Source organism: Pogoniulus pusillus, chromosome 38, assembly GCF_015220805.1.
Source record: "Pogoniulus pusillus isolate bPogPus1 chromosome 38, bPogPus1.pri, whole genome shotgun sequence".
NCBI lineage: Eukaryota > Metazoa > Chordata > Aves > Piciformes > Lybiidae > Pogoniulus > Pogoniulus pusillus.
Genome location: NC_087301.1, coordinates 1,819,815 through 1,959,102, shown reverse-complemented (window position 1 = coordinate 1,959,102; position 139,288 = coordinate 1,819,815). Strand labels below are relative to the sequence as shown.

The 139,288-nt window shown below is 51.8% G+C and overlaps 3 protein-coding genes and 3 long non-coding RNA genes across 10 annotated transcripts; 2 read left to right on the top strand and 4 right to left on the bottom strand.

Annotated features, from left to right (window-relative positions):
* Positions 1-17,785: 17,785 nt before the first annotated feature.
* On the bottom strand, positions 17,786-60,560 carry ZBTB44 (zinc finger and BTB domain containing 44). Of its 5 annotated transcripts, XM_064173394.1 has the most exons (7): positions 60,184-60,432; positions 59,573-59,611; positions 37,260-38,329; positions 31,381-31,465; positions 25,435-25,598; positions 21,726-22,026; positions 17,786-18,435 (listed from the first exon to the last, which is right to left on the bottom strand). In XM_064173394.1, exons 3-7 carry the CDS (start codon positions 38,275-38,277, stop codon positions 18,153-18,155), a joined length of 1,851 nt encoding a protein of 616 aa, XP_064029464.1. In that variant the 5' UTR covers positions 38,278-38,329; positions 59,573-59,611; positions 60,184-60,432; the 3' UTR covers positions 17,786-18,152. The 5 variants fall into 5 exon arrangements, with proteins under 5 accessions (XP_064029464.1, XP_064029465.1, XP_064029466.1 ...); XM_064173395.1 differs by lacking the exon at positions 59,573-59,611 and having other exon boundaries at positions 25,435-25,547; XM_064173396.1 differs by lacking the exon at positions 59,573-59,611 and having other exon boundaries at positions 25,435-25,544.
* Positions 60,561-61,663: 1,103 nt separating this feature from the next.
* LOC135191134 (uncharacterized) lies at positions 61,664-63,463 on the bottom strand. The gene is made up of 3 exons (XR_010308733.1): positions 63,092-63,463; positions 62,205-62,263; positions 61,664-62,055 (listed from the first exon to the last, which is right to left on the bottom strand). It is a non-coding gene; the product is annotated as an uncharacterized LOC135191134 (long non-coding RNA).
* A 2,556-nt stretch (positions 63,464-66,019) lies between these two features.
* Positions 66,020-85,294, bottom strand: ADAMTS8 (ADAM metallopeptidase with thrombospondin type 1 motif 8). The gene is made up of 9 exons (XM_064173229.1): positions 84,665-85,294; positions 75,668-75,907; positions 75,298-75,430; positions 74,389-74,556; positions 73,925-74,223; positions 72,694-72,877; positions 71,920-72,092; positions 71,637-71,812; positions 66,020-69,610 (listed from the first exon to the last, which is right to left on the bottom strand). The coding sequence occupies exons 1-9, from the start codon at positions 85,292-85,294 to the stop codon at positions 68,878-68,880; spliced, it is 2,736 nt and encodes a 911-aa protein (XP_064029299.1). The 3' UTR covers positions 66,020-68,877.
* Positions 85,295-86,111: 817 nt separating this feature from the next.
* LOC135191127 (uncharacterized) lies at positions 86,112-88,804 on the bottom strand. The gene is made up of 2 exons (XR_010308731.1): positions 88,648-88,804; positions 86,112-87,026 (listed from the first exon to the last, which is right to left on the bottom strand). It is a non-coding gene; the product is annotated as an uncharacterized LOC135191127 (long non-coding RNA).
* Positions 88,805-95,913: 7,109 nt separating this feature from the next.
* On the top strand, positions 95,914-109,578 carry ADAMTS15 (ADAM metallopeptidase with thrombospondin type 1 motif 15). The gene is made up of 8 exons (XM_064173106.1): positions 95,914-97,010; positions 101,103-101,235; positions 101,829-101,996; positions 102,390-102,673; positions 103,729-103,906; positions 104,019-104,200; positions 105,579-105,754; positions 106,513-109,578. The coding sequence occupies exons 1-8, from the start codon at positions 96,090-96,092 to the stop codon at positions 107,294-107,296; spliced, it is 2,826 nt and encodes a 941-aa protein (XP_064029176.1). The 5' UTR covers positions 95,914-96,089; the 3' UTR covers positions 107,297-109,578.
* A 3,953-nt stretch (positions 109,579-113,531) lies between these two features.
* LOC135191184 (uncharacterized) lies at positions 113,532-115,553 on the top strand. The gene is made up of 3 exons (XR_010308755.1): positions 113,532-113,868; positions 114,385-114,563; positions 115,325-115,553. It is a non-coding gene; the product is annotated as an uncharacterized LOC135191184 (long non-coding RNA).
* The last annotated feature ends 23,735 nt before the right edge of the window (positions 115,554-139,288 follow it).

Sequence of the window (139,288 nt, the reverse complement as noted above, 5' to 3'; positions counted from 1 at the left end):
AGCTTGCAGGCCCTGTTAAATGGGCAGGTGGTTTACACTTGGTCCTAGGCATGTGTGTAAAAGTTCCCACCTGGGTGCACAGACAAATGGAGAGCCTGAGAATCAATGTCAGTAGCTTGAGAGCAGCTTGATGGCATTGACAGCAACCTGAGAGCAGCCATGTGAGCTCCAGAGTGCTCCTAGAAGGAATCATAGAATCAACCAGGTTGGAAGAGACCTCCAAGCTCATCCAGTCCAACCTAGCACCCAGCCCAGGAAAGTTCTATCATGGAATCATTAAGGGTGGAACAGACCTGTAAGATCAACAAGTGCAGCCATCAACCCAACACCATCACACCCACCAAAGCACAAGCAAGTACCACACAGAGTCATAGGTTTGGGCTGGAAGGGACCTTAAAGATCATCCAGATCCAATCCTCCCTGCCCTGGGCAGGGACACCTCCCACTAGCCCAGGTTGCTCAAGGCCTCATCCACCCTGGCCTTGGACACCCCCAGGAAGAAGCACCCACAACCTCCCTGGCCAACCTATTCCAGTGTCTCCCCACCCTCACTGTCAAGAACTTCTTCCTAATCTCCAGTCTAAATTTCCCTTCTCAAGCTTCAATCCATTGCCTTTCATCCTATGGTCAGGCATTGGCAGAGGCTGCCCAGGGGGGTGGTGGAGTCCCTGTCCATGGAGGCATCCAAGAAACCTGTGGCCATGGCAATCTAGGCCACAGTTTGGTGGCCATGGAGGTGCTGGTTTGAAGGTTGGACTGGATGATCTTGGAGGTCTTTCCCAACCCAAACAATTCTGTGTTTCAATGAGCACAGGGCTACCAGAGCAGAGGTAAGAAGCTGTTATGAAGCCCTGACTCACAGAAACACAAATCCATGTGAAATCAGGTTTGTGATTGTGCTCACCCAGTCAAGATCTGCCTGTTGGGAAGCCAAAAATCTTCTGTCCCGTGGCCAATTCAGATAAGGAGAAGGAGAAGGGAGGGGAAACTGCTACATACATTACAGGGAGTGTGAGTTGGGGGGGGGGGGGGGGGGAATTAATAAAAGTCTTTATTCAAAGACTATAAAAGGCAAAAGTTTGGATGAAGGAGAAGGGAGAAGGTTGCCAAGTTGTTATTAAGGGAAAAAAAAGAGAGGAGAAGGAGCAAGCTGCTGCCAGGACTTGGCACGTGTGCTGCTGCTTGTATAAATCAGTCACTCCAGACCTATGGTAGTTCTTGCTGACAAGCTGTCAAGCTCCTTGGCTGGGGGAACAGGGCAATGTGCTTTACATGCACTTACAGAATAGTAAACTGTTACTAAAAGCAAGGAAAGGGGGGACAAAAAGCAACCCAAGCAGCCCCAGTCTGGTGTGGCTGTGGTGTTGCCTGCTCGCTGCTACTGCCCCTGAGCGAAGCCCATGGTGTGCAGGGCAGCCTGGGAGCCTGGAAATCTGCAGGCTGACCTCCCTGCTGAAGCACCTGACCTCTGGAGGGGATAGGCAGGGACAAAACACCTCTAAGGGAAGAGAAAGGGACATGAAGGAACAGGATAAAGCCACATGCCAGCAGCCATGAGAGCTCCTCTGCACTTCCAGGAAGGTAGGTAAAGGTTGTCCTAGAAACAGTGAGGGTGGAAAAGACCTCTAGGATCAACGAGTGCAACCAGCAACCCAACACCACTGTGGCCACCAAAGCACAAGCATGGACCACACAGACTCAAAGAGTCATAAGCCACAGAATCATAGAATGGCTTGGGTTGGAAGGCACCTCCAGAGGGCATTTAATCCAACCCCTTTGCAGTGAGTAGAGTCAGAGAGTAATGGAATCATAGAATCAGAGCCACAGAATCATAGAAGGGTTTGGGCTGGAAGTGACCTAGAATGGTTTGGGTAGGAAGGGAACTCCAAAGGTCACCTAGCCCAACCCCTCTGCAGTAAGTAGGGGGGTTGGAATAAAGTCATATAGTAGTAGAATCACCAAGTCACAGAGTCATGGACTGGCAGTTTGGGTTGAACGGATCCTAAAGATCATCTAGTTCCGAGCCCCCTGCCATGGGCAGTGACATTTCCCACCAGACCAGGCTGATCAAAGCCTTGTTCAGTGCTGTGAGGACTGCAACCAGGCCAAAGCACCAAGGGACACCCCTGACAAGACCCCTGCAAACACCTCAGTGGTGCAGGAGCTGGAGAAAGCAGCTCCAGGCAGGCTTAGGTCAAGGCTGGGATCAGGCCCAGTGCTGCGCAGTAAATCCAGAAGAGAGAAACTGCCTGAGCTCAGCCAGCAGCCAACAGAGCTGGGAGGAGAAGGTTGTTTTAAGGGTGCCAAGGAGAAGTCAGCTTGGTCTGGAGGCTGCTGGGACCAGTGGTGAGAATGCTAGGAGAGATGGGGAGATGGAGAGATGAGGAGATGGAGAGATGAATGCTCAGCACAGGGGAGACAAAGAGAACTGAAGCTAAAATAAAATGCCAAAAAAGGATTAAGAGAGATGCTGTGGGAAGAGAGCAGCTGGATAATTGTCTGAGCAAACCTGCCCAGACTTGCTCTCCTCGCAGGCAAGCACAGACTCATGTTCCAGGGCACTCAGCGAGCTGCACAGATGCAGGCATGGATAGAACCCAGACAGGCACCAGCCTGGAAGATCTCTGCCCAAGCTACCCCCACCACAACACCACGTCAGCACTCAGCCCAGCTCCATCCAGAGCCTGCCAGCCTCTCCAAGCCAGATGCCTGCTTTTCTGCTCTGTGCCATGCAGCAAACTGCCTGCTTTTGGGCAGGAAATGTGTGAGCGCAGGCAGCAGGCTCTTGGGAGGCACTTGTCAGGCTCTGCAAACCTACAGGAACAAGAAGTGAAACTCCACAAGTTTTATGGTGCTGCTTTGTAGCAATGCTTCCAAAACTGGCTTTGGCTGGAATGCTGAGTTGGATGAGGCTGATCCAAGACCCACAAAACACACAGAGCATCCTTATTGGAAGAGATTGAGGTTTTCTGCAAGGCTTTTAGTGTGTTCCTCAGTTTATGGGTTGTAAGCTCAGATCCCAGGCTGTGAGAGTTGGGACTGTGCAGCCTGGAGAAGAGAAGGTCCCAGGGAGACCTTAGAGCAGCCTTCCAGTAGCTGAAGGGGACTACAGAGGAACTGGGGAGGGACTTCTGATGAGGGCTGGAAGTGACAGGATGAGGGGAAATGGATTGAAGCTTGAGGAGGGCAGATTTAGACTGGAGATGAGGAAGAACTTCTTTCCAGAGAGGGTGCTGAGGCACTGGAACAGGTTGCCCAGGGAATCCATGGATGTCCCCTTCCTGAAGGTGTTCAAGGCCAGCTTGGATGAAACCTTAAGCAACCTGTTCTAGTGTAAAGTGTCCCTGCCTATGGCAGTGGGGTTGGACCTAGATGATCTTTAAAGTCCCTCCCAACCCAAACCATTCCATGAATCCAGGAATCTATGAACTTGTGCTGATCAGTCAGTTTGGTCCTCAGGAAGACATTTATGCACTGAGTGGCTGCAGCCTAAATCTCAAGCCAGATCCAGAGCAATTTTGAGTGTGCAAGCAGACAGAATTCCAGCAATAATCCCACCACTAATTCCCAGGGAGATCAAGTTCTTCAGGACGTGGGCTGTGGGCACACCAGGAGAAAGGGGAGAAAATCAGATGCTTGTGTGGATTTGCAAAGGGTTTCCAAATCCTGGCCCCAGCCAACAGACTCTCTGCCTTGCCAGGAAGACCTCAGCACATGTCCAAGTCAATGCTGCTTAGGTCTTGGGGTGGATCATGGGGGGAAGGTCAGACTTGTGCAAGACTCCTGTGTTAAAGTAGGTCACTGATCCGAGCCATCCATTCAGGGTCGTGTGTCCTACTCATGACTTCAGCATCTAACTGTCCTGGCAATGCCAGTGAGGGCCACATTGGGTGATTCTGTGCTCCACAGCCTCCCTGGAGGTAGTCAGGTTCAGGTTGGATGAGGCCTTAAGGGACTCGTTCTAGTGGGAGGTGTCCCTGCCTATGGCAGGGAGTTGGAACTGGCTGAGCTTTGAGGTTTCAATCTCCCCTCTGCCACTTCAAACCCATTCCTCATCCTATCATTACCAGACCTTGTCCAGAGTCCCTCCCCAGCCCTCCTGTAGCCCCCTTCAGATACTGGAAGGCCACTCCAAGGTCTCCTGGAAGCCTTCTCTTCTCCAGGCTGCAGAGCCCCAACTCTTGCAGCCTGTCCTGTTGCCATACCCAGGGAGCAAAATGCTTCCCCTCCCTCCTTCTATTAATAGCATATAAATAGAGTAACACCAGGGCAGGATTGAAGCTGGGCTCAGTAAATTGCATCAGCACAGTGGCAGAGTTTAGATTCCTGTCCTGGAAGAGTGTCCCTAAACAATGCCCTTAATTACCCTGAGGTCCAGCAGCCCTGAGTGAGAAACACAGATTCTGTGGAGCACAAACCAGTTCTGCCTTCACCTCCCCAGCCCAATGCCCTCAGACAAAGCAGCCACAGCTCTGCCTAAGCTTGTGGTGAATGAACTTCAGGCCTCTCAGCCCAGGCTGAATTTAGCCTGGGTTTTGTTGGAGGGCTTTTATCTCTCCAGAGGTGTTTCATTAGCTCAATTACAAGTGACATGTTCCACTATGTGCTGCTGACTGAGAAAAACCCCCACCCAAACCTCAGCCAGCCTAAATCCCTCTCCAAATAGAATTCAATTAACCTCAGGCTCCCCTTTCCTTTAATCCACTCATGACTGGTTCACAGCCACACCTTTTAAAGAAGACCAAGGTGAACCACCTGGGACAAGCACCTGCTGAACAACTGAGCTGCGTGGGCTGCCTCCTGTGGGTTGGTGGCCTCAGGTGGATGCTGTGGTTCAAAAAGCAAGAGCCTGTGGTTCGTGTGAGGGTGTCCAGGGGCAGTTCTCCATCGTCTGGGCAAGAGGCTGTCTCTGGATTTGCTGTCAAGGAACTTGGAATGGTTTAGGTTGGAAGGGATCTCAACGTTCAGCCAGTTCCCCCCCCACAACCCACTAGAACAGGTCCCCCAGGGCCTCATTCAACCTGGTCCTGAACACCTCCAGGAAGGTTGTGGAGCAGAGAATCTCCACAACCTCCCTGGACAACCTGTGCCAGTGTCTCACCACCCCCACTGGAAAAAACTTCTTCCTAACATCCACTTTCAGTCTTCCCCCTGCCACTTCAAACCCATTCCTCCTCATCCTGTCATTACCAGACCTTGTCAATAGTCCCCAGCCCTCCTGTAGACCCCTTCTGACCCTGGAAGGTCTCCTGGAAGCCTTCTCCTCTGCAGGCTGCACAGCCTCAACTCTCTCAGCCTGTCCTCAGAGCAGAGCTGCTGCAGCCCTCTCAGCATCTTGGTGACCTCCTCTGCACTGGCTCCAACACTTCCATGTCCTGCTTGTGTTGGGAGCTGCAAAACTGCCCCCAGGACTGCAGGTGGGGTCTGAGCAGAGCCAAGGGGCAGAATCCCCTCCCTTGCCCTGCTGCCCACACTGCTCTTGCTGCAGCCCAGCACAGGGTCCCTTGTCTCCCACCAGGAGTGTAAGAATAAAGTTAGCTCTAACGAGAGCAGAGAATGAATTTGACAGCTCTGGCAAGTAAAAAAAAGGAAGAAGAAGTCACAGCAATGAATTTTATGCAAAGCAAAGATTGCAGGCACGAGGAGCTCAGCCTCTGAGGGCACTACAAGACTTCTGTGCCAACCTCACTGCATCAAGAAACCCTGAAATGTTGTGGCTGGACCCTCTGTAAGATAGAGCCACTGTAAAATTACTCCATGAGGAGGTGGAGTGCAGCCTCACACCTATAGTGCTGCATGGGCTGAGAGGGGAAGGAGATCCAGCAGCCTGGGCTTTCACACCCTGCGGAGAGCGAGGCTTGTTCAGCAGGAAGTGTCCCCTTGCGTCCTCCTTTTGTGGTTGGACTCTTCCCTCTCCCTGCTGAGGTTTGGCTCCTCCTCTGGCTTGAGGAAAGGAGGCAGACCTGAGCAGCTGCCTGGTCTGCTAGCAGGCACCCAGGAGATGGAATGGCTCAGGTTCATTAAGGGATCAAAGCAGCCAAGGTGCTGGAGCAGAGGGAAATGTGCCCTGCCACGCCAAGCAAGTCGCATTCTGTGCAGTTAGCTTCTTTGTCTCTCCCAAGATCCAGCTCAGAGCCTCTGTGTTGGACAGCAAACAAAAGAGAGGCTTTTCCAGGGCACGGGTCCTGCACACCCACTTTCAGATGGGAATTCAAGCTGCAGGCTTTCTGGCAGCCTCACCAGCAATAAAGACAAAACCAGGTCGTGCCCAGCTACAGCTCTGCAGCTGATTCACTGAGCTGGCACAAACGGCAGCTGATGGGGAAAAGGCACCGATGCCACCAGAGTGCAGCTGCCAGCTCTGCAAAGAAAGGCACCCAGCTCCCTCCCCCCGAGCTGCACTGCTCCTTTGCACTCACACAAAGAGGGGCAAGGCCAGGAGCAAAAAAGCCCAAACCTGCTTAGAACATCACAGAGCAGCTTTGTTGTCCTGAGGCCTCTGCAGCCACTCTTGATGAGAGCCATGCTGGAAAGGCAATCTGCCCTAGATTATGAACTCTCCCATGTTTGAGCAGCCAGGAGCTTGCTATTTCACATTAAGTGCTATTAATTGTTCTGGTTATCAGGTTGTGCAGTTTGACCTCACCTACTGCTCCCCCCCACCCCGCTGCAAAAGCATCCATCCCTTTTTTAAAGGGCTATAAAGCTACAGGGGAAGGTTCTGGTTTGTGTTAGCCTGATTGCTGTGGACTTTAATAAAGCACCCATCACAGCTGCCCAGCCACGCCATAGATCAAGCTCCTGTAATCCTTTTCATGTCTCCAGAGGGGAAGGCTAAGTAAAACATAAAATTTAGCCTCCCAGCACTTTATTTCTGGCTCAGAGAGATGTCAGAGGCCATGTGAGCTTTCCCTTTTTCCTTGCTCCCTTAGAATCCACAGCCAGAGCTGGAGGGAAGCAGGAAAGGCAAGTGAGGACAAGGAGAGGGCTGCACAGACCCCACTCTTTGTGTCACCTAACAGCAGCCAGGAGTGGCACACAACACTGAGCCACTGGCCTGGGAAAACCAGGTGTAAATGAGCATGCCCTGGGAAATCAGCAGTCAAGGGAGGCTCAGCTTGGATCCCTCAACAACAAGGAGCCATCAGTGGCAAACCAGGGAATCCAGCACAAAGGCTCATGTCAGCTGAGTAAGAAGCTGGGAGTGCCTTGAAAAGAGAAGGCTTAGGGGAGACCTTATCACTATGGGCCATAAAGGGTGGTGCCAGGGGGATGGAGACTCCCTTCTGACAAGGAGTCCCACGGAAAAGACAAGAGGTGATGGGGACAAGTTACTGCTGGGGAGATTCCCACTGGACTCCAGAAGACAGTTTCCCCATGGGAACAGTTAGAGACTGGAATCATCTCCCAAAGGAAGCAGGATCTGGGCTGCTGGGCCAGCTACTTAGAACTCCACTGACACCTAGAAAGGTTGGAGCAGATGATCCTTGGGGTCCCTTCCTACCTGGCACTCTGGGATTCATGAGCTCTGTTCTGCAGGTTTTCCCAGAACTCTGCTCACTAAACCTGCTGGACACAGAGCAGAGAATTCCCTGGATGACTCTCAGCAGAAGACATCAGTGGGACCTGGAGCAACGCCTCCAAAATCCACTTCCTTCCCAATAACAGTGACATGCCCAAGGTTCCTCTGCCTCCTACCAGGAAGAGGTGAGAAGCACACAAACAACATCTCTCCCTGGATGTGTTATTCTCTTCAACCAACAGCCACAGTACTGCACAGAAGCACAGAATGGTTTGGGTTGGAAGGGACCTTAAAGCTCATCCAGCTCCAACCTCTTGCCATGGGCAGGGACACTTCCTTCTACAGCAGGCTGCTCGAGTTCCCTTCCAACCTGGCTTTGAACACTGGGAGGCTTGGAGCCTCCTCAACCTCCCTGATCAACCTGTGCCAGTGCCTCCCCACCCTCACTGGAGAGAATTTCTTCCTCATCTCACCGAGGAGAATTTCTCCTCCTTGACAGAAGAGAAGGCTTCAGGGAGACCTTTGAGCAGCCTTCCAGTATTTGAAGGGGGCTACAGGAGAGCTGGAGAGGAGCTGCTTGTAAAGGTGTGTAGTGACAGGTCCAAGGGTGATGGTTTCAAACTGGAAGAAGCAGGATTTAGATCAGCAATTGTCAGGAATTTCCCCCCCCCAGGGCAGTGAGGCACTGGAACAGGTTGCCCAGAGAAGCTGTGGAGGCTCCAAGCCTCCAAGTGTTCAAAGCCAGGTTGGAAGGGAACTTGAGCAGTCTGCTATAGGAGGAAGTGTCCCTGCCCATGGCAGGGGGGGTTGGAACTGGATGATCTTTAAGGTCCCTTCCAACCCAAACCATTCCCTGCTCCTTTTGCTCACTTTGCAGTGCTGCCTTCACCTCACTGCCTTCGGTTCCACTCAAGAACACCAGGGAGAAAAAAAACCAACCCCAAACCCCCAGAGGCTGAGCAGGTTTTTTATGTATTCCAAACAGAAGTCAACCCCAAACCATTTCTTTCTGCCTTTTTCTCCCCCTCCTTGCTCTGTATTAATTTCAGTTCAATCAAGGAGGCTGTTGCATAACTCCTGTTTGTAATTGCTGTCACGGCAGCGCTGAGCGGGACGGCTGCGACCCTGCAGTTATGTAAAAGGGTTTGTCAGGAGGGTTTTTTTGTTGGGTTATTTTTTCCTCATTGAAATGATGGGAAAATGAAGTCCTACCCTGCAGAAATGTTTTGCTTTGCTGAGCTCTGTGGCCTGTTAGCCCTCGAGCTTTGCCATCTCTTCTCCCCAGTGGTGTTTTCCGCAGGGCAAAGCTCTGCTTATGGCCAGGAGCTCTCTCCCGAAGCAGGTCTGGGTGCCCTGTGTAACACACAGGCTGCAAAACACACCCTGCTGAGGCAGAGCAGCTGCAGTGGGGACCTCCAAATGCTTAAGCTCTTCAGGAGAGATTTAAGCACCTTTCTGGAAAGGCAGACTCTGCAAATGCCTCTGTGGACTGGGGCTGTAACTCACCTTGCTCCTCCAAAGCCTCCAGATCCTTCAGTGGTGTAGAACCAGACCCAGAGGGATCCTCTCTCCTCCTCTGGATGTCAAAATGTCTTCACTTGCACACAAGAGAAATGATCCTGGAACTGAGCCACCTCCTCCACCAGCCCATAAACACATCATGGATTCCTTGCTCCTGTCATAGATTCATGGAATGGTTTGGGTTGGAAGGGACCTTAAAGATTACGCAGCTCCAACTGACACCTCCCACTGGACCAGGTTGCTCAAGGCCTCTAATCCAACCTGGCCTTGAACACCTCCAGGCAGGGAGCATCCACAGCCTCCCTGGGCAACCTGTGCCAGTGTCCCACCACCCTGGCGAGAATTTCTTCCTAATCTCTGGTCTAAATCTGCTCTCCTCAAGCTCCAATCCACTCCCCCTCATCCTGTCACTCCAAGCCCTTGTCAAAAGCCTCTCCCCAGCTCTCCTGTAGCCCCCTTCAGGTACTGGAAGGCTGCTCTAAGCTCTCCCTGGAGCCCTCTCCAGGCTGAACAGCTCCAACTCTCCCAGCCTGTCCCTATAGTGAAGATGCTCCAACCCCCTGGATCATCTTCATGGGAATGAACCCAGAGGAGGACAGTGAGCTCAGCTGCTGCTGAGGGAAGCAGCAAGGCAAGAGTTGGTCAGGCCATGTTTTTGTATGGTCACTGCTCAAAATTCCTTCTGAGTGAGCACATCGAGCCTGCCTGCGTGCGTGCAGAGGGGAACAGGCAGTACTGGGGAGGAAAAACTGTTACCTTCCAAGGGATGGGAGCATTACAAAACACAGGGCTCCAGCATCCAGCCTGATGGCAGCCTGGGAATGCAGCTCAGCCAGATGCAGCGGATGCAGTCCCAAAGATACTCCCACAGAAATCCAAGCGCTCGTGTCGGAGATGCGGAGTGGTGTCCCAGAGCCTGGCACAGCCACGCAGCTGCACACACAGCCCAGCAAAGGCAGCTGCTCTAACTTCAAAACGTCCATAGGGGAGCTCAACTCTTGCCCTCAGAGGCAGAGGTTCAAGCTGGCTACACAAATAGGTGCCCCAGGAGCCGTTCTCCAGTCTGCACTCGGAGAGCTTGCGGCTGAGGCAAGGGCAAGCCATGATCAAAGGCACTTAGCTTGAGCCTTCAGAAGGGTTTTCAGTCAGACTTTTGTCACTGAGTGTCTGTGGCTTAGTTCTGAAGCAGTTCTGAAAGGCAACCACAAGAATCAAGGCCATTATCAGCAAACACCAATCTGCTATCCCAGGGCACTGGTCACCTGTGCAGAAAGTGTGAACAGATGCCCCAGATCAGGCCTGGAACTGCTATCTCTGAGCTCTGAGGCATCCACACTTACCCCTGCTCTGCTTGCTCACAGCAACCTCTGCTCCAGGGATGGTGATGACAGAGCTGCACTCAGCAGCCTGCAGGAGAAGCTTGTGAAAGTCTCTTTATACACAAGCCAGGTTTCCCTTAGCAGCTTCATCTTCACCAGGACATTCAGGAACTTTTCCCTGCTCTACTGCTCTTGGTAGCTATGAGTTCAGCCTCATCTCAGCTTCTCTCCTCTGTACAGAAGCAGCAGTGCTTCATTCCTGACAGGAATAAGCTGCTGAAAGGCCAGAAGGAAGCCACAGAGCTCCAGTAGTGCAGCACTTGCTCTGCAAAGACATTAAAAGAGGTTTCATACCAACATATGGTTGTGCTTTGCAAAAAGGCTGCTGAAGTTCCAAGCCTGGACCTCAGCATCCATCAAAGGCAAAGACTTGAGCAGTCCTGGCTGAGCTTTATGATGTTCAGATGCAGTCAGAGAGGCTTTGGGTTTGTGATGGTCTGCTAAGCATCACAGCCTGCTTCTGCCTCTCTTCAAAGAAGCAGAACTCTTTGCTTTTATGGGAGATCAACACAGAGTCTTCACACCTCCAAAGCCTTCCCCAGAGAGTCACAGAACGCTTTGGATTCCACCTTAAAGATCGTCCAATTCCAACCCCACTGCCATGGGCAGGGACACCTTCATAGGACCAGAGGATGTCAGGGGTTGGAAGTTGGCCTTGAACACCTCCCTGGGCAACCTGTGCCAGCATCTCACCACCCTCAAAGTCTGGGCCAAGTTAAATAACACCACCAAACACAGATACACCTCCAGGGAGGTTGTGGAGCACAGAAGCACCTAATGTGATCTTCGATCCCACTGGGTGCTTCTGTGCTCCCCAACCTCCCTGGGCAACCTGTGCCAGCATCTCACCACCCTCAAAATCAGGGCCAAGTTAAATAACAACACCAAGCACAGATATACTCCATAAAACATTAATATTTTAATGAAAAAATCTTAGCTCCATGTTTCTATCCAAAGACACTCAAAACTAGTTCTGGGTTTTGTTTTTTTTTCTCCCCCTTCCCCCTCCCCACCTCCCCCCCTTTAATTTTGACCTATTCACGGGACCAGCTCAGAGAAAGTTGGGTTTTTTTTTTTTGCCTTTTATGTTATTTTAGACCTTTTTTTTTAATCTTTTTCTATTTTTTTTGGTGTGTGTGTTTTTTTTTTAAAGATTAAACAACCAGGCTAGCAAAAAAAGGTACCCAATACATATTTTCCCCACCCCCACCTCCCCTTTTTATCCTTATATCAAACAAGCTAGTTATTTCAATACAATGTAACTATACAGAATATATACAGGGACACATTATTGATCACACACACACACAAAAAAAAAAGCAAAACCACTACAGGCTCAGAACAGAGTCAAAAAATAAAACCCAACCCCAAACAAACCCCAAACCAAACAATCCCTTCCAGGATATTCACATTGATTACAAGAACCTCTAAAAATGATTGTTAACGTTGAAACGGGCACTTGGAGTTTACAAAATAAAGAAGTCACCAAAAAATATATATATAGAGAGAGAGAGAGAGAAATAGCCACCAAAGAACTATGGGTCCTGAAAAATACCTAACAGCCAGAGAGTTAGCCTAGAAAAGGTGAAAAGGTGAAGTTTTGCAACATTGGAGACGTCAAAACGAACGAAACGAACTCGACCAACCAAAGCAAAGAGATCCAAAGTCAAAGTGAAAAGGAAAGAACTCAAACCCAACTCTGTCAGGTCAATAAAGATGCCAAACGAAGCTGAGCTGTGGCCAGCATCAAGGAGAGAAGCTGTGGATGAGATGATGACCTGGGATGTTAGGGCTGGTGACCTGCAGACTGGCACAGTTAGAGGGTGGGGGGGGATTCACTGCTACTAAAATGCACAAAGAAGCCCAACAAGAATTGAATTCACATTTGTTTTTTCAGTTGTATTCCCTCTCAGCTTACTCTTGTCCCTTTTCACAGGGCTGGGGGTGGGAGGTTTTCGCCACAGGGCAGCACCTAGAGCGAAGGCACTGCAGGAACGGGGCAAAGAAGCTGTCCAAGGAGTTGGTTACAGGGCAGGATATCAAAAGCATGCATCGGCTACAACGAATGGTGGAACGAAATCACTCCTCTGGGGACTTCAGCAACCCTCGGGAAGACTGCAGGGAAGAGTTGCCACGGGGGGCTGGCAGCGCCACAGACTCGTTTGGCTCTCTGAAGTGCAACCAGATTTGCAGCTGGGACCTGGCTGGGCGCTGGGTGACTGTGCTGGCACAGAGCGAGGGAAACAGAGGCCAGAGCAGGAGGCACTGCTGCGCCCTGAAGCGCTCACATCTCGGTGGTGTTCGATGCTACTCCTCCTCCAATTCCTTGAACTGACTCTGTCCTAGGGAGCTCTGATGGGGCTGAGGCACTGCCTGGCCTTGAATCCTCTTATCTGTCAGCAAGATGCTATGGAATTGTCTATCGTGTCCAGAAGGGAGGATGAGAAGCTCCAGAACTGGGCTCCATCCCCCGGTGAGCAAAACTCCAACGGAATCGGTCGGAATGAAAATTAGCTACTTTCCATGTTCTGATGGGTGTGGGAGTTGCAGGGCATGCAGGAGCACCAGGGGCACTCCCAGCACCTGCACTTTCTCCATCCCTGCAGGGTGCACAAAGCTCCCCTTCTTATTTGCATATAAAATGCTTCGTGGTTCCTCTCAGAGAGAGACCAGCAATAGTCTCAGTGCTCTCACATCCTGGGGCTGGAAGGGAAAAGCCCAACCACCAAGAAGCAACTGAAGCCCTCATATAAAAACTTTAAACCATAGCTTAAAAACAACAGCATTTCATCCCTTAAGGGACATATAGGGACCCTCCTAGTCTTACAAAATATATTTGACTGCATTGGCAGCTATTACTTTTTTCTTTCTTTCTTTACAAAGTTTAAATTCACACCTTTTAGACTCAAGATACACCTGAACCCAGAACCATTTGCAATAACTTAAGTCTACTAATCTCTCACTATGAGAGACTTTGACCACAGCATCTGTGAGCCTGACAACTGAACTCAAACTGGAGTAAGACAGAGAAATCATCAGGAACACACATCTTTTTCTGTTTCCCTTGTGGTGTTAAGAACAGCTCTGGCAGGGAGCTTTGTCTGCTCAGTGTGTGGGCAATCCCCGTGGATTTCCAGGGGAGTTGTGCTATGTGTCTGCATCCAGAAACAGAACAACCCCAAACCTCTCTCACACAGTTAAACACTCACTTCTTTTTCTTCCATTCTTTGTGGAGACATAGAAAGCTTTTTGTTTTTCTCCTCCCTTCTCCCAAACCACCACATTAAATCAGGAAAAAAAAACCCTCTCCCTTCCTCTCCCATCGTTTCCATCAGAGGTTCTGCTCTACACGAGGAGCAAAGACCCTGCACAGACCCCCAAGAAGCCTGGCATGTGGCAGAACCTTGCTAGTTCTGTGGTAGTGAAGGCACTCTGCTTGCAAAAGAAATGGGGGAGGGAAGGATTTTCCACTGAGTGCAAAGAGTGGTGCCACATGGGAGGAGGAGATGCTAAAGCGAGACATAAATCACCCTGTGAGTGGATTTGGAGAGACTACTCACGGACAGAGAAGCTGCTGCAGAGAGCTGTGTGTGTAGCTACTTGGAAGAGATTTCACAACTCCCAAGAGCCAGAGAAACGATGAAGGGCTGACAGCATCTGTCGGGCAGGCTGAAAGTGATGGGGCTGTTTTGTCTGGAGAAGGCTCAGGGGGGTCTCACTGATGTGTAAAGCTACTGGATAGAAGGGGCTAAAGAGGGAGCCAGCCCTTTTGCAGGGGGCAGGAACTGAAACGCCAGAAATCCCATCCCAGCATCCCAAAAACTTCTATGTGGTGAGGGTGGTCAACCACTGGAACAAGTTTCCCTGTCGGGAGAGTCTCCATCCTCTCAAGTGTTAAAAATTAGGATGGACTGAGCTACCTGTTCTCGTGCTTTGAGCATGGGACTTGAACAAGATCAGCTCCAGAGTCCACTCCAAGCTCAATTATTCTGTGATCCCTGTCAAACAGGAATACAAATGCATAGCAAATGATGGGGCTTGGGTGGGGAGAAAGGAGGAGTAAAAAGAAGAAAAGGGTGGGGGAAGAGGACAAAAAGGAACTGCAGTCCAGAGTTCAAACCCCTCTGATGTCTTGAAAGAAATGGATGCTTTAGGTTTAATCCCACATGTGGTTTAAGGCAGGTTTCTTCTAGCTTAGCTAGGTATCTATCTCACTCAGTTTGGAATCTAAGCATACCAGCAACAGAGAGTGTTGAAGAAGTCCTAGGCTTTTGCATCTCTCCTGTGAAGAACATCAGCATTTCAAAGAACTAACCACTTCCACTAGGTCAGGGAGGAGAAAGGTAATGATATTTGTCTACAATCTGCGCTCGCTCCTATGGAGGGAAGAGACATTAACAAGAAACAATCACAAACAGGAAAATTAAGGAGTAAACCCAACCCTGTAACAAACAAAGCAACCAAATCCTCTAAGAGCTCTTTTGTTCCTGCAGCTGAGTTAGACTGAAAAGTGAGAAGTAAACTAAGAAGCTGCAGAGAGATTACAGGGTTGAAAAGAGAAGAGTGCAACGAGCACTAAACCCACGTTGCTTTGTCCCAAGCTGTTAACCATTAGTGATACTCATTGCTCTTCAAGGAAGAACACATTAGAGCTACAAAGTCTCTTTTGACTTAGTTTTTCAACCCCCCCTTCCCTTTGCTATTCAGAAAGCAGTCTGCCTACTGAGAAAGGATTTTAGGTCTTAAAATCTAATAGCCAGATAAGTCTACTCTGCATTGGCACACCTTGCTGGTAAATGGGTTAGGAAAATATCTAATGGGTGAAAATAATTAGAGTCTAACAGATTACATCCATCTAGATCTGACTACCTTTGATTGTGCCTTCTGGACACTCTGGGAACACGTTCCTGAACCGTGGGGGATCCTCATACCTGCAAAGTGGGGTAACACTTCTCAGAACAACAACAACAACAAAAAGGCAATAATCCATTTGAGTTCAGTGTCACAGCTCTGTAATTCAGGATAAACCCCAGCAAAAGGCATTGTCTTGTCTCTCTGGTTTCTCAGACACAGAAATCACAAGTGGAAGAGAAGTGGTCTTTAAATGCAGCCCATCGACAGGCACTGCACTGTAAAACTCACAGTACAGCAACCCAAAAAGAGAACTTCTTCTTCAAGCCCTTTTAAGAAGACTTACAAAGGTAGACATATGAGACTGAATTGCAGCAGAGAACTTCATTGCAGCATGTTTCTAGAACAGCCTTTTGGTGGAGAAACTCCATTCCAGCAATTTAGAAAGGACTTAAATCCCAACTGCTCCCACTCTAACTGTGTGGATCTTACCTAAAACACAGCAGAGAGAAACTGGTAAAGTCACTGAAACCCTTCAAGCTCCTTCCAGAGGGCAATAAACCTTTTTCCCTTACAGAGTTGGCTATTAATAGAAGCAACTCAAGACCTAGAGAGCATCAGAGCTGCCTCAGCTAACTGAATACAAATTGATCTTGCAAGAGAATGCAACTTTTGTGTCTTCTGTTTCCTCAGCAGCAAACTCTCTCTGCTGGTTTTGTTTCCTCCTCATGTCTGCATAAAATAAATCTGGACAGAAAACAATGGTTTGAAAGTGGCAAGATTCAAAACCAAGGGAGTGCACCATGCCTTTGGAATACTAAGCTGGTGCAACACCTACTCACACTCAGTGTGTCACAGGCATTTGGCATCCAACACTTGAGTTCACTTCAGAAGCAGGGAAGAAAAAGACTCACAAACCTCCTCGTGGATTTCCTGATTTAGGTTTCCACAGCCCAAACAGCCTCCACAGAACAAGACTGACTGAAAAACTACAAATCTCACACCCCACACTTGCAGCTTTTCCCCTTTTTGCCTTTCTAAATATGGCAAACTGAAGCTGTGAATCTTCTCATTTATTGCTTACTCCAGCTCCGTGTGTGCACAGCCTTTAATAAAAGTGAGTTGGCAAGGATGGAAAATGTGTGGAAACAGGAACAATTCCTCACTGCTCCACAGGCTTTTTGGTAAACAGCCCCCTGGTGGGTTAGAAAGTTGGCCTCTGAGGACAAGAAATTGCCTCTTTTGTCCAAACCAGGCTAATAAAAATCTCAGATGTGCAGAAACAAAGCAAGCAACCAACCCTCAAGTGCAATAGTGCAGACAAATGCTCGTTTCTGTCCAGCTGAAAACTCCCTCACAGAGATCGATGGAAATGCAGGAGAGGTGACAGGGGAAGTGAGTAGAGCTGCAAGGATGTGGCCATGGACTGCAGTTTGGGCAAACCTGCCTTGTCATCCGCGGAGTTCCTCCTAGAGGCCATGAGGGATCTGTCAGGCTGGCAGGGAGATGTATCCTCAACTCGTGATGTGCCAGCAGGCTCCTCCTGACTGTGGCATTTCCACATCTAACCTTAGCTGGGCAAACCTGCAACTTCAGAAAGGTAAATCTGGAACCTTAGAAGAGCAAATCTGGAAGCTTAGATGGTCAAATCTGAAACCTTAGATGGGCACATCTGGAACCTTAGAATGGCAAATCTGGAATCTGAAATGATAAAACCTGGAACCTTAGAAAGGCAGATCTGAAACCTGAGAAGGGCAAATGTGGAACCTTAAATGGTAAAATCTGGAACCTTAGAAAGGCAAATTTGGAACCTTAAATGGTAAAACCTGGAATCTCAGAAGGGGGGAGATAGGCCCTCAGAAAGGCAAATTCAGAACCCTAAATGGGTAAATTTGGAACCTTAAAGGGCAAATCTGAAGCCTTAGAAGGCCAAACCTGGAACCTTAGATGTGAACTCTCAGAAGGGCAAATCCAGAAGCTCAGGTGGTCAAATCTGGAAGTACAGAAGGGTAAACTGGGAACCTTGAAAAGGGCGACTCTGGAACCACAGATGATCAAATCTGGAACCTCAGAAGGGCAAATATGGAACCTCCTATGGGCAAACCTGGACAAGGCTGTTTGATGAAGCAGCAACACAAGAAGGAGGAACACCTGGAGTGCCCTCACTTGGGCTGTCCAAAGGGCTTCATCTGAGATGAAAAGGGGCAGTGTTTCCAAGAGTGTGGCTGTTCACTTCACAGATGCTCCCCACCTCCAAGCACAGGGTGACAGCAAGCACCCTGAGAAGCGCAGGCACGCGGCTAGGAAGTGCCTTTTCTTTCTGGGGGAGGGAGAGGGGGATTTGGGGGAATTTTTTTACTGCAGAAGATCAAAGCATCCACTCCAAACCGCTCCATAACAATTCCCCAATGCCTCCTTTTGTTTGTCATTTTTGAAGAGGTTCCCTCTGATTCCTTTCCCTTAACCAGAGGCTCTGCAAGAAGCGAGAAAAACAAACGGACAAACAAACAACACCCTTGAGCTGCTTTAACTGTGGAAGAAGAAATAGTTACATCAGGTGTTCTCCTTTAGAAGTGCATCACAGCTTCCACCACGTTCTGACAAGATCTTTTTTGTTTTTTTGTGCATTCAGTCTTAAATATTTTCACAGAAGTGATCATTCAGTCACGAAAAATAATGTAACATCTGTTGCAGTTTCCTCTTTAAAGCGTAGCTTACAAAGTAAAAAGGGAAAATTCTCCCCACTTGGGGTTTTCTTTTTCTTTCTTCTTTTTCTTTTTTTCATTTTTTTGTAAAAAAAAAAAATTAAATTACAATGTACAGGACCAAACACAGGCACTTTCCAAAGAACAAAAAGAAAAGGAAACCAAACCCATGGATTACTCAATAGTAATAGACGACAGCTCCGTTTTCGGAGGGTCACCTGCGGCTGCCTCGGCAGGGGTGTTAGTCTTTGGCTGCTCTGGCACATCTTCTTCCTTCTCTGCCAACCCACCCAGAGACCCCAAGGGGAAAGTGCTTTCACAATTCTGAGTTGACGACACCTGTGAAATGACAGGCATTTGGACAGAAGAGTTGCTCTCAAAGCCATGCTCCCCTAGCTCATATTGCCCGAGGGTCTCTTCTTGTTCCTGGTTTAAGTAGTCCGGTACTAGGAAGTCACTAGAAGAGGGGCAAAGGATAGAAGAGAAAAGTCATTTCTCACACAAACATCAGTGGCAGCAGTTTCATCATATTGCACAATCATTTCATGTGGCTCTGAAGATCAGAGAATCACCCAGGTTGGGAGAGGTCTCCAAGCTCAGCCAGCCCAACCTAGCACCCAGCCCCAGACAATCAACCAGACCATGGCACTAAGTGCCCCAGCCAGCCTTGGCTTCAACACCTCCAGCCACAGCCACTCCACCACCTCCCTGGGCAGCCCATTCCAATGCCAATCACTCTCTCTGCCAGGAACTTCCTCCTAACATCCAGCCTAGACCTCCCCCTGCACAACTTCAGACTGTGTCCCTGTGCTCTGTTGCTGGGTGCCTGGCAGCAGAGCCCAACCCCACCTGGCTAGAGCCTCCCTGCAGGTAGTTGTAGGCAGCAATGAGGTCTGTCCTAAGCCTCCTCTTCTCCAGGCTGCACACCCCCAGCTCCCTCAGCCTCTCCTCACAGGGCTGTGCTCCAGACACCAGCTTTGGTGTCCTTCTCTGGACACCTTCCAGCACCTCTACATCTCTCTTGAATTGAGGAGCCCAGGACTGGACACAGCACTCAAGGTGTGGCCTGAGCAGTGCTGAGCACAGGGGCAGAATAACCTCACTTGCCCTGTTAGCCACATTGTTCCTGAGCCAGCCCAGGATGCCACTGGCTGTCTTGGCCAGCTGGGCACACTGCTGCCTCATGTTCAGCTACCACCTACCAGCACCCCCTGGTCTCTTTCTGCCTGGCTACTCTCAGCCGCTCTGTCCCCAGCCTGCTTGGGGTTGTTGTGGCCAAAGTTAATTCTGAGCACTGCAACCTGCCTCTGTTGAAGGGCAGAGAGAATTTCTTCTTTCCCATGGTTGTGCATCCATATTTCCTACCCACACAGCAACATCTGATTGTTTGGGTTGTTAGCACCTTGATGAGAATGGAAGTTAATGTCTGGAACATCAGATGGCACTGACAACCTCACTGAGAAAAGGGAATGCTCAGTCTTTATAAATAGACAGGAAAACGAGTTCAGCACTGGCAGAGATGTGGGTCTGTGCCAGGCCTGAGATAAAATCCACCCAAAGCACAGCAGCAGCACTCCTGACAGGGTGGACAGGCTGTGAGCAGAAGTGTGAGGTGAGGGAGCAAGGGCTCTGCCAAAAGCACAGCGGTGTTTGGGGATGCTGACAGCACTGACGCTACCTTGAAGAGAAGGGAATTGCATTTCCTTCCCATTTCAGTCCATTTTGGACCTCAACTCTTACCAACTGATGGCTGAGTGTATCCAAGCAACATCTACCCAACTCCTTGGCAGTCCCAGCACAGAGGCCACATCAAATGCCTTGCCCATTTGTAGCACCAGCCGTGCTCAGTCTGCACTTGAGGCAAGCAGGCACAGATCACACATGGGCACGGCTGTGTGCTTTGTGCTAATCCATTCCACAGCAGCTCTTGAAGAGACAGCAGCACTCACTGCTTCAAACCCAAATTCACCACCAACTCTGCTGCTGTTTGAAATTTCACACTCAAAAGTTCTACAGACAACTAAAATCATATCCTTTAATCTGGCAACGAGTTGCTTACCACAGCCATGGCACCATCCCTTAAGAGCTTTCACTATAGTTTTTGGCACAGACACCAAGGAAAAAATATTGCCTTGAAAAGCTGGGACTGCTTTTCTGCTTGGTTTTGCAATTCATTTATTTCCCTCCCCCACTCCAGCCTGCATCACTTCTGAGATAACCAAAGAGAAGGTGCTGGAATGTTTTGTAAAGGAGACAGCACAATGTCTAGAAATCAGGAGGGATGGGACTGCAGGTGCTGGAACATTTACAGTACATTGGTTTTGCACTGGAGAGAGATGATTTGCACCAAGCTGCACCCTCTCTACAGACTTTAGACCTTCTTCCAGTTTCCCTCACCCATTTTTGTCTTTTCTAGCTCCAACTCCAATGGTTACAAACATTTCTTTCAGAGTGAGCAAACTGCTTTAGTCTCCTGCCTCAGAACCTTTTTAGTAGCCTTTAGTGACTTTCACAGAACGGTTTGGGATGGAAGGGACCTTAAAGATCATCCAGTTCCAACCCCCTGCCATGAGCAGGGACAGCTTCCACTAGCCCAGGTTGTTCAAGGCCTCATCCAGCCTGGCCTTGAACACCTCCAGGGAGGGGACCATCCACAATCTCTGTGGGCAACCTGTTCCAGTGTCTCACCATCCTCACTGTAAAGAACAGGACAAAGAGAGTGAAGAAGAAAACAGAGAGTGGCTCACAAATGAATGAATTTTGAACTGGAATTAGTTGGCAACCTGATGAGAGGCACAGCAGGCTGCCCTGAAAGCAGGAAAGGATGATTTAGGGAACAAAAGGAGGGGGGAAGGAAAAAAACAAAAGGGAATAAAAAGGATGAGAAAAAGAGAAAAGGGAAAGGGAGAGGGAAAAGAAAAGGGGGAAGGGTGAGGGAAAAGAAAAGGGGGAAGGGGAAAATAAAGGAAAAGTAAAAAGAGAAGAAAACAAAAAAGGGAAGAAAACTAAAAAGTGGAAAAAGAAAGGGCAAAAGGGGAGAAATGAAAGGGCAAAAGGGGGGAAACGAAAGGGCAAAAGGGGGAAAATGAAAGGGCAATAGGGGGGAAATGAAAGGGCAAAATGGGAGGAAAAGAAAGGGCAATAGGGGGGAAACGAAAGGGCAAAATGGGAGGAAAAGAAAGGGCAAAAGGGGGGGGAAGAAAGGGCAAAAGGGGGGGAAAGAAAGGGCAAAAGGGGGGAAAAGAAAGGGCAAAAGGGGGAAAAGAAAGGGCAAAAGGGGGGAAAAGAAAGGGCAAAAGGGGGGAAAAGAAAGGGCAAAAGGGGGGGAAAAGAAAGGGCAAAAAGGGGGGGAAAAGAAAGGGCAAAAGGGGAGGAAAAGAAAGGGCAAAAGGGGGGAAAAGAAAGGGCAAAAGGGGGGGAAAAGAAAGGGCAAAAGGGGGGGAAAAGAAAGGGCAAAAGGGGGGAAAAGAAAGGGCAAAAGGGGGGGAAAAGAAAGGGCAAAAGGGGAGGAAAAGAAAGGGCAAAAGGGGAGGAAAAGAAAGGGCAAAAGGGGAGGAAAAGAAAGGGCAAAAGGGGGGGAAAAGAAAGGCCAAAAGGGAGAAAAGAAAGGGCAAAAGGGGGGAAACGAATGGGCAAATGGGGGAAAAGAAAGGGCAAAAGGGGAGAAACGAAAGGGCAAATGGGGGAAAAGAAAGGGCAAAAGGGCAAAAGCAGGTTTCCCTGTTAGGTTTTTGCTGTGCACCTCACCTGCTCTGGAAGTAGTTTGCTAGCTCTGACGCTTCATGGTTCAAGCTCCTCAGGTGCACGATTAAATTCCCAGAGTTGGTGAACATGGCGCCGCATGTTTTGCACTCGTAAATCCGAGGCTTGCGGATTATGTGCCGGGAAACCCGCATGTGGTGTTTATATTCCCCGAAGGAAGTGAAAGTGGCACTACATATCTGGCATCGGAAACAGCGTTTACCTTCGTGCTTCAGGCGGTGCATCTTGAGAGAGTACGCTCGGGTGAACTTTTTCCCGCAGCGGTCGCACTGAAAGGGTTTAATGCCTGCAGGGAAGAGAGAGAGAGGGGGGAAAAAAACAAACCAAACAAACACAAAACAAACACCTCCCCCTCTCCCTCCCAAAATGCAACAGGATTTGGGGTGAGAAATCAGTGAGGCAGGGGGGGAAAAAGCGGCAGCAAAGTGCTGCCTGATGGCTGAGTGCGTGAGGAGAGGAGGTGTGGGCAGGCATGGAGAGGAGTTGGGCGAGGAGGGAGTCCTCTGGTTAGCTTTAAGATCATAGAATGGCTTAGGTTGGAAGGGACCTCAAAGCTCAGCCAGTTCCAAGCCCCTGCCATAGGCAGGGACACCTCCCACTAGAACAAGTCCCTCTAGGCCTCATCCAACCTGGCCTTGTACACCTCCAGGGAGGGAGGATCCACAACAAGATGGCACGTAGAGAATTGGGTTGAGGTTCACAGAGTGACAGAATGGGTTGAGTTGGAAGGGATCTTAAAGATCATCCAGTTCCAACATGCCTCCCACCAGCCCAGGTTGCTCAAGGCCTCATCCAACCTGCCCTTCAATACCCACAGGGAAGGAGCATCCACAGGCTCCCTGAGTGACCTGTGCCAGTGTCTCACCACCCTCACTGGAAAGAATTTCTTCCTAATCTCCAGTCTAAAGCTACTCTCTTCTAGCTTAAAGCTGTTGCCCCTCAAGAACTGTTGAGGTTGGAAGAGACCCTTGAGATCATCAAGTCCAACTGCTCATCTGGAGCTCAGAATTTAGAGCAAGCTGAGAGGAGACCTCATTGCCCTCCCTGAAAGGAGGCTGGAGTGAGGTGGGGGTTGGCCTTCTCTCTACATTCAGGTGACAGAAGGAGAGGAAATGTCCTGAAATTGTGCTAGGGAGATTGAGGTTGGAGATTAGGAACAATTTCTATGCTGACAGAGTGGTCAGGGATTGGCACAGGCTGCCCAGGGAGGTGGTGGAGTCTCTGTCCCTGGGGGTGTTCAAGAAGAAACCTGTGGCCATGGCACTCTGGGCCGTGGTTTAGTGGCCATGGCAGTGTTCACAGTGGGACTCAATGATCTTAGGGAGCTTTTCCAGCTGAAACAATTCTATGATTCCATGATGCCAGCACTGCTAAACAATGAGAACTGACTGCCAGCACACCCCAGAACACAACCTGTTTGTAAGGCTTACACATCCTCTCCCCAACTGCAGGCCTCTGTGGATTACACCAGGGCTTAAGATCCTGAGCCACAGCCAAGACGTATCCAATGCAGTCATGATCTCAACCCATCTTTGAACTCCTTTGATCTCTGCAGATTCTTGTGCCAGACTGGCTCCCAACAATGCAATTATCAGCCCAGCCTTAATTGCAATGTCTTTTGCTGGCTGCTTTTGGCCTCTGAGCAGGGTTCTGGCAGGGGGACTGCGAGCACAAGGCTGCCCCTGTACTGCAGCAGGAGCGGCGATAAAAGGGCGAAGCAGCAGCCTTTATATCGCGTGGGAACCTTGCTGTACAAGAATCTTCAGCAGCTCTGCATGACTGGCAGCTCTCTGAGACACTTCAGCTTCATGCCTCTCGTTTCCTCTCTTTAATTCCAACAAAATCCTCTCCCTAGCTCATCTTTTCCATTTCTTGCAGGCACTGATAAAAGCAACCCTGCTGGAGCGGCTGAGAAGAGGGAATCGCACCCAAACACAACTACTGCAACGTAAGAGAGTGAATCACTCTTAATAAAGAGAAGCCTGAACTGCAGAAAGTGTAGAAAATCCAAACAGGAGGCCAAGACTCTGGAATATGGAGCTCTATTCATAATAGGCCTGTCAGGGAATGAAAAAAAAAAGGGCTTTTCTTTCCTCCCCCCTAAAGGCTGAATGTTCATCAGCCCAGGCTGTTAATTCCACTCTGCCTTCCTTCAGTTCAAAGCAGGAGCTGAACTTTTAATTGGGGCTTTTAAGCAGAGCAAGCTGTAGTTAGGGTTACACCAAAACTCCTCATTAAGCATGTGAAAACAAGTTAATATCCTGGGATATTGTCTTGGGGAGCTCAGACTGCTCCTGCTTTTGTACTGTTCAAGGGCATCTATTTCCTCTGGTAGGCTGAGGAAAATCTCTTCAGTCCTTTTGCTTATTTGAAAACACTTCCAACACTGACAAGGTTGGGGAGTTTCTTTTGCATGCTAATTACTCCAAACCAGCCATTCAGAGCTCTCTCAACTCTGCCCAGGGGTTGCCTGTTGGCAGCTTGGCCAGAGCTGCTTTGCTGAAGCCTGTCTGCCTGCTGTCACTGAAGACTTTAGCCACCAGCTTGGGATCATTTCACACCTGATATGCCCACAGTGCAGCAGCTGTGTGCAGGTAAGAGTTGAGCTCACAGGATCACAGAATGGCTCAGGTTGGAAGGGACCTTAGAGATCATATACTCTGAACTCATTGCCACAGACAGGGACACCTCTCAACTAGACTCAGCTAGGAGGAGGCATCCATAACCTTCCTGGACAGCCAGAGTCTCACCACCCTCATACTGAAGAACTTCCTCCTAAGATCCAGTCTAACCCTGCTCTCCCTCAGCTTCAAACTCCTTGTACTAGACACCCTTATGGAAAGGCCCTCACCAGCCCTCCTGTAGGACCCCTTCAGGTACTGGAAAGCAGCTCTAAGGCCCCCTGGAGCCTTCTCCAGGCTGAACACTCCCAGCTCAACAGGTCTACATCCTTCTTATGCCAAACCATCAAGCAAGTGCTCAACCCAGGAGAGACTGAAGCACCAGGCAAGTGATCAACCTTTAATATTCCCTTCACTCACTAAAATGTCAATGCTGGGCCAGATAATGCTGACAAGTCTTGATAAATACTGACAGCAAAGACATTAGGAGTTCATTCTTTGGTCAGAAATCAAAATGAATGAATGAAATGATTTGGGGATGAGGTCTCACAGGAGGCATTTGCACAAACCTTTTGCTACCTGTGGTAGCTAAATTGATTAGCAAAGCAATTCAGTTGTCCTGCCACCCCTCCACAAATTGAGATCCAAAAGCAAGGACACAAGATAAAGCATAGCCTTTGATGGCTACGACTCTCTAAAACACAGCAGACAACTGCAACAAGTGAGAGGAAGAATTTCAATCTACATCACTTCTTCAGCACAGTAACAAAGCCAAGCAGACTTTATTTCATCTCCAATCTTTCTCCTGAAGATGAATTATCCTGATGAGCTCTAGGCAATCAGCTATTTTTCAGTCCACACAAACCCTAATCATCCAGGAGCTGAGCTATCAGTCAGGTTTGATGTATCAAAACAAGCCTTCAGTGAGACACAGCTCGAGCCCAAGCTTTCTGAAATCAACTCTCAAGTGTTTGGCAGGTGATTAAAAACCAGAACTGCACTATTCTAGCTGCTGCACAGTTTGCTGTGAGCCCAGAGAGGAGTTAATTCCTGGAGAGGGGAATGGCTCTTACCTGAGTGGATAAGCATGTGTTGTTTTAGGTTCTGAATGCGAGTGAAGCGGACCCCACAGGTTGGACACTGAAAAGGTCTGTCTGGACCATTTGGGCTGGGTCTCTCTGTGCTGCTGGTAGAAGGAGCAATGTAGAGTTGGTAGGGATACTGAACGTTCTCCAAACTACAAAGAAAAGATTCACTGATTTACAAGCAAGCTAAAGGGAGAAAAAGTACAAAGCCTTGCCCGTGGAAACCTGAGCCTTGAACACATTGGGGTGAGAAAGCAAAACCTGCTGTGTCCCAGGATCTCTATTCCTGCCCTGCCTCATGACCTGCATCTGGGGGCTGCTGGTCTCTGACTTTGCACAGAACCAGAGAACAGCAGAGTCACAGGTTGCATTGGGTCAGAAGAGACCTTCCAAGGTCATCTTGTCCAACCCTCCTGCAGTCAGCAGGGATAACCTCCAACTACATCAGGCTGCCCAGGGCTACATCGAGTCTGATCTTGAATGTCCCCAGGGACTGCTGGTTCTGTGGACAGCAAGCCACAGAATCCTAGAACCATTTTGGTTGGAAAAGGTTTGTAAGACCATCATGCCAAACTATTCTCTAGCTCTGGATGCAGGAAGAGTTCTCAACCACTAGAGCAGGCTCCCCAGGGAGCTGCTTGAATCCCCAACTCTGGAGGGGTTTCAGGGAGGCAGAGATGTGGTGCTCAGTGGCATGGTTTAGCAGAGACAGAGAATGGTTGGTCTTGATCATCTTAAAGGTCCTTTCCAACCAAAACATTTCTGATTCTCTGCCAAGGCTGGTGCTAAACCACATCCCTCAGCACCACATCTCTGCCTCTTCTGAACACCTGCATGGATGAGGACTCAACCACCTCCCTGGGCTGCCTGTTCCAGGTCTGAGCACAGCAGCTGCAAACCAAACTGTATTTTGCAGGGCACAGGCATTTTCTCAAGCCTAGCAATGATTTACAACCAGCAAACAGACCCTTGAGGAAGGATTTGAAGAACTGAGCAAATAGGAAAGGAGCATTTTACAGCTTCAGTGATATTTAGAAATGAAATTAAAGCTGATTCACTTTCATTTCAACCCAGGTTCCATGAACAAACATCAGCATCTACAACTACATATTTCTACGTTTAAAGTATTAACCTAATTACTCAATATTTGCTCCCTGTCTGATTCAGTCAGCTCGATGAGAACAGCTGTGTTTTAAAAGCAGCACAAAGCCTGTAATAAAGGAACAATTTAACTTCCAAAGTGATTTATTTTCAAGTGACTAATTGCTCCTGCACAGCCTCTAGCTGCAAACTCTTTAAGCGAACTGCAGCGTTATAATCCAAGTCCTCTGGCAAGGAACTCACTTCACTAAAGGGCACAGGGAAAGAAAAACAGATCTGCTGGTACAAACATAACAACAGCAGGAGTTTGGACTCACCTGGGGTTTCCCTTCCCTGAGCATTAAGGGCTGTACTTTGGGTTGAAATAAGACATTTCAGCTTGCTCACAGCCTGACGGCAGATCAGACCTCACTGGCAGCAGGGAACTGCTCTGGCCCTGAATGCTGCACAGTCAGGACAATGCAATTCTAATTCTGCCAAACTGTCACGTCTGAGAAATAAAGCACAGTGATGTCTCCTGTTGCACACAGTCAGGAAGTCTCCTTAACTGAGCACACCCTGCTGCAGGTCTGCTTCTATCCTCAGCCCAGATTGCTGGTTTCAAGGTTAGGCTGAGTCTGTGGGCTTCACACATTCACTTGAAAGCAGCATTTTGCACAAACACATTTTCCTATACTTCATGCAAGCACCCACAGCACAGGAGGTCGAGAACTAGGACCATCTCCTTAACTTTGATACCTTAACTGTCTTGATCTGCTCTGAAAATGGATGCCAGGACAACTGTGGAACTGTGTACCTGAATTCTGAGGGTCTTGCTGGCCAAAGTTTCACTTGTAAGCAAGTGAGAGTTGGAAGCACCAGGTACCCCTCCACAGACACAAGAGTTTAGCATCAGTCTGCCTCTAAACCCTAGAACGATTTCTGATCTCACGTGGAACTGCAATCATATTGGCTCTAAGGAAGAAATTTTATTGTCCTTCACATCTTTTTTATGCACAGCAGGGTGGCAGAGAGCTCTGGAAAAGACAGATGCTGCCAAACTTGGTGATCTTTGCTAAAGGGAGTATTTGCAAGAGGGAAGTTAGCAGCTCATATCCTGGGCCCGGCAGGTCCAAAAGAGCCAGGGGCTGGCTCACCAAATGCAAAGAAAGGTGTTGCTACACACAGGTTCTGATTTGTCTAACCAAATTCCTGCCAGTCCCTGGCACTCCTGTTCCTCTTCCCGAGCAGATCATTAGAGAAAGAACAGATTTTGGTCTAGCTGGATGTGGATGCATGGATGTTGTCTCTGGACTTAGTCTGACCAGAACACTTAGCACTTTATCAATGAAAATTCCACTGACAAACAGCTGGGTCTGTTAGCCCATAAAGAAATAAATGCAGATGAACATAAAGACACATGTGTGGTGTGCTCAAGTAAGGAGCACAATTTGGTTTTGCACCATTTAACTTCATAGAGTCATAGAATGGGTTGGGTTAGAAAGGATCTTAAAGATCTTCTACTTCCAGCCCCACTGCCAGGGACAGGAACACCTCACACTAGCCCAGACTGCAACAAGACCTTCAGCTTGGTCTTGAACACCTCCAGAGAAGGGCCATTCACAACCTCCCTGGGCAACCTCTTTCAATGTCTCCTCACCCTCAATGGAAAGGATTTCTTTCTAATCTCCAGTCTAAATCTGCCCTGTTCAAGCTTCAATCCATTCCCTCTAAGTCCATACAGAGTTCTGGTTTGGGTCTCACCTGCTGTTTTCATGTTTCTTTCTAAGAAACTTCTGGTAACATCCTTCTTAAGTCTGTCCTCCCCCACTCCTGCACTAAGAGACTGTGAAGAGGCAAATGTGCATTGTGCTCCTAGAACTCTTTAGGGAGACACTGAAACTAGTGGAGAAATGTGGAGCCACAGCTCTCCTTTTCTTTCCAGCTGTCTCAGCCTAGCTCATCCTCAAGGCCTGTCCTGGTGAAAGCAAACTGAAACAGAAAGAAGTGTGATGGGGACTACCTTCCTAGAAGAAATTGAGTTTGTTTGAACTCTACATAAAATCTTCATGATGAGAAAGGCTGCTCAAAGCAGATGAAAAGGAGATGAGGAGCTCTCCAGCTGCTAGTGACTAGAATGTTCCTCTCCATCCATGCAGCACAAGCAAGCTGAAAAACCTACTGGTGACATAAACTGTGTCCCCCAGTACAGGGAGGAAATCCCATTTGAAACACAGCTCTGTTTTCTCTGCCCTGCTTCTTTTTTTTCCTCACATACACCCTGCTTGCCATGACTTGCAGTTTGGGCTAAATGTGGCATTTAACAGTTGAGATTTGTCTAACATCTCAGAGAATTTCTCTAACAGCCAGATAAAAAGAGAGCTTTAAAATGTTTTTACTGGAGCACTGAAAGATTCTCCTTGCAATTTTCCCTTCTTCTCACCATGATTATGTTCATAGCTAACTGTGTAGAACTGAACTGACAAATGAGGATGCCAAACTGCTCAGATTTGTTCTCTGTTTGTAAATAACTATTGCTTCAGAAAAGGGGATCAGAGACATCTTTTACAACAGAGCCTTTACAACTCTTTGGGTTTTTTTTAGTGCAGTCATGAACTGAGCCATGGCTGAATTACAGATCTAGGCCAGAAAAGTGTGTTCCTACCCAAGTGTGAAGCAGCAGAGAAAGGAGAGATGAGACTGCTCTGAAGCAGTAGTTTTAACACTACAGAGATTCCTGCCTGCCTCTTAAGCTGACAAAAAATACACATGACCAGCTGGTTATGAAACACTAATTACAGAGGAGGACAAATGAATGATTTATAGATTCACAGAATAGTTTGGGTTGGAAGGGATCTTAAAGATCATCCAGCTCCAATCTTCTGCCATGGGCAGTGACACCTTCCGCTAGACCAGCTTGCTCAGGACCTTGAACACCTCCAGGGAAGGGCATCCACCACCTCCCTGGGCAACTTGTTGTAGTGTCTCATGTCTTAACATTTCATTTGATTAATAATTCTGTATTAGCACCCAAAACTGTATTCCCACAGTGAGTGGCAAGCCACATTTATCTGCTGTTGTGCCCACCCTGTGCCTGAAACGAGGATTTAAAACTCCAGGGCTTGAAGGGTTGTCACACCATGTCAGAACTGTCCCATCCTGGCAGGCACATACAGACCAGTGTGTCAAAGAAAACTTCCCACCACTTGCAAGCTGCACTTTACACACTGAAGTGATTCAAGCAGTCTTGGCACTTTTATTTGAACTGATCAAATAAATCACTTGGTAGAACATGTTAGTTCTGGAGTCTAAAATCATTATAAATTCCCCTAACTGTCAGCTCCCTCATTGCTATATAAACAAATGTGCAAATCCTGTTACTCTGAGACTAATTATTTTCCAACCTGAGCACAAACTAAGGCAAATTCTTTCCTTCTCTACATGTAGGAGATCTTTTGGTGGGAATTTTCAGTGTGTTTAAAGGATTCTGTATATTTTGAAGCTTCCCTGCTTCAGATGGTGCTGAAGCTCTGCATTTCTGGCATAATTCACTGCTGAAAATATGAATGCTCCTTGACTTTAGAGCTACAGCTTTGAAACTTGGATTCCTTCTAACATGCTCCTACTGTCAATCCACACCTGAAGTGCTGGGTTATGATGTTTATACTGAGGTTTGGTAGCAGAAAGAGCAAATATTCTGGTGTCATGCCAAAAAAATAAGTCTTATCTAGGTAGTTATTTTCCCTTCAGATTTAATCCTACAACAGGGCAGGTTTGAGATGGAAGTGGCAGGGAAGATTCTGTGAGCTATCAAGAGTGCAGCTCTCCATAGTTATCTCCATAGGGATTTTCACTTGACAGTTTCTGGAGCAGCTCCCAAAGGTTCCCACTTCTCCTTGGACCCAACTTGTCTAACAAAAAGCTGTGCAAAAGTGACCTTGTCAATACTTAAGACACCACCAAAGCAAAGAAATCAAAGTCAAACTAGCTCTGTGTACCCTCCTGTGCCAACTGCAGGTAGATTACTTTGTTCTAACAGAACTGCAATGTGTCTTTGACCAAACAGACTCGTTTTAGCTCAGCCTTCTCCCTCCAGCCCTCCTTATAAGGGATTCTCTTAATAAATCACTCATTTCAGTGCAGCAAAAGGCTGCTAAATATTTACAGTAGGTGACACACAGTAAGAAGCTACAGACAGAAAGTTTGGGAGAAAAGATTTAAGGCTGCTGGGTGGTTTATGGCAACTGCAATGTCTGAGGAAGCCAAGTCCAGGCACTTGTTTTCACTCTGTTGCTTTTCAGAGATCCATAGAATAGTTTGGGTTGGAAGGAACCTTAAAGCTCATCCAGTTCCAACCCCCCTGCCATGGGCAGGGACACCTCCCACTAGCCCAGGTTGCTCAAGGCCTCACCCATCCTGGCTTTGATCATCTTCAGGGTTGGAGCATCCACAACCTCCTTGGATAACCTGTGTCAGTGTCTCCCCACCCTCACTCTAAAGACTTTTTTTGGTGGCTTTAGGTCAACTTTATCATGCATGCAACCATCACACCTGCTTCACAGCAAAGGTATTCTTATTATTTCTTAATTAAAGAGCAGTGATGAAGAAACAGCAAAACCAGCAGCAGATTTCTTCACCAGTGCTGCCTGGAAAACGACAGCAAATGAAAAGCAACAAGTAAGCAAATTCTGACTTTTCATCACCTACATTCTTCTGGAGCATCTGAACCTTCAGGCACTGACTGTACTTTGATCAAGGCAGAGAAGGAGATGTACAAAGAGCTAAAAATTCAGGCATTAAGGCTGGGGGGGGGGGGGTTAATTACAGCACAGCACTTGCTGCAGTGGTACATACCGATCATCATCATCTGCATGAGCGTTAGTGCCAGAGGTACTTTGGAGTGTGGGCAATCCCTCTGTAACCCCCTCATCTATAGAGCCTAGGCAAAGAAAAAGAAAGAGCAGTTTAATGCAAACAAATGCTCATTGAGGGTTGAGGGGGGCAGGTAAAGGCACATAAAGTTGCTTCCCCAGATCTCTGAGAGTTGTTGCTTCCTGGCTGCTAAGATACTGCAATTGTCCTGGGGAAGTCGTTTGGAGAGCGCAGAAGTGTTCCAACTCAGCTTCTCCTCTGCACAGATTATCTGCTAAATGGACAACAACTCAATAAAGGGTGAATTGGCACACCTAGAAAATGGAAAGAAGCTATGTTATATACAGGCAGAGCTTCAAAAAGCCATCCAGTAGTTAACACAGTAAATATTACCTTTGCCTAAAGGGAGTAGTTCATCAATTTTCAACACTTCTCCAGCAATAAAGACTTAAATCCTGCTACACTACATTGCTTCTGTGCTCCAAAGATTCCATATAGATATATATATACACACATATATATATTTGTTGATAATCTCTTCATTTATTGATAAGGTGCTGAGAGAGGAAGAGCCCTCTGAGAAATCAGAAATGCAACACAAAAGAGACACAGAAAACCACAGCAGAGCTTTGTTCAGCACATCAGCATTTAAACAAATGCAGCCTGAGTAGGGTTTGGAGACAGATTTCAAAGTAAAAGCAGCACTAAACCAAAGCTACAACCTCCATCACCTCATGTGGCTGCTGCTCAGAGAGGTTTGCTTAAGCACTGCTTGCAGCTGAGTGTTCAGTCCTCGGTTCAGGTGTGTTAAGTGAGGTTATTCTGGCCAGGTCACTGCAAGAGGGAAGGAACTGGGCAGTGCAGTATCAAGATGGAGCTGGTGCCCATTTCCTGCCAACCTGACCCCTTAATGAAAAATTCCTCTGTTTGGTTATGTGTGAGCATTTAGATAAATCACTTTTTGTCCCCTCTTTATGCTGAGGGCAGAGAGCAGACTGGATCACTTCACGCTCCCGCCTCCTCCTCCTCCTCCTCTGGTGATGTCTACTGAAGATGACAAAAAAATTGATGATTGAACTGTGCCCAGATTCATAGAATAGTTTGGGATGGAAAGGGCCTTTAAGACCATTCAGTTCCAACCCCACTGCTGTGGACAGGGACACCTCCAGTTTGCTCATGGCTCCATCCATCCTGGCTTTGAACACCTTCAGGGAGGGGCCACCCACAACCTCCCTGGGCAACCTGTTCCAGTGGTAAGGAATTTCTTCCTAAGCTCCAGACTCAATCTTCTCTCTTCCAGCTCAAAACCACTGTCCCTCATCCTGTCACTTCAAGCTTTTGTCAGAAGTCCCTCTCCAGCTCTCTTGTAGTACCTTTAGGTACTGGAGGGCTGCACTAAAGTCTTTCCCCAGAGCCTTCTCTTCTCCAGGCTGCACAGCCCAACTCCAGCCCTCTGATCATCTGCTTGGCCTCCTCTGGACCCAGTACATCAGGCCCATGTCCTTCCTGTGTTGAGTGCTCAAGAAGTGGACACAGAGCTCCAGGTGAGGTCTCACCAGAGTAAAGTGGCTGCCCCTGTGAAGAACAAACCTTAGTGAAGTGAAAGATTGTCTCAGCACGACTCAACGTTAAGGTGCCAGTGATGGGAGGGAACTTACACCTCCAGCAGTTTCAAAAGACCACTACAGAACACAGGCTGATTTTACTCCAAGCTTACAACTTGAGTTTGGAAAACCAAGCAACTCTCCCAAAACACCAAAGCTCATCCCATATCAGGAAACACTCCACTGAAAATTAGGCCCAGTTGCTCTGGTTTAATTTTATGACTTCACCCCTCAAATAGCAGCAGTGTTAATGAGTTATGAACATCTCCTCTCAGAGACAGCTATTGTTGTAACCCTAATGACTTATTTATCAAGGCCCTGCTTCACATCTCCTCCTGGAGTACAAAGTGCTTCCAAATATAATAAATTGCAAATGAACAATTCTTGAAATTGCCCAAAGAGTGAATAAGAGCTTTAGCAGTATCAGAGGGAGAGGCAGGAATGCCATTATAAAGGCACTATAAAACACTGAGATAAATATATGCAATTATAGGAGGAAAATACATTCAGGGAAGAGAAAGCTGTGCTTGAACACATCTTGCTGTCTCCACTTACTGTTCTTCTGTGACTACATTAGGAAATTCATCTTTGGGAGGTAAAAAGTGCTTTCTAGCTACAGAGAGTGCCCTCTCGTACTAGGTAGATGTGACCTGTGCTATAAAAAACAAGAGCACTGCTTCTCTTTATAGCAAAACATGAATCAAAACAACTCTGAGGCCAGTTAAAGTTCACAGAATTATCAAGGGTGGAGGTGACCTCAAAGATCATCCAGTTCCAACCCCCCTGCCATGGGCAGGGACACCTCACACTAGAGCCACATGCAGCCTGGTCTTAAAAACCTCCAGGGATGAGGCTTCCACCACCTCCCTCACGGTGAACTACTTCTTCCTAACATCCAATCTGAATCTACCCACTTCTGGTTTTGCTCCATTCCCCCCAGGGCTATTACTACCTGACATCTTAAAATGTCCCTCTTCAGCTTTCTTGTAGCCCCTTTCAGATATTGGAAGGCCACAAAAAGGTCACCTCAGAGCCTTCTCTTCTCCAGACTGAATAACCCCAACTCAGTCTGTGCAAAGACAGCTCAACAGGAATTCAAACACAAGCACAGCAAAGAACAGATTGGGACTGTGAAGACTTTGGCCTAGCAAGTTTGTCTGCTCTCTGGTTTAAGTCTTCATAGGTTCACAGAATGGTTTGGGTTGGAAGAGACCTTAAAGATCATCTAATTACAACCCCCCTGCCATGGGCAGGGACCCAGTTTGCTCTTTAAAGCTGCTTGGGGATGGTATTTATAGCAGGTAAAACTTCCTCTTTCACTTGCCATGCTATTTTAAACTCCCCTTAATCATTATATCTACTTCTATTGATGGTGCAATTATGACAATGAAATAATCTGCATCTCTTACCACATGGTCATGGTGAGACCTCTCTGAAGCTCCTCCTATAGTGAGATCAAACTTGAGTCAAACTAAAGCTGCTGCTGAATAAGGGCCACTTCTCCTGGAGGCTGCCCAGCAAACAAACTGTGCCTTGGAGTGTTTAAACTTTGCCTTCTTTTGGTTAAACTATGTTTAAAGATTTACATTTCCACTTGAAGTCTGCTTCTCAGAGAAGGGAAAGAGCCTCTTCAGTAAATGAAACATCTTCATACCATCTCAAATGTCAACATGAGAGCTTTGAACAAACTCAACAACATCAAGCCTTGCAGGATGGGGTAAATGCAAAATGTCTTCATTTCTTTTTTGTATTACTTGAGTGCTTGAACAGGCTGATGGTAAAGAAGAGATGAGAGAAGCAGAGAATCAGTTTGGTTGGAAAAGACCTTTAAGATCCTTGAGTCCAACCATTATCAACTCTGTCAAGCCTGGTCTTAAACTGTGGCCCTCAGCATTGCATCTCTGTGGCTTTTAATTGCCTCCAGAGATGGGGATTCAACCACATCCCTTATCAGCTTAGTTCAAGGTTTGAGAACCCTTTCAGTGAAGGAGTTTCTTTTAATGTCTACCCTAAGCCTCCCCCTGGTGCAACTTGAGGCCATTTCCTCTTGTCCTACCACTTGTTCCTTGGGAGAAGAAACCAAACCCCACCTGGCCTCAACCTCTTTTCAGGCAGCTGCAGAGGGCCAGAAGGTCTCCACTCAGTCTCCTTTTCTGCAGACTGAAAAAAAGATTAAACTAAGCTCCTCAGCTGCTGCTCCCCAGCCCTGTTCTCCAGACCCTTCACCAGCTTTGTTGCTCTTCTCTGGACATGGTCCAGTCCCTTGATGTCCTTGCAATGAGAGTCTCAAAACAGAACTCAGTACTCCAGGTGTGGCCTCACCAGTGCCCAGCAGAGGAGGCCACTCACTGCCCTGCTCCTGCTGCTCACACTATTGCTGATCCAAGCCAGGACGTTAGTGGCCTTCTTGGCCACCTGGGCACACACTGGCTCATCTTCAGCTGGCTGCTGACCAACAACTGCCAGGTCTTTCTCTGCTGGGCAGTCTCCAGCCACTCTGTCCCCAGCCTGGAGGGTTCATGGGGTTGCTGTGACTCAGCTGCAGGACCTGGCACTTGTCCTTGCTGAACCTCACACAATTGGCCTTGGCCCATAGATCCAGCCTGTCCAGGTCCCTCCAGCCATCCTATTTGGTGTCATCTGCAAACTTACTGAGGGTGTCTCGATCCCTCCACCCAGATCATTGATAAAGGTACCAAAGAGAACTGGTTCCAGCACTGAGCCCTGGGGAGCACCTCTTGTGACTGGCTGCTATCTGAAGTTATCTCCATTCCCATTCACTCTTTGGGCTTGGCCATTCAGGCAGGTTTTTTACCCAAAGGTCCAGCATCAGGCTGACCAAACCAAACAAATAATGCAGTCTGCTGGGCTCCAAGTATTTATTTTACTGCAGTTTATCTAATTAACTGAAGCACAGAGCATCTGAATGAAGGAGAGCAGCACGTTTGCCACTCTCACCATCCTCAAACAAAACAGGCTTCATCAAGTATCTTTCAGTAAATAAACTCAGCTGAGTGCAGGTCAAGCCACTTAACTGAAAGAAAAACAGCTGACTTGGGGAAAATGTTGGTAATCAGACTAGAAAGGCTACAAAACTTCTATCTTCTGACTGACTGAAAGCCATCCAAGGCATCCTGAGCAAAGAGGACTGTTATAGTAACCTTTAAGTATTACCTATTAGCAAACAACAGCCTGTTAGGAGAACCCAAAACTGACTTCAGATTGGCTTTCATGGAAAAGAAAAAGGTTTCTCTCAGCAACTGGCAGCACTTGAAGAAGCAACTTGAGAGCCAAATGCCACAGACATGGAAAGATTCTCAGTAAGAGGACTGTGTGGTTTTGTTCTCGTCTGGGGCACTGAGATGAGGAGAGCTCCACCACTCATTTGGGCCATCTTACACAAAGGCTCTCTCATAATTACACAAGGTTTCATGTCTGATGCAAAGCACCATTCCATCCCTCTGTGGCTTTCAGACCTGGAGCTGCTCTCAGCTCTGATCATGCCTTGTGACTCTAACACAGACAGAATTCATTTTCCCAGACAAGAAAGTGAGGTAGAAGGGAGTTCAGATTCTCAGAACAGTTTGGGTGGGAAGAGACCTTAAAAATCATCTAGTTCCAGCTTCCCTGCCATGGGCAGGGACACCTCCCACTAGTACAGGCCTCAAGGCCTCATCCAAGTTGGCTCTGAACACCTCCAGGGAGGGACATCCACAGCCTCCCTGGGCAACCTGTTCCAGTGTTTCCCCACCCTCACTCTAGGAAATTCCCTCCTAATCCTCACTTTCATTCTCCCCTCTTCCAGCTCAAAGCCGTTGTCCCCTATCCTGTCACTACAAGTCCATGCCAAAAGCCCCTCCCCAGCTCTCCTGTAGCCCCTTTCACACACTGGAAGGCTGCCCTAAGGTCTCCCTGGAGCCTTCTGCAGGCTGCACAGCCCCAACTCTCTCTGCCTGTCCCTATAGAGGAGTTTCTCCAGCCCTCTGACCACCTTTGTGGCACCCTCTGGATTTGCTCCAGCAGTCCCATGTCATCCTTATGCTAGGGACACTACTAAATAAAGAGGTTCACCAACCTCTCTTAATTACCTGAAGAGCTCAAATTTCTCTCCCCAAACTGAGGTTTGCACTCAGCATTTCACAGAAGAGAGTAACAAAAGACTCTTCCACCAAAGCAAAGCACAAAAATCCACCAAGCAGACCTCCTGCACTACAACCCCAGGTGCACACAAGCCCCTTTGCAGAGGCACCACCATACCTATAGAGGAAGACTGTGGGCTGATCAGGAGATCCTCCTGCACTTGCTCACTGCCCGGGACCGTCTGCTGGTCGCTCAGCGAGCTCTGGGAGGCGCTAACGGGCTGGGACACCTCCTCGTGCACCTCCTCGTCGCTCAGCCTCTCCACTTTGACTCGCACATCCTCTTCGATGACCAGGGGCGAGTTGGCTTTTGTGCTCTCGCAGGTGACGTAGTCTGCAATCCTCCTGCTGGCCTCGGAGGGCCCAGGCATTTCCAAAGTCCTAGAGTTCTCCGCCTGCTTCACCTTGTCCGACTGGAGCCTTCGATCGATGCCAAAAGGGAAAGTCCAGGGAAAAGCTAAGGACGAGTCCACAGGCTGATTTCTGGACTCTGGGTAAGAAGCTGAGGGGTTCAGCACTTGGGGGGAACTGGTCTGTGTGTTACACTTGAGGGGGCTCTCGGGGGACATGACGATGTAGCTCTTGCGCTTCCGCCGCGACTCCCGGCACACAGGGATGGTCCTTTCCACCACGCTGCACTCGGAGGAGACTGGAGAGAGGCTGCCGTCCCGAGAGGTGAAATTGCAGTTGGCACTGTTCTCCTGCCCGGCCTCCAGCACCTTCTCCTGCTGGCTGTTGGGGGTGTTCCATAAGATGCTGGACTTCATGAACTCCGAGCAGGTGCTGGCCACGCTGAACATCTGCATGTAGCTGGCGGCGGCCAGGACGTCGATGATGTTCTCGGTGTTGATGGAGAGCGTGGCCGTGTAAGCGTACTCCAGCAGAGGGATGAACCCTGTCACCGTCACGTGGTGGAGGTCTAACACGCTCTTGCTCTCATCTTCTGCTTGCCCAACGAGTTTGGAACGGAAGAAGTCGCTGCAAGCCGCCAGAACCACCTTGTGTGCCCTGAAGATCTTGTCCTGGACGCGGATGGTGATGTCACAGAAGTGTCCGTCGTTGCGGAGCATGTTCAGCTTCCCCAGCATCTCCTGACTGTGGGCAGGGGAGTTATGAGTGAAGGTTTTAACCCCCATCTTTTCACCTTTCTGCTAGTGCTCTTCCCACAGACGAGAGATCACAGGGAGCCTGGAACAAAGAGCAACGCTGTCATTTGCATCCCTGAAAGCAAAGCCCAAGCGGCTTCACGGCCGCAAGCCACTGTACGAGGGAAGCTCAGCTGAGCTCTCAAGGGCCAGGATTTTCTAGGATCCAGCCTGTGCAAGGCACTAACTCTAGAGAAGTGCAGTGAGCTGCTTGTAGTGTTCATTACACAGATCAAATTCCCTGCCATCTATCACCAATGTCTTCCACGTTTCTGCTACTGCTCGCTCCAACCCAATTCCTACCACGGTTTAGAGCAACCCACACATCTGCAGCGCTCCAAAAAAAGCACTTTTGAAGCCATCACCTGGATTTTTATTTTCCTGGGGTCAGGAAATTATTACTCCCAGTTCTTAAAGCTCACAGAATTGTGCTGAATGTCTCTTCTAAACGGAAAAGACATTAGCTTGGGTTCACTTACACATGTGGAGGAACAAGTAAATCTCCCAGAGAAGGGATTTAGCAGCAGAAAAGCCTTGGAGAAACTGCAGCATGAATTTTCAGAGGACAGAGTTCAAGGCAGTGAACACAACCCACCAGTTGCCAACAGTTTTGCAGGTACTGATTGCCTAAAGCTGCTTTTAATAAACAGCTTTGGATTAGGATGAGAAGTTGTTGGAAATCCCTTCAAAAAACACAATGGATTATAAACCTCAAAGGAAAGCCTAAATTCCTATCAAAGACAGGCAAGTTGATGTTATGGATGTGATAAGGAAGGCAACTTTTTCCTCCTGAAAAGAAAACTGTCTTCTTGGAGATTGGTTGTTTCCCATGTGTGGAACAGATGGATGGGTTTGCTGTAAGGTCCTGAGGAAGCAGGGCTCAATACAATCATCTCTGAATTATTTCAGTGTAAATGAATCTCAGGGCACCACATTTGACCTTCTCTACCTCAAGCTTCTATGATCCACATGATTCACACAATGAACATAATCTACAAACACCACCTCAGTAAAGCTAATGGTTTAACATCAACAACATCACAGGATCAGAGGATGTCAGGGCTTGGAAGGGACCCAAAGAGATCATCCAGTCCAACCCCCCCCTGCCAGAGCAGGACCATACCATCTAGCGCAGGGCACACAGGAACACATCCAGACAGGCCTGGAAAGGCTCCACAGCCTCCACAACCTCTCTGGGGAGCCTGTGCCAGGGCTCTGGGACCCTTCCAGGCAAGAAGTTCTCCTTTGTGTTGAGCTGGACCCTCCTGTGCTGCAGCTTCCACCCATTGCTCCTTGTCCTATCCCAGGGAGCAGTGAGCAGAGCCTGTGCCCCCTGCTGACCCCCAGCCAGTTATAAACATTGATGAAATCCCCTCTCAGTCTTCTCTTCTCCAGACGAAGCAGCCCCAGGCCTCTCAGCCTCTCCTCCTCAGGCAGTGCTCCAGTCCCCTCATCATCCTTTTAGCACTCCACTGGACCCTCTCCAGCAGATCCCTGTCCCTGTTCAAATGGGGAGCCCAAAACTGAAGGCAGTGCTCAAGATGAGGTCTCAGCAGGGCAGAGTCATCATTGGGTTTGGTTATGTCCTGGAGTCAGCTTCTTCACATCACCCCTCTCATCTCCCTCACACACACAAAACCACAGCACATGTGCAGACTGCTCCTGTGGAGCTTCCAGGCTGAGAGAGCACTGCAGGTTTGGAACAACTCTCCAGCTGCCATATGCAGAAAGGCTTAAGGGAGATGGTTCAGCCTTGAGAAGGCTTAGGGGAGGCCTTATCACCATGGACCAGTACAGAAAGCAGGGTAGCAGGAGCATGGAGACTACTTTTTGACAAGGATCCCCATGGAAAAGATGAGGGATGATGGGGACAAGTTACTGCTGGGGAGATTCCCACTGGACTACAGGAAACAATCTTTCCCCAGGAGAACAGTCAGACATTGGAATCATCTCCCAAGGGAAGCAGTGGAGTCTCCTCCACTGGACAGTTTTAAGACTCATCTTGAGCCAGCTCATCTCAACTCCACTATCACCTAGGAAGGTTGAAGCAAATGATCCTTTAGGTCCCTTCCAAGCTGGCATTCTGTGAGTCTGTGAAACCTCACCAGTCTCAGCACTGTTTAAATGGCAGCTGTCAGAGCCCACCTGGTTCTACAGACATTTTACACTTGGCTTCTTTTTCCAAGTATGTCACTTCTGATACCACAAACTCTTTCAGACAGAGGGAAAACATCTGAGGGAAGAGATTAAACCAACACTTAACAATATATATCCAAAGCCAGAGTGAAACTATAAGGCCCATTTGGATCTAAAATGAAATTTCACACTACAGCAGAGGAAGAAGCTAAGCAGAAGCAAAACACTCCCCTCAGTGAAAGAAAAACACATCGACCTCAAGAGGCATCTGAAGATCCAGACTGTTTGTTCTCCGGCATCAACCTAATGAAAAGCATATTTAATTGATCTCAGACCAAAAATCTACACTAAAAGCTTGTAACAGCATATTCTAAAACAGCCTTGGGATACCCTTCCTGCTGAATTCCCAGTCGAGGCAGCAGAGCCTTGGCACGTCAGGAGTTCAGAGCACTTCTGTTCAGCAACTGGCTGCAAAAGGAATCACACACTGGTGGATCTGGGGCTTAGAAACAGCACCAAAGCACACCAGCAGTGTGAGTGCAGCCCAGACAGCAGCCCTCTGCTGGGCTGCAGCTAGAGCAGTGTGGGCAAAGGGCAAGGGAGGGGATTCTGCCCCTTGGCTCTGCTCTCCTCACACCCCACCTGCAGTCCTGGGGGCAGTTTTGCAGCTCCCAACACAAGCAGGACGTGGAAGTGCTGGAGCCAGTGCAGAAGAGGCCACCAGGATGCTCAGAGGACGGGCTGAGAGAGTTGGAGCTTTGCAGCCTGGAGAAGAGAAGGCTTCCAGGAGACCTTGGAGTGGCCTCTTAGGGTCTGAAGGAGGCTACAGGAAGGCTGGGGAGGGACTACTGACAAGGTTTGGTAATGACAGGAAGAAGAGGAATGGGTTTGAAGTGGCAGAGGGGAGACTCAAACTGGGTGTTAGAAAAGGGTTGTTTGCAGTGAGGGTGATGAGACACTGGCACAGGTTGCCCAGGGAGGCTGTGGAGCACAGAAGCACCCAATGTAACCAAAGATCACATTGGGTGCTTCTGTGCTACACAACCTTCCTGAAGGTGTCTTGAGCAACCTGTTACAGTGGGAGGTGTCCTTGCCTATGGCAGGAGGCTGGAACTGGATGATCATTGAGGTCCCTTCCAACCTAAACCACTCTATGACTCTATAAACAAGGAGAAAAAGGCAGGCCAGCAACACTTCCAATTCCCATACGCTCCAAAGACTGGAGGAGGCTCGAGGGACTTGAACATCTCCCCTGTGAAGGAGGACTGGGACCTGGGGCTGTTTTGTCCGGAGAACAGCAGGCTGAGAGGGGATCTTTTAGATGGCTATAAATAGCTGGGAGGTGGGTGTCAAGAAGGTGCCAGGTTCTGTCCAGGTTCTGGGTGCCAAGAAGGTGCCAGGTGGTGTCCTGTGACAGGACAAGGAACCACAGGTACAAGTCAGAACACAGGAGATTCCAACTCAACATGAGGAGAAACTTCTTTGGTGTGGGGGTGCTGGAGCCCTGGAGCAGGCTGCCCAGAGAGGTTATGGAGTCTCCTTCTCTGGAGACTTTCAAAACCCTCCTGCATGTGTTCCTGTGTGACCTGCCCGAGGTGACCCTGCTTTGGCAGGGGGTGTTGGACTCAATGACCTCTAAAGATGCCCTCCAACCCCTGCCCCTCTGTGACTAATCCATTTTTCTTCTCTATTCATCTGAATGAGTAAAACTCATCCTGTCAGCCTCCAAGTGCAAGAGCTCTGCTCACCCCCTTCAAACCCTGCTTTGAACCATTCCTTGTCCTCCTTCCCCCTTCCTGCCTGCCTCTCCCCTCTCCTGGCTTCCTTTCCCCTTCTCCTTTCATCTTTAGCTTCCTTGACCTTGATCTGGTTACAGAATTTAACATCAAGCAGCGGAAGGGAGCGATGTGCAGTAAATTGATGTAAATTTATGACAGCAGCAGCCTGCCTGCCACGAACGTGAGAGGTTGCTCTCTTGAGTTGCTTCTGTCAGAGAGCCTTCCCCTCTGCTTGCACTGACACCACCATTCCAACAAGTGGCTCCTCCACACACAAAGGAGCTCTGAACACGCCTGCTCTTTTCAGCAGAATCAGCAGGGGTGGGCTGAGGAGGAGGGGGAACAACATCAGTGCTTCCCAGCTAATGAGGCTGTAAAAACATCAAATATTTTTGGAAGGTAATTTAAACAATATGAGAATATTTTCCACATGAAAAGAGGAGCATGCTAAAGCTCAGACAGGTTATAAAACGGTTCACTTCTCCTTGCTAAGTGGCACAGGGCACTTTTATAGCTGGCACTAAGACACAGTGAGGGAAAGAGGGTAAAGGGCTGCAGAATTACAACCTCACCTCCACTCTAAGGTCTCTGGATCACCAGCACTTCTAAAGGACATCTTGTCACACTTTGCTGATTAGCAGATAGCCCAGGCCAGCAGTCATTGGCCTGGCAGCTACAGGACATATGTTATGGAGTGATTCAAGAACCATAAAGTACAACTGAACAGACATGGTCCCTTGGCTATGTTTGGGGTGGGGAGATCAAGGTGCACACAGAGTAGGTGATAAGTGGGTTGGAGCTGGAGGAGGTGTTCAGTTGACCAGTACCTGAACGTGGCTACAAGAGAGCTTGGGAGAGCTCTCAGGAGGACTTGTTGTAGTGATAGGATGAGAGGAGCTTGAGTCACCATTCCTGGAGGTGTTCCAAAAGCTGCAGATGTGGTGCTTCAGGACACAGCTTAGTGGTCAGGGTAGTTAGCTGGGTTATGGTTGGACTTGATGATGGTGAAAGCCAGATCCCTGGCAGTCTTTAAGGCCAGGCTGGATGATGCTCTGAGGAACCTGATCTAGCATGAGGTGTCCCTGCCCACAGCAGGGGGGTTGGAACTAGATGATCCTTGAGGTCCCTTCCAGCCCTGAACAATTCTGTGACCTTTAAAGATCTTTCCAATCTTAATGATTCTATGACCTGGATCACCTTACCTCTGTGCTACCCAAGTATCAGCACTCCTTAGTCCCTCCAACTGCTCATCTCGTTAGTATAATGAAGTTGATAATTGAATGAGACCTGCTCTTAGCCTGTACATAAATTCAGCTTCACTGTTTCTCTTTCAGACTTGAAACATTTGAGTATCTAAAGAGGCATCTGTTTGCCCCAACACCAGCTGGCCTAATAACAGGTCCTCCCTCCAGCTATAAATCTTGACTTGCATCACTTGACAGAACTGCTGCCTGCAGCTGCCAAACTTGTCCCCATTTCAACAGCACCTTCAGAGCTTTGTTTAAAAGGGTATTTTAAGTCAGGTCAGCAAACCTAGCCTGAACCCAGCCCACCTCTGCCAAGCCTGATGGTGTTTATGAAGAAGGGAAGGCAAACACCAGGTTTCTGTGCTCAAAATTACGTCAAAGTGCAGCGTTCCCTTTGGTGTACTGGAATCTGTGGAATGCAAACCTGTAACCTTTAGCTGCAGTGGGTGAGTGGCCCAGGGAAATGAGCCATCCAGATAAAACAGACAGAGTTTCAGCACTTCCATTTCCTCTTAGGACAGCAGGCTACGAACTGCAAGTGCACAAAGGAGCTAGTGTCAAGTGAGCTGCTGCTATGGCCAAACCTGAAATAGATGCTGAGCTGCAGTCTATAAACAGAGGCTGATGTGATGCTAAACTCTGAAAAGAAAAACAGCAGAGCTTTCAGTCCTGAGGCTAACCTGGTTCAGGAACCAAACTTCAACTCTCCAAACCGCTCCCACTGAAACTGCTGAACCTCTTTCCTCCCAGCTTCACAGAAAAGGACAGTTTTCAGGCATTTTCTGTGTGAAGGGGTTCTGTCCTTGGACAAGGCTCTGGGAAGACCTCTGCCTGCCCAGAAAGAATCACTGACAGCAAGTTAAGTAACCCTGGAGAACTCCACTTGGGAGCTTTAATGGCAGAGCAATTTCACCAAGGAAGATGAAGACCCAAACTCCTACAATCCATCTCTATTGTTAGCAGTAATATTCCCTTTCACAGCAGAAGGCAAATAAAAGAGTGTGTTGTGCTTTTCCTATGCACTCCTGGAGCCCTGCCTTTGACAAGATAAGGCCATTCATTTTGTAAAAAACTGGGGTTTTGGCACACCACTCTTGACAAGTTCCCATGCCAGAGCTTTTGAGGCCATTAACTTCATCCTCCATCAGGGTAGCTCACAAAAAGCAGTCGTTAGCTTCTTTGTACTCCAAATCCTGCAGTGGCAGATTGTTTCACCAGCAGCCAACCCTTCCCTTCCTCTCTGAAAAATACCTGGCACAAAGACTTTTCAAAGGAAGACCTTCCTAAACGTCAGGTACAGCCCAGCAGGAGCTGCTGCAGAAGGGTGGCAGGTAGATCCTAAGGGATCTCTTCAGCTTCCCCCAAATTACGTCCTCTAATAGTAATAATAACAATGCAAGAGCTTTAAATATAACATGCCAGGGTATGAAAGATGATGTGTGAGGGCACAGCAAAGTCCTGGATGGCAGTTCCAGCACTGACTCACATCATCATCACTAGTGAAAAGATTAATCTTTAATGTGGACAGCAAAAGGAGGACTCAGATGATGGAGAAGTGGATTTGCATGACGCAAATCTGGTGGATGCATTTTAATTCTCAGAGCTGCTGAAAGCAAGGAGACAAGCAGTGGGGGGCCAAACCCAGCAATTTGTTGGACAAAATGGTTTTACTGTGAACTGAAATGGTAGATGAGTGCTGCAGAGCACTTCTGGAAGGGTAACTTTAGAAAACATTCACGTATACATTTCAAGGGGAGGTTCTGGCTGTGATTTTTGCAGCAGCAACAGACTGACAGCAAGATTCAGGCTGTCTTACAGTGGTTTGCATGACTGGACCTTCAGCTGAGTGTTGAATGTAGAGGCAGCTGATAGCCCTCCTTTTTGGGATGCTGTGGCTCCCTGCTACTTCTCTCCCCTGCAGTTCATCTTCCCAAAGTTAGGGACTGGTTTTGACAGCTGAACTTTTGGAAGTGTATTCCCATGCAGAGATATTAGAAGGTTCACCTATTCTGGGTTTCACCTTTTACCATTATTAGTATCAAAGTGTAATTACCATTACTAGTATCAAAGTGTAATTGCCATTACTAGTACCAAAGTGCAACCTTTGGTCAGAAAGGGAATGGCTTTAGGCTGGGGGAGAGCAGATTTACACTGGAGATTAGGAAGAAATTACTGACAGTGAGAGTGGTGAGACACTGCAACAGGTTGCCCAGAGAGGTTGTGGATGTTCCCTCCCTGGAGGCGGTCAAAGCCAGCTTGGATGAGGACTTGAACAAGCTGGACTAGTGGAAGGTGTCCCAGCCCACAGAAGGGAGGTTGGAACTGGATGACCTTTAAGGTCCTTTCCAACCCAAACCATTCTATGAATCAGACTGAAGAGGAGGCACACTGAGCTCAAACTCAACCACTCCACGTTCCTAAGAATGAACAAATGACAATTTGGACTATTCTGTGAAGCTATGAAATCAATTCTGCTGCTGAATACAGCACACTCTGGCTCTCCACATGCCAGAACAAGTGCTTTACTCAGTGGAGAGGAAGTTGATAAGCACCAGGTATGAGGCTAACAAAACAGCTTCCATTTCTCTGCAAATTCCTAAAGAACAGCCACAAAATTTCTCAGCTTTCTCCTCTGCTTTCGGCACGCTGAGCCCAGGGCCTCTTTTGTCATCCTTATTCATGGTTTTACAGAGTATTTTTTGTACACTTATTAAAGCACAAACAGCACAGTTCCTGCTGTTAGAACAACACAGCCCAAGAACAGCTCAAAAATAGATGTTTAGTTCCAAACATCTTCATTATACTGGTTCTAAATCTCCATTATACTGGTAAAATGTGTACAGCTTGCAGAGTGATCCAAGCCTTCCTTGTGCTAAGAGACAGCCTCAGAAAATGAAAGCAAGAGGTTTTTGCTGGATACATGGAAAAAACAAACATCAACTGTAATGCACAAGAGGGGAACGTGGCTCTTACCTTTATTTTAGACTGTTAAGCCCAACATGAACCAGATCACAGAGCTGCTGTTCTTGTAGCATGAGGTCATGACAGAGGGAAAGCTGTAAATCATTAGTTACAACCACCCCTGCTTTTCAGGAGTTGCTGTTCCTACACAGAACATGAAGCACAACATGTCTCTGGGATTTTTCTTCCTGCTTTGTTTTCCTGATTAGTCATTTGCATGGAAATGAAGAAGTTGGCTGTCAAAATTCAGCAGTCATGTTCTGACAGCGTGGCAAGAGATGGCAGATAAAGAGAACCTGGCTGCAGGCTGAAGCATCATGGCCTAAAGAGGAACTCAGGGCACAGCACAGTGGGGAGAATCAGACTGGGTATTAGAAATTGTTTATGGTAAGGGTGGTGAGACACTGGAATGGGCTGCTCTGGGAGGTCATGGATGTCCCCTCCCTAGAAGGGATCAAGGCCAGGCTGGATGTGGCCTCGAGCGACCTAAGCTAGTGGAAGGTGTCCTTGCCCATGGCAGAGGGGCTGAAACCAGAAGACCATTGAAGTTGCTTCCAATCCAAACCATTCTGTGAAGCTATAAATCTGTGAAATGAGTGCACCTGGATCTGTCCACACCAATGTCTCCACAAAGCTCCAAAAACTTCCCAGTGATGAAACAGAACAAGACACATGACTTAATTATTTGGCCCTGCACATTTTCCAGCATGGGCTTTACAGGCTGCATCTCTTTGAACCCCTCAACTGGGTACTGAAGTCAGAAAGAAGCTTTCCCAAGCCCTGCATCTGGCAGAATTAAGAAGTCATCTGCCTCTCTGTAATAGATCACAGATGCCAAGGCCACATTCATTAACTTCAACAGCAGACACATCCTTGCAGCAGACTCTGGGTTGTCATTTCCTTGTACAGGTGACAGGTCCAGATTGATTCTTGCCTCATCAATTCATATGCACAGAATCACAGAATCAGTCAGGGTTGGAAGAGATCATAAGGATCATCTAGTTCCATCCCCCCTGCCATGGGCAGGGACACCTTACCCTAGATTAGGCTGCCCAGAGCCTCACCCAGACTGGCCTTAAACACCTCCAGCCATGGGGACTCAACCACCTCCCTGGGCAGCCCATTCCAGCCTCTCACCACTCTCATGCTCAACAACTTCCTCCTCACCTCCAGGCTGACTCCCTCCACCTCCAACTTTGCTACATTCCCCCTAGTGCTGTCACTGTCTGAGAGCCTAAAAAGTCCCTCCTCAGCATTTTTGTAGCCCACTTCAGATACTGGATGGCCACAATAAGGTCACCTTGGAGCCTCCTCTTCTCCAGCCTGTACAGTCCCAACTCTTCCAGTCTGTCCTCATAGGAGAGGTGACCATAGCCTACAGGAAGCAGCCTGTGGGACTTTCTTCTGACTGATCTCAAACTTGTAAAAGGATTTAATCCTACTGTAAACCTCTCTTAATTGCTGTTGCAGGACCTGCACACCCCTCACAGCCTGGGCAAACAACAGGCAAATGATGAACTCAGAGCTGTCATAAGGCAGCTCTACAGCAGATCCCCCAACACACAGACAAATCACTGAACCATTAACTGTGGAAGTGGCACAGAGCTGGAATTCAAGTCTGAGCAAAATTTAACCTGCTAAACGATCCCACTGGCTTCTGGGCAACAAAAACTGCTCTGTGCCACATCATAAATGGCCATGGCTAACAGCAGCCCCTCCTGAGTGGTGCGAGGAGCCGAGAGCTGACAACAGCTTGTAGGCAAAACCGCTTGGGAGCCACTGACAGACACATCAAGAGCTCTGTGTGCAGGCACCAAGTGTGCTGGATGAATGCAGCAAGAAGATGAAAGCATAGCTGCAGCTCCTCACCCAGATAAAACCTGGAGATTAAAGATCCCGTTGTAGGTGTGTAGGACACATCACCACTCCTCTCGTTAGGAGCCCAACCTAGAAACGCTTCCATTAGGGCACTGCTGTGACTGCAAACATGCAAAGTGGAACTTTCATCCTCAAGGATAAGGTTCTAGCACAAGCAGGAGTTGAGGAAGGACTCAGTTTTGGTCACCACAGTACAGGAGGGACATTGAGGTGCTGGAGCAGGGGCAGAGAAAGGCATTGAGGCTGGGGAGAGGTCTGGCAAACATGGCTGTGAGGGGCAGCTGAGGGAGCTGGGGGTGTTTAGTCTGGAGAACAGGAGGCTGAGAGGGGACCTTATTGACCTCTGCAACCATCTAACAGGAGGTTGTAGTGAGGCTGGAGCTGGTCTCTTCTCACCAGTTACTAATGACAGGGCAAGAGGAAATGGCCTCAAGCTGCATCAGGGGAGGTTTAAGTTGGATACTGGGAAGAAGTTCTTTCCTGAGCAGGTGGTCAGGCACTGGAACAGGCTGCCCAGGGAGGTGGTGGAGTCACCATCCCTGGAGGTATTTTCTGTGGTAAAGGGTTGGACTTGATGATCTGTGAGGTCTCTTCCAACCCTGATGATACTGTGATACTGTGATTAAGAGGAGAGTGGATGTGGTGCTTGAGGCTATGGTCTGGTGATGAAGGATGCTGGGATGAAGGCTGGACTGGCTGATCCTGGTGGTCCTTTCCAACCATAGCAATTCATAGTGCTGAGATGTTGTGCTGGGGGCTTTGGGTTAGTCAGGGACTTGTCAGTGTGAAACTAAGGATTGGACTCGAGGAGCTTGAAGGGCTTTTCCAACCTGAGAAACTCTGTGACTGCTCAGAGGTTGTCTCATTAGGTGGTGCACACCTGCTGGAAATCCTGGCAATGCTGACACAGCCTTAATTCTGTTACTCAAATATTTAGTGCAGATGATTTAAAACCACAAGAGATGTTTCTGTCTCAAAGGCTACCGTGTTTATAGGTGTTTGTACACAACTGCAGAAATCTGCCTGGATGAAAACAATCTGGCAAGAAGAAGAAGAAGAAAACAAACAGAAAAATGGGACAGCACCTGTGTTTACTGAAGCTAAAGGGTGGCAAACTGACTTGAGAACGTGAAAAAGGAAACAGAACTTCATTAAAGTGTTTGACTCACCTGCCACGTGGAGTTAGGAGAGAAAAGGAGGAGATGAATAGCCAGACTGTGCCCGAAAGGCTGGCTGAAAAGAAGTCATTTACCTACTTGGAATAACAGGTTAAAGAATTTACCTGTGAAGTGCCAGGAGGATTTGTTTTAGCAACGAGCTCTGAGTGCTTCCCTAGAGACACTGGCTCCAAAAATGCTGATGAAAAGATGAAGATGTATAGCCAGCACCACACACAAAACACAACTGACTGGGAACTGGAGCCCTGGGAAGAACAAAATCCATGGGAAACCCAACAGTAGGAATTCACAGAATGGAACAAACCAGGCTGGGAAACTCCTTCGAGATCATCAGGTCCAATGAAACCTTTGACATTATGCTAGGGAGGTAGTAATGGGCTGGAGCTATAATTGGGAGCTAATTAGTTAAGAGGGACTTTGGAGTGAGATCTCCACACTCTTAAATTGAACAGCAAAGTGCTAGACCCACAGAACAATCAGACACTTAATACCTCTTTCTTTTTTTGTCATCTACTTGTCAGTAGCTATTTTAGCCTCCTGAAAGCTTCTCAAGAGGGCTTTCTGGTGTGTTTACTCTGGTGTATTTTTCTTCCTTCTGCAGCTCTGTCCATAAAGTAAACTCTGCTTAGATCTTTTCAGAGCATCTGATTGTACCAGACGTCATTTTGGCTAAGAACATGTAGCAGCCAGAAGTGAAAGGGCACACATTAAGTGCAGTGATCAGCAAGGCAGCTCTTAATCTCAGGATCTAATTAAAAGAAGAGATTACAACAATCAGGGCAGGACAGGAGTCCATGCTGCATGGAAACTGTCAAGCTGATGCCACTGACTGTTTTTATGCAAGGCCAGAAGATGTTTCTTGAAACCACTTACAGATACAGAAAGGTAGGTCTCATTGTCTCCAAAGACTCTGTGCCTTTCTACCCATCCGAGCTCCAACGGCTCCAGCAAACTCCTTCAGCTGAACAATGAAGATCCAGCAGCTGGAGTGGGCTACAAGAAAGCTGGGGAGGGCCTTTTTCCAAGGATGAGGGGCAATGGCTTTAAACTGGAAGAGAGGAGATTGGGACTGGAGGCGAGGAAGAAATTCTTTCTGGTGAGGGTGGTAAGACGCTGGCACAGGTTGCCCAGGGAGGCTGCTGATGTTCCCTCCCTGGAGGCATCCAAGGCCAGGTTAGATGAGGCCTTGAGCAACCCGGGCTAGTGAGAGGTGTCCCTGCCCATGGCAGGGGGCTGGAACTGGACAATCTTAAAGGTCCCTTCCAGCCCAAACCATTCTATGGATCTACCTGGGAAGGATTTCAACCAGCAACTCTGTACCATTCTGGCCAAGAACAGGTCCAACAGGCTGGCAACTGAAAACAAGCAAAGCACTGCACTCATTTTCACAGCCTGCATTTTGTTTCCCTTCCCCTCCAGTCCTGTTTTCCCTCCTCACCACAGAGTTTTTCAACTTTTGCTGTGACCATTTGAAGTCAGCTCTTGTCAGAGGACTGAACGTTACCAGTCACTGACTTCAAAGAACCCAGCTTTAACTTGTTGCCTTTTTGAAGCTGCAGCGCAGAGTATAAACTCGCTGTGCCCAATATAGCTTTTGCATGGTTGAATGAGCAAACCAGAGAAAGGCTGCTTCCCCCAGCCTCCAGCACTTTGAACTTTTCACTGCTGGAATCTTAGGTTAGTGCTCCACAGAACTGCAAATCTTCCGAGGGCCCTTAAAAGTGAGCCTCATTTAACCATATGAGCAGCAACCGCTTAAAGGTCTTATTAGACTGAGTTCCATTTATGCTCAGAGTGAAAATTAACGTGTGAACCTCACCAGACTGAGGGGATTGAGATGTTTCTCAACAGATTCACTGCCCTGCAATTTCTGTTTTCCACCAGCTCTCTGAAAAAAAAAGCACATGACCAGGCTGGGAGCCAGCAGCTGAAGAGTGGTTTGCCCTGAAAACACATGCTGGAGGATGCTTGTGCCATCAACACAGAAGCAAACCTCGTTTGTTGGGACTTTCACCTAGGAGAAGAACAACAGGTGAATTTCAGAGGCCTCTTTATCTCCACAGGTAGAACACAATCAGATTAGAGAGCTGAACTGATGTGTTAGATCCCCTGAGGCACACACCCAAACCTAACCACTCTCTCCATGACACTGTTAAGCAGCGTTTGTATGCGACCTTAATGTTCTCCCTACACTTTCACACCCTGTAAATTCAGGTTTCTGAATTTCTCACTGTAGAAAAGCCAAATGCTGGCTGAGTGAGGAGTGGCTTGAGAGTGGTCTGGAAGAGAAGGACTTGGGGGTGTCAGCTGATGAAAAACTCACCATGAGTCAATGGCAGCCCAGCAGGCAGCTGTGTGCTGGCTGCAGCCAAACCACGGAGAGCAGCAGCACAGGCAGGAGATTCTGTCCCTCTGCTATGCAGAGATCCCACCTGCACCACTGCCACCAGTCCTGGTGCCTCCAGCATAAGGAAGGGCATGGAACTTTTGGAGTGGGTCCAGAGCAGGCCACTAGGGCTGGAGAACCTCCACTATGGGGACAGGCTGAGAGTTGGGGTTGTTCAGTCTGGAGAAGAGAAAGCTCTGGGTAGACCTTAGAGCAGCCTTGCAGTACTTGAAGGGGGCTACAGGAGAGCTGGGGAGGGACTTCTGGCAAGGGCTGGGAGTGATAGGATGAGACAGAATGAACTGAAGCTTAAGGTGGGGAAATTTAGGTTGGATGTTAGGAAGAAATTCTTCACAGTGAGAGTGGTGAGACACTGGCACAGGCTGCCCAAGAAGACTGTGGATGCTCCCTCCCTGGAGGTGTTCAAGGCAAGGCTGGATGAGGCCTTGAGCAACCTGAGCTAGTGCAAGGTGTCTTTGCCCATGGTAGGAGGTCTGCAAGTGGATGCTCCTTAGAGTCCCTTCCAATCCAAATCATTCCATGAATCTATGGTTTCCCACTCTGTGTATGTAATAAAAATCGAGGCTTCAATTTTGTACTCCTTGTTTTTTAACAGCAGCACAAACAACGACACAGAAGATAAAAAACCCAACAAATTGAACATTAAATCCTTCTAAAGTACTGCAAATTGCCAAAAAAATATCCATAAAGTACTTTTATTTGTCACATGGCATCAACCTTCTAGTTTAATTCCTGAGAGCTATTTTTTTGGTGTGTTTTACCATGGCTACCCATGGCCCTTCCTTACTTTCAGCAGCCCTGCAAACACATCAACATAAACTCAACAAAAACAGACATCAAAAAGCCTACTCAAGCCAATCTGCCAGATGAATAACCAAAGCCAACCTCTTCAAGCACTTTTTGGTGGTGCCATGTGAAAAGAATAGCAGGAAAACCAGCATGGCTTTGTAGCTGCATACCAAAATACTCAAGTAGGGCTCAAGATTTTCTTGGTGGTAGAACCATGAGTCGGTAAGAATAAAAAGAACACCCAAAAAAACTTCTCTCTGTGCCTCCTCATACATTTAATTTCTTTCAGGACAAAATTAGGGCCCAAGTGTAAGGTCCTGCACCTGGGTGGGTGCAATCCCAAGCACAGTGCCAGGCTGGGCAAAGAATGGCTGAGAGCAGTCCTGAGGAACAGGACCTGGGGGTTGGGGTGATGCAAAGCTCAACAGGAGCCTGCAGTGTGAGTGAAGCCCAGACACAACCCTCTGCTGGGCTGCAGCAAGAGCAGTGTGGGCAAAGGGCAAGGGAGGGGATTCTGCCCCTTGGCTCTGCTCTCCTCACACCCCACCTGCAGTCCTGGGGGCAGTTCTGGAGCCCCCAGCACAAGCAGGACATGGAAGTGTTGGAGCCAGTCCAGAGGAGGCCACCAAGATGCTCAGAGCGCTGCAGCAGCTCTGCTCTGAGGTCAGGCTGAGAGAACTGGGGCTCTGCAGCCTGCAGATGAGAAGGCTTCCAGGAGAGCTTGGAGTGGCCTTCCAGAATCTGAAGGGGGCTCCAGGAAGGCTGGGGAGGGACTACTGACAAGGTCTGGTAATGACAGGAGGAGGAATAGGTTTAAACTGGCAGAGGGAAGATTCAAACTGGATGTTAGGAAAGGGTTCTTTGCAGTGAGGGTGGTGAGACACTGGCACAGGTTGCCCAGGAAGGTTGTGGCTACTCCCTCACTGGAGGTGTCCAAGGCCAGGTTGGATGAGTCCTTGGGCAGCCTGTTCTAGTGGGAGGTGTCCTTGGCTATGGCAAAGGGTTGAACTGGATGAGCTTTGAGGTCCCTTCCAATCTAAATCATCCTATAGTTCTAACTGCCTGTGTTACACCCCAACAGCAACCAAACTGCAGAACCCCCCCTGCCCTCTGCTATCTCTCCCAAGCTTTGCCTCCCAATTTATTGTGCACCAGGCTTTAATTTTTGTCACTTGGAAGTGCCAAACCTGTCTCCTCATTTTCCAGAAACAAAGGCCTGCAACAGCATATCACAATCACTAGGTCTGTGACAGCCAAATCTGGCTAAGTGCTGGATGTCAGTGGTTGGGAACAAAGCTTGCCTGCCAACACAGTTGTCCTTGGAAGGATTCAGGTTGGTACCAGGCAAAAAATCAGAGCTTTCCTTCTCATTTTAATTAGTCCAGATTAATTCCAGATTTTAATCCCACTTTCATGAACTTCATGTTAACAACTGGAAGAGGTGAAAAGGCAGATCCAGACAGCCTGGACTGGGGCCAGGCAGTCAAGGTGTCACAGACACATAAACAAGCAGCCACCTTTCCAACGGGAAGCGGCGCTGAAGAATCCCGAACAAGTTCAAGCAAGGCAGGAATGTGCTTATGTCATCACCCTTTTAGCTCTGTGTGTATCCTTTATTTTCCTAATGACTCATTGATGCAGAGAAATGCTTAAAAGGAGCTCTTCTTGGCCCCCAGAATTCAAAATCCTTCTGTTTGTCCACAAGTCATGCTCTCAGGTGAGCAGCAACTATGGAAGCTTTCTAACTTTCTTCCTTTGCATGGCCTGGCAGAACCAGAACTGGGCAACCTGAGCTAGATTCTGTGGTCCTGCTCTAGCAGTGGGGGTTGGACTCAGAGAATCATGCAGGTTGGCAAAGCCCCTCGGGATCACCAAGTCCAACCTATAACCCTACTCAACAAGATTCACCTTAAACCACATCCCTAAGCACCACATCCAAATGACCCTTAACACATCTAGAGTCAGATGTGCAGCAGACTCAATGATCTACGGAGGTCCCTTCCAATGCCTAACATCCTGGGATCTTGTGACCCAGATCCATGGTTCAGGCTGGGGAAAAGGAGAGTTTTGAGGTTTAAGCCTTTAGCATCTTCACTTACGTTGCACAGAAACTCCCTGGAGTAGCTCTTCTGTAACAGGAGAATTGATCCACTTAAAACCAAGGCACTGAAAGACAACTGCAGGAGCTGCCAGACCTGCACAGCTTCAGTGCTGGGTAAACACCTGCCCAGGTGAGGCCAACTTGCCCCTTAAAGTCACCAGCTATTCCCAAAACCACCAGAGATTTCCAGTGCTCTTGGGTCTCCAGCACTCATAGAATGGTTTGGCTTGGAAGGGACCTCCAAAGCTCACCCAGACCAACCCTCTGCAGTCAGCAGGGACATCCTCCACTAGAGCAGGTTGCTCAGAGCCTTGTCGAGCCTGACCTTGAATATCTCCAGGAGTGGGGCTTCAACCACCTCCTTGGGCAGCCTGTTGCAGTGTTCCACCACCCTCATGGAAAGAAATTATGGCACCTTCATGCTTCCAACAGGCCTAACTGCAGTGAGCACAACAATTTAGTGTTATCAAATGCTCTTGTTAACACCCAAATGCAAAATGCCATATCAGTTACCATCTGTAGCTAGATTTATAACCCAAGATTTGCTTCACTCTCTGTATTTTCACTACAACAGCTTTCACTACAACTTCTATGTTTATTTGTACCTTAAATATCACATGTTACATGCAGGAAGTGTTTATAAAGTTAACACAGACAAGCTACAAATTGTCCCTTTGTTAGAAAGGTCTCTCGATGCTCTGAAAAATCTGCCTTTACTCAGTCTTCTGGAGTACAGCAAACAAAGGCAGTGGTCAAATCACCTCAAAACAATATAACAGAGCTCAAAGAGGACAAAGAAAGTGATGCAGAACAGCCTGAGCAGACAGATGCACTAAATAGACTGGGAAAGGGGAAAAAAAAAACTAAAGCAAGAAAACTGAGAACAGAGAGATCTCTAAAATTGCAAATGAGGTGCTGAGTGGAGAGAGAGACTTTATTCTTTCTCATACCACACAAACCGAAGAGACACTCAATGAAATTACCATTTCTTGGGTTTAAAAAAGAAATAATCCTAAGTCCAGGAATTCTTTTGGCTCCAACTGTGGGATTCAGAGCACAGCAGGGTGTAGAAGCTACAGGTAAGAAGCCATTCAAAGGGCCTGGCCGCATCCCTAGGCAACAGGTCCACCAGGCACTGTCAAATACATCTGTCAGCACATGGCCTCCAGCTCAGGCCACTTCCAAGCCATCCCTGCTGGTGGATGCGTGGAGGAATGATCACTGTGCTCACTGTCCACATCTGCTCTTCCTCTTTCCCCTAATGATTTACTTCTGGCCACTGTCACAGCCCACATGCTGAGCCCAACAGGCATTTTGCAGTCCTTATTATCCCATCCCTCACATCCTCTGATAAACCTGTTCATGTGAAATAATTATTCCCTGGCTCTAAACTGGAATATATTAAAGGCAGGCTAGCCACAAATAATGCACAGTTTGAGTCACTTCCTTAACTTGATTAAATGGAATGTGAGAATTAAATGAAATGCTGAGCCTTTCCCCTTCCTCTCTCCCAATCTCCAATGCCACTTGATGGGCTTGGCAGTTCATCCCCTACCACCACCACCATTTCATTTAGGTGCCTTGCACAAAGCAGAATCAGACATTTGTTTTCATCCAGTGAAACCATTCAAAGGATCAATTTGATCTTCCAGGCAAGTTAAGGGTAATAGATTCCTGTGTTTACTCAGCAATAAGCACTCAACTATTTAATTAAACCTATATGCTGTAAACTGCACCTTTCAAAGCAGCAGCTACAAGGAGTGAGGCGTCTCAACTTCTTACACCAATCAATGCTTTTGGTTTGGGGCTTTTTCCACCCCCCCTGCTTAGAATCGCTGGAAAACAGAAAGCTGCTGCAGGCAGAGGCACATCTCCCACCCAGCTCCTGCTCCTGCAACCTCACAGAAGGCGTTTTTTTCAAAGGAACAAGCAGTTCTGTGGCTGCCCCTTTCCAGCCACACACGATTCCAAGACTGATGTCATCTTCCAGGCGACAGACTGCGAGCGAACGCGCTCTGCAAGCGGAGCATTTAATTTAGGAGTCAGCACTTGACACGTTGAAGTATTTGGAATTCCTGAAGTCTGGCTGTCTGCACGGTTGCATAATTTGAGCAGGGATAACCTACTTATAAGCAGGCAAGATAGAAGAATGTCAACAGACAATCCCTTCTACGTCAAGGGACATCTCCTTCCCCATCACGTGCAAGAGCATCACTGCTATGTCACCGTTTGCCTTCTCGTTGAAGGTAGTGAGTTCTGATGCCTTAAAGGGGTGAGCTTACACACAGCACCAGATCTGCTCACAGGAACATCCTCAAACCTCTCCAAAGCCCATTGAAAAGGCAGTTTAACAGACAATGCCAGCAAAACACCTGAGGTGGAGCAACCAACAGAAAGCCCGAAGCGCCCAAGATCTTCTCCTAGCGAGTCCCACCACCGCTGTTCACCTCGCAGCACAAACCATCCGCAAGAAGGACACCAAAACCAAAAGACTCCTTCGAGCAAGTCACAGGATACAACCAAGAATAACGTTGGGAAGCTTGTTTGACTTCACACAGGATGGGGGAAGCTGTGTTTGCTTTTGATCCTCTCTGCAAACAGCTGACCAGACCCTCCTAACAGCAGACGTTTGCTGCAGACACCACAGAAGGAAACCACCCCTTTTAAGAGTTGCCAGAGTTTATGATTAACCTCCTGTTGCAACAAACATGGCAAGGATTCAGTTTCACTCCCTGACTACTTCTCTTACGTACTGCAGAACAAATACATAAGGACACTCCCCCCCCCAGCACTCCAAACCTCCTGGTCACAAGGAGAGGAATTCTCATCCTGTCAACAAAACCAGCACTAAGACTTCAGTGTGAGAAAGGCAGCACACTCCTCCCTCCTGACCAGTCGGCATCCACCCAGCACCCACCTGGGGAAGCTAAAGGAGGGCTGGAAATCCCCTTCCCCTGGAAAGGGGCTGCTTGGAGTGTTCACACCAATTAAAGTTTCGGATTAAACCCAGCTGTTTAAACACAAGTAGTCCCCCGGGAGAGACACTTGCAGCACTGTAACTGGTTTCTGGTATAAACAGTTTTACATCAATGGAGGCATTTACACTGGCAGAGCTGTAAGCCAGCAGGTTAACACTTGTTCAGCTCCATCTCCTTAAATAGATGCGCTTAGACCCCGGCAAGGTCTCCAGGTGCGTGGCACCTTGGAGCTGCATTAGACGCAGATGTGGAGCTGCAGTGAGAGGCCTTGACGGCAGGAGAAAAGCACAACACACTCAAAACTACCTAAAAACCTCCTGAGGGCCAGTTTGGGACCCAAAGGCCATTCCCAAAGGGCGCCAATCTCACAGGATCTGCAGATGTGCCCCACACATGAGAAGGAGCACATCAGCTGGTTGATGAAAACACACAGCTAGGCACCAGGAATCACCTCAGGAGGTGAAGTGGGTGACCCCCCCCTAAGCAAAAGCTAAGTGTAGTAGGCAGACAAAGGATTAATAAAGATGTAAAAAGGGGGGGAAGGAAATCTTTCTGTCAGGCAGAAGCACAGAGAAAGCAGCAGCAATCACAGTGAGGCTATCCTGAGAAACTCCTCATGTGGCCATGGCAAACCAAGGACCTCACGCGAGGGAAATAATGAAAGCAGGAGACTTCTGGAAGCATTAGAATAGACCTTGGGCTGGCCAAATTATGTGTGTGACTGGAAAAGAGAAACTAAACGTAGCTCAGAGCTGTGGTTTCCAATGTGGGACCTGCACATGCCTAGGAAGCACACAGCCTGCTTCTTTTTGACTCTGGGGGACTGTTCAGCAAAGCAAACTCAACAGTCAGAACAAAAACATAGGTAGGCTTAACCTGACTGCATCAGCAGGACACAGGAAGAGAAAGGGTTGAAAGTTTCAGCCATGAAAGATGTAAGAGGCAGGAAGAGATAAGAAATGGGCAAGAAGAGGTGACCTCTGTGACACATGCAGCGAGGAAGCACTACAGGCTGGGGGCAGGCACCGAGACAGCTGCTGCTGGGCGTCTGTGGGAACATGCAAGACGTGAAAGGACAAAGACTGGAAACCTTCTCCCTGCAAGGGGGTAGGTGCAATGTCTGTCTGCCTCTCAAAAAGCTACCAGTGAAACGCTGTCTGAGCCTGTCCTGAGGTGTGCAAACAAGCACAATGTGGCATGCATCAGCCTTTGGTGGGCAGGCAGTGCCCAATCCTGATCTGGGCACGGATATGTAGGAGGAGAGGGACTCAATCCTCATCAGCAGGCAGAAGATGAACTAGAGCAATAGTGTCCCTCAGGCTTTGGTGGAAGGTATCTGCATGTCTAGTCGGGTGGAAAAAAACCCAAACTTTGCAGCCCTTGAGGCAGGAGGAAGCCCCCTGGGGTGCATTTAACAGGCCGAGGTGGTCAGGCAGGGAGGTATTTGCCAGCAGACCTGCATGTGGAGAGAAGTGCAGCAGGTTTTGGATGGCTCTGGTGCCCTCACCCTATGTGTATGAAAGGAAGCAATAGGCTCTTGGCAAGCAAGCAACAGACCAGACCCACCTCCCCTCCAGCATCTGCCAATGTTTACGTTTGCATACAGGAAAATAACCCCGAATATATGGAAGGGGAGCAGAAAAACATGCAGCAGCTCTCGCCAGATGAGCACGACGACATTCTCATCGCGCGTGGACAGGAGTGCGAGCAGAGGCACGGCAGACCCTGGCAGATGGGCAGGGAAGAATAAGCAGAGCAGGGTGTTGCAGGGAAAGGAAAAAACCAACCAAACCAGCACCAAAAGCACAACAACAAAGAGCCAGCGAGCCTTGCCTGGCAGCTACCGGGAATCCCTCTTGTCCTCCCGTCAGCCTGCAGTGGAAAAGGGAGGCAGCAGGTATCCCGCTGGGATGCAGGAGACAACACAACTCCCCCTCCCTCCTCCTCTTTCCCTGCCTCCAAACTACAGGTCTGCGTGCGCCCAGGCTGCCGAGGGCACCCGCGGGCTCCAACCGGCAGCGCAGCTCCCTCGGGGCGCGCGTAAACACCGCGTACACACCGCGTGCGACGAGCTGCGCGGCCCCGGGGCAGAGAGGCCAAACCTCCCCCACCGGCCCGAGGAGCCCACGCGGGTGACCGGCCCCTCGTAACGGGCCAGCACCGCAGCTCCCCGGGGACACCGCGGGAGGAGGGCAACCGCCCCCAGGAGAACCGAACACAGCCCCGGGAACCCCCTCGGGAAGCACGGGAGTGACCCAGTCCCCCACGGGAGGGGGAGAAGAAGGGGGACGGACCCGCGGGGTGCAGCACTCAAAGCCCTCCCCCAGGGTGGGCGCCCGCCCCTGGAAGGGAGGGTGGGGGGAACCCAACGGCCCCGAAGCCACCACATGCACCCAGCCCCCTCCCGGCCTCCAGCGCCGCCTCAGGCCGCGCTCCCCCGTTACCTGCGGTCGGTGGGGCCGGCTGGGCCCGGCGTGCGCGGGAGGCCGAGCCCCCCCCGCCTTATCTGGGACCGCGCCGGGGTCCTGCTTGGGCCATCACGGCGGAGCGGGAGCAGGCAGCGGCGGAGGATGGCAATGGTGATGATGATGATGATGATGCCGAGAAGAGAACGCCGCCACCTCCCCCTCGGGCGGAGAGAGAGAGGAGAGGGGGGGGGGGGGGGGGGGGGGGGGGGCCGCGGGCGAGCCCCCCCGCGAGCGGCGTGCACGCGGCGGCGCGCGGGAGGGGCGGGGCGGAAGTGGCGGAAAGAAGACGGAGGGGGGGCGGGGGGAGGGGGGGGGGGAGGCTCCCGGGGGTCCGAGCTCCCGCGCGCCGCGCCGCCGGCCGGGCACTTTGTTTGTGTCCCAGAGTGCTCCGCGGCGGGGCGGGGCCGGCGGCGGCGGCGGGAGGGGAGCACCGAGCCGCGACCCGCGCTGTGCGCATGCGCCCTGCGCAGCGGCGGGACCGGCCGCAACGGGCACCCCGCGGAGGGCAGCGCCCGGGATGGGGCGTTCCGGGGTGGGCACGGTCCTACCTGTCAGCCTCACTCGAGGGCAGATGTTCTCCGGTGTGGGTATTCGAACGCCCGGTGCCCGCGGCCGGGGGCTCAGGACCGCGCACACCGTGCATCCCAGCTCCCCCGGTGCTCTGGTGCCTAGCCCGGGGCTCCGATTCGTACACACCGTGCATCCCATCTGCCTCGGTGCTTCGGTGCATGCACTCCGGGACTTAGGATCGTGTGAGCCGTGGACAACGTGCACCGCAACCACCCCGGTGCTCCGGGGCGTGGACACCAGCGATCGGCAAGATGCACACCGTGCATCCCCATCCTCCCGGTGTTCCGGTGCATACACCCTTGGGGCTTATAATCTCGTACTCTGCGCATCCCAGCTCCCTCGGCGATCCGGTGCATACACCGGTGCTCAGCACCATGCATCCCAATCCACCCAGCGCTCCGGTGCATGGACCTCCCGGGCTCTCCCGGCCAGCACCGTGCACATTATGCATCCTAAGTTGACTCCTCCTGCACAGCCTTCCTCCCTCTCCCCTCCCTGACCGCGCACTTCTAGAGAGCAAACCTTTCTGCTCTCCCCCTCGAGGACTCGCTGCCTCCTCCTTCTTTTATCACCCACGTACAGGAGCTGCCTCCTCTCCATCCTCCTGCCTGTTGTGGTCTCCAGGTTTGGGTTCATTTGCTTTAGCTCAGGCCTGCGGATTTCTCTTTGTCAACCTCTGTCTCTTTCCTCCTGGCGTCGGTGGTCTCCTAACCTGGAGGCACTCTGTCCGCTCCTCGGCAAGTGCGGTCCCGCGGGTTGTCAGCAGAGGAGGCTGGAAAAGGTAATGTAGGGCGGGAGCTGCCCTGAATAACGACGGTACCTTTGAAATGTCATTGCCCAGGAGCTCCAGCAACCAGACCAGGGTTTAACTGGTCTCTGTGTGGAGAAAGGGAGATCTGCAAGAGCAGAGGGGGCTGTAAGCCCAGGATGGATGAGCTGAGCAGAGAATAATGGCAGAAAAAAAGGCATTACAGAATCACACAATCATCTCGGTTAGAAAAGACCTTTAAGATCATCGAGTCCAAGCATTCTCTAACTCTGCCAAGTCTGGTACTAATTACTGTCCTGGGGCATGTCAGGAAGAACGTTTCCATTGGGAATTAGGAAGGATTCACGGCTGGAGCACCAGATGCTGGTGAGATCTTGCTGGTTGCTTCTGTTCTGGGATAATAAATTCAGCCCAGGGCTGAGGAAGTTATTTTACAAGCTGAGCCTGCAGAGCTTGGCTTGTGAAGTCTAGCAACAATGAGGCTGGAAGAGGGTACAAGAGGGTCCTGTCTACAGGAGAGGAGAGGAAAGGTGTTAAATCAGAGAACACTATGAGCACAAGGGCAGGGGGGAGCAACTACCCAGCAATAACGAGCTGGGGATCAGGAGAGCTTGGAGGGAGGAGGAACAAAGGTGCAAACCACCATTTCAACACGTACCTGGCCATGTTCACCCATGCAGGAGCAAGCCTGTGGCGTCCTACACCCTCTGGAAGGGCCTACAAGAGGAAATACACTGATAAAACATAATTACCCCTGACTGGGGAGCAGCAGAGCACTGCCAGGGATTGAGCCTAATGATTTCCCTTGATGGGACTAGAGGAAAGCATCTCTCTGCCCACTGGTACCTATTGTCTCTTGGGTCCCATCAGGGATACAGTGGCAGCAAAACTCCCAGAAGCTTTTTTCCCCTTATCCTACTGTTCTTTTTTAAACCCCCCTTTAAGTAAAATGATGAAGGTGAAGCAGCTATGATTAATTAAGGGCTTTTTCCTACCCAAAACCTTTGGCATTGCTTGAAATTCCAATTACCCAACTCAAACCCAGCAACGATAACAAAGCCACACAAAAGAAAGGTGCGGGGGGGGAAGCCAGGGCAAGCTGCTGCCTTAATGAGCTGAAGCCCAGGACCTGGCTGTATGGGTGCCAGGAGAAGTCATCTCAAATGAATGTCACACCTGGTTATAAATAGGGTGGCATGTGTCGCTGTGCCCATTAACAGAGTGACACGTCCCACAGCGACGGCTTAACCCTTTCCACTGCCCTCCCGTGCCTGCATCCTTTGCTAGCTCCATCAAACGGCTGGAAACCCCCAGTGCAGAGGGAATCAATCTATTCAGCAGCAGGCTGTGCTTTCACCCAGGATATTTCCCTGCCCCTGGCAGGAGGGTTGGAACTAGATCATCTTTAAGGTCCCTTCCAACCCGAACTGTTCTATGCATTTCTGGTTCTGTGATTCTACATTCAGCAGCACAGCCTGTTTGACAGAATCACAGAAACATCCAGGTGGGAAAAGACTCTCAGGATCACCAAGCCCAACCTCTGACCTGTGCAAAGAGATCCAAATTGCCTTGTAACGAGCCCATGATTGTTGCAATGGGATAGCTTCAAAGTAGTCTTCATTGCCATACGCCAAATTTCAGCCATCCTGTGCTTGAGGGCAACATCAGAGAGAGGGAGTGACAGCAACAAGTTCCTATTGTCTTTGTTTATCACACAGTGAAGGAGGCAGCATCCAAGAAGACTGGAGAGGGACTTTTCATAATGGTGGTTAGTGCTAGAACAAGAGGGAGTGGTTTGAAGCTGAGGGAGAGTAGGTTTAGACTGGATCTTAGGAGGAAGAGGTTCTTAAAGTAGTGAGACTCTGGAATAGGTTGCCCAGGGAGGCTATGGATGCCTCCTTCCCAAAGCTGCTCGAGGCCAGGTTGGATGAGCCCTTGAGCAACCAAGTCTAGCTGAGAGGTGTCCCTGCACATGGTGGGGAGGTTGGAGTAGATGATCTCTGAGGTCCCTTCCAACATAAGACATTCTATGACTTCAGCCTTTTTTGGGCTGTGTGCTCTCCTAATAAACTGACTAATAAAATGTAGAATCACAGAATCAGTCAGGGTTGGAAGGGACCACAAGGAGCAGCCAGTTCCAACCCCCCTGCCATGGCCAAGGACACCTCATACTAGATCATGCTCATACTAGTCCAGAGTCTCATCCAGCCTGGCCTTAAACTCCTCCAGGGGTGAGGCTTCCACCACCTCCCTGGGCAACCCCTTCTAGGCTCTCACCACCCTCATGCTGAAGAACTTCTTCATCACATCCAGTCTGACTCTCCCCATTCCCAGCTTTGTTCCATTCCTCCCAGTCCTGTCACTACCTGACAGCCTAAAAAGGCCTTCCCCAGCTTTCTTGTAGCCCACTTAAGCTACAATAAGGCCACAATAAGGTCACCTAGGAGCCTTCTCCTCTCCAGACTGAGCAGCCCCAACTACCTCAGTCTCTCCTCATTATGTTTTTATATAGACAGAGGAAGTTGATGCTCCTGGGCAGTCTGCAAAGCAGAGATCACAGAATCATTGAAGTGGTTGGTTGGAAGAGACCTCTAAGATGACTGAGTCCAATCATCAACCCAACACAGCAATGAGGATTCAAATTTTCTGGGGAATGAGTTTTGCTCCCTTGGGTTTTTGCTTATTCTGTTCTGGAATGTAGTGGTTTAGCATCTTAAAATTGAATTAGGCTGCAGCCAGGTGGGGTTGGGCTCTTAGGTCAGGCAAACACCAACAGAAGAAGGGGACACAGCCTCAAGCTGTGCCAGGGCAGGTTCAGGCTGGCTGTTAGGAGGAAGTTGTTGGCAGAGAGAGTGATTGGCATTGGAATGGGCTGCCCAGGGAGGTGGTGGAGTCACCACTCCTAGAGGTGTTGAAGCCAAGCCTGGCTGGGGCACTTAGTGCCATGGTCTGGTTGGTTGGGCAGGGCTGGGTGTTAGGTTGGACTGGCTGAGCTTGGAGGTCTCTTGCAAGCTGCTTAATTCTATGATTTATTTATAGCTATGGAAAAGAGAGCTTTAAAGTATTGCTCTTGGGGTGGAGATTAAACAAAAGAAATCCTGAGATCAGTGCAAATAGAGACCCACAGAGAAAGGCTAAGAGGCAGGAGATCCTTTATTGAAGGGGTAAAGGCAGACTCACAGACTGCTTTCAGAATGAAAACCAAACAAAAACCTAAAACCCAGGAAAAAAAACATATTCCCCTACACCCCCTTACAATGAAAGCCCAAAGCTTGATTTGGGTTGGGTCTGTTATGCTTACACAGCTCAGTTGCCAACTGCACCCTGGGTTGGGGGTTGGGGAGGGGGGTAGTAGCAGGCAGGGGGGAGACACCAGTCATAAACCAGAGTGGTTAAAAAAGGATGAGCAGAGACATCCCTTTTGGAGTGGGGATGTGGGAGCAGCATGTTAAACCACAGCTTAGTTGTGATATTGGTTTGAGTTATTATTTCTTTTTTTTTTTTCAATTTCTTTCTTTTTTTCTTTCTTTTTTTATATATTTTTTTTTCTTTTGAATGTCTTTGTCTCTTTCCCCTCTCCTTTCCAGACAGCTACTGTACAAAACCAAACAGAAAGTCATAATAAATACCTAACACAAGAGGCTCAGTACGTTGCTACTAATCCTTCACTGAAGGGAAATATGTATATATATATTTACAGAGATATATATCCTAATATATAACCTCTTAAATCAGCAGAGAGGCTACGTGGTTCTATAGGAAGGCTATAGCAGGAAGCCCACTGACCCCACCCCAGGCCCCACACCTCACCCCAGGCCTTGCCATCCTCCTCCTTGCTGGAAAAGCAGCCCGTGGCAGGGAGCTTTTGCAGCTAGGAAGGGGTTTCTGCATCTAGGAAGGGAAGGTTTTGCATCTAGGAAGGGAAGGTTTGCATTTAGGAAGGAAAGGTTTGCATTTAGGAAGGGAAGGTTTGCATCTAGGAAGGGAAGGTTTGCATCTAGGAAGGGAAGGTTTGCATCTAGGAAGGGAAGGTTTTGCATCTAGGAAGGGAAGGTTTGCATCTAGGAAGGGACGGTTTGCATCTAGGAAGGGAAGGTTTTGCATCTAGGAAGGGAAGGTTTGCATCTAGGAAGGGAAGGTTTTGCATCTAGGAAGGGAAGGTTTTGCAGCTAGGAAGGGAAGGTTTGCATCTAGGAAGGGAAGGTTTGCATCTAGGAAGGGACGGTTTGCATCTAGGAAGGGAAGGTTTTGCAGCTAGGAAGGAAAGGTTTGCATCTAGGAAGGGAAGGTTTGCATCTAGGAAGGGAAGGTTTTGCAGCTAGGAAGGGAAGGTTTGCATCTAGGAAGGGAAGGTTTGCATTTAGGAAGGAAAGGTTTGCATCTAGGAAGGAAAGGTTTGCATCTAGGAAGGAAAGGTTTGCATCTAGGAAGGAAAGGTTTGCATCTAGGAGTTTTGCATCTAGGAAGGGAAGGTTTTGCAGCTAGGAAGGAAAGGTTTGCATCTAGGAAGGAAAGGTTTGCATCTAGGAAGGGAAGGTTTTGCAGCTAGGAAGGGAAGGTTTGCAGCTAGGAAGGGAAGGTTTGCAGCTAGGAAGGGAAGGTTTGCAGCTAGGAAGGGAAGGTTTGCAGCTAGGAAGGGAAGGTTTGCATCTAGGAAGGGAAGGTCTGCATTTAGGAAGAGAGGCTTTGCATCTAGGAAGGGAAGGTTTTACATATAGGAAAGAGTTTCTGCATCTAGGAAGGGAGTTTTTGCATTTAGGAAGGGGGGGTTGTATCTAGGAAGGGAAAATTTGCATCTAGGAAGGAAATTTTGCATGTGGGAAAGGATCTTTTCCATCCAGGAGGGGAGTTTTCGCATCTTGGAAGGGGAGATTTTGCATCCAGGAAGGGGTTTCTGCATCTAGGAAGGGGGTCTTTGCATTTAGAAAGGGAGATTTTGCACCCAGGGATTTTTTGCATTTAGGAAGGGAGGTTTTGCATCTAGAAAGGGATTTTTTTGCATCTAGGAAGGACGTTTTCCATGTGGGAGGGATCTTTTCCATCCAGGAGGAAGGGAAGTTTGTACCTAGAAAGCATTCTTGCATCTAGGAAGGGAAGGTTTGCACCTAGGAAGCTCCAGCTAAGCAACCACGGAATATGAAAACCTTGGGAGAGACCCTTGGCCTGCATGAGCCCTGTGTGACAGATGCAGACATTTTCCTTGGCACTGTCTCAGGTTGAAAATCTCTGACCCATCCTAGATGCTGGTTGAGAAAACACAGGCTGGCCTCTGAGTTAAAACCCTCTCTAGGCTCAAAGGGGAGAAAGAAAATAACCCTGCAAGGCAACATGACTTTAGCATCCAGCTATTTGCTAGAGCCAGAGAGGGCTGAAATTCCTGGAGATTAATTAGCAGACGAAGAACATTGCCTCAAGGTAGGTCTGAACACAACCCAAACAGCTCTGCATCCCAACTCTGCAGCTGGCCTCTATTGTTTCTCATTTGGAGTCGAGCCCTCAGTACCCTCAATCCTTGGCTGCAGCCCCCTTGGTTTCATTAGGAATCACCTACAGGGGATAAAAAATGAGTATCTTGGGTTTTCAGATCAGTGTGCTAGGGGTTTTGGCACAGCTTTTGGGAAGCAGCTCACCCCACAGCCCCATCCCAAAGCCAGTGAGAAAAAGGAGCTTAGTTCAGGCAGAAGGGGCAAGAGAAAGGATTCACCCCACAGCTGCAAATGAGGAAGCTCAGGGATCACAAAATCAACTCCTCTTCCTCTAGTTCTTCTCCCACCCCCATAAGGAAAAAGCTTTTCCCACTGGAAATTCACCATCTTGCTGCCTAAAGGTGGGGGCAAGGCGTGGTATGGGTATCTGCAGGGAAGCAGCAAGGGGCATCAGGAGAGGAGCTTGGAGATACTGAATCCTTCATCAAAAAACCCTTCCCAGATTCCATCCCTGCTCCCCAGGCAGCAGCTGCTGCCAGCACGCAGATAGAGGTCACTTTGGAAGGCAAAAGTTCAGGGGCTGGGCAGCCAGCTGCAGCCGGGCTGGGGACAGGGGGGGTGGCTGTTCCCAGCCAGCAAGGAACAGTTCCAGCCTTGCCAGGCTCTGTTCCACACTGGAATTGCTCGAGCAATGCTGGAGCCTGACACCAGATCCAGGCATCTCCCTGTATCCCGGGAAAGCAGCAGTGAGGAGCGGGCACCACAGTGGGGCAGGGGAGGCTCAGCAGCTGCAGATCCTGGGCTCATCCCTGCTGCAAGCCAAATTCTCTCCAAAACGTAAGCAAAGCTAAGGAAATGAGCATGCAAGGGACTGAGAGCTGAGGGTGGGAGAGGCAAGGCTGGCACATCCAAGTGCCCAGAGCCGGGGTGGAGTGTGACCATAGGCATGCCACAGTCCAAGCACTGTGGGCTAAGTAATGAGTTCCTCCTCATGGCAGGGCTGAAAGCCAGAGCAGGCGGAATTAAGCCTTGATTTTATAGCTGGGGAAGTGGAGGCATGGGGCTGCAGCTCTAGGAATGGCTCTGCAGATGCTGGGGGGGCTTGGAGGCAGAGGTTTGCCCCCTTGTAGGTTGTAAATCCAATAGAAACAACCATGACCATCTCACCTGTCCTCCTGCCAGTGTGTGGCAGGATGTGGCCCTCCTGCTCCCAGCCAAACAAGTGAGTAGTCTCCCAAACTAAACCCACAGCTGACAAAACACTCCTCATGCTCCAGAACACCCACACCACGGCAGGGAGGGGGCAGCAACCCGGCCCAAGCCTTTTGCAAAGGCACCCTAATTCTATCAGCAAAGTCACCCAGCCTGGAGCTCCTTCACCTGCAGCTGGGATGGGACAATGGCAAAGGCAGGCTCTGCTTGTCCAGTGGACCTTCCAAACAGAGTCTGCTCAGCCATGCTGGGCAATCACAACTTGCCAGAAAGGAAGAAGGGAAGGGAGGGAGAGAGAGAGAAAGGAAGGAAGAGAGAAAAAAGAGGGGAAGGGAAGGGATGGGAAGGGAAGGGAAGGGAAGGGAAGGGAAGGGAAGGGAAGGGAAGGGAAGGGAAGGGAAGGGAAGGGAAGGGAGACAGCAGAGAGTGAAGGGAGCAAGGAGGGGAGGGAAAGGAAGAGAGCAATGAAGGAATTAAAATGAGCAAGGAGGGAAGGGAAGGAAGGAGAGGGATGTAGGGAAGGACAAGAAGGAAAAGAAGGGAGTGATTCCTTGATTCCTCCTTGTTTTGCTGCTGTTATTCCCCCTTCTGAGGTAGACATCACTGGGGTGGGGGTGAAGCACTGGAGAGTGGTTGTTTGTCTGGTGAACAAGCCTGCAGCATCCTGGCCATCCTGTCCCGGCCCGGCGCGGCTCAGCACTGGCGGAGCACACAGGAGGAGGTGGCTGGCGGCGGCCCCGGCGAGCTGCACTGCTCCGGGGCGGTGACTTGCCCGGCGTAGTCGATGCAGGAGGCGCTGCGCGTCCGCACGCCCTCGCCGCAGCTTTGGGAGCAGGGGGACCAGGGGCCCAGGCGCCAGAGCGGGCAGGGCACATCTCCGCAGGGCTTGATGTCCTCAGGCTTCAGGGCTCGGTCGCAGGCCGAGGAGCTTTGTCCCTCCACGTCCCGGCAGTCCACCGTGCGCCGCTGCCAGCCGGAGCCGCAGGTCTTGGAGCACTCGGACCAGTCGCCCAGGACCCACTGGGAGGTCAGCATCGGGCGGATGACGTTGGCTGACTTCTTCTCTTTGCCTTTTGGCTTGCTGAAAGGGACATCCTTGGGGATGAAGAAGGTGTACTTAACTTTGGGGGGGAAGACCTCGCTGGCAATGGTCAGCAGCTGAACAGTCAGGGGCTCCGGGAGCTGTTGGAAGCTCTGCAGCCTCTCCAGGGTCGTCATGGAGCCGCTGTATTTCAGGATGGTGCCCTTAATGGGGATGTCCTGCTCCATGGCCAAGATGGAGAAGTTTCCATTCAGCAGGTACTTGCCCTCCAGGGTCCTCAGGGCCAGGTAGTTGCCATCGTGACGGACCCCCCGGTGGCTGCGCTGTTTGATGTCGATGTTGGTTGCCCCGGCAGGGATGGTGACGATGTCGTTGTAGCCATACCTGCAGGGAGCAAAGGCACATGGTTATTCTGCAGGACTTCAGAGGAGATCCACGCAGGGGAGAGCACTCAGTGAGTGGGATCATAGCTCTGAAAGCTGCTCCTTGGTAACCCAGAGCACTCAGGAGCTGGAGAAGAAAATGCCACCCTGGTGTGACTCAGGCCATGTGGCCAGCAGGATCATTTTCCACACATCCCCGTGGGTGATGCTGTGGTCAGTAATTAGGTTGAGAGTGTTTTGGAACAAAACCCTTCAGGTCAAACCCTGCTCTCAGTCACCATGGACTCCTTAACCCTGATCTTAATGGGATCTCTTCTTGGCTCTAGCTCCCATGCTAATCTCTCTTTAGCCGACCACAAACAATTCATAGGAGAGTGGAAGCCCCATTTCAGCTGGCTCCCTGGAAGGAAATAATTTAGGAAATCTAATTTGGCTGCATGAGTCACCTCCCTGCGTGGAACTGGACATGTTGGGCTTTTGTTCCCATCTTTTCAACAAAAGCCTGAAATTCAACCCTTTGGCAAGGCAGCGGAGATCTTGGGTGAGGGAAGTGGTTGCCTTGGTGTCCCTGGACTACAGCTCACCCCTAAGCCTGGGGAAGAGTGACTGAGCTACTTCTGTCCCACATCAGCCCTCAAAGTGCATGCCCAGCTCACTGCACCGGGGTGAGCTGCACTCCTCAGGGTAGGAGATTTACTCACAGTGATGTGCTGAGCCCAGCCTTGTGTCTCTACCAGGGAGTAAACTGCTTGGCTTGCAAAATGCTGCCCTGGAATCAACTTGAGCCCCAGCCTGGGGAGGAGACCAGGCTGCTGCAAGGCATTTGCATGGCTGCAAACCTTGGGTAATCATAGAACCAATTTGGTTGGAAAAGGCCTCTCAGATCATTGAGTCCAACCATGCTCTAACTCTCCCAAGGCTGCTGCTAAACCACATCTCTCGGCACCACATCTCTGCCTCGTTTAAGCACCTCCGTGGATGGGGATTTAATCACCTCCCAGGGAGCCTGTTCAGTGTTTTGAGAACCCTTTCAAGTGAAGTAGATTTTCTAATGCCCAACCTAAACCTGCCCTGGCACCTGACACTAGGGAAAAGAAACCAACCCCCACCTCACTCCAACCTCCTTTCTGGGAGCTGTAGAGAGCAATGAGGTCTCCCCTCAGTCTCCTCTTCTCCAGACTAAACACCCCCAGCTCCCTCAGCTGCTCCTCCCCAGCCCTGTTCTCCAGACCCTTCCCCAGCTTTGTTGCCCTTCTCTGGACATGCTCTAGCACCTCAGTGTCCTTGGAGTGAGGAACTCAGTACTCAAGGTGTGGCTTCACCAGTGCTCAGTGCAGGGGGTCCAATAATCTATGTCCCAAAGTGCCATGTCCACACATTTCATAGAACCACAGAATGGTTTAGGTTGGAAGGAACCTCGAAGCTCAGCCAGTTCCAACCCCCCCACCATAGGCAGAGACACCTCCCACTAGAACAGTTCACTCAAGGCCTCATCCAACCTGGCCTTGAACACCTCCAGGGAGGTTGTGGAGCACAGATCAAAGATCACATTCTGTGCTTCTGTGCTCCACAACCTCCCTGGGCAACCTGTGTCAGTGTCTCACTACCCTCACTGCAAACAACTGCTTCCTAACACCCAGTTTCAATCTCCCCTCTGCCACTTCAAACCCATTCCTCCTCGTTCTGTCATTTCCAGACCTTGCCAATAGTCTCTCCCCAGCCCTCCTGGAGCCCCATTCAGATCCTGGAAGGCCACTCCAAGGTCTCCTCCAAGCCTTCTCTTCTCCAGGCTGCAGAGCCCCAACTCTCTCAGCCTGTCCTCATAGCAGAGCTGCTCCAGCCCTATAAGCATCTTCTTGAACACCTCTAGGGATGTTGTTTCCACCACCCACCTGGGCAGCCTGTTCCAATGCCTGACCAAAATATTCCTAGCCTTGCCCAGCTGGAATGAAGGAAGAAGGAAGGAGGAAGAGAGGAAACTTTTCCTCCTCCCCTAGCCCACCTCTGCTGCTCCCTTCTCCCCTTACTTGGATCTGTTGAGCGAGCCAGAGATCTTCCTGCACGTTGAGCCATTGCCACCACACACCCCACACTTGTCCAGCTTCTTGGAGGAGCCAACTACGTGATCACAGCCAGCCTTGATGCACTGCCCATGGACGCAGATGGAGAGGGTCTCTGGCCCACACAAAGTGCCATCAATCACCTAGGAAAGGGAGGACGCAGAGAGGGAAGTTAGGGCACAACTGCCTGGGCTTGGTGTGAGGTGGGGTAATGAGGGCTGATATTAATGACCACCCCCAGGTGTCTTACTTTGGCCTCAAAGACTTTAAATTCACTCCTTCCTCTGGCTTGGCAGAAGAGCTTGCATCGGTCTCGGGGTGACACTCCTGCATACTTGGGGACCCACTCCAGGCGGTTCCCTTCCAGATCCGTGAAGTTGTAGCTGTTGTACTTCTCACACTGCTGCTCCCGAAAGCTCTTCCCTGAAAGGAAAGGCTAAATGTGACCCACAAGCTGCAGGAAATTGATGAGAACCTTGGCCATGGTTGGTCACCTTAGTAACAAGCGATAGGACAAAAGCAAATGGCCTCAGGTTGCACCAGGGGAGGTTTAGGTTGGGCGTTAGAAAAAGGGACCCTGGAAGGTTTCTACCACTGCAGCAGGCTGCCAGGGGGGGTGGCTGAATCTCCATCCCTGCAAGCGTTTCAAAGCCATAGAGATGTGGTGCTGAGGGACATGGTTTAGCAGCAGCCTTGGGAGAGTTAGAGAATGGTTGGACTCAATGAGCTGAAAGGTCCTCTCCAGCCAAAATGATTCCATGATGCTACAACAGAGATGTTGCAGCATGGCAAGGACAGCAGCAGCAGGTGGGGAGTGTGCAAGCGCAGGAGGGACACCACAGCACTTCCCACCCAGCCACAGGGGAACACCACCCCCAGCAGAAGGCTCTCCAAAGAAACAGTGAATATCCCAGGGGAGTGGAGCAGTTCCTGCTGGTGAGTCCTGGGGAGGCTGGGGCAGGAGGCGAGCTCGGGCGTGTGGCTGGCACCCCCCTGCCGAGCGGCTCTGCGGAGCTGGGCTTACCATCCGGGGGGCACTCCTGGGTGTGGCAGGACTGGTACTTGGCACGCTGCCCCTCGCAGTACCTGCCACCGTGCTGGGGCTTGGGGCTGTCACAGTGACGGTAGGAGAACTGCACACCACCTCCACAGGTCCGGGAGCAGGAGCCCCAGGGGCTCCATGGGCCCCAGCCACCATCCACCACCGGCTGCAAGAGAGCAGGAGAAGCTGCTAGATCCATCCCTGAGCACACCCATCCCTGCCTGCTCACCCCTAGGGTGACCACAGGTCTGGAGCAGAGCTAAAATCCACCCCCAGCTCCTCTCACAGTATCACAGGATGGTAGGGGTTGGAAGGGACCTCTGGAATCATTGAGCCCAGTCCCCCTGCCAAAGCCACAGAGGAACACATCCAGGCAGGTACTGGAAGACTCCAGAGATGGAGACTCCAGCACCTCTCTGGGCAGCCTGTTCCTGTGCTCTGCCACCCTTCGAAGTTCCTCCTCATGTTTTGGTGGAACTTCCTAAGTGATGGTTTAATGGCAGAGCTTGGTTCAGGCCAGCCCAAGGCCTGGTGAAAGGCACAGCAGAGTTTCATCTACAGGCTGGGCTTGCCACTGACCAAAAGTAATGAAAAGAGCTGCTGAAGAAGACAGACATCCAGATGTGGTGCTCAGGGACATGGTGGACTTGGCAGTGCTGGTCTAAAAGATCTTGTCCAACCAAAGGGCAACAAAGCTGGAGAAGGATCTAGAGAACAGGTCTCATGAGGAACAGCTGAGGGAACTGGAATTAGTCTGGAGAAGAGGAGGCTGAGGAGAGACCTCCTGGCTCACTGGAAGGAGGTTGGAGTGAGGTAGGGGTTGGTCTCTTCTCCCCAGTATCAAGTAATAGGACAAGAGGAAATGGCCTCAAGTTGCATCAGGGGAGGTTTAGGTTGGAGGTTAGGGAGAATTTCTTTGCTGCAAGGGTGGTCAGGCATTGGAGCAGGCTGCCCAGGGAGTCACCATCCCTGAAGGGTGTGTGGCTGTGGCTCTTTGGGACAGGGTTCAGTGGCCATGGGGATGGTAGGTTGATGGTTGGACTCAATGATCTTAGAGGTCTTTTCCATGCAAAACAGTTCTGTGATCCTATGATATCCCACAAACAAATCAGCCGTTCCCAAAGCTGTTTCAGAAGCCAGAGCTGTGGCCAGAGGTCTGGGAACCCCAAAAGGTGAAGCCCCAGCCCGTCTGTCCCCAGTCCTTCCTCATTACCTGGGGCTTCAGGGCGTCCCGTGGCAGGCAGTGTCCATCCCAGCAGAGCCCACTGGTTCTGCAGGGGGTGCCATCGGCCCACGGCAAGCTGCCATTCTTGGTGTGGCAGAGGGGCTCCCCACTGCCCCTCCTGCACCAGAGCTGGGCACAGATGTCCTCCTCTGTGGTGTTGGGGCAGTGCTGGAAGTCCTTGCCAAAGATCTGCTGGCACTGCTGGTCCAGGCTGTACAGGGCTTCTCGGCCAGGCAGCTCAGCAGGCAGGGAGAGGGGCTCAGCTGGAACATCCAGCAAGCAGTCACCTGGGCAGGGCAGAGATGCACCAAAGCTTGATGCCATGGGTTGCAGGACACCACAAAACTCTGTCTGTGGTCTGATCTGAGGAGTGCCTCACCCCACACACCCCTCCAGGTGCTGCAAAGAGCCTAACTAAGGAAAAGGCTGGCCTGAAGGATGAGGCTCCTTACCGTGCCCTCCATCCAGGAACTCAGTCAGGTACATGGCACTGCAGGGAGACCAGGGCTGGGTCTTGTTCAAGTGGATGAAGAGAGGAGCCATCATGTGGTGCTTCCCAAGGGGCCCAAAGAGCCGCTCGCAGGTCTTGGAGTCATCGTGGGGCATGCTGAGTACATGACCTGGGGAGCAGAGAGCATCTGTGAGCTGCAGCCTCCTGGCCCCTGCTCTGCTGCAGGTGATGTGTGGGCAGCTGAGAACATCTAGAAGGTGCCAAGCTGCAGAAGCTCTTTGCTTTGATTAATCAGAAGCAATGACCAAACTGGTGCTTGCTCTGCCTCAAAGGTGCAACCTGCTGCATGCAGGGCACAGCAGCCCAGATGAGCCAGCACATCCCTAGGAGTGGCCAACCAAAGGGGAGAGCTGCTTGGCCTCAGGCTCATCACATCAGACAAGTTCACTTTTACACCAGCTTAGGAACTTCAGAAAGGAGGTTGGACTGAGGTGGGAGTTGATCTCTTCTCCCTAGGTGATAGGATGAGAGGAAATGCCCTGAAATTGCACCAGGGGAGGTTTAGGTTGGAGACTAAGAACAGTTTCTGTACTGCAGAAGTGGTCAGGGATCAGAACAGGCTGCCCAGGGAGGTGGTGGAGTCTTCCTCCCTGGAGTAGTTCAAGAAATGTGTGGCCCTTGCAGCTGGGGAAGTGGTTTAAGGGCTGTGGTGGTTGAGGTTGGACTCAATGATCTTAGAAGCCATTTCCAACCAAAACTATTCCATGATTCTGTCAGTGCCAGAATCTCCTCAGGGCTGCCCAAGGCTTGGCAGCTGGTACCCAGCCAGGAGATGCTGGTGCTGGGCCACATCACCTCCCAGCAGCAGGGCTGGGAAAGCAGAAACCCTGGTGGGGAAGGGCTGGCTTACCCAGTTCATGAGCCAGGGTGTAGGCTGCCTGCAAGCCCTCGTCCTCAATCACCGAGCAGCTCTTGTTGCGGTCGCACATGGTGCCGATATCTGCCACTCCCAGTGTGTCACAGCCCTGGTGGCCACAGAAGTCCTGTTTGCCAGCAGCACCAAGGAGGGATAAGGTGAGATGAAGAGGTCCAACACTTAGCAGCCCCAACATCTCCAGGCAGAAACTCAGTGGTGCTCTGCAGCCCCAATACAACCACCTCCCTTGTGGCTTTGCCCCAAGCTCCATCCTCTGCAGGGTGGGAGAGAATCTCTCCTCTCCCTCCAAGGACACCACAAGCCCTTTCCTTCCCCTAGAGCATCCCCAGGAGACCCTTCAGACCTGTCTGGTCAGCAGGATGGCAGTGTCATAGTGCTCTGGGTGCCGGTCACTCGGGGGGTTGAACCTTTGCTGCCAGCTGCAGAAGTTGCGCAGGGTGAGGCCACCGTTGTCAGACACCTCTGGCCCCGCTGCAGCCTCATCCACCACCAGCACCTTCACCACCACCAGGTTGATGGAGTTCTTCAGGCTGGGGTGCTTGTAGATGCGAGCAGCCATGGACATCAGGGTCAGGACGTGGTTCTGCAGGGGAAGAGAGGGGCAGGCAAAGCCTGGGTGAAATGTTTGCCACAGGGCTCCGTTCTTTTTTGGCTAGGAAAGGAGAGATTCACCTGAGGCAGGAAGCCAACCACAACCAGAGCAGCTCAGGCAGCCACCTGGGCTGATGGACAAGTGCTGCCTTTTCTCTACATGATGCTTTACACCTTGTGCCAGGGGGAAGGGCAGGCAGGACATGCCCAACCCCTCATCACCTTCTCCACCTGCCATGAACCTTCTGCACTCAGAAACCCTTTGGGATAACCTCACAAGTCCCTGCGAGTGCTCTTGCATACTCCCGCATCATTAAGCCTGCTCTGGCTGCCCTGGGGCAGGAACAGTTTATTCATGGATTTATAGCATGCTTTGAGTTGGAAAGGAACTTAAAAATCATCCAGTTCCAACCCTGTTGCCATGGGCAGGGACACCTCCCACTAGCCCAGGTTGCTCAAGGTCTCATCCAACCTGGCCTTGAACACCTCCATGGAGGGGGCATCCACAGGCTCCTCGGGCAACCTGTTTCCCTCTCTCACTGTAGAGAGTTTCTTCCTAATCTCCAGTCTAAAGTTGCCCTTTTCCAGCTTCAATCCATTCTCCCTCACCCTATGACTCCCAGCCCTTGTTAAAAGTCCCTCCCCAGGGCTGGGTGCTAGGTTGGACTGGATGATCTTGGAGGTCTCTTCCAACCTGGTTGATTCTATGATTCTTGTAGCCCTCTTCAGGTACTGGAATGGTTCTCTAAAGTCTCCCTGGAGCCTTCTCTGAACAGCCCCAACTCTCACAACCTATCCCTGCACAACACCTCACTGGTGCAAAGCCAACCCTTGCATTGCTGTACGAGTCCTGCCCGTGCTGGTTGGCAGGGTTGGAAGCCACATTGTCCTCAGTGGGAACAAAGCACTTTGATGGATGAGTCTTCACCCAGCAGCATCCAGTGCTGGGGCAACTGGGACGCCCAGAGATGACTTAATATGTCAAACGCGCCAGCGATGTTTAGGCTGATGTAAACATCTTATCTGAGCATCAAAATTCCTCTTCTGCTTGGCACTCACTCACAGCCCCGCAGTCAGGAGAGAAGAATGCAGCTGTTACACAATGAAGTATTGGGAAAGAGAAAGTGGCTTCTCTCCTCCCCAGACAAATTACACCCCACGGTCTCGCTCCAGCCACGCTAATTAAACTGGAAGGACTCAGGAAGACCTCTCTGATGGCTCAGCCTCTCCTCACCCTGCCAAAAAATCCCCTCTCCCCAGTCCATGGTTCCTGGGTGGAGCTGGCTGGTTGTGCTCATCCATCCTGATGCTGATGGGGTTTGTGCACAGAATGCCCTTTTCTTAGCAAATGAGGGAGAGGTTGAGGGAGAAGCCCCCCTCCTCCCCGAGCAGCACTGGCACCAAGAGCTGCTCACCCAGGGCAGTTGTGGCTCTTTCCGACTGCTCTGTCACAGTTCATCCCCTCACTGGCAGCTCCATGTAAGCAGATGTTTTCCTTCAGTAGCCCAAGTTCTCCCCAGCTCATTATCCGAGGGCAGGCCCCAGTAAGGGCGATGGGAGCACGGAATGGACTGGTTTATTTAGACTGAGCAGACATGACTCATGTCCCAGCCCCAAGCATGTCAGAAATGTCACAGAGAAGTCACCACCCCGGCAAGAAAGCCGAGCGAGAGCCCTACAAGTGGTTGCTCCAGGGAACCAAGGAAAATCCATTTGGAATCTTCCTAAACACACCACAGAGCCTTCCTGAAGGGCTCTCACAGCACTTCAGGACATGGACATGGCTTAGAGGTGCTGGGCTGATGGTTGGACTTGATGGTCTCAGAGGTCTTTCCCAACCTTTATGGCTCTACGAGATCATCCATCTTTTCCAAGGAAGTAAATCCTACCCTGCCCTTTTCTATCCCATTACAGGTCTCTCTCTATCCCATAGTTGAGAGCTCTTGGTCCCTACCACAAGTCCCTCAGCACACCAACCCTCACATTCCCAGGGTTCCATCCAGGCCAGAAGTTGATTCAGCAGCAGGAACAGAGGGACTCAGGAAACATCCATTCACTTTCCCTGCATCTGGAAGGCGAAGATGGGAAAGGAACTGAACAAATGGCAGTGCAGAGTAGAAGGTCAGATTCACTTGTTCCACCATCTGGTGTCTATTTATACCCATCCCTGGACTGTGCTGGAGCTGGTTGGATTTTGGATGGACCTTGACAGCTCCAGGGAGAGCACCTCCTTCACTTGGACAAGGGTTTGGAACTGGGGCCAAAAGCAAATTATGGGATCCCTAGGGCTCAGAAGAGGCTGAATGAGCACTTCTGGCTTTGGATGAGCTGAATGTCTCCTGTCCCATCCTCTCCATGCCTTTGCAAGCAGGATCTGGCTTCATGAGCCATTCAGCAGGGAATGTAGCCTTCTCCAAGGTTTCCTTTCCAGCATCAAGGATGAAGATGAGATTGGGATCAAGTGTGGGGCAGTCACAGGGTCATGTCTGGGGACCACAGTGGTTTCTACCTCTTTGAAGAGCCCTGCAGTGAGTGCAAGGAACTTCCCTGCCATTTCCAAGCACCATCCCAGGAGATCTTGGTAGAATTTCTGTCCAGCTGGTAAATACAGCTGGAAAGTCACCCCATTACCTGCTCTGGGGGAAGAGGACACCAGCCCAAGCCTAAGAGACTGCAGGAGCATCCCTCCCGTGCTCCATGTGCTGCTTCTATGCCCAGGCATGAGGCATGAGCATCACAGCCTGGTAATGCACCCCAAAACTTCCTACCTCCTTTTTCCCTGGCTACAATCCTTCCCTTTGGTCTTTAGATGATAAATCCCAACCATTCCCTCCTCGGGATGGTAGGAGATGCTTTTGGTCCAACATCTCTACGTTACAACAGCTCTGACATCCCTTCCTGCCACAGCATCACTGCTCTGGGGAGAGACCCAAACTAGGCACGCAGGTGCCACCAGCACTGCCCAGCATGAGACTACCAGCAGCAAAGGGAATGTTGAGGTAAAAATAAACACAACTGAGAGCAAAGGGAGCTGACAGGGTCGGGCAGAAGCTGATCAAGTTGGATTTCAGCTCCCACTGCAGACCTGCAAAACGTCTGCTGACATTCTGCTCCCTGGGAAACTCTCAGAAGCTGAATTCTGCAGAGCCCCACAATCGAGCTGGGATTTTGTACCTTGTTTTTAACTACTATTATTATCCTTATTCTAGGGGAGGAGACACTGCTCTTACACAGGCATTAGCTACGACTGTGGTATGCACACAATGATCTAATAGCACCAGACCCACCCAGTGCAGACGGACGGCAGGGAAGCTCCCACGCAACATCCCCACTCAAACTCATTTGCCTCCAACATGCTCCACGGAGATTAATGCTCAACCCAACCTGGAGCTGCAGTTTGCTTTGTTTGTTGGGGTATATTTTTTCTCCCTAAAGGCCAGAAACAAAGTGGGGGGGGAGAAGAAACAAAGCAGCCAAAGAACCCAGGAATGCTGCGATTCGTGGAGCGCAGGCGGATGGAAGGAAGAAAACACAAGGTCAGACGTGAGGGCTGCCCAGCTTTCAAAAGAAAACAAGTGGTAAAAACACATCCCAGCTTGTCTCACTCCCCCAAAGCCACGGCTGCCTGCTGGCTCCCCCCAGCTGGGATACCCACAGCGGCCAGCGGCCACCCTGCCAACCTCCCTCTGCGGTTTGAAACCCGCCCCAGGAATGTCCTTCCAAAAGCGTAAGCTGCAGCCAAAGGAACCGGGGAGGAGCAAGCTGGAGGTGAAGGGAACACCTTGCAGCCTGCCTGGCTGCCCTCCTGCCTTCGCAGTTCACTACCTCATCCCTTTTCGGTTTGCCACATGATTTCCACCCCCACCGCCCCCTTCTCGTCATTTCTTGCTGCCTACTTGGGACTGCCCCGCAGAACAACCCCTTTTGTTTTCAGGGTAGGGGAAACTGAGGCACGCAGAGGGCTGCCACCAGCTCTTTGCAGGCACGGCTGAACCTGCTGCAAAACCCCGAGCCTGAGAGCATCCCGGGGATGGCACACAGCAGTTTGGTGCCGGGCTGTGGCGGTGGGAGCTGGCTGGCTCCACGCTGAGCCTTTCATTCTTTAGCCCTGGATAATCGGCGGTCCCTGCGCCAGCAGCGGCGCTGGAACGCGGCAGCTGTGGGACATTATGGGGTGACGTGAGGAAGCCAAGCGCAGCGGCCAGCGGAATACTTCAGGAGGCTGCCTGCTCCTCCAGCCCCTTGCAGCAAGACGGATGCACGCTCAGGGTCACACCCGAGGGATAAATCCCAGGGGAAAGGCAGCAGCGCTGCTGGATCAGAGAGTCACAGAACCGTTTTCGGTTGGAAAAGTTCTCTGAGCTTCTCCGGTCCAACCTCCAGCCCAGCACCACCATGGCCACTAAACCATGTCCCAGCGTGCCACGGCTACACATTTCTTGACCATCTCCAGGGATGGGGACTCCACCACCTCCCTGGGCAGCCTGTGCCAGTGCCTGAGCGCTCCTGCAGCAAAGAAATTCTTCCTCGTCTCCATCCCAAACCTCCCCTGTCACAACCTCAGGCCATTTCCTCTCCTTCTATCACCCGATACTACAGAGAAGAGACTGACCCCCACCTCCCCACAACTACATTTCAGGGAGTTGTAGAGAGCAATGAAGTCTCCTCTCAGCTTCCTCCTCTTCGACAGTGGCATCAGTGCAGCTTCCCCTTTCCTTTGCAAAGATCCCCTTTAATCCCACCCCGGGTGCCTTTGGGATGGGCTCAGGCTCCTTTTGTCAAGGGATTAAGCAAACTCAGCAACTCGAGATGCAAAGTATCCTAAAGTGAGCCTAGGAGCCGGATACGAGGGGACCTGAGGCTGGGAGGTTGCTTTGGCTTTACCTCCAAGGCCACTTCAGTGGTCAGTCAGGGTGTGGGAGAGCTGGCAGAGGGACACCAGCAGCGCCCTGTGCCACACACTCCAGCACTTGTCTGGTTTTAGAGGGAAGGGATTCCAGCAGTGCTCCTAAGCCCTCATAAATCTGCCTGCGATGAACACAGAAGCTGGGTGAGGAATCCTGGCTGAATCAGATGGATCTGCTTCTGCCCTGCTCCTCAGTCATTCCCAGCTCCTGGAGTCAAGGATCGCAGCTGCCTTACTCACAAGAGCAAGAGGGAAAGAGAAGGGGATCACAGCCATCACGTTTGCAGAGGAGAACTTGGAAACTTGTCTCATCTGCACCCAAGAGGCTGGAGAAATCCCACCACAGGAATGCAGTTCTGCTGCCAGCTGGCTGGGAATGCTCTGGATGGCTTTGGTAACCACTTGAGGTGTCTCAGCAAACATCCCTCGAGACTTGCAGAGCATCCTTGCAAGTGCAGCCTGCGCTGCAGGTGCTCAGCCCAACCTCCCTTTCTCCTCCAAGTCAGAGGGATCAGCCCCTTCACTGCCTCCTGCCTCAGTTTCCCCTACCCAAACCCCCTCACTTGTCAGTTATGCTCAGCCTCCTTTTTTTAACCTCAGCATTCTGGGTTCTCTGCAGGAAAAACAAGAGATAACTTGTCCAGCCTGCATACTCACACCCATCCAGTCCCTGAAGTGGGCTACAAGAGAGCTGGGGAGGGACTTTTTACAACTGCTTGTAATGGTAGGATGAGAGGCAATGGAAGAAGGGGGATTGAGACTGGAGATTAGGAAGAAATTCTTGACAGTGAGGCTGGTGAGACACTGGCACAGGTTGCCCAGGGAGGTTGTGGATGCCCTCTCTCAGGAGGTGTTCAAGGGCAGCTTGGATGGGGCCTTGAATAATCTGATCTAATGGAAAGGGGGTTGGAACTAGATGATCTCTAGGCTCCCTCCCAACCCATTCTGTGATTCTAGGCTCTTCCTAATTAGTACAGGTCCCATCCCACCGAGTCCTCCATGACTGACTGAGTGCTCAGCACCATCACCACCCCTAACACCCTATCTCCTGCAAGCATCAAGCCAGAAGAACAATTAAGCCCCCAAATTTCAGGTCTGCCTCTGCTTTCACTTCACCATTTCCCCCTCCTGCTCTCACTCCATCGTATTCCTCCATCAGTACTTCCATGAGCATCGATGGAGGCAGAGTTAAGCTCTTGTTATCTAAATGAGGTTAACAGCTGAGCTGTAAGGCTGGGATTGATTAGGAGTAAATCATTAACAGCACTCAGCATGACACTGATTACAGCTCACAGTGCTCGAACACATCTTATAGTGACTTCTTTTTGAGCTCTTGCAGCTTGTGCAAGAAAATAACTGGGAATACAAACAATGCTTGTGACCTTTAATAACTGTTTGGTAATTAAAGTGTGGTTTATGGGAAGGAAAGTCACTATATAAATATGGATTCTTCTAACTCAACATTTCTGCTCCCTGGGCATCTCCTAAGTCAGCTCTCTGAAATATCAGCAGCTCCAGCAAGCCACCACTTCTTTCTTTAATTGCTTCTTTGGGTTTTCTTTGGCCCACAAAACGTTCAGGGAGAAGTGAGATGGGTGTTTGGGTCTCCTGAGCTAGCAGCTTCTCCCTGCCCCTTTTTTTGTGTGCGTGTTTGAGAACAAAAGGCACAGAAACACAGCAGGTGGCTCTCTTTTTCTCCCCTGCTTCCCTGCTACACCAGAGCTAGCAGAAATTTGCTCCCAAACGCTTCAAGGCATTGTTGCCCTGTCCAGCCAAACCTACACCTTTAAAGCTTTCCTTCCCACCAAGAAACATCCTGAGGGGTGATGCAAACACACTGCTCTTGAGGACATCCCTGGAAGTTTGGATGTGGCTCTGAGCAACCTGATCTAGTGTGAGGTGTCCCTGCCCTTGGCAAGAGGCTTGGAACTGGATGATCTTTGAGATCCCTTCCAACCCTGACAATTCTGTGACAAAGAGATGGCAAAATGGGAACTGAGCAGACTGGAAACTCCCCGATAACTGAGGGGGCTGCCATGGACCTACCAGGCAGCACCACCCACCCCTAGGGCTTCACCAGCCAAACCAGGACAGGGTTCCAGCATTTCAGCCTACTGGTTGCTGCTCAGCAGCCTTCTGAGAGTGCCACACAGCACAGATTTGCCCAGAGGGTTACTGGCTTTTCCCTAGCTCAAGCTAGGCATCAGCAGGGTATCTTCTCCTAAAACATACCCCCTTAGTTTAGCAGGAGGCAGACCCCTGGGTGTTGCTTTCAGGCCACTGGGTTCCAGAGGATGCACTCTACTGCTTTTCCTGTCCTCCTGGGGAATCAAAAGCCAGCTCCACACTATGGGGAGAGCCATTTCCACCTCCACTTAAATGTTTGTTGCTTGAATATTCAGATCACTCCACTGCAAACTGGTTTTTGACTGATGTGAGCTGTGAAGGGGCTGTCTCCAATTACAGAATTCATCACTCCTCGACCCTTTATCTGCTCCTGCCAGCCTGGCTTAGTGGCATGCAAGTAAAGTCAGGCAAGAAGAGAATCCTGAGTGATGCTGAGCAGCTGAACTCAGCTGGAGCTCCAAGATTTGGCATTTCTCAAGGTCCAGCCCAGCCTGGGGAGGGCTGGAATTAAACCAGTGGAGAATATGCAGTGGAGAAGCAGGATGAAGCCCCAAGGAGAAGGGTAAAGAGGGCAGAAATGACTAACCCCTGGGTTCAGCTGCCCACCTGCTCCTTGCTGAGCTCAGACTCCACTAGCAGCTGCATACCCAACCAGGATGAGCAGCTTTGGTGCAGAGACCTGAGTGAGTTTCAGACCAGCCCATGGTGGTGGGGAGCTGGCTTTGCAAGGAGCATGAAAAATAACCTGGTGCCTGCTGGTCAAGAGCCCTGGAGACAGATGTGGGAGGCAGAGAGACCTCACTCTCCACTCCCAGGGTGCTCATGAAACCTGGCTGTGGGCAGGAGCTCCATAGCTGGAGCATGCTGAAGGAGAGGGAGAGTTTCTCGTGGTGGTGGCTGGGGAAAAGGGTTGTTGCTGCATCTGCTCAGCTGCTAACAGGTGGTTCAGGAGCAGGACTGCAGGACTCGGCCCCTGGTTCATTTGCTCTTTGGCCAGAGCTGCTCCTGGAAAGGGACCTGAGCCTATTGCTTTGCAGGACAGCTCTCTCCCCACAGCAAGACAGGCATTAACCCTCCTGTCCCTCATCTTTGTGTACACCAGGCTGGTGGGACATCGAGAGAGAGGGGGGATGGAAGGATGAAGGGGACAGAGGAGACAGAGGTGTGAAGGGAAGGAGATGGAGGGATCAGAGAAGACAGAGAAGTGAAGGAGTGATGGGGTGGAGGGGACCTTCAGGATGAAGGGATAGAGAGCCACTGAGGACAGGGGTGGAGAAGCAGTGGGGACAGAGAGACAGACTAGTGAAGGGGGCATAGGGCCAAAGGGGCAGTGAGGACAGAAGGATAGAGAGGACAAAGACACTGGAGGGGTGAAGGGGACAGAGGGAACTGCAGGATGAAGAGACAGAGTCACCGAGAACAGGTACAGAGAACGAAAAGGGACAGGGATGAAGGGGCAGGGATGAAGGGGCAGGGATGAAGGGGCAGGGATGAAGGGGCAGGGATGAAGGGGCAGGGATGAAGGGGCAGGGATGAAGGGGCAGGGAGGCCAGAAAGATGGAACGGGCAAAGGAAAGGGCGTGGAGTTGATCAGAGAACATGGAGAGGTGAAGAAGTGAAGGGGACGGAGGGAACCGCGGGATGAAGAGATGGAGAGGGTGGAGGGGCAGGGGGACAGAGGGGCGAGAGGGCCAGCGGACAGCCAGCAGCGCTTACCTCCACCTCCTCCCCGTAGAAGCGCACCATGGAAGCGTCAGCCACCAGCAGCGTCTCCACGTAGCGCGCCTGGGAGATGAAGCGCTTGGCTCTGCGGAGCGGCTCCCCGGAGCCGATCCCGGCGGCCCCGGCAGCAGCAGCGGGGCTGGGGGCGCCCGGCGGGGCGGCTCGGCGCCGGAGGCGGTGCAGGCGTCTCCAGGGAGGGCTGCCCGAGGGCTGCCCTAGGGGCTGCAGCTCGTAGGAGACCCCATCGAGGAGAAAAGCGGCTCGGTAACCGCCTCCCCCCTCGCAGCGACTGAGCACGGCGGGGCCATCGGGGCTCCCCTCGACGCTTCCCGAATAGAAGCAGCCCCGGCGCGGCGGGCTGCGACCCGGGGAACGGCGACCCCCCAGGCGCTGGAAGCGGAGCCGGGGAGCCAAGAAAGCGGCGTCGGGGCGCAGGCGGAGCACGACGGAGCGGCCGAAAGCGGCCAGCCTGAGGGCGAGCTGGCCCGGGGGTGCGGGCAGGCGGGCGGGCAGCAGCGACTGAGCCTCCCGGGGGGGCGGCGGCGGCGGCAGCGCCCAGGCGTGACACAGCAGCAGCAAATGGAGCGGAGCCCGGCCCCCCAGCAACCCCCCCCGCCGCCCCATCGCCCCCACCGGGCTCCCCCGCAGCCTCCGTGCCGGCTCCCCAACCCCGCCGTATTTATACTTTCTGCACACCCCCACCCCCCCTTCCCCGGCTTTGACATAAGAGGGTTATTTTTGATCTCTCTGCTGGTCCCGTCCCCCCCACCCGCCTCCCCTTCCACACACTCTCCCCTCCCCTGCCAGCCAGAGCCTGGGGGAGGAGAAGTGAAAGAGGGAAAAAAAAAAAAAAGTAAAAAGGGGAAAAAAAGTCAAAGAGGGAAAAAAAAAAAAAAGGGAAATAAAAAGGCAAAAAAACCCAAGAGCGACAAAGACCAAAAATAAAGAGAAATAAAAGGCAAAAAAAGAAGTGAAAGAAAAGAAAAAGTCAAAGAGGTGAAAAAAAAGAAAAGAAAAAATAGAAAAGAGAATTTTTTGTTTTTCAAAAAGGAGGGAGGGGAAAGGCAAAAAATAAGGGGGAAAGGAAAAATAAGGGGGGGGGGGGAAGGAGAAAAAAAGGAGAGGAAAAGTGGAAGATAAAAAAATTAAAAGGAAAAAGAAAACGAAAAAAAAAGAAGGGGGGGGAGGGAGACAGACAAATAAAATAAAAAGAAACCCAGCCCACTTCTGGATGTGATCTGAGGCCAGGCAGGCACCCAGCCCCGCCTGCCTCCAAGTGTCAACTCCAGCCTGTTGCTCTCTCAGGGTTAACCCCTTCAGCCTGAAGAGGAGAAGGCTCCAGAGAGACCTTAGGGTGGCTTTACAGTATTTAAAGAAGTGGAAAAGAGCTGGGGCTAGACTTTTGAGCAGGGCCTGTTGTGAAGACAAGAGGTGATGTGGGTTAGCCTGAAGAGGAGAGATTCTTGCTTGTATCTAGTCTGAATTGCTTACAAGGAGGGTGGGGAGACCCTGGCCCAGGCTGCCCAGGGAGGTGGTGGATACCCCATCCCTGGAGTCGTTCTAGGTCAGGTTGTTTGTGGCCCTGAGCAACCTGCTCTAGTTGAAGATGTCTCTGCTGACCAACCCCCCTGAAGGTTGGACTAGGTGGCCTTGAAATGTCCCTTGCAAGCCAAACCCATGGATGATTCAGCCCCATCACTGTTCAGCCACCCACTGTGGCCTAATCTTCATCAGCAGGGCTCAGGGAGCTGGTCCTGACTCAGGAGCTAGGGTCTGGCACTCAGTTGCCTCCCGACTACAGGAGGATTCTCCTCCCAGCAGAGGAGCAGCAGCTCTTTGCCAGCTGGGTTGGAAGGGCCCTTAAAGATCATCCAGTCTCGACCCCCTGCCATGGGCTGAGACATCTTCCACTAGCCCAGGTTGCTCAAGACCTCATCTAACCTGGCCTTGGACAACTCCAGGGAAGGGACATCCACAACCTTCCTCATCTCATTTCAATAGGAGAGGCAGAAGGTGTCCAGGGAGGGTTTATCCTGTGGTCCTTCATCTAGCCAGGGACAGAGAGGGCTTTGGGTCCCAAGGGAAGTTCCAACAGTGATGCACACAAGGAGGTTTCCATGGCCTGGATGAACAGCTGGGTGCACATGGGGTTTCCTCCAGCTGGGATAAGGCAGTAGGCAACACCAGACATGTGGAAAGTACCTGTGAGAATAAAACTATGCAGCCAGCTCCTCCTGCTGCTTTCTGGGGGAGGGAGAGGTCAGTCCTGTTGTGCGACTTCATTTCAAACCCAGCTCTTCCACTTCCAAACGGAGTTCTTCTTCCCATCCATGTTCCCTTGCAAAGGGTGAAAATCCTGCAGGAACACAAAGGGCTGTGGCATCAGGGAGCTGCTGCCACGTCCTCAGTGGTGGCAAACATCAGGAGATGGCCAAAAACATGCTGCCCCTGGCTGGAAACCTGCTCAGCACCAGCTGTAATGAGCAAAAGGAAGCTCCTCCTGATAGAGTCCTCCTCCTTTGCTCTTTAGCCCTCCTTCTCCACCAGTTCACCAGATTCCTGGCTTCTGGAGCACCCTGTGTGCAGTAGTGAGATGTCCCAGAGTGTCCTCGCTGCAGTTCAGGGGCAGTGGGTCCTATCCTGCTCCACAGCCTGATTTCCTAAACCTTTTACAACACATACTCAGGACCAGGCTTGTGCCAGGATCTGTGGAAGCAATCCCAAGGATCAGCTCCTCCATGTTGCAGGATCCTGATTTGATCTTAAAAAGATCAAAAAGGATAAAGCAGCATTTGGCACTTTGGGTTTCCTGGGAAAGCAGAGTCTGGCCATGACTGGGCACAGGGTTAGAGGCTGCTCTCCCTTTGCTCCACGCTGCATTTACATCTGCCTCTCTTACCATCTCTTAAAGCCACATCTCTACCTATCAACACAGCCCCGGTGCTGAAGCACTGCACTGCCTTGGGGTCTTCTTCTACATGTGTGGGGTTTGTGGCCTGGAGGAGGAGGAGATAAGAATTAAAAAGGGGAAAAGCAAGCCCAGGCATGAGGCAGTTTGGTCAGGGCTGTAGACTGACTGCTCCCCTTCTCTCCTGGCAAGGAGATCGGTAGCTGGAGCAACTTCTTCAGCGGCCAAGGTGGATGCTCCTCCTTCTGCACCAGGGGCAAAACACAGTTTGTGTTTGAAAATCACCAGGGAACTGCAGAGGCAGAACCAGGAGCCAAAAAAGAGCCTTGATTCCCCCTCCTCCAACCCCAAGCTCCTCGGAAGGTGCCTGTATGGGTGTGCACCTCGCTAGGCTTCGCTTTGGGTGGGAGGGTGGGTGAGGAGAGGAGGGGTCCCTGCTCCGAGCTAGGACAGGTGAGGCTGCAGGCGGCACGGGGCACGTCTATCCGGCAGGATGCAATTTATCCCCGGCTCTCCGCTCGGGGAGCTGCACCTTTGATCTGGGAGGATGTGCTTGCATCTTGGCTTGGAGGCACCGCTGGTTTCCATTAGCTCCGCGAACGGTAGCTGGAATTGCTCGTAGCTGATACGAGCCTCACCGGGCTCCTTGTGAAGCAGCTCCAAAGCCAGCTGGGAGACAGCAAAAGCCTCACCTGGCCGCCCCCGCTCCCCGCAGCTCCTCCCAGCAGAGGATGAAGCCCCCCCAAGCCTTTTGGAGTTCCTGCTGCTCAGCCCATTCGCAGGACATGCTAAGCCCAGAGCTTGCCTGCCCCGGGGGCTGTGGGTCTCGTTTCTGTGGGGCTGTCTGGGCATGTGAAAGCCATTAACTCCCCCGTCACTGTGATTTAGAGATCCTTTTGATCACACAGCTTGCGAACGGCTGCCCCGCTCCTTTCCGCGTGTCCCCAGCTCTGGAAAGCCAAGCAGCAGGCACTTCCCTCCCACATCCTTCCCACGGGGCCAAATCCTGTCTTCCTGCCGCCCAGCACCCTCCTCCCAGGTGACTTTTGGCCGCCAGGATGAGGCTCACTTTGCATTTGCCCTGCAGCAGCAGCAAGATCTCTCCACGTTGGGGGTCTCCAGGATGCTTCGCTCTGCTCTCCTTGCTCTGCAAAGGGGATCGCATCTCGATTTCCAGCGCCAGGCTGGTGTTCGAGGCATCCCTCCCTCGTTTGTTTCGCCCTCAGCCTGAGGAAAACAGAATTCTGTGAGCGACCTGCAAAGCAGCTGCGAGCTCAAAAAGGATTACCACTAGATGTCAGTGCCAGCCTGCGCTACGTGATGGGAAACCCCAACCCCATCCCTGCCACCCAGCAAGAAGCTGAAGAGCTCAAACCGCACCTGACAGCAGAAGCAATTCCATCACTTTTCCTTTGGAAGGCGGCAGGTGGAACGAAACCCCTCCCAGAAAAGCAACTGGACTTCGAATCGGGGCTTTGTCCTCCTGTCCTACCAAGTCCTCTTCAGGGAAACTATCTTAGGTGCAAAGATTGCCAAAGGAGATTCAGGGAAATTGATCTTACCTGAGGCTGGCAGGAGAGGAGAGGATTTGGGCTTGGTTGGGAGGATCAAGTGAGAAGCAGCAAGTGAGTTAAGCAGCAAAATGTGCCATGCTGGGACAAATCTGCACTTGCTGCACGGAACTCCTTCCTCACAGCCAGGAGAGGGCCCTCCTGCCTCACAAGTGAGGGTGCTGTAGCGTTTGGTACTTTAAACCCCTCAGCACCTCATCGGAAATGCTTTTGTCTTTGCCTTGGTGCACTGCTTGATCCCCTCAGGGCAGCAGCCTGCCCCTGGAAACCTTGCCCTGATGGCACAGGAGGTCTGGTGGCTGTGAAAGTGATGCTGGGAAGGGACCATCACTCCCTTAATGGGGGAAGAGGGGGAGTCAGGTCTTAAGGGTTTAGGAAGGGGCAAAACAGGCAGGCTAGGGCCTGGTTTCTCAGGTGATGATATCATCTCCAAGCATCTGGGGTCTGCCACAGTGTAAGCTGGCTACACCAAGAGCAAAGGGTCATGATGTGAGTTGAAAGGATTCTGCCTCTGATTTCTAACCCATCTTAAGGCACCTCCATATTTCTTCCCTATCTTTAATTGCATTTTGGTTTCTGATTTAATGACATTTCCTACCTTGAAGTGTTTAGGCTGTCAGGGAGTGATAGGACCAGGGGAAAGGAGCAAATCTAGAAGTGGGTAGATTCAGAGTGGATGTTAGGAAGAAGTTCTTCACTATGAGGGTGGTGAGACCCTGGAACAGGTTGCCTAGGGAGGTGGTTAGGACAAGGATCGGTGGATGGAAGCTGCAGCACAGGAGGTTCCAGCTCAGCACAAGAGGGAACTTCTTGACTGAAAGGGTCCCAGAGCACTGGCACAGGCTGCCCAGAGAGGTTGTGGAGTCTTCTTCTGTGGAGCCTTTCCAGGCCTGTCTGGATAAGTTCCTCTGTGATCTGTGCTAGATTGTGTGGTCCTGCTCTGGCAGGGGGGTTGGACTGGATGATCTCCTTGGGTCCCTTCCAACTCCTGACATCCTCTGAGCCTGTGGTAGAAGCCTCATCCCTGAAGGTCTTTAAGGCCAGGCTGGATGTGGCTCTGAGCAACCTGCTCTAGTGTGAGCTGTCCTTGCCCATGGCAGGAGGGTTGGAACTGGATGATCCTCGCGGTCCCTCGCAGCCCTGGCAGTTCTGGTTCGAGGTGCAGAGCACGAAGAGGCCACAGGAGGGCAGCCGTGCGCCAGGCTGGGTTTGGCGCTCGCAGGGGGTGCAGGTGTGGCAGGTAAGGGAGCAGGTTTATGGCTTTCCAAAACCAAGGGCTCAGTCCCACTTCCAGCACCGCAGCCTCCTCCCAGGTTTTGCACTCCCTGGGGAGCTGCTTCTCTGCTTCCCATCTGGCTGTCGAGGCTTGCAAAGTGTCCTGAGGCCATCAGCAAAAGCCTCCAATGACCTCCTGGGCTTTCCCCTTGCAGAGCTGTGCCTGACCTAGAGTTAAAGCCCTCCAAATCTGATACCTCTAAGTCTGACTTAGGGCTACTTTTCCCATGAACCAGCTACATGGAAACAACAAACCAAAGCAAAAAGGTCTAATGAAAACACTCTCCTGTAGAAAAAAGACCAACCCAACACCCACAGCTGAGTCCTCTCCCTCTCCCCATTCCACCCTCCCATGGTTTATGAGCTGACAAAAAATGAAGGAACCTCATAATGTCTTACCTGAGTGATGAGCATCCTCAGCATCCAGCTCATGACGCTCCATCTTCATAGGTTTATTCCAGATGTGCATCATTTGGACAACATTTTGGGGCTCACCCAGCTCTGCAGCTTCACTCTTTGGCAAGCTTGGGGGCTTCATGCAGCTTTGCTTTGTGTATTCCTAGCAGGAGCAGGTCGTTAAGCTAATGACTGAAGGATGGGTCCTGCCTCGGGCAGGTGGGTACAATATAGTCCTGGGTCATCACTCTGCAGGCTGAAGGCCTGTGTGAGAATGAAAAGAAACATGAGATGTTTTGGGGGGATAGGTGAGATTGTCATCTTCCTCCTCTAAATGTCCACTTACTCTTTAAAAACACTCTGGGAAAGTTCCCTCAAACAGGAAAGAGCCTTAAGCACCAAAGGGGGTGAGGAGAAGGGGGCAGCAGTGCCCAGGTGGGCAGCAGAGCCAATGGCATCCTGGGCTGGCTCAGGAGCAGTGTGGGCAGCAGGACAAGGGAGGTTCTTCTGCCCCTGTGCTCAGCACTGCTCAGGCCACCCCTTGAGTGCTGTGTCCAGTTCTGGGCTCCTCCATTCCAGAGAGATGTTGAGGTGCTGGAAGGTGTCCACAGGAGGGCGCCAGAGCTGGGGAGGGGCCTGGAGCACAGCCCTGTGAGGAGAGGCTGAGGGAGCTGGGGGGGTGCAGCCTGCAGCAGAGGAGGCTCAGGGCAGAGCTCATTGCTGCCTGCAGCTGCCTGCAGGGAGGCTGTAGCCAGGTGGGGTTGGGCTCTGCTGCCAGGCACCCAGGGACAGAACAAGGGGACACAGCCTCAAGCTGTGCCAGGGCAGGTTGAGGCTGGATGTTAGGAGGAAGCTGTTGGCAGAGAGAGTGATTGGCATTGGAATGGGCTGCCCAGGGAGGTGGTGGAGTGGCTGTCCCTGGAGGTGTTGAAGCCAAGCCTGGCTGGGCACTGAGTGCCATGGTCTGGTTGGTTGGGCAGGGCTGGGTGCTAGGTTGGGCTAGCTGAGCTTGGAGCTCTCTTCCAACCTGGCTGATTCTATGATCATTGTGCTCTCCAGGCACAGCAATGATCAGCAATGCCAGGACCTGCAAAACTGAGCTCTATGATTTTCATGGTGTTCCCACATCAGAGCTGTGCAGGTGCCAGAGGTGACACTGTGAATTGAGAGCAGGCAGCAGGGATGTTCCTGCTCAAGGAGCAATGAGACAAGAGCAGGCTGGTTTGCTTGTCATGGTGTGGCATATAGACATGTGCTTGAAGATGTTTAAAGCATATTTGCTCTCCTCTCATGGGGTATGAATAGAGTGCTGCTGCCACCCCTGTTTCGTGGAAGAGCTACAAGACACTCAAGGCAGATCCTTCTGCCCATCTCCAGCTGCTCTCATCTAATCTCGTTCAGCTTCTTCTTGGACTAGGGATGGGCAGGTTTTAGCTTACAAGGACCTCCACGTGCTCAGGATTCCCCAACTGACCCTATCTAGACCCAGACAGCTTTTTTACTCCAAGGCCTTTCTTTCCTGGAAAGCCTCCTAATGGTTCACTTTGACTCATCTTCAGTCCCTGGAGAGGATCCTTCCTCCTGCCCATGTGGTGGGGAGCTGGGAGAGCACAGCCTGAACTTTTGGGTGAGAGCCCAGGCCTCTGATCTGCCAACCTTTCAGCTGAAGACAAGAGGGGCTTGCAGTGCTGGCTTATCCCTGCCTACAACCTTTATCTTTGATGTGGAGCTCTCAGATGGCCTCTTTACAACTCTTTCTCTTGTGAACATGAACATCCAGGAGATAAGTGAGGTCTGGGGATTTGTTTCTACTCTCTCATGCCCAAGTTCACACCTTTGGCATCACAACAGTGATCAAAACAAAACAACCTCCCTCAAAACCAAAACAAACCCCAAACCCCAGAAGACAACTCAGCATCACTGTCCACTTGGGGTGAAGAAGGAGGAAAGGAGAAGGAAGGTCCACACTGCAGATCAGCTCATGCTGATATATCAAGATCAGGGTGAGCTGTGGCTCAACCCTGGGTGAGATAAGCTTTAACTTAGTGGTTTCTGGGTAAAAATCAGAGTAGATGAATTTACTTCACACACTTCATCATCAATAGCTGCATGGTGAGGTCCAAAGGCATCGTCCGCCTCCATTCCCTGCTTAGCTTTAGGTCTCCTGTGTCCAGAGCATATCCATTAAATGCAGGCAAAGCACAGTGTGTGAAGAACAACCAGATTCAGACTCAAACACTTGGAAAGACACAGAGTTATCTTGGACCAGCTCCTTCCTGCTGATGCAAAAGACTGTGAGGTGCAGGAACCATTGGGAGGTCCCTAAAGAAGAGACCTGGCTGCTCTCTCCTGGTCCTCACCCTCCAGTCATGGCCACAACCACAACCCTAGGACTGCTCAAGGGTTTTGTCTGGGCCCTCTCTAGTGATGGGGACTGGGAAAATCACATCATGTCCTTGAGCCAGAGGAAAAGGAAGATAGAAATATCCCTCCCTTCTCATCTGGAGTGCTCTGAGGCACAGCAGTAACCCCTGGAGCTGCCTGTACATGGTGAGCCCCCAGGACAACGTATGGTCTGTAGACCCAGCAGCTTCTCTACTCAGTGTGGGCAGCAAAATGAGGGCAGCAGATGATTTGGCTTGCTCAAAAAGCTCTGTCCTTGAGTAGGTGATTCCCACCCATTCAGGGCAAGAATGAGGACAGGGAAGGCTGTGGGAGAGCAAGCAGCTGATCCACCTCTTCACTTCAACCCTGGCACAGCACCAGGGGACAGAGTGAGTCCAGTAAACCTCAGGGTCTCAGCACAGGCAGAGCCAAAGCACTCACATTCTCTGCCTGTCTTTCCCCATCAGGAGGCAATCAGATGTTCTTCAGGCTGGAGATGAAGTCCTGCCAGTTTGGTTTGACTCATCCTCTGCTCCCAGAGCAGCAGTGACTTGATGACGTTTAGGCTGGAGTACCTGGAGTTCTCATGGTGCATGCAGGGACTTCCCCTCTGCTGCCTTTCCCATCTGCTCCTCACGAAGGGAGTGAGAATTTACTGTCCTTAAACACGAAGCCACAAAGAGTGAATAGAGGTGGAGATGAGAAGCACAGCAGCCTCCTCTCCCCATGCAGGAACCAAGCTTCAGAAATAAACTTCACTCCCAAAATGTCCCCAGGAGCCACGGGCTCAGCCCAGAGCTGGATGCTGCTGCTGTAAGGTGGCACCTCTGGGACCATGTGCCACCATGGATGGTGCCATAGCCTCCAGGATAAAGCCATCCTGTTGAGGGGGCAATGCCACAGGAAGGAGAAGTTCCCTCCTGGCACCACAAGGTGCTCAAGGTTGTGTCCTTCTCCCTCTGCACCTCCCCTGCCTGCCTTGCCTGTTTTCTCTTTGGGGTCCTATCAACATCCTTGGTCACATTGCCCTTTGGCCAGCAGACAGAATCCTTGATTCACTGAGCCCAGCATAGTCAGATGATTATTTTGGGTCACAAGTTCAGCTGCAAAACACATGATGGAGTAAACCATGGAGCCAGGCTGCAGGCCATGGGCTCTGCATCTTGAGCAACAGCCTTGGCTTAGGTTTTACAGATGCACAATTTCTTAAGTTCTTCTTGGGGCCTCAAAATCACAGCAAAAGAAATCACAGCAAAATCGTCCTGGCTATGAGAAGGACTTCATTTGATCATGAAACCAACCTGGAGTGCTGGAAAGGAGCATGGGTTGTGAAGATGTGCAGGACTTGAGTGTCTGGGAGCAGCAGAGAAAGGATGGGTTCATCCTTTCCTCTGGGCACAAAACCAGTCTGTGTGGAAACAGAGCTGCTGCAGGGGGAAAAAACTTCCCTGCAGGTGAAAGTGGGCACCTCCTGTGCTGCACATTCTGATGTTGGGATTCCTACTGCTGTCAGCTGTCAACAAACCTGTTCCTCAGGCACAGATGCTCACTGAGGACTCTCTATTGCTCTCCTTTTGGCTGTTCTGCTCCAAAAAGCCCAACTTGTGATAAGCTTTTTCTGTCTCCCAACCTCAGCATCCTTTCTGGTCCCCAAAGTGTGTGATGGACATGGGGACATTCCCATATACTCTGCATGGTGTGTCCTGGGATCTCAGAGGAAGGGACATTTTGGGTATTAGCACTCACCAAGTGCTTGCTTCTGCGGTCCTGGCGATGCAGGGAGGCTGAGCTCATCCCAACGGTGGAAGCCTCCCCTCTGTCCCTCGGATGGAGCCACTAACCAGGGCTGGGTGGAGTGGAGGTGGTCCCTCGGGGAGAAAAGTACCAGGGCACCCTTGGTCTGGAGGGACAGAAGAGGAGGCCATTAGGGTCTGGTGGGACACCTACTCATCTGGGCTGTGAAAGCTGTGTTGATCTCTTCCTGAGAGCTAAACCCTCAGCAGCTGCCAAACAGCACATTCCACTGCTCTGCTGAAATGCCCCAAACATCAGCAGCGACCTTCCATCTTCACTGCACACCCCTGCCCCAGCCAGACTCCCCACTCCCCAAGGAGCTGTCTCAGAGCTTTATAATCCCACTCTGCTTAGACAGGACTAGAGAGCGACTGAGGAACATCCTTGGGAGACTGGGAGCATCCTTGGAGGACCAGAGATCATCTTTGGGCCACCGGGGAGCATCCTTGGGGAACCAGGGACCATTCCTGGAGGACCGGGGAGCATCATTAGGGCACTATGAGCATCCTTAAGGGACCGGAGACCACCCTTGGAAGATCGGAGAGCATCCCGGGGGGAGCAGAAACCGTCCCTGAGGGACCGGGGAGAAGGGAGACAGAGCCCAGCAGAAGGAACCATCGCCACAAAGGCTGCAGGGCTGTGTCTCTGCTGCTAGAGGAGTGGGTCTCTCCCCACCCCGCACCCCAGCAGAGGCTGCGGCTGCAGCCCCGGGCGGAGCGCGGCTCTCCCGGCTTCTCGCCTCCGCTCCCGGCCCCCTGCACCGGAGTGGCTGCGGCGGGGCCAAACCGCGCCCCGCTTCCTCCCTCTCTCCCTCCGCCCCCCCCATTCCTCCTCCTCCTCCGTCGCCCTCCCGGCTCCCGGTCCCGCCGTATTTAAGCCCGAAACGCCCCATAAGGCAGGTAGCGGCGGGGCAGGCGGCTCGCACGGCCGCTCCGCTCCTCTCCAGCCGAGTGTTGGGAAGAGGAGGAGGAGGAGGGAGGGAGGAAGGGGGGGTTTTCTTGCTTTCTTTCCCCCCTTCCTCCTCCTCCACCTCTCCCCTCCCAAAACAGAACCCCAAGCCCGATGCCGCCGGCCTGAGCTCGCCGGGACGATGCTGCCTCTGCTGCCGCTGCTGCTGTTGGGCTCCCCGGGGCTGAGCCTGCCCTCGGGGGGGCCGGAGGTGGACACTCAGCTGGTCACTCCCCTCCGCCTGGACCCCGATATCAACGGCCGCTCTTACTTCAGGAGGGGGTCTTCCGAACCCCCCCGGGGAGAACAAGCGGTGGTTTTTCAGCTTTCGGCTTTCGGGGAGGATTTTTACCTCCACCTCTCCCCCGACGCCCATTTCATCGCTCCCGCCTTCGCCGCCCAGCACCTGGGAGTCGCGCCCGGTGCCGCCCGCCCCCTCCCCAACCTCCGCCACTGTTTTTATTCGGGGGATGTCAACGCCGACCGGGAATCTTTCGCCGCCCTCAGCCTTTGCGGGGGGCTCCGGGGGGCTTTCGGTTACCGTGGAGCCGAATATATCATCAGCCCTCTGCTGGGGGGGGCGGCCGGGGGTGTCCATCGCCTCCAGCGCCGCACCCCCGCTCACCCCGCCGGGGCCGGAGCGTCCCGGTGCGCCGTGGGCTCCGGGCTCACCCCCGGGGTGCTGCAGGCGTTGGACAAGTACCGGGGACGCGGAGGGGGGAAAGGGGGTCGGGCCAAACGCTTTGCCTCGGTCCCTCGTTACGTGGAGACCTTGGTGGTGGCCGACGAGTCGATGGTGAAGTTCCACGGGGACGACCTCCAGCACTACCTGCTGACCCTGATGGCCACGGCCGCGCGGCTCTACAAGCATCCCAGCATCCGGAACCCCATCCAGATCTCCGTGGTCAAGTTCCTCCTCATCGGGCAGGACGACAAGGGGCCGAAGGTCACCGGCAACGCTGCCCTCACCCTCCGCAACTTCTGCGCCTGGCAGAAGAAGTGGAACAAGGTCAGCGACAAGCACCCTGAGTACTGGGACACTGCCATCCTCTTCACCAAGCAGGTGGGTGCTCCTCCAGGTCATCCCACCTTTCAAGGAGCCCTGCACCACGCTGGAGGCTCCTGACACTTGCCTCTCACCTCTGGCGTGCTCTGGAGGAGGTTGTGCTTGTGGCTGATCCCCCTTTCCCAAGGGACCTTCCACTCTCCGATGTTGGGGTGGGGGGAGCAGAAGTGTGGAGCAAGCTTGTTTGAGCCAGTCCTTGCTGTCCTCTGGGTAGGTTTGGGTCAGCAGCTTGGAGAAAACCCTGCCAGGGGGTTGAGAAAGGTCAGAGTGTGTTCAAAGACAGGTTGTCCCCATGGACAGAATCCTGCTGTTCCACCCACTGTCCCCTGGAAGGAGCCTCAGCAGCCAGTGCCTAAGATCTCTGGTGCACCCTAAAAAGTGGGGTCTGAGCCCAGAAGAGGAGGAGGGCTTCACTTCCCCCTCCTCATCTGGGAAGAGCTCCCAGTGCCACCTGCCAAGAAAAGAAACCTCTCCCTGCTTCCTCTGACTCATGCGTGAGGTCCTCCTGAGAACCTGGACCTCTCCTCTGCGTGCTGGCTGCTCGCTGTGGACCCAGTTCAGGGCTGGAAGAACAGCTCTGGAGATGCAGCCAACACTTGCAGCCCTTTTTGGAGGGGAGAGAAGAGTCTCCCCCAGCACCACCCCTGGCCTTTGCCAAAATGGCAAAGGAAAGACCTTTGGCAAGGTCTGTGTGAGATGTGGGGTGATTGCTGCCCCAGGATGAGCTTCTCCATCTTCCCACTCTGAGGAAGTGGGTGACACTGAAGTACGGACACTGCTTCCCTGTGGCCCTGGCTCAGCACTGACATGAGTGCAGTGCCTGGCTGGGGGATGTTACAGCCTGAACCCCCCCAGGCTGCTAATGTGAAGGGAGAAGGGTGAGCCTGGCTCAAAGGTGAGGGTCACAGTTCACATTTGATGTAGAAGGCTTTGCCAGCAACTCCCACTTGCATTTTCTCCTTCCCCCATCCCTGCCGAGATGACTTCGGATTACAGACAGGTTAGGAACTCCCTTCAACAGCAGGGAGACCATTCCCAAGTCATCTTTCCAGGTTGAGCAGTCAGAGGTGGGAAGGATATAGCATCCAGCTGTCCCTTGCCTGCAGTCAGCACAGGCTGGATCAGGAATGATGCTGTGCAGGACATGTGAGACCTTGTCCCACCCATCCTCCTAGTTGCCCCCACCCCAAGCAGGGTCCATGTGCTCCAGCAGGCTGTAAATCCTGCTGGACACAGGCAGGGTTGACTCCCAGCCTGTTGGAGCAGCTCCTGGCTGCAAAGAGGAGGACCTGCTGACATCCCTGTGGGGACAAGCCAGCTCCAGCCCCGGTGGAAACCTGGTGAGGTCACCGGAGCCACAGGTGGGACGGAGCTGGTCCCAGCCGTTCGCAGAGCTGCATTTTTCACACATTGCTAAACCATCCATTCCTGAAATCCCAAGGCAAGCTCAGTGCAGAAGCACACAGTCGAGGAGACATCTGCCTTCCTTGAGTGCATCCATCTGTGGTCCCCTGACACCCCCGAGCTTATCTCCCTGCCAAAAAGCTGTTACATAAGCCCCCGACTGAAATTTCATCTCCAGCCCGGTTGATAGGCAGCTTCCCTGTTGTGTCAACGAGCTGCTGATGAATGGGGCTGTCCTCTCCCACCCAGCTTTGCTCCATCCCAGCATTGGTTGTGCTGGATTCAGGATGTGCCTTTGAGGAGCTTGATCCTGCTCAGGCTTCACCTTCCCACCTGAGCTGGTGCTTGCTGGAAGGTCCTGCAGAGCATTGAGCCTTCAGCCACACTCCTGCCTCTTGGACACAGCACTGCACACCACAGCCAAGGGCTTGGCCATGCTTCCCACTCGTCCTGAAGCTTCATGTCCCACCAGCAAGGGTTTGCTGAACAGCTTTGGCCTCCTGTACAACCAAAGGGACATCACACCCAGGAACATCTGGCTTCCATGGTAGGGAGAGTGCTTATGCCTGGTGTCTGAATAGGTGAATTAATGCAGTAGCCACAAGGATCCCACCCAACTGACCTGCAGAACCTCTTTGAGAAGTTCACAAGAGGATGAAAAGCCATAGAAGTGCCCGTGGAGGAAGGCTGGCTGGCAGAAGAGTCTTAATGGTCCATCTAGCAGGTTGCTTGCAGCCCCCTGGGGTACTGAGTGTCCTCCCTGCACATGGGCTGGCAGCAGGGGAGATGAGTGATGGTGAGAACCATGCAAGGGCAGAGCAGGCCCTTCACATGCTGCTTGCATTTCTCCCTCCTCCCTTCTGTAGCTCCATGCTTGCTTTGTCTCTCCTTTCGAGCAGGCTGGAGCCCCGAGAAGGCTGGAGGAGGTGTTTCTGGGGTGTCAGCACTGCTCACTGGGACCCAGCCTTCCAAAGAGCCCTGGGGGGCTGTGGCTGGTGGGTGAGGGAAAAGCCTTTAGGAGCTGTTCCTTGGCGCAAGGCTGCAGGCGGGGCCGGCGAGGTTCAGAGCAGAAGTGGGTCAGTGTGTCAGTGCAGGTGTTGGGCTGGCAGCCAGGAGCTCTCCAGGCCAGCGAGGAAGCAGCAGCTCTTCAAAGGGCAGCGAGCGGGGAGCCGCCAGGGGCTGTGTCTCCCCCGAGATGTTCTGCCCTCCCACCCATGACTCTCCTTCATTTGCACAGCAGAGGGCATGGACAGGGCAGCTCGGGCAAGCTGCATCCCGGGTTAGCTCAGTGTGGTGGTGACATTGGCTCTTGGTGGCGTTTTGGGACGGGGGACTCCGTGCCTGGGCTTGCCAGCCCTGGTTAGTCATGCCTCGCTCGCCAGTGGTGGCACTGCCACCAGGGATGCCGGGCTGCCACCTGGCTGTCCCTGCCGGCGTTGGTGGGCGGAGGGATCAGACGCGCTGGGGCTGCAAGCAAGCAGGGACACCACTGCAGAGCGGAGCCGAAGCTGGTTGTGTGACGAGAGCTGTGTGACAGCAGCTGTGCGAGGGGATTTTCCACCAGCCAGCCCAGACCCGGGCATTCCTCCACCTCACCTCTCCAGAGATCACGGTCTCGTCTGTGCCTCCAGACTTTGTAGCCACAAATCTCCTGCTAAAGCCATCTCGGCCCTGGCTGGGGCTCTCTGAAGTCATCAGGGCTGCTATTTACCCACGGCTGAACCTGCCTGCGCCGGGAATGCCTGGGGCTTGGAAACCTCGCTGGAAATGTTGGCAGAGCAGCTCAGGCGAGACTTCGAGCAACCCAAGAGCTCTGGCTGGGCAAGCACCAAGCATGAATCACGTTTATTTATAGCAGGGGAGCACCCAGCCAGCCCCTTACGTTTTCTTTTCATGTGGAAAGCAGCTCCCTGCCTCCTACACGGCCTCAACGGCAGCTCCCAGCCCAGCTGGGACAACACTAAGGGATGGAGATGATGTTCCAGCTCTCCCAAGCCACCCACAGACCCCAGCAGGGGAAGAGGGTATCTGAGGACAATGCTCTCACCAGGCTGCAGCAGGGATGGCTCTTCAAATGGGCCTTCTATTTGCACAAGCACCTTTGGACCATGAGCAAGCAGAGATCGACCTATGAAGAGACCTTTCCCATCATCTGCATCTACAGGGGGCCTGCTCATTCTTGAATTGAGGGTAGAAGACTGGGCCAGTTCCTCCTTGAAGCATCTGGGCTTGGTTGCTCCCTGACGTGGCTGCAAAGTGGCTTGGAGGGACAGGAGCACTTCCCTTAGCCTTGGGAGCCTGCTTCAGGGGCTCCTTGTTCCGAGGAATGAGGTTGAGAATTGGGTCAGCTGTGAGCCCAAGGCCAGGTCCGATCCTTGAGGAGGGGAGCCAGGCTGACTCCTCCATGTCAAAGCCAGCTCCACCCTGGCTGGAGGAGCCTTTTGGGTGGGATAAGATGTCGCTGAAGGCATGGGAGGATGCTAGCACAGAAGCATCCCTGGTGCCAACATATCATTGCAGCCTGGTCTGGGTGAGGCTTCCTGCCTCTGCAGTCTGATGTGGTCCCCAACCCCTCCAGCAGCCTGGGATCAGCTCGCAGTGGGGTACTGGGGATGGATCAGGGATGAGGAACCACAATGTCCATGCTGGGCCTAGGATTCATCCCTTGCTCCCTGTGCCTTGCAGGACCTATGCGGGGCCACCACCTGCGACACGCTGGGGATGGCAGACGTGGGCACCATGTGCGACCCGAAGCGCAGCTGCTCGGTGATCGAGGACGATGGCCTGCCCTCGGCGTTCACCACCGCCCACGAGCTGGGTAAGCGCCGCACCCCCCCTGCCGCCCGGCACGGGCACCAGCCGCTGGCGAGGGCCAACCCTACCCTGGTGTCAGCACCCAGAAGAGGCAATAACTGGGCGACGGGGAAAGTCCACCCTGGGACATCAGAGCTGGGTGGGAAGGAGCTGCTGAGAAAGCAAAAGGCTCTGCTGTTGTGGTTGATACCTCAGGTGGGTTTCCAGGATTCAGGAGTCCTGCAGTGATAGGTGGAGGGCACACCTACCTCCAAGGACACTTAGAAGCATAGAATCACTAAGGTTGGAAAGACCTCTGAAGGTCCAACCTTCAAGTGCTTGTGATGACCAGGAGGAGGAGGAGGAGGAGGAGGGAGGGAAGGAGGTGAGTGATGAAGTGTTCTTCCTGCTTCTGCAAGCTTCCAGCCCAAAGCAGGACACACACAAGCATCATCTTTCCCCGTGCGTCCCCTCTGATGCCCCCAGCCATTGCAGTCCTTGGAAGAGTCTGCCCCACTCCATCTCTCAGTTTCTCTCACTGTAAGAGGCACTGGGGCCCTACTTTGTGTGCCAAGGGGGGGGTCACTCACACTTTCCCCCCCCTTACACCCCTCCCAGGTCATGTCTTCAACATGCCCCACGACAACGTGAAGGCCTGTGAGGAGGTCTTCGGCCGGCTGAAGACCAACCACATGATGTCCCCCACCCTCATCCAGATCGACCGTGCCAACCCCTGGTCAGCCTGCAGTGCTGCCATCATCACCGACTTCCTCGACAGCGGCCATGGTGAGCCCTCCTGCACCCCTTCACCTCACCTGTGTCCCTGTCCATGGGAGCAGGATCCAGCCCTGGGGCGGGTTGCTGGGAGAGGATGAAGGGTTGTAGAGCAACTCTTCTGCTCCCTCTGCGAACAAAACTTGAAGTAAGTGGGGAGTTTGGTGATGTTTGTGCACCAGATGAGCCTCCTGCCTGCTGGGGTGTCCCCAGCAGTGCTGTCTGCCCTGAGACTTCTAGTACCAGCATCCCCAAGAGATGGAATGTCTTGGGTCTGACCATGAGGATATCCTTGGTCCATTTGGGATAGCTTTGCCCAAACTACCAGCATCCAGCCCTCACCTCTCCCTCCCCACACTGCTCCCCTCATGCACCCACCACACAATGCCATCCCCTCTCCTGCAGGGGACTGCTTGCTGGACCAGCCTGCCAAACCCATCCCACTGCCTGAAGACCTGCCAGGGACCAGCTACAGCCTGAACCAGCAATGCGAGCTGGCCTTCGGGGTGGGCTCCAAGCCCTGCCCCTACATGCAGTACTGTGCCAAGCTCTGGTGCACAGGCAAAGCCCGCGGGCAGATCGTCTGCCAGACCCGCCACTTCCCCTGGGCTGACGGCACCAGCTGCGGCGAGGGACGCTTCTGCCTGAAGGGTGCCTGCCTTGAGAGGCACAACATCAGCAAGTACAGGGTGAGTACCTGCACCAGGGACCCCAAAAACAGCCTGCAAGGGCACCCTGAGGCTTTGCATGGGGAGCTGCTGCTGAGAGGTGGAGGTCTCTTGGGTATTGCCTGCTCCTCAAGGGCCATCCTGATCCTTGGGGGAGGGTTAAAAACCGAGCAGATATGGTGCTTTGGGATGTTGTGTGGTGGGCATGGTGGTGTCGGGCTGATGGTTGGACTTGATGATCTTAGAGGTCTTTTCCAGCCCTAATGATTCCATGATTCTCTAAGGAGCTGCTGCTCTGCTCCTTCCAGCCATGGTCAGGTTTGTAGGTGGAGGTTTTGCTTGCACAGGGACAGACTTATAGAATAGAGACATGGAATCTTTTTGGTCAGAACTAATCTTTAAGATCAGGATGTCCAACCATTAACCCAACACTGCCAGGTGACCACTAAATCCTGCCCTTCAGCACCAGGCTTTCAGCTCTTCTGGGGATGGTGACTCCCCTAGTTCTCTAGGAAGCCCATTCTGGAGCTTGACAACTTTTGGGTTGCTCCTCTTGTTCCTAAACCTCCCCTGGGACAACTTGTGGCAGTTTCCTCTTGCTTTATCACTTGTTCCTTGGGAGAAGAGCCCAACCTCCACTCAGCTGCAATCTCCTTTCAGGTAGTTGTAAACACCCCCAGTTCCCGCAGCTGCTCCTCACCAGTTCTGCTCTCGAGACCCTTCACCAGCTTTCACAGAATCATAGAATCAATCAGGTTGGAAGAGAGCTCCAAGCTCATCCAGCCCAACCTAGCACCCAGCCCTGTCCAACCAACCAGACCATGGCACTAAGTGCCCCAGCCAGGCTTGGCTTCAACACCTCCAGTGACGGCACCTCCACCACCTCCCTGAGCAGCCCATTCCAATGGCAAATCACTCCAGCACCTCAATGCCCTCCTTGGAGTGAGGGTCCCAAAACTGAACCCCATTTTCAAGGTGCAGCTTCACCAGTGTTAAGATGGCTCTGAGCCCAGAGTGCCACAGCTTGGGCCACAGCTGGTGGCGAAGGTGACCTTAACTCATCCCATCCCTCATAGGTGGACGGTGGCTGGGCGAAGTGGGCACCCTATGGGCAGTGCTCGAGGACATGTGGTGGAGGTGTGCAGCTGGCCAAGAGGGAGTGCACCAACCCAGTGCCTGCCAACGGAGGGTCCTACTGCGAGGGCATCCGCGTCAAGTACCGCTCCTGCAACCTGGAGCCCTGCTCTGCCACAGGTAAGGGGCTGCAGCTCTCCCTGCTGCCCAGAACAACCCTACTGAAGCAGTGCTGGAGCTCCAGGCTGGTCTCCCAGTTCCATGCACATCCCACCCCCTTTTTTCTTTCCAGTGCCAGGGAAGAGCTTCCGTGAGGAGCAATGTGAGGCTTTCAACGGCTACAGCCACAGCACCAACCGCCTCACCGCCTCCGTCTCCTGGGTCCCCAAGTACTCTGGCGTGTCCCCCCGGGACAAATGCAAACTCATCTGCAGGGCTAATGGCACTGGCTACTTCTACATGCTAGCACCCAAGGTTGGTGAGAACCCCACCTAGCATCAGCCTCTGGGTTGTAGGATGGGAGAATCATTAAGGTTGAAAGAGGCTTCTAAGATCATCGAGTCCCAACCATCGACTCAACACCACCATGGTCATTAAACCATGTCCCCAAGTGCCATGGGCACACATTCCTTACACACCTCCAGGGATGGTGACCAGAGGGATGGAGCACAGGCTATGAGGACAAGCTGAAAGAATTGGGGCTCTTTGGCCTGGAGAAGGCTTCCAGGAGACCTTGGAGTGGCCTTCCAGGATCTGAAGGGGGCTACAGGAGGGCTGGGGAGGGACTACTGACAAGCTCTGGTAACGAGAGGAGGAGGAGGAATGGGTTTGAACTGGCAGAGGGGAGATTGAAACTGGATGTTAGGAAGAAGCTGTTTGCAGTGAGGGTGGTGAGACACTGGCACAGGTTGCTCAGGGAGGCTGTGGAGCACAGAATCACCCAGTTTGATCTTTGATCTGTGATTCTGTGCTCCACAGCCTCCCTGGAGGTGTTCAGGACCAGGTCGGATGAGGCCTTGAGCGACCTGTTACAGTGGGAGGTGTCTCTGCCTGTGGTGGGGGGCTGGAACTGGTTGAGCTTTGAGGTCCCTTCCAACCTAAACCATTCTATGATTGTGTGGGGCCTCCACCACCTCTCTGGGCAGCCTGCTCCAGTGTTTCACACCCTCACTCTAAAGGATTTCTTCCTAATCTCCAGTCTACATCTCCCCTCTTCCAGCTCAAAGTCATTGTTCCTAATATCCAATCCAAACCTCCCCTGGTGGTACTTGAGGCCATTTCCTCTTGTGCTACCTCTGGATGATTCCAAATGCCTGGAAATGAATTAATTCTCCTTGTCTGGAGAGTGGCTGCTGTAAGATGAGGTTGTGGAAGATGAGAATCCAGCAGGCTGGTAGGGATCAGCCTTGCACACCTCCACTTACTTATTTCAGGGCTGGAGCTGGCCCATGGAGGGTCTTCCTCTGGGTTTGTGAAGGTGCCTCTGGCTATACCAATAGCCTTGAAACAGAGAACGATAGCTACAGTGCTAGACAAGTGATGTGTGTGCTGCTGGGGTGTGGGATGGAGCGGGGGTGGTGTGAGCAGTGTCCTCAGTGCAGTCTGCACCCCTTGCACTGATGCAGCAGAAAGGGCAGAAAATGATGAAGATGGAGAAGAAAAGGGACACAGCTCCATGCAGCCCTTCTCGGGGAGCCCAAGAAGCTCACCTGCAAAGCATACCACGAACAAGGGGTGACACAGTGCCTGCTGGCACCTCCTCAGGGCCTGCTGGATGCATCTGGGTGGCGGTTGGTTGGCTGGCTGCTGCTGGGAGGGCACCACAACAGCTTCTTTTGCTCCCCTCATGCAGGTGGTGGACGGAACCCCCTGCTCTCCAGACTCCACCTCGGTCTGCGTCCAGGGCAAATGCATCAAGGCAGGCTGCGATGGGAAGCTGGGCTCCAAGAAGAAGTTTGACAAATGCAGTGTCTGTGGAGGAGACAACAAGAGTTGCAAGAAGGTCTCAGGCTTGTTCACCAAACCCATGTGAGTGTTAGGTGACCATGAGTGCTTTCTGCTCTCCCAGCCCTGCTTTCTGGGGTGGGTGCAGGAAGGTCATGGAGATGATGGTGAGGGCAAAGTCCATCCCTAGCAAGCAGGTGCCTATCATTGTGTGGGGACCTGGGCTGAAGGAGGACACATTTAATGTGCTACTGGCTTCTGCTGGAGAAATTCTATCCATGCTGCTGAGCCAGGTGAGCTGAGGCATCTTCTCACACTAGAGTGGTCTCAGTCTGGACGATACTCAGCATCCAGGGAGAAGATTCAAAATGATCTTCATGAGAAGGGGTAGGGAACTGTAGGGGTGGGAGGATCTCGGGGCTGTAGCTGTAGAATCATAGAATTGTTTGGGTTGGAAAAAGCCTCCTAAGATCATCAGGTTCAGCTGTCAACCTGACACAGCCACGGCCACCAAGCCATGTCCCACAGAGCCACAGCCACACATTTCTTGAACACCTCCAGGGATGGGGACTCCACCACCTCCCTGGGCAGCCTCTGCCAATCCCTGACCGCTCTGGCAGTACAAAAACTGTTCCTAATCTCCAACCTGAAATCCCAGGCCATTTCCTCTCATCCCATCACCTGATACTAGGGAGAAGAGACCAACCCCACCCCACTGCGACCTCCTGCCAGGAAGCTGCAGAGAACAATAAGGTCTCCCCTCAGAGAACTCCAGGTTGAGGCCATCTCACAGTGAGATGTTCTGCTGCTGCTGACCTGCCCTGGCTGCTCCTCTCTTTCAGGCACGGCTACAACTTCGTGGTGGTCATCCCCGCTGGAGCCTCCAACATCGACATCAGGCAGAGAGGCTACAAAGGGCTGATCAGCGACGACAACTACCTGGCGCTGAAGAACGGGCAGGGCAAGTACCTGCTGAACGGCCACTTCATCGTCTCGGCCGTGGAGCGGGACCTGCTGGTGAAGGGCAGCGTCCTGCGCTACAGCGGCACCGGCACCGCCGTCGAGAGCCTCCAGGCCTTCAAGCCCATCCAGGAGCCCCTGACTCTGGAGGTGCTCTCCGTGGGGAAGATGACCCCTCCCCGGGTACGCTACTCCTTCTACCTGCCCAAGGAGAGCAAGGAGGACAACAAGTCCGCCTACAAAAAGGAGGGCAAGACCCCACCCGACCTCAACAACAGCGTCCTCAGCCTCTCCAACCGGTTGGACGGGGGCAGGCCCAGCTACAAGCGGCCTTCCTACAAGTGGGCAGCCGGCGGCTGGGAGGCCTGCTCGGTCACCTGCGGGGACGGCTTGCAGAAGAGGTCGGTGGCTTGCCGCGACTCCTACGGCCAGCCGGCCGCCGAGTGCGACGCCACGGAGCGGCCGGCGGACGTGCGGCTCTGCGGGGAGCCCTGCCCGGCCTGGCAAGCTGGACCTTGGTCTTCCTGCTCCAAGAGCTGCGGCCGCGGCTTCAAGAGACGGGCGCTGAAGTGCTCGGGGCCCGGCGGGCGCCTGCTGCCCAGGGAGAGCTGCAGTTTTCGCAGGAAGCCTCAGGAGTTGGACTTCTGCACCTCGAGGCCGTGCTGAGCAGGGCAGGGCAGGGCAGGGCAGGGCAGGGCAGGGCCTGCTGCTCCACTGGCTGCATGTGGCCGAGCAGCAGCCCGGGCCGGCAGAGGGGGAGATGTCCACAGCACATAGCAAATGGGGAAAACGAACACACAGAAGAAATTGTGGGGGGGGGATAAAGGGAACAAAGGGCCCTGGGCGTGGGGACAGAGCAGGCAGAGCCCAGGAGAGAGGGACTGCACTGCCCGGGTCCTCGGAGACGCAGCAGGAATGAATGTCTACCTCGAAGCCGCTGAACGACACGGAAACCCGCCAGGGGAGCCTGGCAGCTGAGGAGGAGGACCACTGCCCACGGGGGAGCCAAGTCCAGGCAGGGAGATGCTCCTAAGTTGCACAGTTGAAGCCTCCCTGCACCTTCCCAGGGCCGAGCCTACCTCCTCCCTCCCCAGACTCCTCCTACACATGGGACCAAAAGGATTTTCCCAATGCAACAATGGCAGAGGACATTGTCCAAGCCCTGGTGGGGCAAGGTGCTGGGACTGATGCCTCCAGGGTGATGTTTTTGCAGCTTGGAGAGCCCCAGCAGCATCCCTGGACCAGGCTGGAAGGTGGTGGCTTTATCTTCGTTTTCTCCTCATGTTTATGACCTGACCAGTGTAGATTTTATGGTGCTTAACTCTGTATTGTTTTAACCTCCTTTCCTCCCCACCCACGATGGATGCAGACCTACAGGGATGGTTCTTCCCAGTGGGATCTCTCATCTGGCTGAGGCTTTCTTACGGTGCTTTGGGATGGGGCTGTGCCAGCATCCAGTGTGTAGCTGGATGCTCCTTTACATCCCAGTTCAGGGCAGGTTTTAACCCACCTGCTTGGAGTATTTTTATTTTGGGGGGGGGTGTGTCTAAAAGGGATCATTATGGCCCTGAGATCTGAGCTGTCACTCCACAAAAAGCAACAAGAAACTGTACTGTAGCACCACGGTGCCCTAAGGGGTCAGATGCAGCCCTGTAAGCTGCTGGTACTTGACTCCCCTCTGGAAAATGGTGCTCACTGCTTAATGGGACCAGTATGCCATGCCCAGGGATCCCACTGCCCTCTCTCTCCTTCACAGGCTTTGGGTCAGGCTGGGTTGCTCTTCCTCTGCATTAAACCTCCCTGAGATACCCTGAGCTGAACTCGAGCAGTGCTGGTGTGACAAACACCAGCCAGGCTGGATGAGGCCTTGAGCCACCTGCTCTAGTGGGAGGTGTCCCTGCCTATGGTAGGGGGTTGGAACGGGATGATCCTTGAGGTCCCTTCCAACCTCAACCATTCTATGATTCCATCACTTTCAAGCTGTGTGAGTAGAAGATAAATCTGGAGGTTGGGTATTTCCCGGGGGGAAAGAGGCTCAGCAGGGTTCAGGAGCTGAGGGGAAAGAGGGAGAGTTAAGCCTCCTGTTGCTGCAGAGCATCTACGACCAGCTTCACCCAGGGCTCTGTGGAGGGTTTCTCTGGTACCTCTGGTGGTTATGTAGCATCGTGCCCATCATGCTCTTACCTCACACCCTGCCCTCTTCCCAATAACCATCATTTCCATCTCTTTGCTCAGACCAAATCATCAGGGACCACTTCACTCTCTGCTTTTCCACTGATGAAGATGCCTCTTAATTAATTAGCTGTGACTGGTTAGCAAGCCAGAGGCTCTGGGTTGAGTTCTGCTGTTACTGGGCTCGGCAGTAAGGAATCATAGACAGGTTCTAGGTAGGCAGAAGATGCTGTCTCAGCAGCCACAAGCTCAGAGCCCACCTTGTTTGCTTGGTCCCACACAGATAGAGCAAGGAAACTCCTTGTGCCCTTTGATCTGCTCCAAAAGGTCTCCAGCTGTGGGCAAGGCAAGACAGACCCGAGGAAGCAGGACGCTGGTAGCACACAGGTTTCCTTGCTTGACCTTTCCACCAGCTCAGCAACCTCCTCCTGGCCCTGTTTGTGGGCCCATCCTCCCTGCATTCATGTCATGCCTTTTTGAAGACAATAATATTTTGGGTCTCCACGCTGCGTGCCAGAGCCAGGAGCAGCTGCTGTGGTTGCTCTGCACAGCAGGGGCTGGGATTTAACGTTCTAGGAAATCCCTTCCAGGTCTCCACTCCCGTGAACGTCTCATCCATTTGCAGAGAGTTTTCCCTTCCCTTTGGGGACAGAGCTCTGAGGAGCTGCCCTTTTGGTTTTTTTTTTTCCCTTTGTTTTTTCTTTCCTTTTTGGTTTTTTTTGGGTCTTGCCATCTAAGCCACTGAGAAATCATCACCCTGGGTTGATGGGGAAGGGGGAGGAGGGGGCGGGAGGGGTTGGTTGCGTGCGGTTCTTTTGCCTGCGTGCAGCAAAAGGACGGAGATGCCGACGGTGCTGGCTGCTTTGTGTATACCATGTATACTAAACCTTGATCTCTGCTGTTGGTGCATCAGTAGCAAACCTGAAATAAATCTGTATTTAAAGTCACACCTGCTTCCCCTTCTCCTCCCCCTGCCACTGAGCTGGGCAGGAGTCCTTGGTTTGTTTCAAGCTTCGGAGCCTTGGTTCATTCATTTAAGGGAGGGACACAAAGAGAATCAGAGGGGCTGGAGAACCTCCTCTGTGGGGACAGGCTGAGAGAGTTGGGGCTGTACAGCCTGCAGAAGAGAAGGCTCCAGGGAGACCTTAGAGCAGACTTTCAGTACATGAAGCAGGCTGCAAGAGAAGTGGGGAAAGGCTTTTTACAAGGGCTTGTAGTGACAGGATGAGGGCAATGTCTTTGAGCTGGAAGGGAGTAGATTTAAACTGGAGATTAGGAAGAAATTCTTTCCAGTGAGGGTGGGGGGACACTGGCACAGGTTGGCCAGGGAAGCTGTGGATACCTCCTCCCTGAAGCTGTTCAAGGCCAGATTGGATGAGGCTTTGAGCAATCTGGGCTAGCTGAAGTTTTGTAGCCAGGTGGGGTTGGTCTCTTCTCTCAGGCAACCAGCAACAGAGCAAGAGGACACAGCCTCAAGCTGTGCCAGGGCAGGGTCAGGCTGGATGTTAGGAGGAAGCTGTTGGCAGAGAGAGTGATTGGCATTGGAATGGGCTGCCCAGGGAGGTGGTGGAGTCACTGTGTTGAAGCCAAGGCTGGCTGGGGCACTTAGTGCCATGGTCTGGTTGATTGGCCAGGGCTGGATGCTAGGTTGGGCTGGCTGAGCTTGGAGGTCTCTTCCCACCTGATTGATTCCATGATCTTAAGTTGTCCCTGGCTATGGCAGGGGGTTGGAACTGGATGATCTTTAAGGCCCCTTCCAAACCAAACCCTTCTATGAACCTATGAAGAACCCCAAACCTTTGGAAGCCCAACAGGTTTGTTCTGACCTGCTTCTGCTACAGGATTTCTTGGCAGCTCCCTCAGTCCCTAAGCCTGAAGGAACCCAGTGGTGGATCAGTCCCTGCAGGCCCCAAGGCTTCTTGGGTCAGGATATTAAATGCCCAAGGCTGCTTTAGCCTCTACTCAAGATGCTGTTTTGGCAGGAGCAAGACAGAATGAAGAGTCTGAGATGTCACCTGTCGTGACAGCACAAAGGGTGGTGGTTTGAAACTGAAAGAGGGAGATTTAGACTGGAGAGGAGGAAGAAGTATTTTACACTGAAGGTGGTGAGCCCCTGGCCCAGGCTGCCCAGAGAGGTGCCAGATGCTCCATTCCTTGAAGCATTCCAAGCCAGGTTGTCTGGGGCTCTGAGGATGCTGCTCTAGTGGCAGGAGTCCCTGTTGACTTGGGGCAGGGGGGGATTGGTTTAGGTGACTTTAAAGGTCCCTTCCCACCCAAAGCAGTCTGTGGCTCTGTGAAGATAGGGTTAAACAGATGAATGCAAATGGAACAGCACTCTCACATCCTGGAACAAGCATTATCCGGGACCATCCCTTCCTGACAGGCTATTCCAGAGTCATCTTCTCCATGTGCCAACAACCCCCCGGCCTCAGCCCTTTATCACACCACCTTGGGAAAAGCATCATCCTCTGGGCCAGCCTGGCAGGCTGGGGAGGTGCTGGGTGCCCGGAAAACAGCTCAGATTCCTCCTGCCCATTCCCAGCACACCCTGCCTGAGTCAGAGCCTTCTTTCCCCATTGCATCTGGGCCAATGGTGAGATAAAACCCTTCCTCTGGATGGGACACGTCAGCTCTTCCTGGTGTCACCCCCTCCAGCTCTCACCAGATTGCCTGGCATTTTATTTTCCCCTGGCAAGATTTTTTTCCCCTTGCTGTGTTGTAATGGTTTGGCAAATTGGATAGGTTTTCTTGGTGGCCATGATCACTTTGCTCTTCATGACCGTGGATACCCAAGCACAAAAGACCCAACTGAGCATCTTAACCCTTGCCAGCTTCTACAGGGAAATAAAGGATGGATCACCTGCACCTCTCCCCATGAGAAAGCCAATTTCAGCCCAAACAGATCCCACTCTACAAAAGCTCCCTCTGCAAACAGCCTTATTAGGAGCAGAGATTTCCACCCCGGGCAGCAAGCTTGCACCTCCAGCATCTACTCAGGAGCAGAAACTCAAACCAACACCTTGCTCCCTTCAGGTGCTGGCAGGCTGCTCTAAGGTCTCCCCGGAGCCTTCTCTTCTCCAGGCTGAGCAGCTCCAACTCTCTCACCCTGCCCCCATAGCAGAGGTTCTCCAGTCCTCTAATCAGCTCTGTGGCCTCTTCTGGACCTGCTCCAGCAGCTCCATGTCCCTTATTTTGGGGGCACCAGACCTGGAGACAGTGCTGCAGGTGAGGTCTCAGCAGAGCAGAGGGGCAGAATCCCCTTCCTGTGCTGCTCTCCCTGTTCTGGATGCAGCCAGCACACAGCTGCCTTTGGGCTGCCAGCGACCAGTGCTGGCTCCTGGGGAGTTTGTGGTCAGCTTACAGCCCCAGGTCCTTCTCCTCGAGACTGCTCTTGAGCCACTCCTTGCCCACCCTCATTTTGTGCTTGGGACCTGGAGATCTCCAGCCTGTGAAGCCCTTGTGGCAGTCCCTCTAACAAGTGCTAAACTCTCCAAGTGATTTAATATGCAGGGGGATTTGCTGAGAGCAAAACTCCTGCTGTGATTTGGCCAAACCAAGTGCTTCTTTCCAAACTCCATCCCTGGCTGAGCCTGAGGATGGGAGATACTTAGGGCAGTGCATCCTGAATGCCTTCATGAAACTAAAACCTGATCCTGCATCTGGGACTGCCTGGAAATCTGCTTGTTCTCAGTTGTCCTGAGCTGAAACCTGAGGAGCTTGAGAAAAAACTGAAGGAGGGAGAGAAAAAAAAAGGAGGTTACCTGAAGTGTAATGTCAGGGGGGAGAAACCATCAGAGCAAGGGCTTCAAAGTGACTGTGGCTCTGCTCCCTGAGGCTGGGATGCTGCCTTGCTGCTATTATTACTGCTGTTATTGCTGTTGTTGTTATTATTATCGTTGGGTTTTGCCAGGAGGCAAAAGCTGAGCCAGACGTAGGTTGAACAAATGGACCTAATTGATACCACATGGCCTCCAGAAAAGCTCTCCTGGGGGAGTGGGAACAAGCTAGGAAGGGTAGTGCAGTGTCCTGTGTCACAGAGGGAAAATGGGCCGTTCACCTGAGCTCAGGGATGGAAAGTGGAATGATGCTGTGGAGCAGGGATGGAAGATCCTGGCCCCCTTCCCTATCTGCCTGTGCCGCCAGCTGCGATAGCAGAGGACAGACTGTGCTGGCTATGGCCGCTCCTCCCTGGATCTGGCAGGAAAAATCCAGCTCTCCAAGCAGAAACAGCCTTCCCCCTCCCTCCCTACACTCCTGCAGCTCTGAGGACGTGCCACAGATCCTAACCCTGGGTCAGGCACTCGCAGGAATCCTGGGCAGCTTTTCCACAGCTGGGGAGGGAGGGATGCCAACCCCCCAGCGATGCCGACCCTTGCAGCAGACTAAACTTCCCCTTGTCCTCCTCCTCCAGCCAGCAAGCTGACACATTCCCACAAGCTTTTTGACTTGCTTTCATGCTTTTTTTCTCCCCTAATTATACCAAGTGATCAGTGCCAAATTTGTCCAGCCAGCTCTAATCTGGCAAGGTGCACTTGGCAAGGAGACTCCCACCTCTTTCCTGACCGGTGGCAGGAGAGGGACTGTACCCTTCTGAAGGTCTCCATCACAACCTTCTGCTCTGGTAGATGCACAATGCTCAGAGAAGCAACAGTTAGAAGGAGAGAGCCACATCAAGGCCCACGTCAGCACGGAGGAGGGAATGATCTGAGTAAATCTGGCAGCTGCTAAAGATTAGAACTCTTAACTAGGTAAAAGCCTTGGAAACTGCAGCCATGGGGTGAGAGCTTTGCAGCCGGCTCCCGGGAAGGTGCTGCCTTCAGATTGTGCCTAATTAAGCTCGAGTTCAGCCAAGCAGGCCCGGCAGGGTGGAAGGTCTCCCAAAAGATTAGTTAAGTGTGGGTTGATGATTCCAGTTTGAAAGCATTGGGTTTGTTTTGCTTATTGCTTTCCTGCAAACCAACTTCACCCTCGGTGAGGGGTGTGGGATTGACTGCTCTGCAAAGAGAAGCCCTCAAGGCAAAACGTTTTGGAGTCATGGAAGGAGCAGCACCACACAGAACCCAGGGGTAAGGATAATTGCTTGCAGCAACAGCTGCTTTCCCCCCCCCGCCCCTTTCCTCTCTAAATCAGAAAAGTAGAGGCCGTGGGGATTGAGCATCTGAGACACTTTCAGGTGGCCGCAGCATCAAGCACACAGCCAGAGCTGGCTAAGCAATGTGCTGTCCCTGAGCCCACTGAGGCACTCAGGGCCACGTTTTGGCCCTTCACTGCTGTTCAAGCTCAAATACTGCACATTTTTTCTCAGCCCTTAAGCATGTTCTTAATTTTGAGCAGGCACTTCAGCACCTCCCCACTCGGTACAGCCTGTAAAGCAAAGCAGCTTCACACGCATGCTGCAAGCCTGCACCAAGGCTGAAGGGAAGCCTTTGGGGAGTGCAGGGCTGAGAAAATTGCCTGAACATTTCCCTGAGTGCCTCCCTAAATATCTCCTTAAATACATCCCTGCCCATGGTGCAGAACAAGGCTTCCCCCTCCCTCCCCCCACCTTGCTTCAGCCTTTCCTGCAACCTTGTGCTCTTCAGGATGTTTTCAAAGCACCCAGGCTTGGGATAGCAGAAACAGATGTTCCCAAACTCACAGCCACTATCAGGACCACATCATCATCATCATCGTGACAGAGACAGTGAAGGCTCTCTGTGTTCTCCTTAACATGTGTTGCCCAGAAGCTGCTCCATATGCTGGAGAGACACAGCCGTGAGAGGTGGGAGAAGGACATCTGGACAAGGGATGGGTGAGAAGGGGCAGGGAGATGCTGAGTAGACTGAGCCTGTCTAATCCTGGTCTAGCTGGCAACTCAGAAAATCCCAAACATCTGGGGGGAAAAACCCATCCTAGATGTTAAGTGAAATAGAAGAGGCTGAAGGTCACATCTTCATCCTTCTTTAGATACCCCTAGGATTAGGGGGAGGTGAGATCTGGGGTTAGGGGTCACACAGGATGGCTGTGGCAGGCTGTGGCCTTGATCAGAGTTCTCCCAGGTTGCCCATTAACCCCCTGGCTCCAGCACTTACTTTGGAGGTGAGGATGTATTAGGCAGAAAAACAAACAGGCACTGACAGACAGGGAGAACCTGGGCTGCCTTCCCCCCACCTCCCAAAGGCAGGGGAAAAAGGACTGAGTGGAGAGAAAAGGAAACAAGGAGCAAGAAGAAAAACAAAGGAAACCTCAAGAGGGAGATGCTAATGCAAAGCAGCTGTGAACCCACCTGAATCCTGGGATTTTTTGGCTGCTCCACATCCCTGGAGCACCACAGGGCTGCAGGAGACCCTCTGTGCTGTGCTACAGCCAGGGGGGCAGGTAAAACCTGGCTGCCAAAAGGTGATGGGGAGCAAAGAAAATCACTTTTATGTTGTTCACAGGGGGGACCTGGGGCTGTAGAAACCTCTTTGAAATCTGGGTCTTTTAGGAGAGAAAATCTTTGGCTCAATCCCCTTTTGATTTTCTTCTCTTCCTGGTTTTGAGGAGGAGAAAGAGAAGCAAGAAAAGACAACAGATCTACTCCTGCCTGTGCTGAGGACATCTCCTCAAGAGCAAGGATCTGACATCTTAAAGTTGAAAGCACATTTAAAAGCTTTTAGGCTGCTCTTCATTTAAAACAAGGTCCACCTACAGTTGAAATTATCCTATTTCCTTTGCCCTCTCTCCCCCTTGCCCTCCTCTGTTGGCACTAAGCAATGGGGCACCAAATGATATCTCCTAGGCCAGCCCAGGTGACTCTGCAGGGGCTTCTTGGCCGCTGGGGTGATTCTGAGCACCCCAGGCAGGCAGGATGAGCCAAGGATTCCATCCACCACTCAGCTCCACCTCACCTCCAGTCCTCCACTCTGGTCACCAAATCTGGGGTTTGCTCCTCAGAATGCCTCCAGGGAGGGTGTGGATTTGGTTGGTTTGGTTTGCTTTGCTTTTTTTGAGGGGTGAATTTACATAGGAGCAGCCTGCCCCTGGCTTTGCCCTGGCTGTCAGCCTGCAGGGCTTTTCCCTCCTCCCTGCCAGGGATTCCAATCACACTTGATTTTTGCGTTCTCCCTGCTGGTGGGGAGCCCAAAGCACCAGGGAACCTGTTCCTGACTCCTCCTTTATTTCCTCTCTACTGCTGGAGGCTCTCAGCCCACTCCACACTGCAGAGACATTCCTCCAGCAAGGGTTAACTCTTCCCTTTGCCTTTTGACCTTTCTCCTCTTTAATATTGCCTCTGAAGAAACAAAGAGAGGCCAATCCCACCCTCTCCCTGGAGTCTCTTTCTTGGCTTGTTCTGGAGAACATGCAAATAATCATTATTTGTCCTATATTTTCTGCCTCAGTTCAGCAGCCTCAGGGTGTGAGAGAAGGAAACAACAAACAAAGAGAGCAAATAAACCAATAACTGATAGCAATGGGGGGGGGGGGGGGATAAAAAACTGCTCCTTCCTGGTGTGGAGAGGATGAAGATGGTGACAAAGCAAAACCAACCCAGTGGCTCAGACAGACAGAGGCTGTGCTGATGGTGGCAGCAGTCTAGGAAATGATCTTAAGTCCTCCCTGTTCTGCATAGAGACTCCAAGCCTGGGGGGGATAAATCCTTTATGGAGAAGCAGTGGAATGCTTCAGTGCCTTTGCTTGCTTGCATTAAGGTGAAACCCCCTTGGGATGTGACCTCCTGGTTCTGCATCCCATGTGCTGCTATTTCCATTCTGCTATAGGACAGAAGAGAATCATCTTGGGTTGGTAGAGACCTTTAAGATCCTGCAGGTCACCAGGTGCCAGGTCACCAGGTGCCAGGTCACCAGGTGCCAGGTCACCACCAAGCCGTGGCCCTCAGCACCACATCTCCATGGCTCTTGAACGGATGGGGACTGCACCACAGCCCTAGGCAGCCTCTCCCAGGGCTTGACAACACTTTTAGAGAAGAAATTGTTCTCCATGCCCAACCAGAGCACTATTTCAGTCTTCTCTGGCTGAATTCTCACCCCTCAGATTGGTTTCCTTATATTTCTATCTCCTCTCCTCCTGTGGCTCTCATGTCAAATGACCTCTGAAGCTGGAAGCTTTCAGAGAAGCAGCTGTTCCCCCTACCCAACCAGAGCACCTTTAATTCTTCTCTCTGGATTTTCACCCCTCAGACTGGTTTCCTTTATATTTCTATCTCCTCTCCTCCCATGCCTCTGAAGCCAAATGACCTCTGAAGCCAGAAGCAATCTCGAGCTCTTGCTCAAGCTTGTGCTCAGGCTGAGGCTGTCCCCAGGAGATGGACTCCAGAGTTTTCTTTTTTTCTTTTTCCCAAGTGGAAAAAAAAAAGGAATGAAGTTGAAGTTTCCCCTCGAGGTGCTGTGAAATCACAGAAGCATAGAATCAGTCAGGGTTGGAAGGGACCACAAGGAGCAGCCAGTGCCAACCCCCCTGCCATGCCCAGGGACACCCTACCCTAGAGCAGGCTGCACACAGCCTCAGCCAGCCTGGCCTTAAACACCTCCAGCCATGGGGCCTCAACCACCTCCCTGGGCAACCCATTCCAGCCTCTCACCACTCTCCTGCTCAACAACTTCCTCCTCACCTCCAGCCTCACTCTCCCCACCTCCAGCCTTGCTTCATTCCCCCTAGTCCTAGATCCCACCAGACCTCCCAGCTGAGGCTGCAGGTCTCATTTGTGCCTGCACTGGAACTGCTGCTGCCCTGTGCCACACACAGAGCCAGTGTGGTGCTTCTCCAAGCAGGAGCTGTTGGGGGTTGCTCAAAATGTTGTGAAAAGGAACGAAAGGCTGTGGCAGGAGGAGGGGGCAGGAGGAGAAGTTGTCACAGGTGTGGGGGCTCCTCCTTTCTCCACTCTCTGGTCAGGTTTCTTGGCTTAATCAGTGCTGGCAGCTGCTCCTCTCTCACATCTGCTCACCCTCATCAGGAATTTGGGCTACCTGAGTTCACAGCTGGATGCAGCCAGGAATTTTCCAGGGTGTTTTCACATCCTACCAAGGAGGGATCCCATGGTTTCCTTTCCCAGAGCAGTGGATTTTTGTGCCTTTCCCCCTAATCTCTCCCTCTCCAAACTCCTTGGAGCCAATAATGAGAAACTTCCCTCCGTGTTGGGAGCACTGAGGAATGTTCCTCAAGGCAGCCAACATCCATTTGCTAGGATAACATTATTCCAGGATCATGGCTGCTTTCCTACACGTGCCAAAGCTGGGTTCCTATGGATTCCAAATGGTCTTAACTAACAAACCCTCCTAAAGCCTTGGAGGTGACATCTATGCTGGCACACAGCATCATAGTATCACAATAGGCCTTGGGTTGGAAGGGACCTTTAAAGGTCATCTAGTCCAACCCTCCTGCCATAAGCAGGGACATCCCCAGCTGGATCAGGTTGCTCAGAGGCACATCAAGCCTCACCTTGAATGTCTCCAGGGATGGGACCTCCACCATCTCCCTGGGCAACCTGTTTCAGTGTCTCCCCACCCTCACTGGAAAGAATTTCCTCCTCATCTCCAGTCTCAATCTGCCCTCCTCAACCTTCAGTCAGCCTATCTCTACCAGCCCTTGCCAAAAATCCTTTCCCAGCTTTCCTGGAGGCTCTCTCTGCAGCTACCTGAAAGGAGGTTGTTGTACCCAGGTGGGGTTGGGCTCTGCTCCCAGGCACCCAGGGACAGAACAAGAGGACACAGCCTCAAGCTGTGCCAGGGCAGGTCCAGGCTGGATGTTAGGAAGAAGAAGTTCTTCACAGCAAGAGTGATTGGCACTGGAATGGCTGCCTGGGGAGGTGGTGGAGTCCCCATCCCTGGAGGTGTTTGGGAGGAGGCTGCATGAGGCACTTGGTGCCATGGGTTAGTTACTTAGATGTTGGTGATAGGTTGGACTCAATGACCTTGAAGGTCTTTTCCAACCTAAGTAATTCTGTGCTTGTGTGATTCTCCCTTCAGGCTCTTCCTCCTAATGCCCAAATGCCCAAGCTTTAATGGGTCAATGTCCCTATGGATCCATCATGGATCAATATCCTTTCCTCCTGCATGGTCCTGGCATGGCAAACCCATAAGGGCTGGAGTTGCTTTCTGGGCTGAACTGGGGCCAAAGAAGAGGCATCAGGGTTGTATGATGGGGTTTGGGCATGCCCCAGTCTTCATCACTGCCTCCTTCACCCCTCCACCTGCCACCACATGGGTCTTGCCCAAGGGAAAGGGCCAATCCCAGCAGCACATCTCCTTTCCTGGAAGGGAGCTTTTCCCTTTACCCTCTTGGCACATCCTCTCCTGCTAAACATGAACATCTGTGGAGCATAAACTGGTGAGCTGGGAGTGTTTGTACAACCTTTGGGATCTGCTCTCCCATGTTTACTCACATCAGGCTTGTTTAAAGCTGCCTTGACAGCAGAATGGATGTGTGTGGGGTCTGTGATGATTCAGGACAATCTGACTTCTCCCCCAAGCCCCACATCACCTTGTTTCCAGGACAACAAACCCTCTGCTGCTTTTGGTGGCCTGAGAAGTGAGGGGCAAGTGAAACAGGGAGAGGAGGAATGGGGCAGGAGGGTGATAAGGATGTTTGCTGGTGAGGACAGCAGAGGCACTTTGCAGAGAGCAGCTGGCAATGAGACCTCTCCCATCTCATCATAGATTCATGGAATGGGTTGGGTTGGAAGGGACCTTTAAGATCATCCAGTTCCATCCCCCCTGCCATGGGCAGAGACCAGGCTGCTCAAGGTCTCATCCAACCTGGCCTTGAACTCCTCCAGGGAGGGGGCATCCACAACCTCCCCGGGCAACCTGTGCCAGTGTCTGACAACCCTCACTGGAAAGAATTTCCTCCTGAGCTCCAGTCTAAATCTGCCCTCCTGAAGCTTGAATCTTTCTCCTTCATCCTATCCCTGCAAGCCTTTGTGAGAAGTAAAAGGTTTCAGCATTGGGTAGGAGGAGGAGAGGGCAAATGATGCTCAAAGGCTGGGTTAAAGGCACTCAGGATCATTTTCCCTTGGGAAAGAAGTGTCCACAAGTCCTCACAGACATCACCCCCCTAGAAAGCTGCAAGTGAGGGTACAGGAGAGAAAGAGCTATTAATGGGGACCCTCTGGACATGCAGCCACCAAATGGGATGCTCCAGAGCTTTAATCCACTTCTTAGAGATTAGGAGAGCACCAAAAATGTGCCTTATCCTAACCTGTGCAAAGCCCATCCCAAGCAGCCCTGCAAATGCCCAGTGGAGGAAGACATTAAGGTCTGATTCCACCTGGTGGCAATGGGGTGGTTTCCCAGGAAGAAGCTTTTTGGGGCAGAAGGGTGTGAAGGGCTGCATCCACCAGCCAGAGCTGGGTGGATGGTCCTGGGCTGTCATTGCTATGGGAGGAAGAGAAGTTTCCCAGGGAGGAAGGAAACAGAAGCCTCAAAGTAGGGAGAAATTCCTTCTTGTTCACTGCTTCCTTCAGGAATCCAAGTACCACAAAGAGCCTGAGAAGGAAGCTGCTCAGCAAATGGGATCTGGGGCCTTTTGGGCAGCTCTCTGGCCTCTGCTGATGGGAATCCACCATGGGAATCTGATCTCAGGAGGCTGCAAACACAGGAGGCTTGGGTAGCTTGGGAAATTCAGAGTTATGTCTTGCCCTGAACCTTGGATGGGAGCCCAGCTCTGCTCAGGCTCTTTTTAAGCTGTGCCACTGAGCCCCTTCCCCAGCCTCTGCTCTTAGTTAAACCTTGTCCTGCTGAGTCCAGCCCTGCAAGGCCACCCCAAGTCCCACAGACCCGAGCTGGGCAGATCAGCCAGCCAGGAAAAGCTATTTTCTGTCCCCAAAGCCATGTCCTCAGTTCCTAGCTGCTCCAGAGGGCTCTTTCATCCAAGCCAACATCAGATCTGCTCCCATCAAAGGCTTTCCCAGTGTCCTTTCCTGGCCTCCCCCAGCCTTTTCTAGATGTCCCCTTTCCTGGGGACATGTTGCACTCATTAGAGCAGTCCCAGCCCTCCTGCTGCTTGCACAACGTGGGTCAGACTCTGAGACCTGGGAACCGGATGAGGTTTCCCTCTGGATTGCTCCAAACCACCCTCATGGGCAAATCATTTCTCTGCTTTGCTGTCCCTTGTGCAGCTTGTCTGAAGCCACAGTGCTGGCCCCCAGCAGAGCTCAGGGAAAGGCTGTGGCTGCTCACAGCTCCCCAGATGTCAACAAGGAGAAAAAGACCCAAAGCAGCAGAAGAAAGTGACTTTTCCATCACCTTTAGGGAACTCTGCTGAAGGGAGTCTGGACTCAAAGGTGGGGTTGGGCAGCAGAGAGGTGTGCTGTGGTGCTGTCTTGGGTGGTGACAGCAGAGATGCTCATGGAGAAGGGTGAGGCTGAATCAAGGGAGAGCTGCACTGGGGTTTCAGGGTGGAACATTTAGAACTCCTTCCCTTCTCTCCTCCACCTTTCTGCTGTCTGAACTGAAAGACAGCAGCTCACCAGCACACAGACAGAGGGCCAAGAGCCAGTGTGGCCAACAGCATCCAGCAAAAGCTCAGGAGGATTAGGTAGGGAGCCCCCAGCTCAAGAAGGGGCAAGTCCAGGACTCCACCACCTCCCTGGGCAACCTGATCCAGTCCCTGACCACTCTGGCAGCAATGAAATTGTTCATTCAGAACGACACATCCACAGGTTTGAGCCACTCAACTGAGTTCCAAATGCCACCAGCAGCACCTCTGCAGGTCCTTGGTTAACTCTTCAAGCAACACCATAGAATCATAGAGTCAGGCAGGGTTGGAAGGGAGCACAAGGAGCAGCCAGTTCCAACCCCCCTGCCATGCCCAGGGGCACCCTACCCTAGAGCAGGCTGCACACAGCCTCAGCCAGCCTGGCCTCAAACACCTCCAGCCATGGGGCCTCAACCACCTCCCTGGGCAACCCATTCCAGCCTCTCACCACTCTCCTGCTCAACAACTTCCTCCTCACCTCCAGCCTCACTCTCCCCACCTCCAGCTTTGCTCCATTCCCCCCAGTCCTGGCACTCCCTGAGAGCCTAAAAAGTCCTTCCCCAGCTTTTTTGGAGGCCCCTTTCATATCCTGGAAGGCCACCAGAAGGTCACCTCAGAGTTCATAGACTGATAGAGTGGTTTGGGTTGGAAGGGACTTTCAAGATCACCCAGCTCCAAACCTGTGCCATGGGCAGGGACTCCTCCCACTAGAGCAGGTTGCTCAAGTCCCATCCTTGTAATTTTGGGCTGTCTCTGGGCAGAGAGGACCATGGATTGTCTCTACAGCGATGCCTCCCCTGAGCATTGCCTTCACTCTGAGTGCTGAATGGTTTCTGTTTACCAGAGCTAAAAATATTTACTAGGGGAAGAAAGGGCAGGGAGAGAGGCTGTGGCTTGAAGGCTTCACAGACTTTGGTTTGGAAAGAGATAAAAATAACCAAACAACAACCCAGCACCAAGCTGGACAAAGGCTGTGTGACCCCAAGGATGGAGCTGGGTGGTGGAGACCCCGACAGGAGCCAGTCCTTTGGGAACATTGCCCATGTATAGCATGGCCAGGAGGGTTTCTGTGCTTATTTGAACCCTCACAGCATCCCAGGATGGTGGGGGTTGGAAAAGAGCTCTGGAGATCATCCAGTCCAACCTCTCTGCTAATGCAGGGCCCCTGCAGCAGCTTGCCCAGCATCACAGTGGTCAGGGGGGGTTGGAATCTCCCCGAGGAAGGAGACTCCACAACCTCTCTGGGCAGCCTGCTCAGGCACTCAGCACCCTCACAGTAAAGAAGTTTCTCCCTAGGGTGAAGTGAAAGCTACTGGGTTCCAGTTTGTGCCCATTGCTGCTTGCTCTGTCACTGGGCACCACTGAGAAGAGCCCAGCCCCAGCCCCACGACCTCCACCCTTTAGCTCTTGCTGAGCACTGATCAGCTCCCTTCTGGGGCTGCTCTTCTCCAGGCTCAACAGCTGCAGGGCTCTCAGCCTTTCCTCCTCACAGAGATGCTTCAGGCTCCTCAGCATCCTCATTGGACTCTCGCCAGTAGTTCTCTGTCCCTTGTGAGCTGGGAAGCCCAGGCCTGGACCCAGCATTTCTCCTCATCATTCCACTCTGCCTTATACAAGCTCTGGTTCCTGCCTCACCTTTAGTTTTACCATGGAAGATCTGGAGGTGACACTCATCCTACCCCAACTGCTGAAGAGCAGGAGGGACAGCAGCAGCCTGGATGCCAGCTGGGCTCTTGCTCCTGCCTGGCACACTGGAGATGTGGTGTGCTAATTCCCTTCTGCACAGGAACAGTGTGAGCCAGGGCTAGCCACATGGGCACCCTCCAGAGAAGGCCAGGCAAGGGGGGACGAGTGGCATTCAGCCTGAAGGAACAACAGCTCCAACCCTTCCCTTTGGTTCTTTAAAGGGCATTTTGTTTGCAGTGAGAGAAGTCCATGGCATTCATGGCCCCGAGAAAGGAACGCCTGTGCCCTGCCACCATAAGACCCCTTTTGTGCTGCTGCTGCTCACCAGGTCCCCAGCACCGCCGTGCTGGTGCTACCATGGGCTGCTGCAGACAGGCTGGGCATTGTCTGAGGCATTTCCAAGGGTGGGTCGGGGCAGGGAGATGCTGGGGAGCGCCAGCACGACCCTCGCCGCTGGCAGGAGCTGCTCGGGCAGTCAATGGGGTATTGTCTGCTGAGAGGGATGGGTGGCTTAGGGCAGCCTGGGGTGGTGCAGAGAGGTCAAGAACATAAAGGTGACCCCAAAGTCCTCCACTCGTGTGTTTTGCCCCAGTGCTCTTTAATGCCTTCACCAGTGACACAAAATGGGACTGAGTGCACCTGCACTGGAGACACCCAACTGAGTGGTGCAGTTCACACCTGAGGGATGGGATCCATCCTGGGCAGGCTGGAGGGAGGATCTGTATGAACCTCATGCAAAGTCCTGCACATGGTTTGGAGCAGCTCCCAGCATTACTGCAGATTGGGGGTGAAGGGCTGGAGAGCAGCCCCAAGGAGAAGGACATGGGGGTGCAAAGCTGGACAGGAGCTGGCACCGAGAGCCCAGCCCCAGCCTGTCCTGGGCTGATCCCCCTGCAGTGCTGGGGCAGCTCTGGAGTGCTCAGCACAGCATGGACTGGGACCTGTTGGAGCAGGGCTAGAAGAGGCCACAGCATCCCTGGCAGGGCTCTGCTGTGAGGCCAGGCTGAGAGTGTTGCAGCTTTTCAGCCTGGAGAAGAGAAGGCTCCAGGGAGACCTTCTGGTGGCCTTTCTCGTCCTGAAGCAAGCTGGGGATAGAGCTTTGAGCAGGGCCTGCTGGGACAGGAGAAGGGGTGGTGGATTGGCACTAAAAGAGGGAGATTCAGACTGGAGAGAAGGAAGAAATTCTTTACACTGGAGGTGGTGAGAGCCTGGCCCAGGCTGCCCAGAGAGGTGGTAGATGTCCCATCCCTGGAACCATTTCAGGTCAGGCTATTTGGAGCTCTGAGCTATCTGCTTGAGTTGAAGATGCCCCTGCAGGCTCCAGAGGAGTTAAACTGGATGACTTTTAATGCTCCCTTCCAGCCCAAACCATTCCATCACCCTACGATGCTAACAAAGGAGCTTGGTGTGCAGGAAACGTCACCTGGCACAGCAACAGGCCTGGCACTGGGGTGGCAAACATCAGCAGAGGCCCAGGGCAGCCAAGGCTGTCCCTGCTGCTCCATCAGGAGTGTGAGAGAGGAAGAGTGTGGTGCTCGAGGGCTCTGGGCGTGCTGCCAGCCCCTCTGCTCAGAACAGGGCCAGTAGATGGCTTGCAGGAAGGCACATGACTGGGAACCACTCCATGCTGCAGCTCCCTCCTGAAAGACTTGGCTGAGGCTGCAGACTCCAGGAGGAACAAGCCTCAGGTATCCTCACTGCAGACAAGGAGGGGAATTGTTCAGCAAAACCTCACCTGGCTGCAGAGAGTGACTGCACCAGGAGAGCATCTGTCCTTGTGGGCACCACTACGGGCAGCTGGCACATCCCATTGCCTCTGGAAGGGGTGGTCCTACTTGTCCCATTGCACCTGCTTATGTGTAGGGATGATGGCACCACCACAAACTGCAGCTTGGGGCTTTGCCTGGATGCCAAGAGGAGATATTCTGGATTGCTGAGGTTGCTGAGATGCTCGGATTGCCCAGCACTGAGCTCAGGGGGGTCTGGTTAAGGGATGGGGGCCACAGGAGACAACCATGAGAAGAAGGAGGCAATGTGGGTACCAAGAGGCTCTGCTCTCCAATCCCTGCTCCATCCACACAGTCTGATTTTCCCTGCTTGATTTCTCCACATCTATTCAGCCCACATCTGACTTCCATCTCCAGCATGTCTGGGCAAGTGGTTAGAGAAAACAAAAGTTGGGAGGATGGAGATAAAGTTCCTGATGCTGGACATCTGTTTATCCCTTTGGGGGTACTTGAAGCAGAGAAGAAATTCCCTATGGAACATCACAGGCTTCTCCAAGACTCCCAAGAAAACTCTGTCCCTCTGCCTGTCTCACAACACACTGCTGCTTGGTGGAGAAATCTCCCTCTGTGCCCAGCACAGATGATTTTCCTGTGTCTTGGCCCCACCAAAGAGCTGTGAAGCTCAGCCATAAACAATGAGTCAGCTAATCCAAACCACACGGCTGTGAAACGCTGCAGGTCAACCCAGGGCATGGTCCTGATCTTGAAAAGCAGAACTGCATCTCCAGCAAAACCCAATCAGCACCAGGCACCGCGGCAGGAACAGCCTCCAACAGCCTCCAACCTGTGGGGCAGCCGAGATGAGGTCCTGGGAGCGCATGGGACAACTTCTTGTCACCAAGGATGGGTGCCAGGCCTGGTGGGATGTGGTCTCTGGGGAGGCTTAGGTTGGATATTAGGAGATCTTTCTTCACTGAAAGGGTTCTCAGATGTTGGAATGGTCTGCCCAGAGCAGTGCTGGAGTCACCAACCCTGGAGGTGCTTAAGCAGCCTGTGGACATGGTGCCTGGGGACGTGGCTTAGTGGTGACCTTGCAGTGCTGGGTCAAAAGGCTGGGCTGGATGATCCTGAAGGTCTCTTCCAACCAAAGATATTTTGTGATTCTCTGATTCTCTGATTTTTGTGATTCTCTGATTCTCTGACTTCAGGATCTGGTGGTTCTCTATCCCCTGAACCATTTTGCTTTGCAGATGCTCCCTGCTACCTGGATCAACTTCTCCACTCCCTTGCTGCTCCATCCCTCCTCCTTTTGGGGGTTATTCCCATCCCCACTTTGCTAGGCTCCCCTTAATTTTGTGCCCCCCCTTCCTCACCTCCCTCTCTTTGGAAGGTCCTGCTTGGACACGCTTGCAGAGAGTCAAACTGACCTCCAGTCAGCTGCCAGCTCTGGCCCATTGCTCCAGTTTCATGTTTGACTCTAATCCCACAATTTATACAGCAGAGAGCTCTGGGCCAAACCCAAAGTCTCAGGAACCTGCCAGAAACCTCAGCCTTATAAACAGCTTCCTGCCCCCATCCCTGCACCTGCTGCTGGCCGGAGATGCTGGTCCAGCTGGGGCAGCGGACACAGGATGCCCGCAGGCTGCCCCAGGCTGCCCTATCTCACCTCCTTCCTTGCCTGCTTGGCAACTGCTTTGCTTGCATCAAGGCTGGCTGCTTCCCGTGCTGCTGGGAAATGAGCTAATGACATTGTTCCCTCGGGATAGGGCCGGTTTTCCTGGCAGCTCGGGCACCAGCCCTGGCCAAGAGCATTTCTGCTCTGAGCTGTTTGCAGAGAGCTCTTTTATCAGGTGGTGCTTTTGCCAGCTGGAGCATCCTTTGAGGCTGGGGGCATCCACAGGGCTGGGACCTGGGCTCTGGGGCTGGATATCAGAGTGTGTTGGGGTCTAAAGGAGGAGGGGTTGGGGGGTCTAAAGGATCTCAGAGGAGGTTGAGATCTGAAGGAGGAAGAGTTGGGGTCTAAAGGAGAAAGGGCTAAAGGAAGAGGGATTAGAGTCTGAAAGGGGAAGGACTGGGGTCTAAAGAAGGAAGGGTTGGGGTATAAAGGAGGAAGGATTGGGGGGCTAAAGGATATCAGAGGAGGCTGAGGTCTGAAGTAGGCAGGGTTGGGATCTAAAGGAGGAAGAGTTGGGAACTAGAAGAAGAAGGATTGGTGTGTGAAGAAGGAGGGGCTGGGGGTCTAAAGGATCTGAGGAGGTTGAGGTCTGAAGGAGGAAGGACTGGTGTGTAATGGAGGAGGGTTTGGGCTGTAAAGGAGTGAGGTTGGGGTCTAAAAGAGGAGGGTTTGTTGCTGCTGATTCCTTTTCACACCCTCTGAAAGTGGTGAAATGCTCAGCCAAGTCTGGAGCAGTGAAGAAATTCAGGGAGACTTTGGGAAGCTCTGGGAGAAACTGTGCAAGGGACAAGTTACAGGAGGTGAGAAGGACACAGGGCCAAGCATCCCAGACAAAGGGAGGTCCAGGGAAGCACCAGCATGTGAGTCATGGGAAAAGCAGAGAGGAAACCCCTCGACTCCTACCATTGAGGCCACCTTATAGCTTCTCACTTTTCTATTTGCACATAAGAACCCCCAAAGTGACCACTGTTAGTGATGGAAGTGGAACATCCAAGGCAGATAAGAGGATGACATGATTGGGAGTTCTATCTTCCTGGGGCAGTGAGTGAGAGATTCTTTTGAAGCCCAACTGCAATGACATTCTGTCATTTTCTCCTGCTTCATCTGTTCTGACCACATAAAACCTCGGGGGTGCAAAGACAATCAGGGTTCTGAAGCCCAGCTGCAATTAAAAGCTGCTTTCCTTGTTCCTGGGTTTGAACTGAAGTCAGCACAGTGCACTGAGCCTCAGCCCATTGCACCTTCAGTGCAACCAAAGCCTTTTACTCCTCCTGAGCAGCCTTCTGCTGGGGAGGGACCACTTCATCCCGGTCGGAGGATGCTGAAGATTATTGAGCACCATCTGCTGGCACCTTCTTTATTCACTCACTCGTTTGCATCTGACACGGGGACTTGCCTGCCTTCATCTGGAGGTGGTGCAGTCACCACTGGCTCATCCATCCCTGCAGTGTTCAAAACCCATATGGACGTGGCACTGCAGGACATGGTTTGGTGCCCGTGGTGGTGCTGGGTTGCTAGCTGGGCTCGATGAGCTTAAAGATCTTTTCCAACCAAAATGATTCTATGCTTCCATGATTCCATAATACTATGATTCCATGATACTCTGAGTCCATGATTCTATGAGTCCATGATCCTCTGAGTCCATGATACTCTGAGTCCATGATTCTATGTTTCAGTGATTCCATGACTCTCTAAGTCCACGAGTCCATGATTCTATGATTCCATGAGTCCATGATGCCATGGTTCTGTGAGTCCATGAGTCCATGATTCTATGATTCCATGAGTCCATGATGCCATGGTTCTGTGAGTCCACGAGTCCATGATTCTATGATTCCATGAGTCCATGATGCCATGGTTCTGTGAGTCTATGAGTCCATGATTCTATGATTCCATGAGTCCATGATGCCATGGTTCTGTGAGTCCATGAGTCCATGATTCTATGATTCCATGAGTCCATGATGCCATGGTTCTGTGAGTCCATGAGTCCATGATTCTATGATTCCATGATTCTGTGAGTCCAAGATTCCATGATTATGTGATTCCATGACTCCATGATCCCACAATTCCATGGTTCCATGAGTCCATGGCTCTGTGATTCTGTGATTCTGATTCCATGGTTCTATGATTCCATAATTCCATGGTTCTGTGATTCCATGATTCCCTGATTAGAATCAACCCAGTGCTGCTCTGCTGAAGAGCCCAACAAGCCTTCTCCACCTTGCTCCCTGTCACAGCCTCCTTGCTTTGAGGAATCTCTTTCTTGCCCTGGGGTGTCACACAAAGCTGAGGCTGGGGAGGTTTAGATTGGACATCAGGGAGAAGTTTTTCATGAAGAGAGTGTTCAGAGCCTGGAATGAGCTGCCCAGGTTGGTGCCTGGCTGTGTTTCAGGGTGGTTTGGCTGTGGTGCTTGGGGCTGTGGTTTAAGGTAGAGCAGGGTTCTAGGTTGGGCTTGGTGCTCCTGAGGGGCTGTGCCAGCCTGCATGGTGCTGTGATTCTGTGGTAGAAGACCAAGGTCAGATCCCCAAAGGTAAAATCCAAGGTCCTCCAGGCGAAGCTCCTGACTGCCCCAGCGGCAGTGCAAAGGCAGTGTTCCAGCCCTGCCATGGGGAGGGATGAAGAAGCTGGGAAGCCAGCAGGAGGATGTTTTCCCCTAAACCTAATGATAATGGTGAAACCAGAGCCTAAACTCATTCAATGGTGATGTCCTTAAGAACATTAGCATTAAACCCAGGAGAGTTTGCAGGTCTTTACTGGCAGGACTCAGGATTCCAGTTAAAAAGGGCATAAAGATGTTTCCTCCTCCATAAATCACCTGACTATTTTAGCTTGCTCCAAACCTAAAACAATGACTTTCAGACTCCAGTTTGCTGCTGGCTAACTCCTCCTGGCAGCTGGCTCCATCAGTCTCCAGCAGAGGCACGTAACTCAAGCCTCTGACAAGTGCTGACTTACAGCTTTGGCCAGTAAATCAGCACCAAATCATCGCTCTGCTCACTGATATTTTTCCAAGAGGAACCTTCTCACACAAGAGGCAAAAGGTCCTGGGATCCAGTGTGACATTTTGGGAGACAAATCCCAGGCTGTTCTCACCTGCATCCAATGTCGTAGAATTATAGGATCGTAGAATCGATCTGGGTGGAAAAGACCTCTAAGGTCACTTCAGGTCACCCCCAGGCAAAGCTCCTGCTCTCCTGGTGTCACTGCAATGCAGTGTCCAAACTCAGTCCCTGCCACTTGTAGGCAAAACCAAACTGGGCAGGAATGCTGATCTGCTTGGAGGTAGGAAGGGCTTTACAGAGGGCTCTAGACAGGCTGGATTGAGGGACTCAGGTCAGTTGTGCGAGGTTCAGCAAGGCCAAGTACTGGGTCCTGCACCCCATCCATGTTCCAGACTTGAGGCAGAGTGGCTGGAAATTACTCAGCAGAGGAAGATCTGGGGGTGCTGGTTAACATCTGGCTGAAAATATGCCCAGATGGGCAAGAACTCCACCAGCATCCTGGCCTGGACCTGGATCGTTATGGCCAGCAGGACAAGGGAAGTGTTTCCCAGCACAGAGGTCCTCTCCTGTGCTCTGCTCTGCTGGCAGGACAGGAATGTGAACTGCTGACGACATCAAAGCCCCTCTTCCAGTCTGGGCTGTGTGATCCAAGCCAAAGTACAGCCCTAATCCATCATCCCCCCAAAGGGGTGTTTGTATATTTGTGTAAAATGACAGATTGGAGAGACCCAGAGCTGCAAACCAGATGCTTTCCCAAGAAATTCAAAGGAATAGGGAACTGGAAATGCAGGAAGGCAGAAAGGGCCTCTGAAGAAACCATCGCTGTGGCTACTGGCTTTAAAAGTCCTGATCCTTGGCTTTCAGGGGCTGTTGGTGACCAGCATTTGTGAGGACATGAGACAACACAGAATCATGGAGTCACAGAGTGGTTTGGGTTGGAGGGGACCTTTAAAGGTCACCTAACCCAACCCCTCTGCAGTAAGAAGGGACATAGAATCACAGAACCAAGCAGGTTGGAAGAGACCTCCAAGCTCAGCCCAACCTATCCCCCAGCCCTGCCCAACCCACCAGACCATGGCACTAAGTGCCCCAGCCAGGCTTGGCTGCAACACCTCCAGGCACACAGACTCCACCACCTCCCTGAGCAGTCCATTCCAATGCCAATCACTCTCTCTGCCAACAACTTCTTCCTAACAGCCAGCCTAGACCTGCCCTGGCACAACTTGAGACTGTGTTATAGAATCAGCCAGAATGAAAGAGACCTCCAAGATCATCCAGTCCAACCTAGCACCCAGCCCCCTCATTCTGTTGCTGGTTGCCTGGGAGAAGAGCCCAACCCCACCTGGCTACAGCCTCCCTTCAGGTAGTTGTAGACAGCAATGAGATCACCTCTGAGCCTCCTCTTCCCCAGCTCAGAGCCCCATCAAGCCTCACCTTGAATGTCTCTGGGGATGGAGCCTCCACCTCATCCCTGGGCAGCCCATTCCAGTGTTCCAAACCCCAACTCAGTAAAGAACTTCTTTAGAGACCAGGGTCCCACAGTAAGTCAGTGCTGGAGTGGGCAGCAGCAGCCAGCCAGCCCTCTGGGCCAGAGGAGGTTCTCCTCTCTCAGTTCCCAACTGTTTCCCCATGAGTAAGCCCTTAACTGGGCCAGTAAGGCAGGGAGTTCAAAGGCAGCCATCATCTAGAGCTCACTCTCTTTCCAAACAAATATCCATCAGGAAGAGCAGATGTCTGATGAAAACAGTTCTGCCTCTAAGCAGTCTCCACCTCACACTCCCACCAGGCTGAAAGTAAAAGGGCTGAAGCTCACCCCAAAGCCCTCCCAAGCCAGTGGTGATTTTGTTCCTGGCTTGGATTTCTTTCTCTCCTGGCTGTTTTTTTTTGCCCATTTCTTTTCCTTTTTGAATGTCATTGTTTGGATTTGGTCAGAAGCAGGAAAAGCTGATCTCATTACAGCTGAAAATCCCCTGTGAGAGCCAGAGCCCTGGGATCTGAAGTCAGGCTCTGCAGGTGGAAAGGAAACCTCCTGTGTCAGCCCCCAAAAGTGGCTAATTGCTGCTGTCCCCCAGCATCTCATGGGCAGAAGCCAAAGCCCTTCACAGCCTCTGCTAAAGCTGCCCTGAAGTGGATTAAAATCCCTCTGTGCCTTTCTGCAGAGCTTTAGGAGACCTCAAACAGCCTCTGGGGGGAGAAGCATCTCCCCACTACAGTCCCATCTGCATGGGGCATGCTAGGAAGATGCATTTGGGGCTCCAAGCAACCTGATCTCTGCTTAATCATGGAATCAAAAAATGGTTTGGGCTGGAAGAGACCTTAAAGATCATCCAGATCCAACCCCCTGCCATGGGTAGGAAAACTTTCCACTAGATCAGGTTGCTCAAAGCCTTCTCCAGCCTAGCCTTGATCACTTGCAGGGACTGTGTGTGAGGGGTGCTGGTTTAGAAGACCTTTAAAGGTCCCTTCCAAACCATGCTGAGATTCTATGATTTCCATCACTGATCCAACAGAGGATCCTGCTCCAGCCATGCCTGAGGACACAATTTTGGTGGGGTGTGCTGGGCAAGGGTGATAGAGCTGCTAAAAACACAGATGGGAGGTTGGCACACGGGCTGAGGCTGTGAAAACCAAGCTCACTCCCCAAGTGCTCTCCAGGAATGGAGGAAATTTGGGTTCTTAGGATCTTTTAGAAGTGTTTCTTAGCCTGGAGACAGAATTGCCACCGGCTCCAGAGTTGAGGTTGTTCAGCCTGGAGAAGAGTTCAGGGTGACCTTAAAGCAGCTTCCCAGTAGCTGAATGGGACTACAGGAGAGCTGGAGAGGGACATTTGACAAGGGCTTGAAGTTACAGGACAAGAGGCAATGGCTTTGAGCTGGAAGAGAGGAGATTGAGACTGGAGATGAGGAAGAAATCCTCAATGATGAGGGCAGGGAGACACTGGCACAGGTTGCCCAGGGAGGTTGTGGATGACAGAAGCACAGAATGTGATCTTTGATCTTCTGTCATCCACAACCTCCCTGGAGGTGTTCAAGGCCAGCCTGGATGAGACCTTGAGCAACCTCAGCTGGTGGGAGGTGTCCCTGCCCACAGCAAAGAGTTGGAGCTTTAAAGTCCCCTTCCAATCCAAACCACTCCATCAGCCTATGAAACCCAGCAGGATTTGTGCACCTCAGAAGGGATTTCTGTGCTGATTTACCCACAGTGAAGCATTCCCTTGCACATTCTGGTTCCCAAAAAGGCTCTGCAGAGAATCCTGCCTCTCTTTCTACGCTGCAGTTAGCCACGTGGACCATTGGGTTGACCATTGGTATGTGTGGCAAAGCCAGAAGTAACTGAAACTCCTCCCTGGGGGAAGGAGTTTTTTGGCTGCAAAATTTGTGACATTTCCATTCTTCTTTTTTTTATCTTTTTTCCCCCAACCCCCTAAAATTCCTCCTTGGGAAAAAAAAAAATGCTTCTGTGTTGTGCTTCAAAGAAAGAAAAAGAAAACTCAGCCCACGCTTTTGGTTGTGTAAGGAGAGGGAAGAAACCCAACCCCAACCCTATACTAAACTAAGTAAGTCAGAAAGAATCATTTCTGCCTTTGAAAAGCTGAGTGATTTTAGCCAAAAGGTGGGGAATGGAGTTTGAAAAGGCTCCATGGTCATTGGAAGGGCTTAAGAGGGCTTGGGAGAGTCTGCTGACAAGGGAGTATTAGCCTGTTGACACCTTTCAGATGCAATGAGTTGAGCTCACTGCTGCACTGAAAAGGAGGAGGAAGGAGGATGTGATACGAAAGCTTGGAGCCAGGAGACCTCCTCTGCTTCAAGGCTTGGGCTTGATGATCTTAGAGGCCTTTTCCAGCCTAGTGAAACTGCTCAGGAGGTGAGATTTGGGGGTGCTTCTGCTGCCTTCTGAGCCTGCAGATGGCCTAAAAGCAAAGTTAGAAGTGGGGGTGCTTCTGCTGCCTTCTGAGCATGGAAAGGCCAAGAAGCAAGGGTAGAAGTGGGGGTGCTTCTGCTGCCTTCTGAGCATAGAGGTGGCCTAAAAGCAAGGCTAGAAGTGGGGGTGCTTCTGCTGCCTTCTGAGCATAGAGGTGGCCTAAAAGCAAGGCTAGAAGTGGGGGTGCTTCTGCTGCCTTCTGAGCATGGAAAGGCCAAGAAGCAAGGCTAGAAGTGGGGGTGCTTCTGCTGCCTTCTGAGCATAGAGGTGGCCTAAAAGCAAGGCTAGAAGTGGGGGTGCTTCTGCTGCCTTCTGAGCATAGAGATGGCCAAGAAGCAAGGGTAGAAGTGGGGGTGCTTCTGCTGCCTTCTGAGCATAGAGGTGGCCTAAAAGCAAGGCTAGAAGTGGGGGTGCTTCTGCTGCCTTCTGAGCATAGAGATGGCCAAGAAGCAAGGGTAGAAGTGGGGGTGGTGGGGGAAAAGAGCCTCAAAGACAAAAGGGCAGAGAGTAACATTGGTTTTCACTGTTGAATTTCCTTCTTTGAGTGGGAGCTGCTCTAATAATCTGCACAAGGAGTGAGGAATGCCTTAAAATATTCCCAGAGAATGAATAATTTGCAATAATATTCACGGGGCATTTATTTGACTAATTTCCCCTGATGGTTTTGGACCAAGATCTAACAACTCTGGATCTTAAAGGGGAGATCTGTGTTTGACTAATTCAGACCTGGATCAGGCTGCAACCACCTAAGGAGCTCAAGCAAGCATCACCACAGGGTCACTCGGAGCACCCCCAGTAGGTGACTGGGTCGCTCTGCCGACCCGCTAGGAAATGATCTGCCAATAAATGGAACCAGAAGTGGCTTGGCCAGATGTTCTACATGGGCCCCAGGGAGTTGTGGTGCAGAAAAGGTGAAATAAAGGGGGAAAGAAAAACACAAAGCTAATAAAACCTAAAATATTAAGCTCCCAACCTTGCTGGCTGCCCAGTCCCTGCAGCCCACTCCTCTCCCCAGCGGCAGCAGCTGTGCCCGCGCTGCGGAGCGAGGTGCAGTGCCCCAGCTGGGAGGACCCAAAACAGGCTATGGGAAAAGCCTGTTCCCTAAGACAGATGGATCCCACCTTTATGCCTTGCTAAATTACATTTTAATGCATCAGCTACTCTGGAGATGCTGGCAGGATCTGCTGGGCTTGAACAGGTTTGGAGTGAATTGTTCCCAGGGCATCAAATCCTGTCCAGAGTGACTCAGGTGGAGCTGGCAGATCTCCAGATCTCCCCAACCTACTGTTCCTTGGCCTCCTGATATTTGCAGCTCCTTTTTGACACCCCAGTCCTTGTGCCCTGCATCACCTCGAGCTCCTCCAGGCCAGCTCTGTCTTCACTCAGGTGCTGTGCAGAGTCACCAAGGGAGTTCCTCTTCCAGATGCATCCTGAGGTGTGTGCCATGGGTAGCTGCTCAGTTCTCATCTCCCTTGGGAGAAGCACATGCCTTTAAATGTCTCTGTATGTGCCTCAAGGCTGGGCTTGGCCTTCTTCCAGCCACCCCTTGGAGTGCTGGTGGCCTTGGAGCTTCTTGAATTGAAGAAACACTGTGGATTAACCACAAGCTAAAAGATGTAGTTAATTTGACAGCATTAATCAGGGCTAAATGCATGCAGTGCACACCCTGAGTCGTCTCCACCTTGCAGCTCTGCCGCCCCACAGCCAGGGTGAGAAGACTAAAACCCCCTGCACGAGCTGTACAGACAGGCTGGTGTGTGGGAGGGTATGGAGGGAAAGGACTCTCAGCACATTACAGAATCACAGGATGGGTTGGAAGGAACCTTTGAGGTCATCTTCTTCAGCCATGGACAGGAACACCTCTCAACTAGACTTGGTTGCTCAAGGCCTTGAACACCTCCAGGAGGGGACATCCACAACCTCCCTGGACAACCTGTTCCAGAGTCTCACCATCACTGTACTGAACAACTCCTTCCTAAGATCCGTTCCAACCCTGCTCTCTCTCAGCTTCAAACCATTCTCCCTTGTCTTGTTGCTAGACACCCTTATGAGAAGTCCTTCTCCAGCCTTCCTGCAGGTTCCTTTCAACTCTTGGAGGTATCCAAACTCTGTCTGCTGCTTCTGGAGTGTTGTGGTGGGCAGCCTGAGTGAGAAGAGATGTTTGCTATCCTGGTGGGCAACAGTTGCAGAGGGTCTTTGCCTCTGTGTGTCTCAGAGGCCAGCAGGTCTGAGCACTCTGTAACCCCCTTCCCTCCCCCCAGAAAGTGAAGACTTAGACAAAGCAGAAGGACTTTTGCTTTTGTTTTGTTTTTCCAGCTGGATAGAGAAGGGAACATTCCCACAGAGCAAAGACCATATTTGCTGCTGGCTTGTTTCTTCTTTCTTTCTGTTTAGAGCCTCTTTATTGTGGCTGAGCTGAGCTGTACCAAGTCACTTCAGCTCTCTCCAACCCAGGATTTTCTCACTTTGGGGGTAAACTGCAGTTACCATGGAGAAGGCTGAGACAAGCCAAGTCCAAAACATTGGAAACTACACCCAAACTCACCGCAGCCATATCAAACAGTTAATTAGAAAGCCTGTCCATGTGTTTCCCATTCCCTGGAATGGTTTGAATCAGTTGCCCTGTGATTTATCACCTGTTTGCTGTGTGAATGCTGCAGCTCTGCTCTGCTGCATGTGTTGGAAAGGGGATTTGTGCTGTGCAGTGCACGAGGGGAAGGGAGATATTAAGGACCTGGGAAAAGAAAAAAGAAGCCCCAGCCCCCTCATCAACCAACCAATTATGTCCCTTTCCCCCCACTACACATCTCCCTCTGGGATGATAAGCTTGGGACCTTGATGGGATTTCTGGCCCTTGGCAGGAGGGACAAAGGAGAGCGAAGCTTTGTGCCTTGCTTTGATTTTGCAGATCACAGCATGCTTGGCCATTCCCAGGGCTCTGTGAGGCTGTGCCCAGGTGGAATTTCAGACCAGTGCCTTTTCCCGGGGCTGCTCCCACCCTGCTGCACCTGAAACTGGGCAGAGGGGTAGGAAGCAGGGAGGAGGTGGCTGGAGGGGCAAGGAGAAAGGGAGGAGACGAAGAAGAAACCCAAACTTCCCCCAAGATCTGCTCTGGACGTGTGAGGTTGTCCACACACTAAGCACACCTTGTTGCACCCCCTGACGGTAGCAGAGATGCTTCAGTGGCTTGAAAAGTTATTTGGAGGCAGTGCTGTGCTGCCAGGCGGGGGGCAGAGGCTGTCTGTCCGTCCAGCTCTTCTCCAGCCTGCCCACGGTGAGCTGGTGTCTGTAAATCCTTCTTCTTCGGGTGTCATGTCCGCTTGATGAATGCCCTGGGGTGACTCATCTGCTGCTCCGCTGTGCTATCACCACCGTGCAAAGAGGGCAGCCGGCCAAGAGGGTAACAGGTTGATGGGAAAGCACCTGGAATGTTTAACTCCTGAGCCTGCCACCTCCCCCAGGGCGAGCTGGGGCTGCATCCCTGCTTCACCTCCGCTCCCCCTTCACCATGCAGCGGGAGCAAAAATCCAGCCCTCGGACTTGCCTTGCGTGCAAACGCTTCAAAGCAGGGCTGGTTCCTCCCGTGGGGACATGCAAAAGCAGCAAAAAGATGTCTTGGAGAAGATCCCTCCCAGCTCATTCCGAAGCTGACCTGGTTTTATCTCTGCCATCTCCTCTCCCATCCAAAGCGGTGCCTTCGCGGTGCGCCTGCGAGCCGGGATCAGCCGAGATGGATGAGGCACTGTCAGAGGCACTCATCCCCCTGCATCCCTGCTCCACTCAAGTCTTCTGGCTGGGATGTGCAGGGCTGATTGGAAACCCTGCACATTTATCCACCCCATCCCCCAAAGCAGCTGTTGGCCTGAAAGGTGGCTGCACCTCTCACGATTTGCATTCCACTGCTCCTGCCAAGACCCGCTGAGAGAGGCACAGAAAGTTGCTTTCCTATCATTAGCAGATGATTGAAAAACCTTGCAGCTCCCTCAGCCAAGCGTGTCAGATACCAGCCCCTTTCAGAGAGACCCAAAAGGGTTTGACTGGGAGGGCTTGAGGCTGAGGGTCACACCTACAAAGGCTAGAAAGGGAGATTTCATCTCCTGTGGTGCAGAAGATGACAGAGAAAAGTCTGCATTGATGGAGAAACTGAGGAAGGGGCAAGAAGTGGAGCCAAGTTGTCATTTGTCCACTCTTAGGAACATGGAGTGGTTGAGCCTGAAGTGAATGTCCCTCTTCTTTCCCTTGATTCAGAGATTCATAGAGTGGTTTGGATTGGAAGGGACACTAAAGATCATCCAGTTCCAACCCCCTTGCCATGGGCAGAGACATCTCCCACCAGCCCAGATTGCTCAGGGTCCTCATCCAGCCTGAACTTGAACATCTCCAGGGAGGCTGTGGAGCACAGAAGCACCCAATGTGATCTTTGATCTTTGATCACATTGGGTGCTTCTGTGCTCCACAACCTCCCTGGGCAACCTGTGCCAGTGTCTGCTCTGACCCTGTCCAAGTAAGCCCAGCAAAATCCCTCACCCCCTTGTCTTCAGGTCATGCAGAAGGTCTGGAGAAGATCTCCTTCTTCAAATGAAGTTTCCCCTCCCAGTGCAAAGCAACCAGCTGGTGGCAGGGGACGCAGGGCACTGCCTTAGGAGGGATGAAGCAGTGACACCTTCCACCTCCCCTCTTAACCAGAAGAGAGTTTGCTCCAATTGGCAAGTTGCTGCTTTTACTGCCTGGGATGCTGCAGCCTACAGGGAAGGAAACTGCCCTCAAGCTGCAGGTGAAAAATAGAGACACATTCCCTGGGATTTTCCAAAGCTTCTCCCACCCTGGTTAAAAATAACAGTGTTGGATGGATGTGCCCTGAGGTTGCTGCAACCCCTGGCACCACCCTCACCCATGAGACCCCAGCCCCAGTGTCACAGCACCACAGCAGGCCTTGGATGCTGCTTTTGGTACTAACCTGCCCTGTTTCACCAATGCTGGTTGAGCCAGAGGGGTAATTCTTGACATCTTCTCCCAATTTTGCTGGATTCTGGGAAGCTTTTGAGCTGGATTTCCTCTCAGCTTTGCTGCAGGGACCCTGTGAAACCACAAAGAAACCACCAGCACCTCATCTGGGGGCTGCAAGAAGCTCTCCCCGGGCTCAGGCTGTCAGTAAGAGTGAGTTCTGCTTGGAGCTTCAGGCTTTTAGGATGAAACTGGTCCTGTTTTATATGGGAGCTGCTGGTGGGAAGTCACCCAGCAAGGCTGAGCACAAACCAGGTGGTTTTGTTGGGGGAGAAGAGAAGAAAGAGTCTGCTGAAGGTCCTGGAACCCCCCAGCGAGGAGGGGAGAAAATGGCAGAGAGATTTGCAAGGCAAGAGGGAAAGAGGCTTGCAAAGAGGAATGACCTCTGCAAAGTGCTCCATGGAGAAGCAGCTTGGAAAGCAGGATCACAGCCCCAGATGTGTGAGTGATGGATCCAAGAGAAGGCAGCTGGGAGCCAGCTCCAACGGGAGGCTTCGCAGCAGCTTGTCCCTCCCACCACAGCTCTGCCTCAAACGCTCTGCTCTCATGGATTCAGAACCTCTCCTCCTATCTCTGCTGTCCAAAGCCAACCTCAAGGCACTGCTCAGTTGTTTTCCTTCTGAAAATGTGGCTGTGAAATGTTTTGGGCTTGCTTTTTCCCCTTCAGGAAGGACAGGGACTTGCTGGAGAGGGGATAGAAAAGGGCTACAAAGGTGCTGAGAGTACTGCAACAACTCCTGCCTTGGTGAGGCTACATCTGTGTCCAGTTCTGAGCTTCCTGCTTCAAGAACCTCTTGGAGAGGGCACAGCAAAGGCTTACAGAGATGCTGAGGCAGTTGGAACATCTCTGTGATGAGGAAAGGCTGAGAGGATTGGGGAGTTTCAGTCTGGAGAAGAGCAGCCTGAGGGGGATCTCATCATAGCTGAGCAACACTCGAAGGATGGGTGTCAGGAGCATGGGACCAGGCTGTGCTCAGTGGTGCCCAGTGACAGGACAAGGGGGAAGGGGCACAAAGTTGA

Bases quoted from the DNA above. Each gene is read 5' to 3' on its own strand.
- ZBTB44 (XM_064173394.1), bottom strand. From the start codon at position 38,277: ATGGGGGTTAAAACCTTCACTCATAACTCCCCTGCCCACAGTCAGGAG. The intron at 31,466-37,259 runs GTATGGTGGTGC...TTCTTTGCCTAG, and splicing joins CCCACAGTCTTCCTCTATAG to GCTCTATAGATGAGGGGGTT. The intron at 25,599-31,380 runs GTATGTACCACT...TTTTCTTTGTAG, and splicing joins CATGCAGATGATGATGATCG to TTTGGAGAACGTTCAGTATC.
- ADAMTS8 (XM_064173229.1), bottom strand. From the start codon at position 85,294: ATGGGGCGGCGGGGGGGGTTGCTGGGGGGCCGGGCTCCGCTCCATTTG. The intron at 75,431-75,667 runs GTCTGAAGGGTC...GCTGGCAAACAG, and splicing joins CCATCCTGCTGACCAGACAG to GACTTCTGTGGCCACCAGGG. The intron at 71,813-71,919 runs GTAAGACACCTG...TCCCTTTCCTAG, and splicing joins TTAAAGTCTTTGAGGCCAAA to GTGATTGATGGCACTTTGTG.
- ADAMTS15 (XM_064173106.1), top strand. From the start codon at position 96,090: ATGCTGCCTCTGCTGCCGCTGCTGCTGTTGGGCTCCCCGGGGCTGAGC. The intron at 103,907-104,018 runs GTAAGGGGCTGC...TTTTCTTTCCAG, and splicing joins GGAGCCCTGCTCTGCCACAG to TGCCAGGGAAGAGCTTCCGT. The intron at 104,201-105,578 runs GTTGGTGAGAAC...CCCCTCATGCAG, and splicing joins TCTACATGCTAGCACCCAAG to GTGGTGGACGGAACCCCCTG.